We start from the raw sequence: 144179 nt of genomic DNA on the forward strand, positions 1-144179 counted from the left end.
AAGGGTAAAAAAACACTGCACAGCAGCAGTTGGGCAAGAGAAGTGAGAAAAATGTAAGAGAAACAACCTTGCAGACACCAAGGTCAGTGAAGAAAGAGGGGGAGGAGGTGCTCCAGGCGCCAGAGCAGAGATTCCCCTGCAGCCTGTGGTGAAGACCACGGTGATGCAGGCTGTCCTCCTGCAGCCCACGGAGGAACACAGTGGAGCAGATATCCACCCTGCAGCCTGTGGAGGACCCCACGCCGGAGCAGGTGGATGTGCCCTGAAGGAAGCTGTGACCCCGTGGAGAGTCCACATAGGAACAGGAGCAGGTTTTCTGGCAGGACCTGTGGCCCTTGGGGGACCCATGCTGGAGCAATCTGTTCCTGATGGACTGTACCCCATGGAAAGGACCCATGCTGGAACAGTTCGTGAAGGACTGCAGCCCATGGGCGAGACCCCACACTGGATGGGGTCTTATGGGTCCCTTCCAACTAGAGATATTCTATGGAGCAGGGTAACAGTGTTAGGAGGAAGGAGCAGCAGAGAAGAATTGTTATGAACTGACTGCAACCCCCATTCCCCACCCCCCTGGGGACATAGAAGAACTGGGAATGAAGTTGAGCCTGGGAAGAAGGGAGGGGCAGGGGGAAGGTGTTTTTAGTTTTTTTTATTTATTTATTTCTTGCTATTCTATTCTATTATTAATTGGCAATAAATTAAATTAATTTCCCCAAGTCAAGTCTGTGTTGCTTGTGATGGTAATTGCCAACTGATCTCCCTGTCCTTATCTTGACCCATGAGCTTTTCCATCTTATTTTCTCCCCGTCTTGCTGAGGAGGGGGAATGAGAGAGCGGCTTGGTGGGCATCTGGCAGACAGCCAAGGTTAACCCAGCACAATATTATGCATTTGTTTTATGTTTTTTGAGGATGTGAGAGTAGCTATTTATTTATTTTACCCCTAAATTAAACAAGCAGTGTTGCAAGATTGGCACCATCTAATGAGTGTTTCATTAGGGGACATGTTTAGGAAAAAAACCAAGTGGCTTGTTTGTTTTCTCTCTTTTGTCAGACAGTGCAATTTCAAATCGTGTTCTCATTTTCTTCATATATGTACAGCTGGGGTGTATTACATTGAAATTTTCATGATTTGGGTTATTTTAATTCTCATCTGTGTCTTGAGTGATAAACAGTATTCCTTTCTGTCTTTGTCTATTCTAGGTATTGAAAAATGCTATCTACATAATGCCTAGACATGACTAGTAATGACTTAATTTGTTTTAAAAGCTATTCAGTGCTGTTTACAAGATACACTTTCTCTGTATCGTGCTGCTAGTTCTCTCCATTTATATTCAAAATGTATGAGGATTGTGTATGTCAATGATGTTGTTCATTAGATTTTATTATTCTTATTAATTAGCTTGTTTTGAAGAGCAACATAACCACAGATCAAATACAAGTATGGAGGTAAATTTATCGTGATGTTGATGATCTGATTCAGAATTCTTTTAATCTATATTTGTAAATTACACTTCATTGAAATTAAAAGCTGCTGATTAGTAAATCAACTGAACATTAGGATTGATTACAGAGTTTGGTTACATGCAGGGGTAATCCTCAGAGCTGATAACTACGTATAAAAGGAACTTAATGTGTAGTATTTGGAGTTTCAGTAATTTTTATTTATAGGAATTAATTTCATAAGTATTGCTGTTTTAAAGCTTAATTTCCACTTGTTTGTACACTATAACAGTAGGAAAATAAACCATTAAAAATACAAAGTGCATACTTTCAGTTGATTTTAGTATATGCTGAAGGCTGTATCTACAAAAGATTTTAAATGCCTAGTTGGTGTGTGAAGTGTTTAAATCCAGAATTGAGATTCACAGCTTAAACACAGAGGTTCCTCTCGGATCTCTACCTCTCTTGCTATTAATCCAGTAAAATCCCACAAGGAATCTGTATTTTTGCTGCTGGGGAGAGAAAAAACTTCTAAGTCGTGAGGGTGGTGCCTGCAGATTCACAAATCAATCATTCATCTACCCAGTTTACCTGCAGGACATTTTTGGCAGGTATTCTAGCAGATTAGTCCTCAAGTCTGCCATAGATGATGGTAAGAATTATTTATAGTGCAGTAGTTTAAGTATTCTGCTGGGGTTTGGGAGAGGCAAGTTAAAATGCCTCCTCTGTCTGTGCAGAGATTTGCTCTTTCACATCTTGAGAGTGCCAGTGCCTTAACAACTGTGAGGTATTCTCACATAAACACCATTCTGCTTTGTTAGAAAGTGATAGCTTTATCCAAATAAGGTCTTAGGTGCCTTGAAAGAGGCTGGACTTTACCCTGTAGAGTTATTTCAGCTAAATTCAGTAAACTAAACACGTATGCCTTTTCTGTAGTTAGTGGAGTCACAGGCACTATTTTAGGCTGGGATAAATTGTCTTCTGGAGGTGCCTATTGATGCCCTTCACTAGAGAGGGAACCCAGACATCTAATTTTTACATAACTGTCCTGGTTTCAGCTGGGATAGAGTTAATTTTCTTCTTAGTAGCTGGTAGAGTGCTCTGTTTTGGATTTAGGATGAGAATAATGTTGATAAGATACTGATGTTTTGGTTCTTGCTGAGTAGAGTTTACACCAGTCAAGGACTTTTTAGCTTCTTGTGCTCTGCCAGGTGCATAAGAAGCTGGGAGGGAGCATAGCTAGGACAGCTGACCCAGACTGGCCAAAGGGCTATTCCATACCATATGACATCATGCTCAGTATATAAACTGAGGAGAGCTGGCCGGAAAAAAAGGGGCGATTGCTGTTCAGGAACGGGCTGGACATCGTCGGTGGGTGGTGAGAAATTGTGTCGTATATCACTTGCTTTACATTATTATTATTGTATTATATTATTATTATTACTACCATTCTATTTCATTTTACTTCAATTATTAAACTGTTATTATCTCAACCCACGAGTTTTTCTGACTTTCACCCTACCAATTTTCTCCCCTACCCCACGGGGGGCGGGGGGTGAGCGAGCGGCTGTGTGGTGCTTAGTTGCTGGCTGGGGTTAAACCACGACAGTCCTTTTTGGCGCCCAACGTGGGGCATGAAAGGTTTGAGATAATAACAGATCAATCAGAGTGTATTAAGGAATTTGTATCTGTTAACAGTTGATCATAATATTGATTCATCTGCACCATGCTCTTGTTTCTGCAGTACGTGTTAAAGTTTGGTGCTGGGTGTTGCAGTTTGCTGTGCTCTGCCGTGATTAGTGGTGTTTTGCCTGGGAGATTTGTTATTAAAACACTGACCTTGAGCGCTATCTGGTATTTGGGTTCTGTACTGAAGCCATTACTGTACTGCGGGTACCACCTCATGGAGACAATTAGCAATTATACCTCTTCCTCTGAGAAGTTTTTTACGGAGGAAATACAGAATGGCACCCTCACTGCCTTCTTCGATGATGTTTCCTCCTTCATTACAACAACTTTTTTCTATCTTGAACATCCTTGGGTAGTTAAGATATATCTATTGATAGTTCTTGGGAATATTGTTTCGGCTTTGTCTAAGGTTAATGAGCATTTTAAGAATATCATACAGAGATCTGCCCCAAGGCTGGAAAGTTATGAGTGGCAGGGGGTGTGGGAGAGCATGGGCAAATGCCTAGGACGGTGGGCCCCTCCAATGTTTTGGAATTTCACCCCTGAACAAGTGCAGAATCCTGAAAAATTAGTAGAACATTTAGAGAAAGTATGTTGTCATCTTGACAGTTCTAGGGAGACACAAATTACTACAATGTGCTGGGGCCTAGCCCATGCCTACCGAGCCCTATTCAACACTATTCAGAACCCTCAAGGGGAAGAGAAGGTCTCTGGATCTGACAACAAAACGACAGGCGCTGTGGTTATGCCAGCCCCAGCGACAAGCACTGCCGATACGCCAGCCCCTGTGACGGGCGCTGCGGTTATGCCAGCCCCAGCGACAAGCACTGCCGATACGCCAGCCCCTGTGACGGGCGCTGCGGTTATGCCAGCCCCAGCGACAGGCGCTGTGGCTATGCCAGCCCCAGCAACAGGCACTGCAGTTATACCGGTCCCGGTAACAGACGCTGTGGCTACACCAGAGAACCAATCTGTACCAGTATCAGTCGCCCCTATACAGAAGAAAAAATACACAAGGAAATCAACTCGTTTAGTAAGGGCTGATGATGAACCAGGGCCATCACAAGAACAGGAGGAGGAAGAGGCAGAACCCACAAATGAGATGGTAACAACCCGATCTCTGTCCCTGAGTGAGCTGCGAGATATGCGAAAGGATTTTAGTCGTCATCCAGGCGAGCACATCATCACTTGGCTGCTCCGATGCTGGGATAATGGGGCCAGTAGCCTGGAATTAGAGGGTAGGGAAGCCAAGCAGCTGGGATCCATTTCTAGGGAAGGGGGCATTGACAAAGCGATTGGAAAAGGGGCAAAAGTCCTCAGCCTCTGGAGGCGACTTCTGGCAGCTGTGAAGGAAAGGTATCCCTTCAAGGAAGATTTTCTATGTCAGCCAGGCAAGTGGACCACCATAGAGAGAGGTATCCAATACCTGAGAGAATTAGCCGTGCTAGAGGTGATGCATAATGACTTAAACAATGAGCAGTTATCCAAAGATCCAGATGAAGCCCAGTGCACACGATCCATGTGGCGGAAGCTTGTACGGGGCGCACCATCATCGTATGCAAACTCTCTGGCAGTAATGACCTGGAAAGATGAAGAGGCACCAACAGTGGAAGAAGTGGCTGGCCAACTCCGACAATACGAAGAAAGTCTCTCTTCCTCCCTACGGTCCTGCATCTCGGCTGTGGAGAAACTGCCTGATGTGATAGCTGAGAAATTATCCCGGGAGCTCCAGCGATTCAAAGAGGACATGTCCTACTCCTCACCTGTACGGACCAGTATCTCAGCCATCAGGAGTAAGCATCCCTCTCTTCAAGAGAGAAGATACAGTGAATACACACCACGGGCCACCCTGTGGTTTATTCTGCGTGACCATGGAGAGGACATGAGGAAGTGGGATGGAAAATCTACCTCGACCTTAGAGGCACGAGTACGTGAGTTGCAAGGAAAAACAATTACAAAAGGTGGTTCTTCCAGGAAAATTGCTGCTCCAGTTTCCAGTGAGCAGTTCCCCAGACAGGGTAGAAGGGCTGATTTTGCTTCCGATCTTAATACAGGGGTTTTTGATTCGCATTTACAAGAAGTGAGTAACGAACGCTATGACCAGGACTAGAGGGGCCCTGCCTCCAGCCAGGTGGAGGAAAGGGATAACCGGGTGTACTGGACTGTGTGGATTCGATGGCCTGGCACATCAGACCCACAGGAGTATAAGGCTTTAGTAGACACCGGTGCACAATGTACCCTAATGCCATCAAGCTATGAAGGGGCAGAAACCATCTGTATTTCTGGAGTGACAGGGGGATCCCAACAGCTGACTGTATTGGAGGCTGAAGTGAGCTTAACCGGGAAGGAGTGGCAGAAGCACCCCATTGTGACTGGCCCAGAGGCACCGTGCATCCTTGGCATAGACTACCTCAGGAGAGGGTATTTCAAAGACCCAAAAGGGTACCGGTGGGCTTTTGGTATAGCTGCCTTGGAGACAGAGGAAATTAAACAGCTGTCTACCCTGCCTGGTCTCTCGAAAGACCCTTCTGTTGTGGGGTTGCTGAGAGTCAAAGAACAACAAGTGCCAATCGCTACCACAACAGTGCACCGGCGGCAATATCGCACCAGTAGAGACTCCCTGATTCCCATCCATAAGCTGATTTGCCAACTGGAGAGCCAAGGAGTGATCAGCAAGACTCGCTCACCCTTTAACAGTCCCATATGGCCAGTGCGAAAGTCTAATGGAGAGTGGAGACTAACAGTAGACTATCGGGGCCTGAATGAAGTCACGCCGCCACTGAGTGCTGCCGTGCCGGACATGCTAGAACTTCAATATGAACTGGAATCAAAGGCAGCCAAGTGGTATGCCACAATTGACATCGCTAATGCGTTTTTCTCAATCCCTTTGGCGGCCGAGTGCAGGCCACAGTTTGCTTTCACTTGGAGGGGGGTCCAGTACACCTGGAATCGACTGCCCCAGGGGTGGAAACACAGCCCCACCATTTGCCATGGACTGATCCAGACTGCACTGGAACAGGGTGGGGCTCCGGAACATCTGCAATACATTGATGACATCATCGTGTGGGGTAACACAGCAGAAGAGGTTTTTGAGAAAGGGAAGCAAATAGTCCAAATCCTTCTGGAGGCTGGCTTTGCCATAAAACAAAGTAAGGTCAAGGGACCTGCACAGGAGATCCAGTTTTTAGGAATAAAATGGCAAGATGGGCGTCGTCAGATCCCAATGGATGTGATCAACAAAATCACAGCCATGTCCCCACCAACCAGCAAAAAGGAAACACAGGCTTTCTTGGGCGTTGTGGGTTTTTGGAGAATGCATATTCCAAATTACAGTCTCATCGTAAGTCCTCTCTATCAAGTGACCCGGAAGAAGAACGATTTCAAATGGGGCCCTGAGCAACGACAAGCCTTTGAACAAATTAAACAGGAGATAGTCCATGCAGTAGCCCTTGGGCCAGTCCGGGCAGGACAAGATATTAAAAATGTGCTCTACACTGCAGCCGGGGAGAATGGTCCTACCTGGAGCCTCTGGCAGAAAGCACCAGGGGAGATTCGAGGTCGACCCCTAGGGTTTTGGAGTCGGGGATACAGAGGATCCGAGGATGGCTATACTCCAACTGAAAAAGAGATATTAGCAGCCTATGAAGGGGTTCGAGCCGCTTCAGAAGTGGTTGGTACTGAAGCACAGCTCCTCTTGGCACCCCGACTGCCAGTGTTGGGCTGGATGTTCAAAGGGAGAGTCCCCTGTACACATCATGCAACTGATGCTACATGGAGTAAGTGGGTCGCACTGATTACACAACGGGCTCGAATAGGAAACCCCAGTCGCCCGGGAATCTTGGAAGTGATCATGGACTGGCCAGAAAGCAAAGATTTCCGAATATCACCAGAGGAGGAGGTGACGCGTGCTGAGGAGGCCCCGCCATATAATAAACTATCAGAAAATGAGAAGCAATATGCCCTGTTCACTGATGGGTCCTGTCGTCTTGTGGGGAAACATCGGAGGTGGAAAGCTGCTGTATGGAGTCCTGTACGACAAGTTGCAGAAACTGCTGAAGGAGAAGGTGAATCAAGTCAGTTTGCAGAGGTGAAAGCCATCCAGCTGGCTTTAGATATTGCCGAACGAGAAAAGTGGCCAATGCTCTATCTCTATACTGACTCATGGATGGTGGCAAATGCCCTGTGGGGATGGTTACAGCAATGGAAGCAGAGCAACTGGCAGCGCAGAGGCAAACCCATCTGGGCTGCTGCATTGTGGCAAGATATTGCTGCCCGGATAGAGAACCTGGTTGTAAAAGTACGTCATGTAGATGCTCACGTACCCAAGAGTCGGGCCACTGAAGAACATCAAAACAATCAGCAGGTGGATCAGGCTGCTAAGATTGAAGTGGCTCAAGTGGACCTGGACTGGCAACATAAGGGTGAATTATTTCTAGCTCGGTGGGCCCATGACACCTCAGGCCACCAAGGAAGAGATGCAACATATAGATGGGCTCGTGATCGAGGGGTGGACCTGACCATGGACACTATTGCACAGGTTATCCATGAATGCGAAACATGCGCTGCAATCAAGCAAGCCAAGCGGTTCAAGCCTCTCTGGTATGGAGGACGATGGCTGAAATATAAATATGGGGAGGCCTGGCAGATTGATTATATCACACTCCCACAAACCCGCCAAGGCAAGCGCCATGTGCTTACAATGGTGGAAGCAACCACTGGATGGCTGGAAACATATCCCGTGCCCCATGCCACCGCCCGGAACACTATCCTGGGCCTTGAAAAGCAAGTCCTATGGCGACATGGCACCCCAGAAAGAATTGAGTCAGATAACGGAACTCATTTCCGAAACAGCCTCATAGACACCTGGGCCAAAGAGCATGGCATTGAGTGGGTATATCACATCCCCTATCACGCACCAGCCTCCGGGAAAATCGAACGATACAATGGACTGTTAAAGACTACACTAAAAGCAATGGGTGGTGGGACATTCAAACACTGGGATACACATTTAGCAGAGGCCACTTGGTTAGTCAACACTAGGGGATCTGCCAATCGAGCTGGCCCTGCCCAGTCAAGACTTTTACGTACTGTAGAGGGGGATAAAGTCCCTGTAATCCACCTAAAAAATATGACAGGGAAGACGGTCTGGGTTACTCCTGCTTCAGGCAGAGGTAAGCCCATTCGTGGAATTGCTTTTGCTCAAGGACCTGGATGTACTTGGTGGGTGATGCAGGACGATGGGGAAGTCCGATGTGTACCTCAAGGGCATTTGATTTTGGGTGAAAATAGCCAATGAACTGAATTGTATAATGTTAGTTGCTATATAATACTGGATGTCATCACTTCTGTGATCACTATGTGCCATATCAACAGTATACAGTAAGAATCACTCAAATTAATTAAGAATGAACTTTGAGGAAACCAAGCAAAGTACAGCGGTGATGGAACCAGAACTGGCTTCAGCATGCAACAATCTAACACCACACACCATCTCTCCTGCCCTGAAAGACTGTTATGACAGATGAAGCCCAAAGTCACGGACTAAATGAACTCAATGGACATTATGTGGACATTTGTGGATGTTTATGGACATTTTACAGACATTTTACAGGAGTGGTCCATAGAATAAGTGGGGTGGTGGTTAATGAGGATGTATTGGATAATGTGGGACCTGAGCATGACGTAAATGGTATGGAATAAGGGGTGGATACTGTCCTGGTTTCAGCTGGGATAGAGTTAATTTTCTTCTTAGTAGCTGGTAGAGTGCTCTGTTTTGGATTTAGGATGAGAATAATGTTGATAAGATACTGATGTTTTGGTTCTTGCTGAGTAGAGTTTACACCAGTCAAGGACTTTTTAGCTTCTTGTGCTCTGCCAGGTGCATAAGAAGCTGGGAGGGAGCATAGCTAGGACAGCTGACCCAGACTGGCCAAAGGGCTATTCCATACCATATGACATCATGCTCAGTATATAAACTGAGGAGAGCTGGCCGGAAAAAAAGGGGCGATTGCTGTTCAGGAACGGGCTGGACATCGTCGGTGGGTGGTGAGAAATTGTGTCGTATATCACTTGCTTTACATTATTATTATTGTATTATATTATTATTATTACTACCATTCTATTTCATTTTACTTCAATTATTAAACTGTTATTATCTCAACCCACGAGTTTTTCTGACTTTCACCCTACCAATTTTCTCCCCTACCCCACGGGGGGCGGGGGGTGAGCGAGCGGCTGTGTGGTGCTTAGTTGCTGGCTGGGGTTAAACCACGACAATAACTAAAGTCAGATGAAGTGAATCCAGGCCTGATGGCTAAATTTAAAATTCCAACCTAGGTTCTTCCTCAGGGACTACCCACATTTACTAGAGACAAGCCAGCTGACCCAGGTGTTTCCTGCACAGCACCACACCTGTTTCCTACCCAGGCCTGACTGATGGAAACCTCTTGGCCTCTGAAAGCCTCACCACACCTGACCTCCTTGACCTGGTCTGAACACTGAAACTTTCAACACCTGATTTCTCTTTAAAATATACTTGGAGAAGGCAGCAAGGTTACCCCAGCCTGAGCCCTTCTCCCCTCCCAGAGCAGCTCTGTGCAAAAAAAAAAAAGCAGGAGTCAGGGAACAAAGAGGAAAAAAAGAGACTGCGAGTGGGATTATAGTGGGTAAGGCATATAACCTTAATTTTGGCCTTTAATTCCCAGAGTGTTTGCATTTTCTAATTAATGACACAAGTTATATAATATATGCCTTTGCATAGGAACCAGGGCTGTGTTTTCTAATAAGTGTGTTTTATCTTTTAGGCTGTCCTTTGGTGTGTCCCTTGCTAGCTCTGTGCATTTTGCAGTCCTGTACTATACAAGTGTTTTATAGAAAGCAGAACAGTTATAACAGGTGAGCTTGCCAAAGTCAGCCTCTTAAATACCCTATAGCCAAACAATCAATGTATTTGCCTAGAAAGTAAGAGATCTGTGTTTGTTACAATTCCCACTCTAAATTATGTAAAGAAGGTGTTTAAACAAAGGTTTCCTGCCTTTTCAGGTGCCTGCAATAACCACTATGCTATTGGGTATTTAAACTCCTGGCAGTGGCCAATGAAAGTAAAAGCTGCCTCCTTATTTGTGAGCTCTGCTGGAGGAGAGCACTGCTTCTGAGCTGGAGTTGTTATGTAAAAATCCTGTGAGAATTTTACTCCAGTATTTTTGTACTGGGTCTGGCTGGGATATGTTAAGGGCTGCAGCCTCCAGAAGCTCTGGCCTGGGACTCTCTCCTGCTTGGCCACTGGAGCCTAGTCTGCTGTGCCTGGGGATGCAGGACCTCTGCCCAGGCTGAGGGATGTGGTTGTCACCATTTGCAGGTTCAACCAGTAGTAAAGGTGAGCATGTACTGCAGAAATATGCACACAGGACACCGATGTGGCTGGCTACGCAGACTGCTGCTGGCAAGGTGCTGCCTTCAACAGCACCTATGTATAGGACTCACATAAAACATAAACACAGACAGACCCATTTCTTCTCTTTGGCTGGTAGAGATAGAAGGTCACTAGTGAATGCACACGTGCATCGCCCTCTAGAGTCACAAGCATATGCATGTTTGTGGATTCCCCCAAGTACTGGCATGGTTTCCTCTGTCTACCTGGTACCCCTGCCCAGATCCCAAGCCCTCTTACCTGCTTAATGAGTTCCCTATTCACCAGCTAGTCCAGCTTAATGCTCACTAGCAAACACGAACACATGCACTCACACGCTTGTCCCATGGGCACTCCACACTCACAAGTCCCCTTCCTACTCATCAGTTAGTCCAGATGGAAGTTTGCTAGTGTTGGAGATATGCGAGTGAAAGGGTTAAAGCCAAGATAGACAAAGCCACTGCATCAAAATGCCTCCTGAAAGAATTAAAGCCTAGGGGCAAGGAGGACATTTTAAATATCTTAGTCACTTAACTAAACAAAAGAAAGGCCTTTGTCATTTAGGGAGTAGTTAAAATGGTTGTAAGATAAGGGGGCTCCGGGATAATCCCATCTCAGACAACTGGGCCTTGGGAGAACAAATGCATGGAATATAGGAAGTCACAAAAGAATGACAACAGCCTTGAAGGACACCGTTTACGTGATCCTAGGACTGAGTTTGCGCAGAAGCAAAGGTCAATCAGCGAACACAGGGAAGAAGACTACGAGCCTTCATCTGAAGACCCCCAAGGACCACCTGAAGACCACCACGGGAGACGACTGCGCATGCGGATCGGACATTTGCATATGTTAATAAGTTCCATGAAATCTCATGTTTATGTAAATGATTTCTCGGAAATCCTGTGAATATGTAGGATTTTATAGTATATAATCTCTGAAAGTCTACCAGATCGGTGGAGCACTCATGGTGGAGAATCCCCAGTGCTGCCCAGCGCTGCAATAAAGAATACCTGCTTAATAGTAACTTCGTTGCTATTGAGTTTCATTTCAGGGACTCTCTGAATACTCCGTTTCTCCCTTGGGGGGATTCAGACTGTGAGGAGAAGCATCCGTGATTTTTTGTATCACGAGAAATAAGACAAAGGATGTTAAGGCAGAGGACGTTAATCAGCCTCTGTAAACAGTTAACAAGACCTGCTCTGAGAGAAGAAACAGGAGGACACCACAAAACAGTCAAGCAAGGAAATACCAAGATAAGCACGAGAAAACAAGGCCACTGATAAAGCTGAAGTGAGAATCACTTGAACCATGAGTGAACTATCCTAATTAACATAGTAAAAACCACACCTCCAGCAATGAAGCCCCCGGCCCAAGCAAAGACCCTTACCCACTGAGCATGCGCTGTAAAATTAAAACACACTGTACCTTTAAGTGGAGACGAGGCTTGCGAGAACCAATAGAAGCAAGGATGAATAAGCGGAATTGTTAAAAGTGATAACAGCTACTCAGAATGTATAAAATGTCACTGCATGTTAACCAAGGTGTGCTAGCTTTGTGGAGTTACCACCTAGCATCCATCTCTGCGCAGACATGAAATGAACAAATGTCTCGACTTTGTGTGTTATTTGGCTTTTTTGCACACTGGGTAAAAGAACTCTGCTTTTTGGGACAACATTTTGGCGACCCAGATGGGACTGCCATAGAGCCTTGCCCGGATTGTCTTGCCATTCCCGATGAAGGAGAAATGGACCGAGCAGGACTCCAGCGTGCACTGACCTGTTGATCGGGGACTCCTCCGGCTCCTCTCTATTGTCGGGCGGTAAGCATGACTCAAAGGTGCAACGCGCAAAAGAGATATTTGGACGGGACAACAGGGAATCGTCCATTGGTAAGTAGTTGTTTTGTTTGCTCTGCGTAAGTCACGCCAGGAGAGGCTCGCAGCAGTAATTTGTTAGTAAGCTTCTGGTCTCTACACATAGATGCGTGGTGAAAGAAGGGGTCTTTCACCTTTGCCGACAGAGGGTCGGAGTGGAGTGTACGAGAGACTGGTGGTTTCTACACGCGTGGTGAAAGAAGGGGTCTTTCACCTTCTTTACCGACAGAGGGTTGGAGCTGAATGTGCAAAACTCTAGGAAAAAATATGGGGACAACTACTTCCAATGAGATTCCTCCTTGTTCTCTTCTTGGGTGTATTTTGAAAAATTGAAAGAAATTTGGAGGGGATCCCATGACAAAAGACAAAATGAAAATGTATTGTAATCAATGGTGGCCAAATTACAAATTGGATTGTGTGGAAATGTGGCCGCAGAATGAGTTTTTAAAGTGTAGTACTATATTACAACTGATGTTATTTTGTCGACGAATAGATAAATGGGAAGAGGTGCCGTATGTTGATGCTTTTATGACTTTTTATATAGAAAACCAGACATCCAAAAGTGTTGCGGTATAAGAAATGTTATGTTTGTTGGATCAGAAACTAAAAAGAATGAACATTCTTGGAATAGCAATAATTGTAAAATGGTGGAAGGGGGGGAAGACTCCTCTTTAGTAAGGAATTTGCAAGTGAGAGATGGGGGCTGGGGGGAAGAAGACCAGCTACGAGGTCTGAGCTAAGACCAGGAAAAGAAGAAAGGGGAACGGGAAAGAATGCTGGAAAGGAGTGTTACTATTGTGGGAACTTAGGGCATATAGAGTGGGAATGCCCACTCCGGCTGCGGGAAAAGACAGAAGAAGGAAATTATCACCGGAGGAAATTCCAAAGAGTGGACGGAGCGAGCGGCATGCCTATATCCCAATTGATAGAAATAGCATGTAAAGTATATGATAATCGGGATGAAAAGGAGAAGTGGAAAAAACAAAATAGAATTAAATTGCAAGCTGCTTTGTTGGCTGCTGCTATAAATGAGGACAGTTTTAAAGGACATGGACGAGGAAGGGGCAGAGGTAGAGGGGGACCAGCGAGAGCAATGACAAGAGGAGGCCCTCAAAACCGGCCCTTAATAGGGCCAAACTAATGTGCATGTTGTCGGAAGGAAGGGCACTGGAAGAATGAGTGCCCAAATCAGAAAACCAAAAAGATGGGAATCCAGGAATTAATAGTGATCTTGTCATGTTAGAGGATTCCAATTTCAATTGACGGGGACAGGAGGAGATTATTAATGTTTCCCCAGCCGACCCTCTGGTTCCAGTCAAGCTGGGGAATGAAACTATTGATTTTCTAATAGATAGCAGGGCTACCCATTCAGTAATCACTAGTTGTAAGGGACCTTTAAGTAAAATAACAGTACCGATTGTTGGGGCAACAGGAAAGCGAACCCTAAGGCTGTTCCTAAAACAAACAGAATGTATAATTGGGAATACGAAATTAACTCACGAATTTCTCTATATGCCAGTGTCCCTTGCCATTATTAGGACGTGACCTACTGTGTAAACTAAATGCCCAAGTAACTTTCTCTGAAGACTCTGTGCAGTTACATATTCCACAGGAAACAGCGTGGAAAGCCCAGATTTGTCTATTGACAGAAGGAAACCCCCACAGAGGAACTCGAAGACAATATCCCGGATACAGTACTGGATGCAGTGATCCCTTTGTCCTAGATTTGAAAGATGCCTTCTTTTGCATCCTGGTGGATGAAAAAAGTCAGTGTCTGAGTGTCTCTTCGCATTTGAATGAGACAGGGAGAAAAGTACAGATGTGTTGGACCGTACTTCTACAAGGGTTTAAGAACAGCCCTACCCTGTTTGGTAATGTACTGGCAAAAGAACTGGAACTATGGCAAGGTAACAATCAAGATATAACATTGCTGCAATATGTTGATATGCACAATCGCAGTACCCAAATCAAAAAGAGAATTAAGAGGATTCTTAGGAATGGCTGGGTGGTGTCGGATATGGATTCAAAATTTTGGACTAATTGCTAAACCACTATATGCTGCTATTAAGGGGCCAGGGGAATTGTTAGAATGGACCCCTGAATGCAGGAAAGGTTTTGATGATATTAAAGGAGAACTAATGGAAGCTCCTGCTCTGGGCCTGCCTGACATGACCAAACCCTTCCAACTGTACGTGCATGAGAGACAACAGGTGGCACTGGGAGTCCTGACACAGACCCTCGGCAGTTGGAAAAGGCCAGTAGCATATTTCTCAAAGCAGTTAGATGAAGTGAGAAAAGGATGGCCGGCCTGTTTATGTGCTGTGGCAGCCACTGCCTTATTGATTGAAGAGGCCCGTAAGCTAACTCTAGGGCAGCCCATTATGGTGTCTGTCCCACATGCTGTAACTACCATCTTAAATCAAAAGGGACATCATTGGATGTCCCCGAGTCAACTGGCAAAATACCAAGCCACTCTACTGAAACAAGATGACACGGCCCTTGAAGTAGTGTCGTCTTTGAACCTGGCTACACTATTGTCAATTGCGGAACAAGAGCCTTTGCAACATGATTGTCTAACCACTATTGAACAACTGTATTCCAGCAGGCCAGATCTACAGGATGAACCCTTGCCTGACGCAGAAGCGGAGCTCTTCACCGATGGTAGCAGCTACATGTTGGAAGGAAAACGGAGAGCTGGATATGCAGTGGTAACAAACACCCAAACATTAGAAACCAGAGCATTACCCAGTAATACATCTGCTCAAAAGGCAGAATTGATAGCACTGACTCGAGCTCTAGAGCTGAGTCATGGGAAAAGAGTTGATATATATACTGATTCCAGATATGCATTTGGAGTGGTGTATGCATGCAGGGCAATTTGGAAAGAAAAAGGACTATTAAACTCACAAGGGACTCCAATAAAATATTGGGCAGAAATTATGAAACTTTTACAAGCAGTTCTTCAACCAAAAGAGGTTGTAATCATACATTGTAAGGCTCACCAAAAAGGAAATAGCGGAGTTGTAAGAGGTAATCGAAAAGCAGATTGGTTAGCTAAAGAGGCAGCCCTGAAGGAGCCAACTCTAGAAGGAGCCTTGATTCCAGGATCTCATTTAGAACTATCACCACCAAAATACACTGACAAAGAAAACCAATTGGCGAAACAATTGGATTGCTCCAAAAATGATTGATGTTGGTGGTTAATGCCACTGAAACAATTATTGGTTCCTGAGAAAATGATGGAAACCCTCCTTAAAAAGCTGCATGAAGAAACTCATATGTGAGCAGATGCTATGTTAAGTAGTGTTAAAAAATATGCTATAGGACCAAAAAATGCAAACTGCTGCGGACATTATAATGAAGAAATGCCAGACCTCTTGTGCAAATAATCCAAAAATACAAAGAAGACCACCTGCGGGGGATGTAAAGAGAGGAGTCACCCCTGGGGAACACTGGCAGGTAGATTTTTCTGAGTTACTAAGGTGCAATCAGTATAGGTATTTACTTGTTTTAGTAGATACCTTTTCAGGATGGCGGGAAGCTTTCCCTTGCTGTACCAATCAGGCTAGAGAAGTTGTTAAGGTGATATTGAAAGAATCATAGAATGCTTTGGGATGGAAGGGACCTTTAAAGGTCATCTAGTCCATCCCCCCTGCAACTGGCAGGGACATCTTCAACTAGATCAGGTTGCTCAGAGCCCCATCCAGCCTGTCCTTGAATGTTTCCAAGGATGGGGCATCTACCACCTCTCTGGGCAACTGTCCTGGTTTCAGCTGGGATAGAGTTAATTTTCGTCTTGGTAGCCGGTATGGGGCTGTGTTTTGGGTTTAGGATGAGAACAATGTCGATGATACACTGATGCTTTGGTTCTTGCTAAGTAGTGCTAAGCTGTTGCTAAATAGGTGCTAAGTGGCGCTCACACTGGTCAAGGACTTTTCAGCTTCCCCTGCTCTGCCAGGTGCACAAGAAGCTGGGAGGGGGCACAGCCAGGGGGAGTGCTGACCCAGACTGGCCAAAGGGATATTCCATACCATATGACGTCATGCTCAGTATATAAGCTGGGGGAAGAAGGAGGAAGGGGAGATATTCGGCGTGATGGCGTTTTGTCTTCCCGAGTAACCGTTATGCGTGATGGAGCCCTGCTTTCCTGGGGATGGCTGAACACCTGCCTGCCGATGGGAAGTAGTGAATGAATTCCTTGTTTTGTTTTGTTTGCATGCACGGTTTTTGCTTTGCCTATTTAACTGTTCTATTTTATTTTTCTTCAATTATTAAACTGTTCTTATCTCAACCCACGAGTTTTCTCCCTTTTACCCTTCTGATTCTGTCCCCCATCCCACCAAGGGGGGACTGAGCGAGCAGCTGCGTAGTGCTTAGTTGCTGGCTGGGGTTAAACTACGACAGTGACCTGAAAGAAGAACTTTTTTGAGTGAGACCCTGAGCAGCAACAAGCCTTTGAACAGATCAATCAGGAGATAGCTTGTGCAGTAGCCCCTGGGCCAGTTCAGACAGGACCAGCTGTGCAAAATGTGCTTGACACTGCAGCCGGGGAGCATAGCATCACCTGGAGCCTCTGGCAGAAAACATCGGGAGAAACCCAAGGACAGCCTCTAGGGTTTTGGTGCTGGGGGGGGTATTGAGTATCAGAAGCCCACTACATCCTGACTGAAAAAGACATCCTAGCAGCATATGAGGGGGTTCAAGCCGCTTCAGAAGTTGTTGGTACAGAAGCACAGCTTCTTTTGGAACTGCGATTGCCTGTGCTACACTGGATGTTCAAAAGAAACATCCCCTCTACACATCACGGAACCAACTCTACATGAAGTAAGTGGGTAGCACTGATAATGTGATAGGCTTGACTGGGGAACCCAGCCACCCAGGAATTCTGGAAGAGATTGTGGACTGGCCAGAAGGCAGAGATTTTGGAGCATTGCCTGAGGAGGTGGCTCATACCCAAGAGGCACCACCATATAATGAGTTATCAGAAGATGAAAGGCATTATGCTCTGTTTACTAATGGATCCTGTCATGTTGCAGAAAACCATCGGAAGTGGAAAGCTGCTGTGTGGAGTCCCACGTGATAAGTTGCAGAAACTGTTGAAAGAAAGAGAAGGCAAGGTGAGTCAGTTTTCAGAAGTGAAAGCCATTCAGCTGGCTTTAGATATTGCTGAATGAGAAAAGTGGCCAATGCTCTATCTCTATACTGACTCATGTATGGTGGCAAATGCCCTGTGGGGGTGGCTACAGCAGTGGAAGAAGACCAACTGGCAGCGCAGAGGCAAACCCATCTGAGCTGCTGCATTGTGGCAAGGCATCGCTGCCCAGGTAGAAAACATTTCTGTAAAGGTACATTATGCAGAGGCTCACATGCCCAAGCACAACACTACAGAAGAACGTCAAAACAACAAGCAGGTAGACCAGGCTGCCAGAACTGAAGTGGCTCAGGTGGACCTGGACTGGGAATGTAAGTGGGCCCGTGAAACATTGGGACATCTAGGGAGAGATGCAACATATGTATGGGCTCATGGTTGAGGGGTGGACGTGACCATTGACACCATCGCATAGGTCACCCGTGAATGTGAAACATGCCACAGTCATGTGAGCCACACAAGTGTTCCTTAGAATAGAGGGCAGCAGCGGGGATATCAATATGGCAGATATACTGTACTGGACCACTGCCATGAACCTGCCAAGCCAAGCGCTACATGCTTACCATGGTGGAAGCAATTACTGGGCAGCTGGAAACATACCCTGTAAGCCATGCCACTGCCTGGAACACCATCCTGAGTCTTGAAAGGCTAGTTCTTTGGTGACACAGTACCCCAGAAAGAATTGAGTCAGACAGTGGGGTCTCATTTCTGAAATAATAACCTCATAACTTCTGGGTCAAGAAACATGGTGTTGATTGAGTGTATTACATTCCCTGTTACCTGTAAGCATCCATGTACTGGGTCTGGCCAGGATGGAGTTAATTTTCTTCATAGCAGTCCATATGGTGCTTTGTTTTGCATTTGTGGCTAAAACAGTGTTGATAACACACCAGTGTTTTAGCTGTTGCTGAAAAGTGCTTGCACAGTGTCAAGGCTGTCTCTGTTTCTTGCTCCGAGGGGTGGGCAAGAGGTTGGGAGGGGACACAGCCAGGGCAGCTGACTTTTAAACTGACCAAAGGGATATTCCATGGCATATGACATCTTGCTCAGCAATAAAATGTGTGGGTAGTCTTTCCAAAGTAGCTGGGCATTAGTCTGCTGGTGGGAGGTAGTGAGGCCTTTGCATCAATTGCTTTTTTTTTTTTTTTTTTTATTAAACTGTCTTTATCGTGAGTTTTTCTTGCTTTGCTTCGATGCATATCTTTTGCTTTCTCTATTAAACTGTCATTATCTTGATCCATGTCTTCTCACCTTTCTATGTTCTCCCTGTCTCATGGAAGAGGGGAGCGAGCAAACTGTGTGGGTGTTTGGCTATTGGCCGGGTAAACCCACCACAATTTCCTACTGAATAGGTCCCTTCCAACTGAAATATTCTATTCTTCTATTCTATTCTATTCTATTCTATAAAACTACAAAGCCCTGCTCTGGCTCTTAGTGATCATATTTGCTTCAAGTTATCTCACTTAGGGTTGAAAAGTCTACTGGACACCAGCACAGCCCAAATGTCTGCATGCTGTGCTTCATAGCACTGCAGTTCCTAAACAGTAGGTCCAGTATATGATTTAAGTGGTTTTTAAAAGCCAGCTTGCCAATGAAATCATTGCAGATGCCTATAACATCTTCATTATAAATAGCTCAGTACCTAGGTTACACCTATAGCTGATAAAAATAATTTCATTTGTACCCCCTTTTATGACTCCCACAGGCTTGATTCAGCAGCTGTTCTTTCCCAGAAGTACCACCCAGCTTTTTCATACCAGTCTTTTTGAGAGCATGTGAGCTAGCTCAGTAGTGGCCAACCCTTCTGGTGGCTAGGGCAAGTTAAAAAATAATGTAATGTACATTTATCAATTCAAAATCCTATATAAAGGCCCTAGATAATTAAACTGTGACTTGAACAAATCATGCTTGTGAGTCTTTGGAAGGCCACTATTTTGAAGGTGTGTTTTTTTTATATACTTATTAAAAAGTCACAAGTCTCGCTTCATCTTACAAATGAGATTGCCTTTATGTACAGTAAAGGGATTAATAAATATTCTCAATGGGAAAATCAGATGTAGATATACCTCAGGTGAAAAATAATTTCAGGTACATCTACTTCTGTGGCAATCAAATCCCCCCCCAACTATTTTAAGCTCCTCAATCAATACATATGAAATCCTTCAGTGATGACCCTCCATGTTTTGAATGTTTGAAAGCTTTCTACAAGTAGACATGCATGTTCACTGACAAACAAGATAAGAGTTTCTTCTCTGTCAGCAGAGATTCAATTAACCCTTGTAAGCTTGTGGATTATTGTTTAGCTTCCTCTACTTGCTTTATTTTTTTAATTGTTGATCTATTTAGATAACCTGATAATCTTGATGTGACTGTTTCACCAAAAGAAGAAAAAAAAATAAAAAGGAGCCTTACAAATGGAAACACTTTCTACTTCTGGGTTTAGATTCCATGGTAAAATGTCTAATTTCACAATTACGAAACATGAGACAAATAATGGACTTATTCATGTTCAAAAATGTATTAGGATATTGCTCCTATGTGGCCCAATGGAAGCAGAAATGTAGAGTGAAATCTTTGGTTCTGAAGATCTAGTGCCCACCCCTGCACGTTTTGGAGGATTTTGCTTTGGATAAGCTCTACTCTGGTTCAAATAGACCAAACACTCATCAGCCGTTGGAGTGTATTATATACTCTTCTGGAGCACTTCTTCTGATTTAGTTTCATTTGAAAGAAGCCATTTCATGCAGTCCAAGATGTGAACCAAAACATGGTGAGTGGGGACAATAAGGAGATTCACTTCACTTCAAAAGTGAAAATCTCTTTCAATATTGGGAAAAGATGCCTGGTAGTGCTGACAATTTTCATACAAGTCCTTAAAATCAACATGCAATGTTATAGCTCTGAGTAAAAAAAAACAGCAATAATGAAAATCAACCCCACAGCCTAAAAGCAGATCATTTATAAGTGAACTGGTTAGTCAAATTACAAGAAGTAAAAAAAGAAGAAAATGCTCAAAATAGCACAAAAGCAGACTCAGGGGATATTTTTACCAGAGATTTAAACTGCCAAGTTAACTGGCAAGATATTGGCCTCTGGTGGGTTACTTGCCACAAACATACAACTAACCGCAGTTTAATTGTGGATAATAAGGGTTAGCTGACAACCATGAATAAAACTTCCCCAGAAAACAATTTAGGTTTCTTTTTGGGTAATTTACCCTCAGTGGGGGTTTTTCAATGCTCATATGGATCAGTATGTAAATAGAGTGTCTGCTTGATTTTTAGGCTCATGGTATCATTTTCAAATGTGCCAAAGTTACTTTCTTGGTGGTTTATTCCCCCTAAGACAATTAGGCATTTCTCATCTTGAATAAAGAGCATATCCACTGCTGACCCTTTTTGCCTCTCTTCCTTACCCACAGAGTAAGCATTCAGTCTGTCCTGCCCATAAAGGAGAAATACAGTTCTTTCATACATTTCTTACAGACTCTCAGTGAAGCTTTCCCCTGCCTGCCCCCTCCATTGTAGCCTCCAAAGTTTTGTTTTGAGCTTGTGGTACTCACCATTAATGACATTTTAATATGGAGGATCAAAACACTTCTCATAACTTCCTTACCCTGAGTTCCTTATCCTGTCAAGGAACCAGTGGAGCTGAAGTTATCACTTCATCGCTAGCTTTTCAGCAATGCTTTCCCACTCTCATCCTCACAAATCAAGCAAACAACAGATATGCATCCCATAAGAAACATTTCACTCCTCAGTAAGGAGAGCTTTGTGTTTTCATTTTCCTGCACGTACAGATTTTCTACCTGGACTGTAAGCAAGTCAGAACATAGGTTTCTACACATTAATAATGCCTAGCCCATTTCTGGGTTTACGTAAAGAAATGTCTTGCCAAAGCCACAAAGGAGAATAAAAATAACAAACTGGAGATCTGGAAATCTAGTGGCAAATGAAAATGTCTATAAAACTGAACCCTTAAGGAGGATGAACATAGAAATGCATGCTCTTGGATGTAGGAAGGAGAAAGCGCTGAGCTGCTTGGTCCCTTAAAGCCAGGGGATTGTGTGGACATGGAATCAGAAGCAGAAATTTAGAAAGGCAATAAATCTTATGTATTGGGTCTGGCTGAGATGGAGTTAACCTTCCCCATAGCAGCCCTCATAGTGCTGTGCTTTGTATTGGTAGCTAGAAAGGTGTTGATAACACACCAGTGTTTAGGCTACTGCTGAGCAGTGCTCCCACAGCATCAAGGCTGTCTCTCCAACATTCCCCCCTCACCAGCAGGCTGGAGGTGGGCAAGATCTTGGGAGGGGACATAGCCAGGGCAGCTGACCCAAACTGACCAAAGGGATGTTCCATACCATATGAATGACCTCTGCTCAGCAATAAAAGCTAAGAGAAAGGAGGAGGAAGTGGGGGGCATTTGTTATTTACGACATTTTTCTTCTGGAGCAACTGCTACACATACTGAAGCCCTGCTTCCTGGGAAGTGGCTGTACATCACCTGCTGATGGGAAGTAGAGAATAAAATCTTTGTTTTCCTTTTGCTTCTGCACGTGGCCTTTGCTTTTGCCTTTATTAAACTGCCTTTATCTTGACCCATGAGTTTTTTTTCTCTCATTTTCTCCCCCTCCCTGTCCTGCTGAGGAGGGGAGTGATAGAGTGGCTTGGTGGCACCTGGTGTCCAGCCAAGGTCAACCCACCACATCTTAATATAGAAAAATTAGGTACTTCAGGTACTACTGGATTAGGCAACAGCTGTGTGAAGGCTCTGAGGACTGCAGTGTTTTCTGCAATTCTTCTGGAAATTCTTCAATAGTTAAAGGTTGTAGTCCCCATAAATTAACAAGTTCTTATTTCTGCAGATGGGGCGAGATTTTGCAACTTAATATATGCCATTAGTTGGCTGGTAAAATTAGTTACTGCATTTTTTCACTATGGCATTTTAGAGAAATTGTATATTGATGGCAGGATTCAATTAGAAGATGTTAGACTGAAATGAAAACAACGTGAGTTCAATATGTGAACTCTAAAATGTGAAAAGTTATCACTAAAAATGTTACTATTATCAAAGGAACAATCCAAATATTTATTTTATTAATGTTTATGATCACATATAGCTTAAATAAAGTAAAATAATGACTATCTTATAATACACACATCCTGAGACACCACAAGCTAAATATGATATTAATGGAATGTATTTTCCTTTCTTCACGCACCCATTTAACAAATTCTGAGTTGACTTAAGCCAAAATAATTTATTTTCTTGTCCTAAAATTAAAGCTTACTGTTTAAATAACATTTTCCAACAGTTACCTTGTTTATTTTGTTTTATATACCCTTATTTCCCTTACCTGCACATCTTTCACTCATCTACTAAAGCTATTTCTAAAAATGTAACCCAAGCAACATGCAGCAAAGAACAGACATTCAAGACTGTGGCTCTGAGAGTCTAATTCTTGGTAGTATTGTGGTGGGTTGAACTTGGCTGGCTGCCAGGTGCCCACCAAGCCGCTCTATCACTCCCCCTCCATCCATAGGATGGGGGAGAAAATATGATTAAAAGCTCATGGGTCAAGATAAGGACAGGGAGATCACTCAGCAATTACTGTCATAGGCAAAACAGACTCTACTCGGGGAAGTTAATTTAATTTATTGCCTATTAATAAGAGAGTAGAATAGTCAGAAGCAAAAAAAACCCCTAAAAACACCTTCCCTCTGCCCCTCCCTTCTTCCCAGGCTCAACTTCACTCCCAACTTCTCTACCTCCTCCCCCTGAGCGGCACAGGGGGATGGGGAATGGGGGTTGCGGTCAGTTCATAATGTTTTGTCTCTGCTGCTCCTTCCTCCTCACGCTCTTCCCCTGCTCCAGCATGGGGTACCTCCCATGGGAGACAGTCCTTCACAAACTTTTCCAACGTGAGTCCTTCCCACAGGCTGCAGTTCTTCACAAACTGCTCCAGCGTGGGTCCTTTCTATGGCGTGCAGTCCTTCAGGAACAGACTGCTCCAGTGTGAGGTCCTCCACAGGCTGCAGTTCTTCACAAACTGCTCCAGCGTGGGTCCTTTCTATGGCGTGCAGTCCTTCAGGAACAGACTGCTCCAGCGTGAGGTCCTCCACAGGCTGCAGGTGGATATCTGCTCCACTGTGGACCTCCATGGGCTGCAGGGGGACAACCTGCTTCACCATGGTCTTCACCATGGACTGCAGGGGAATCTCTGCTCCGGTGCCTGGAACACCTCCTCCCCCTCCTTCTTCACTGACCTTGGTGTCTGTGGAGTTCTTTCTCTCACATATTCTCACTCCTCTCTCTCAGCTGCTTCTGCACGGTGTTTTTTACCCTTTCTTAAATATGTTACCTTCGGCTGGGGCTGCACGGCTAGAAGGCACGTCCCCTGGGTGGTGGATAGGGGATCCCTCTCTGGAGGGTGCACCGGATAAAATTGAAGAAGGTGCCGCGAACCAACGCAGCCTAAGGGAAGGCCACCCTGACAGAAAAACCACTGGCCCTCCAAGTCATGGGGGTTGGGCAGGAGGCCAACTACTTCCTCCCGGAAAAAAAAAATAAAAAGTTGCAGAAACGACGAGCATCAGAAATGGCGGGGATGGAGAAAATCGGTAACGAAGTGAGGAGGAGGAGATGGAGCTGGATCAGTCGTGTCCTGAGGGGGAAACCAACGGAAGACTGCGCTGTGGCCCTTGACTCCAGAGCACGCAGCCGCGGACCGATCGAAGTGGAAGAACGATGTTCGCGCCTTGTGTGCCTCCTGGCACTGAGAGAATTCAGATTCAGATTCTTAAATATGTTATCACAGAGGCGCTTCCACTGTTGCTGATTGGCTCAGCTTTGGCCTGCAGTGGGTCTGTTTTGGAGCCGGTTGGAACTGGCTCTGTCTGACACGGGGGCAGCTTCTGGTGTCTTCTCACAGAAGCCACCCATGCAGTCCTGCCACTACCAAAACCTTGCCATATAAATCCAATACAGGTATACTTAATAGCTCTTGTATTAAAGCATGCGTTCTGAAAAACTTGGAGTATATGCAACAGAGTGAATTAAAGACAGGTTGGCAGCCTTCCACCTGAATTTCCTTGCTTTTGACAGTCTATTAGATCTGTACAGTGTGTGCTTGGCACTTTTAAATCAAAACCAATATATCTATAGCTTTCTTAAGCTGGTTTTTCAAACATGAGGCAAAATGCTGTACATGGAAATTGAGAGAAGCAAAATCATTCTTCCCATGAAACAGTTAATTCACTATAATTGTCAACACACCACTCCTAAATCATTATCAAAGCATGTTCCATTTCATTGCTCTTTACAGTATGTTTATTCATCTGCTTAACAATTTTCAGGACTGGGGCCCAATAATGTAATTAGCAGGCATTTTCCAAAAAAAAAAAAAAAAAGGAAAAATACCTTCTAAAGAACAGTTGTGCTCTTTAGCCTCATCACGCTCCCTGCTCTGTCTTTCAGCAGTACATTGTAGTCATGCAATTTTCTTAGCATCACTGTCATTGCAAGACTCGGAGAGCTGGCCTTCTTGGCACATCTTCCTCTAGAGAAAGCAGTGTGGCATGATATTCAGGTGGCAGATGGATTTGAAAAACCTTAGTCAAAATGTACCTTTGTGCCAAACCAAATTTTCTGTCAGCTGGGGCTGACCCTGGTTATGCCACTGCATCTATAAAGTGAATCTTTCTAACAACCTAATTTAAGATGCTTTTGTTAGGAGAAGCTGTTTTGCACCAGGAGGTGCTGGTTTGTTATGATCCCAGTAAGAAAGGCACTCAGACTCTGTTAAGTATTATCTAAAATGCTATTCATTAGAGCTAATACTATAAAGGAGAAGACAGTATAGATAATCTTACATCTCTTCAGATGATGGGAACTCCAAGTTGTGCAGCATCAAATGGGCCTCTGATCAGGGCGCAGTGCATTGTGCAGACCCCATCCATGCAAAAGTTCTCTGTTTTGCTCCTCTGAGCTCTTACTGGATTTTCTTACAAGAAAACAACTCTGTTCATCATTTCTACTGTCCAACAAAAGAATGTTCACATGAAAACTTGTTGCTGCAGCTTTAGATAAAGGCAAGGCCTGGTATCAAATGGGAGCTGCTTGCAGGCTCCTCTGTTGCAATGAGCTGGCTGAGGTTATCCTGCGTCCAAGGGATACATGCAGCACAACACAGGCCAGAAGTTCAAGCTGTACATGCAGCACAACACAGCACAGGCCTGGGCCTACTCAGGTTAACAGTTATGTGGATCACTAACTCCTTGAGGTCTTCCCACCAGGATCACTACAGAAACTAAAAAGCAAAAAATCATCCTTGATGTTTATTAATACATTTAACATTGAATTACACTGGTATTAATAAAAATGACAGTATGAAAGGAGACAAGCTGTTTTGTAGAAAGTACTAGAAAACAATGTATCAAAATAGAGATTTTTTAAATTTTGTATCTTAAACAGGCATGGGTTATCTTTGTATCTGCTCTGAAGTGCTTAACTCCATAGTGGGTAGTGCTAATAAAATTAACTAAATATAGCTAGAAGATAATGACAATCATCTAAGATCAGTAAGTCATTATCAGTGCACTCCAGAAGCATGGATTGCTTGTGACCTGCTGTGTTGCCCTTCCAGCAGGTATCAAAAGCTTGCTGTCCTGGTTTCAGCTGGGACAGAATTAATTTTCTTCCTAATAGCTGGTATAGTGCTGTGTTTTGGATTTAGTGTGAGAATAATGTTGATAACACACTGATGTTTTAGTTGTTGCTAAGGAGTGCTTACACTAGTCAAGGACTTGTCAGCTTCCCATGTTCTGCCAGGTGCACAAGAAGCTGGGAGGGGGCACAGCCAGGACAGCTGACCCAGACTGGCCAAAGGGCTATTCCATACCATATGATGTCATGCTCAGTATATAAACTGGGGGGAGTTGGCTGGGGGGAATGAACGCTGCTTGGGGATGTGCTGGGCATTGGTCAGCGGGTGGTGAGCAATTGCATTGTGCATCACTTGCTTTGCATATTCTTTTATCATTATTATTATTTTCTTTTCTTCTGCTGTCCTATTAAACTGTCTTTATCTCAACCCATGGGTTTTACTTTTTTTTTTTTTTTTTATTCTCTCCCCTATCCCACCAGGGGGTGGGGAGGGTGAGTGAGCAGCTGTGTGGTGCTTAGTTGCCAACTGGGGTTAGACCACAACACTTGCAAACATGAGGCTTCTTCCCTTTGTCTGAAGGCCTCATCTACTACTACTTCCTGATGAGGCAGTCTGTAGCAGATACCCACCCCAATGTCACACACATTGGTCTGCCTACTAATCCTGATCTAAAAGCTCTTATCATCTATCCCTAGGCAGAGGTCCAGGCAACCCTGCTCCTCCCTCACAACTCTCCTTGCCTTCACAGCCTGTCCTTCCTGAAGAGCCAGTATCCAGCCACTGCAGCACTCCAGTCTTGTGAGCTATCCCACCATCTCTCTGTGATCCCAATGAGATTATACATCTGCAAGTGCATACAGGCCTCTCATTCTTCCTGCTTGTTTCCTATGCTGTGTGCATTAGTATACAGACGTTTCAGAGGCCCACACTCACATTGATTTTCCCAGAAGGGACGTGAGCTTCCCCCATCATGCTGTCCTCTCAGCATATCCTTATTTGTGCACATACACCTAAGGTCAGCCCCCTTCTGCCCTGTTTTGTTGGTGTCAAGATCTCCTTCGTCCACATCACCCTGCACCTTTTGCTTGCCAAGCCAGGCCACCGCCTTCTCACTTAATTGCAGATCATTGGTGCTCTTTAAGTGTAGCTTGGATACCAGGGCATCCCCACTGAAGATCAAAATGGGGAAAACAGAGTGACTGAACAGGTAAATGGTGATGCCAACACAAGAGCAGATGAGCTAATGGTAGCAAGTCAGAGAATATTTATCTGTCCTTAAAACACTCATAGCAGCAATGCATTTTTTTAATGCACTTTTGCAGACAGACCACTAACCTACTTTTCTTAGGTAGCACTGGAGATAATCCTGTTAAATATTTCTAATCTGTTAAGATGGAAGTCTTAGACTTCCATGTCCAAAGAAGGGCAACGAAGCTGGTGACGGGTCTAGAGAACAAGTCTTATGAGGAGCAGCTGAGGGGAACTGGGGTTGTTTAGTTTGGAGAAGAGGAGGCTGAGGGGAGACCTTATTGCTCCCTACAACTACCTGAAAGGAGGTTGTAGCGAGGTGGGGGTCGGTCTCTTCTCCCAAGTAACAAGCGATAGGACGAGAGGAAACGGCCCCAAGTTGCACCAGGGGAGGTTTAGATTGGATATTAGGAAAAACTTCTTCACCGAAAGGGTAGTCAGGCACTGGAACAGGCCGCAGAGGGAAGTGGTTGAGTCTCCATCCCTGGAGGTATTTAAAGAACGTGTAGACGTGGTGCTTAGGGACGTGGTTTAGTGGTGGACTTGGCAGTGCTAGGTTAACAGTTGGACTCGATGATCTTAAGGGTCTTTTCCAACCTAAATGATTCCACGATTCTATGCATGGTAGATGAAACAACTGAATCTTTATCAGCAGCATGAGTTCTCTTGGAGCCGCCAGAATTCTTACTTCCTAAAACCTCTTGTAGAGAACAATACTAAGAATTGAAACAAGAGGCTTGTTGTCAAATGGATACTTCAGAACTGGACACACTCCTCAATGACTTACCATTATAAATGAACAAAATAAAGATCAAATCTGCATGCATGGAAAATGAATTATAAATGGCGTATTTGGCAGAGGATATGGTGCATATCTTACTATTTAGGAGAATCCCATAACAGTCAATCTCATAAGCCATGGAGAACACCTCTACCATCAAACTTCATTCCCCTCTGCATTCGGTTAAGTCTTAAACAGCTATAACATGATTAAAGTTAACACAACCTAAATATACTAATTAGCAAAGATTCTAACCAAAGCCACCAAGTATGTTCTGTCTTGCTTATCTCTGAAAGACCCAAAATGCCTTTGACAAAATCAGATTAACCATGTCAGCCACAATGCCATGCTAATATAGCTACACCGATGGTGAAGCAGACTTAGTGGGACTGCTCTATTGATATGTTATCATAGTGGATCCAAGATTCCAGCTCACTACCCAAACTTTAAGAACTAGGCAGTGGTTGTGGATGCTCCAACTTCTAGATTTTCACCATTGGAAGATGAAGATGCATAGCAGCATAGCACACATGCACAACCTTACTAGGCACCACTAGCTAAACACTGCTTCAGCAATTAAGCTCAAAAGCAGAGTTCAAAACCCTCCCAACCCTGGGAAGATGAAAATTAATGCTTGTTCAGTTCTTAGCTTATCTGAGTTGCAGCCTACATTAAATTAGCTTAAATGTACTTGGCTAAATGATACTAGAATGTGCAGCAGCTGTGCCTACAGTAAGATCATAACAGAAGATTTATTGCCGATTTTAAGAGGGAAAACAAATATATTTCTAATAAATTTTGGCTGATTTGGATTCAGAAGTGTTCAGATATTGAATACTCCTTCTTTAAAACCAGTGGACTGGAAAAAAAGTCCAGATCACAGTTTAGTTGAATATTTCCCACAATTTCAGTACAACAAATCATAATATTGACAGTTTAATAGAAAAACAAAACCAAAACATGTATCTGAAGCATCCAATAAAAAGGGGGCACTAAATGGAATAAAAATGTTCCCTTTCCCCATTTTTGCATTCTGAACAGTGATTTCATAAAGATATTTTATTAAAAAGTGTTAGTATACTGACTTTGTTTCATACTTGTGACAAAAAAAAAAGCAAGCTCATTTAATTAGTTTGCAATAATTTTCAGCCATTTATTTTATTTTGTAAAAAGGCATTATTACAACTGATCACAAACAGGAGAAATCCTGGCTATTTTACAGTTATAGGTACAGAACTTAAATATTCAAGCTTGTGATGAAAAGCGGCAAGGTGGTTGCAGTGTACAATGTAAACAAGTAGCTTTGGAAAGTGAACAAAGTCCTTGAGAATTCTTTACTAAGAAAACAAAACAAAGTCCTCATTCCTTCCTGAAACATGATCACAGGTCAGTGTTTAAAAATTCATTTGCAAACATAATTTAAACTGTGTTCAGCCTAAAAACAGTTTTATGAGATCCAGTCTGAATGGGGGCAGTGTTGAGGTCCCTGTAAAAGTAAACATTTTCCATTTCTTAAAGAGGGGAAGAAAAAAAGAAAAAAAAAAAGTGCCACAACATTTGCAGCACAGTGCAGCATAAACTTTAAATACAAAAATATTTTCCTATTGTTGGGATAATAGACCTTGCATCCCGGAAAGAAGTAACAATACTGCTACTGACAGAATATCCAGTCCATATTTTTCAAGTCACATAAGGCAATTACTGTGTTAGCTTACTGTATATGGCTAAAAGAAGGTCCAGAAAATGTCAGTCTTTGTTATGTTTTCCGGCTACTCCATGTATGTTCAGGTGTACTTTTGTGATCTGATGAGTGTTCAAATGGAGATCTGTGTCCTAAAGGAGATCTTGAACCATAAGGAGACCTCGAACCATAAGGAGACCTCTGATCTAATGGTGACCTTTGGCCACTACCAGAAGCTCTGTGGTCCATTTGCCAGTCTGAGTGGTACCTATAATCTCTGGAAGATTTATGATGGCTGTACTCTGAAGTGGAACGGTGATCTGAATGTATCCTGTGGTCTGAATGGGAACGGTGATCTGAATGAGGCCGACTGTCTTTTAAACTTCCTTCCAGGTTTGACCTGTGATCTCTGCTCCTGTGGTCATCCAGTTTTCTATGTTTACTATCACTATAGTATCTGAAAAGATTTACTTATATTAGTACTACCAAACACATAGTAAGAACTACAATTACATCAATTCAACAGAACTGCATTAGAGAAATTTCTTTGCAATTCTGCATTACTCAGAAAAGATACTTTGGTGCTTACTACAAGCATACTGCAAAACCAGGAATGGAATTCTTAACAGATTTTACAGTTGCTGAAGCAATTTACCTGCTATCTTGTTTATAGTGATCCCAGTCTCTGTGGTCTTTTCCATTGCTGAAGGCTGAATAGGACCTTTTCCTAGAGTCACTTTTCTTATAGGCATCCCCCTGATGCCTGTCCTTATGATGATCATGATATTGTGACAAATGTCTATCAGAAGAATAACTGTCCCTGCTACTGTCATCATGGTTTGCATTCTCTTTCAGTCTTTCAACATCTGTTTAATAAAGCAGAGGTTATAAGGAAGTCTCATACACTATAAATTTTTTTCTTCACCAATTCAAACAGCACTTCTACCTGTCAGATTTAAAGCAATTTAAAAGAGCATCATAATTTGACAGAAACAAGATCTAAATAATTGAAAGACAAATGCACTAATGTAAGTGAACTGAGAGAAACCTCAGAAGTAAATAGAAGGCAAGCAAGCTAGAAACGTAGATACGTAGGGCCGAGAAACTAAAATTTTCCACCTTACAGACTGAACAGAGAGGATCAGTGTGGTCCAAATGAGCAGTGAGTAGAGACCAGGTGCCTTTAGTAGAGCAATTTTAGACAGAATGGTAGGAAGTTCCTCTCTAAGGAGAGATAGCCCTAGCATGAACATCAGTTTTAGAGGTATACCTTGTTAATGAAAGGTTTTTAGTGGTATTCCTAAAATACATTATACTCATTTTAAACCCATGACAACATACTCAAGGTTTTACATAACATGATATAAAAACAAGTATTACAAGAAGGCAAGTGTGGGAGCATAGAAAAACAGTATTATCGTCAACAATAAAAGACATCCCATATAACTGATTGCTAACCATGACTTCAGGGAATATCTTTCTTACGATATGGTGACATTACAACTACTACAAACAGGTATAGAGCCTCCAAGAAGTTTACAAGTGTTGAGTTGGCCTCTCTCCCTCCTCAAAATTAAATAAAAAAAAAAAAAAAAAAGTGTTGTTAGGTGGTGGGTTTTTTTATTTATTTTAAAAGAATGGCCAAATAACTTGCTACTAAAATCAGTAAGTACCAAATTCAGTCTGTGCTCAGTTGAATTTCATTAGCAAACTAGTGAAGTTACACTAAGTCAGCCTATACCTATGCTATCCAGCAGTATGGGAGTTCTAGGAGACAGTTTTAAGCTTATTTCATTTTACATACTGTCATTTAAGATATCCAGCACAATAATATGCTCAAGATTTCTTACCTGGATTTCTAATTACATGTGCATTCACATTGCTGCTAATATTCTGGTCACTGTGTTGCTAAAAGAGACAAGTACAAAAATTGTCATTGATAAATCCCAAAGTTGCATCTGAATCCTTCAGAAAATATCCTAAGAAAACAGACTAGTTTACTATGAACAGTAAAATACACTTCAAATGTATTGAGTGTACTCAACTGATACTTAATAAAACAGTTTTAAAACTTAGAATATATATTTGTATATTTAGAGAGTCTGAAAGTATTACCTGAGATTCTTGGCGTTTTTTGATTGCATGTTTATATAGCTTGTGCAGCTTTCTGGCATCAAATTCTGTGAACTTAGAGACAAAAATCCACAAGTTTCTGAGGAAAAAGAAAGAGAGGTTATAATTCTTCCATATATTAGTTTTTATTGTATCATACAACAGAACATGGACTGAAATTGAAATAATTTCAACAGTACTTCAGTAAACTGAAATCATTGTAAAGTCTGTTACACAGAACATTACCTAGCTGCACAGCAAACATTACTTAGCTGTATTTCAAACATTTGAGAAATTAATTCCTTTAATAATTTGTCATTTTGTAATATTTATCACGACTGCAGAATGCAAAGTGCATGAAAAGTAGTATTAATGCCAATTCTGTTAATAGAATGATTTGTGCAATTGCATAAAAATGTAGTTTTCAATTTGTTGTGCAAGTCTTCTGAAAGATTGTTTGAAATATGTCAGAAAACTTGAGTATTTACTACTCAGTAAAGATTCTTCCAAACTTGAAATCTCTTGCAGCGCAAGAAATTTGACCTACATGCCTCATTTCCTACAGATATCAGGGACAGGATTTTTCCACAGAATTCCAAAGCCTGGTCAAAGCTTTTGAAACCAAATGAGAAATCTGAAAGAGGATGGATGTAGCATGGCAAAAACTTTGATCCTAATCTATGCTATGAAAGAAGAAAGGAAAACAAATCAACTCTTTTGGTGTCAAGAAGCCAAAACCCTAAAGACAACATTTGCTTCTATGATTGCAGACACGAGATCTAAAGTCTAGAATTCTTTTAGCAAAGTTTACAGGTGGAGTGCTTAAAAGACTACGGAATACTACTGTTCTAATTAGCATTTAGTTCAGAAACAATCCAAGTGTGGGCTCAAGAAGCATCTATCTGCTCTTTCACTGCGATGATTTAAACATTATAGTTTTGGCCTAGAGGTTTGCAAAAAGTAGACGCAACCAACCCAGTGACATCTGTATAAGAAATATAGAATTAATACCTTTACTAAATTCTATGTCTTATTAAAGACAGATGAAATACATATTTTAATAACCTATGTATGGTACTGTAGCATTATTATGAATTAATATTATAGTAGCTCTACTATGAATTCCCGCTTAAAGAAATATAACGTTTACCAAGGTGTCTTTAAGACATGGATATTGTTTTTGTATTTCAGTTCACTCTAATATTTTTAAGTAAAGCAAGTACAAACAGCAGAAATATTCTATGTTAACAACAGCCTGCAAGGAAATTAAACACTTGACTGAGTGTCATATATGGAAGTGCAGGATAGATTTTGCAACCATAAAAGGATTAAAGTGCACATTATCATAAAGCTAACTCAAATTGTATTAAGAACTTAACAACAAAATATAACAAGTTTATAAACCAACATTTTTCTTATTTTTTCCAAAATTATCACTTCACAAATGCATAAGAACACTTAAAACTTCTTTCATTTTGAAATACATCTCCGAGTATGTTGTGATAAATGTTTTTTATAAAGTCATAGTTAATATCTGATTTCATTTTAGAGTATATTTTTAGCAGAAGAAATGATTCTGCAACTCAAAAATCATTCAAACTTCAACACACAAATTTATAATGGCCTATTTTTAGCATTAAAAAAACAAACAAACAAACAAAAAAAACCAAACCACAAACAAACTTCAAAGTTGAAAAAGCCAGATTCTTTAATTATAAGAACTCTTTCCCACTAAACATTAAATATAAAATAACTGTATTTAGAGTCTGTTTGCTTTTGGTTTTAAGAAGGAAGATGACTCCACCTACTGGACAAAATGCATTGCTATGCAAGTATGAAAAAGTGAATCCATTAAAAGCTGGAGCCATTTATAATCATAAGTCCTTATTTAATACAGCAGAAAAACACAAGAAAGGGAGAATAAGAAACAAGAGAAATGATTAAAAACTATTCTGCTTAATAGAAGCTATTATGGATTTTCCTTTTTCAAGAAAAATCATGCATAATAACTTACTTTCTCCACTGTTTAATTTGTTCAGGATTTGTGTACTCCTTTAGACATTCAGTAATGTGGTCCCCAATTTTGATTAAGCACTGTCTAGTATGCTCCAGCTGTTCCCTTTCAGAAAGGCCTTTCTCTGGTCTATCCAGTTGTTTCAATGCTGCTTTGACAGGCCTCATTCTTTCTTTGCACTATAAAACGTAAGAAAGGAATACATTAATTCAAAGGAAAATAAAAAGATAAAAAAAATTGTAAAACACGACCCACCCTTACTGTGCTATTTATACAGACAAAGACAGTACTGTTGTAAGCAAAACGAAAAACAAGTCTTCACTCACAGCTCTTTTAGTTTTACTACAAGGTTTCATTCAGAAATAGTAGTATTTTAAATCCGGTTGAAAATTTACTCCTATATGAAAGCATTAGATTGCATGTAACAAATATTAAAGATATAAGAAAGCACTAATTTAATTAATATAAAAGATTTTCTGAGGGAAAGGAATTATTATAACGTGGGTTTAACTTTCAGCACAAGTATACAGGACAAGACTTATTTTACTTTTTAGGACCTTGAAAGCTATACAAAATCAGTGTCAAGATTAAGTATGAGAATGTTTAATATTAAAATATATATAACTTAAAATAGTAGATACTTTCTGCAACAATGAAACTTGGCATTCAACAGAGGATCAGCATTCCTTCTCCAAGCAGTTCTTAAGCCTGAGTTCTATGCAGATACTGACAGAAACTGAGCTATCTAAGATAAAGCTAGTTTAGGTGTGCCTAAATTAGTAACAGTGATGACAACACAGATGTACCCACAGATATATTTCATATGTGCATACTTGAATTTTCACACTAATTCAAACGCGCTAATAGTAAATGCGGATAAAGCAGTTAGCATGTTTTAAATTATAGACACTTGCTTGGAAATACCATTCAATCACAATGGCAAGGTAGACAGATGAAATGCATGTTTTTACCTGTCACAAGGTAGACAAGAAGTCAAATGAGTTAGCCTCAACAACCCACAGCAGTAATTTCCATTTGAAAAGGTAAACATGCTAATTAGATTGCATCTGACCATGGCATAATGGTGAATATCCCTTCAAGAACAGAGGGCCTGGCCAAAAAAAAATCGTTCTATATGCAAACCCAACCTAGAATTGCTCCCACTAAGGAAGAGAGGCAAGTCTGTATATCCAGAATCAAAAATATGAGGGGTTTTGAAGAACATCACCATCACTGTGTCAACATCTAGGGACAACTCAAGAAAATCAGTGAAGCTGTTCCATTACCAGTCCATGCCATTAAGTAATTAAGCAGCTACATTACATATTGCATTAACCACAGCTTAAAGCAACCTTTAAAAAGACAGTTTACACTGCTTAAGTTAAGTGTAGAGGTGAACAGAGAAGCATAATTGTACATAGGCATCAAGTGATTTTCAGTCACCTACCCACACACAAGATATCCTGGAAATTATGGATGAGTCACTTATAACATTTAGATAAAAAACAAAACAAAAAACCCCACATACATAAATTGGTCAGTACCATACTGATGAGAAAATAAGATAATTTCCCAGCACCACAGTAAACCCAGTAAACTTTACTATACTGCATAAATGCAATAAAACTGCTGGCCTGAAAACAAAACTGACTTTAGTATAGTGTCGATAACCCTTCACTGATCTAAGATTTTACTGGCAATAGATATCTGTGTTATAATGCCTAATAGCAGAATCAAGAACATCAGAAATTGTGTTAATTTAGAATATCAAGTGTAAACACTAAGTTATCAACAAGGGACATACCACACTGAATGTCTTCTGATCCAGTTCTTCAGATTCTTCAGATATAGGAACTGGTTCACTAGTTGCAGTAATATGAACTGGAATATCCAACAATGAAACTTTTTTATTTTTTTCTTTATTTTCAGATTTGATTTCATTTACCTAAGAACAAAACATGAAAATATATCTGATAAGAAAACCTTATTTTTGGGCTGGTGTTAAACTGTAATTAGGCAATCACTGTAATTACTGCATCCTCTTCAATAATAACAAGAAAAAAAAAATTCTGACATTCAATGACAGTACCTTTTATTTTCTCTCTCCGAGGGATGGAGAAAGAGAATGGACAGGTTTCTTGCACCACTTGTACTCTCAGTCCCACTAAGCTATGCATCCTTAAAGAGGTAATTTCTCATTTCATTTACCTGTCCTTGTAACTACAAGTGGTAAAAATAAAACTTCAAATGATTCAAAAAATAAAAACTGTGAAGTGATCGATCCAAAATACCTTTTTAACTCAAAATCATTCACAAAAACCTGGTGGCCTTTTCTAGTGCTATATAAGAAAAATAAACCTAGTTACCTTTTCTTCCTTTATTTCTTTTTCTTTCTGTGTGGATTCTTTTACTTTGTTTTCTCTCTTTTCTTTAATATTTTTTAATTCTTTCTTATCCTCTTTTTCTTTTTTCTCCCTTTTCAAATCCCTCTTATTTTCTTTTGTCTCTCTCTTTTCTTCAGCTTCCTTCTTTATACCAATATCTGGCTCAGGCTTTTCTTCATTTTCTTTTTCTGCTTTTATTTTTTTATGTGGATGTTTCACTGAAATAATCTCATCCTGCAATACACAAGCATATGTCACATCCAATTGAGTTCCTAATTATACAAGTTTTGTAACCATCAGATTAAAATGTACTTTTTAGCTGTGTGTGATTTCTTTAGACTCAGGTTTAACACCTATCAAATGGAGCTGGATGCAGTTGCGAAACAAAATGAGGACTATTCACTCATTTATTTGATGTGACACAAAACAAGTACTGATTGGGCAGGGGTAATGGGAGGGGGTGTGAGAGATTAAGTCCATTTAACTTTCATATCCCCAAAGAAATCTGCCCCTGTAAAAGGTAGTTAAGCTGCAGAGAGCTAAAAACAATAAGTAAGTAGGCATCACAAGACTGAGCTGATTTTTCAGGGCATGGTGATGATAAAAGACCTCTGTTCTGGTTAGCTTTGTTCCAGTAACTTTTTACTGACCACAAATTAAACATTCACAGTCACAGGAGAAGGGAACAGAGTTCCAACTTTCTCTTTTCCAGAGGTGTTCTGAAGAATCTGGTGTTCTTTCAGCTACCTTCAAAGTCACAAAATTAGGTGCAACATGGCCCCTAAACTTCATGTCTTGTGGTTCCCCCTCCCTCTAGTGGCTTCTGCTGTGTGATAAATTTAAATAAATGACCCAACAAAAACAGAGGCCTAAAGGAATACATCAAAAGTAATAAAAACATAACAAAGTTGAGTAGTCTATTAGAATAATGAAAGCCCTGACATACACAGAAGCATTCACTTGCATGTCTCAAAATATCATTTATTCATTCTGTTCTTTCTAATGAAGCTTGATTTTTTTTTCCTGAGCCTGAACAAAAGTTGCTACCTGAAGAATCATTATCAGTAATAATAACGGATTAGTCAGAAACATTAGTTTTATATTCAGATGTTACATTAAAATTGCATTTCTAGCAGATACAATGCTCAAGTCTTTAAAGAACATTGAAATTGCACAATGTCACTTGTAATTGGGCGACAACATTATTTTATGATATTATAATTTTGAAAACTAATCATAATGTCTGAGCTACAGGCTTATCATTAAATTAAAATAGATATAGCCTTCCATGTGATTATATTGATGCAATATTAACTGCCACAGGAGGAGGATGCCATTCAAATGCTTCAATTTTATTAAGTCAAACAGAAGATCAAATAAAAAGTGTTACTAATAAAAACAACTGAATAGCCATCTTTACCACATGAATGATGTTTACCTCATTATCCTCATCATCTTCATCAGATTTTTCTGAGGGTGGTGATGAGGAGTCACTTTTTATTTCTTCTTTAATTTTTGCAGCCTTTGTTGCTCTATTCTTCTTAGTTCTTGTTTTCTTCCTCTTTGAATTGCCCTGAATGCAAATTAGTACCTTTATTATGTCAACTAACAAGTGTCTTTGCACCACAGTTGCAGAAAAAGATTTGGTTTTTATGTTAAAGAAAGCATTCATTTTATTTATTGCCACTAATGACCACCAATTTTCTCAGGACTGGAGACCGAGCCTAATGCAACAGTAGAGAATATATACAAATAAGAGAGAATAAAACAATATTAAACTTGCAATTCATTCCTTGAGTTAGTCTCATATAATATGATTAGCAATATAGAGAAAAAATTGCACAAAGCAAAGAAGAGCGGAACTAAAAATAAAACAAGTATCTGCTGACACGCCCATAAGCATATTATGTTATCTCACTACTGAATATCAAGCTTTACTTACTGCACCAGTAAGTCTTTGTGCTTCTTTTCTTGCAAGGTCTTTATTCAGTAATTTAATGAGGTAATCTGCACGGGTCTGTAACTGCTTGGCCTGGGGTTTCTTATCTGGATCATCAGGTAAAATCTGAGGAGATCAATGGTAGTATCAACTATGAGTACACATTATCAAATTAGGAAGCTGCTAGTCTGGAGAACAGAACACTGGGAACAGAAAAAGCTGAATTAAAAAAAAAAAAAAAAAAGGTGAAAAAACCCATTATGCCAGCATGCTTCAAGGAATGAAGAATTTCTTAAGCGTTTTATTTTTCCCCAAACACACGACTAATGTAGTCTTGGAAATAGTCTCAAAGTTTACTGTAAACTCAAGAAACTAGCCTCAGATTTCTGTTTCCACTCTCATAGTTTATCTAAAAAATTCAGAGCTCCTAGTTCTGCCTTGTGCTTCTAAATGCATTAACTTATTACCACAGGATATTTCAGAAGCCAAAAATATGAGTGGTTTCATAAAACAAGCAAATTAATGGAAGGCAGGGGCAGGATATCATTAAACAGATTTGTATACAACCCTAGCTCCTCAAATCCCAAAGCTACAGGTTGTTGGCAATGTCACTGAGTTTGCTTCACTCCAGTCCTAAACTCCTAAACGTTTCTCACTACTTCTAATCAACCATTGCACTACTACTAATCTGATCAGTATAGCTATTCTCATGTTGCGAATGAAAGACAGTTTCAAGCAAAGAAACCAGGGATAGAAAAACCAAACCAAAACCCCAAAACAACCTTCCCTCCAAAAGATCAAGAATAAAATTAACACAACTAGAGCATTTAAACTAGGGAAGCAAAAGATGGAAGAGAAAGAATTCAAGTGACAGAGATCCAAATACATAGAAATACAGAAACATAACAGACTCTAAGAAGGTATACTTCAACTGAATACACAAAATCTTGAAATCTAATAATTTACCAGAAGGATACAAAGGAGTACAACTGATCTAACTTCTGTGCAATTTCAGTTATCATAAAATAAGCTCTTTCAGTAACTGTTCTTATTAGCATTATTACCTAAACAAAAAAAGTCCTTGATGAAATTTTTTAGATGACATACCTTCTGTGTCAAATTGAGATCAGGATCCATTTTTATCATTTCCCAGCTGCCATAGCCATATTCATAGATACCTATTAACAGATTGGAATCATCTTCCTTACCCCAATCTATATCAAAATGAGCTGCCTTGGTGTGGCATGGGATGACATATCTAGTAGAAATAAATTAGGAACATAAATAAGAGATCTTCTCAAACTCAGCAAGGGAGAGGGGAACATGACACACATCACTAATATCCTGGTATATTTAGGTAAGTAATCCAGATATCTATCAGGTTTTCTTACCATTTCTATAAAATATTTATTGAAATCAGTACTGAAACATGTTTTAAAGCAGATCAAGATTAAGATATAAAGAACAACAGACATCTATCTGTGGCCATGGATTGAGTCAGAACTGGCTAACCATGAAGATAAGCTTAAAATATTACTCAAGTGTAACTGCTAACTGAATATGCAGATAGTCTAGGGACTATGATACACAAGGTAGCAAGCTAAAAAGTTCAGAGGGCTAAACAACTACCAACAATTACCATCTGCTCCACTTCGACAAATATTGCTTTGTCTCAGGCAGAGGTGACACAAAGCAGCTCCTCAACAAGCCTAATTTCTAGTCTGGAATAATTAAGAGTAACTGAACCCAGTCCCCAATGAATACAGTTCAGAAGCCAAAGCAAATACTGGCTTCTAAGGAGCGGGAAGAAAGATAAAGAAAGGATGTGGAGCAGATTTCTGCTGCCAGTTCTTGGGGGGAATGGAGCGACACTGGTGTCCCAATGTGCTTAGAGTCTGGATTGCTTAAATATATGCATAAAAGCCTTGAATAACTTCCTGCATTATGGCTACCTTTAGGAAAAGAAAAAAATACCTTTTCCTTTCTTCTGGATCTGAAGGAATGGATTTGTGCAATGGTGCCAACTCTTCTTCATGAGAGATGACTAGCTTTGCATTCACCTGCACTCCTGATATTCGGAATGTTGGGCCTTTAACTTTCCCAAGTTTACCTCCTTAAAATAAAGGACCAAATTGTTAAAATATTTAGCCTTTATGTGTATCTTATAGATGAACAAAGAAAAAAAAAAGTTTGATGCTATAGCAGCAGACATTCAATTATAGCAAATGATTTTTTTCTTAACCAAACGCTTTAATTAAACTCCAGAGTCTCAAGGTCTTCCAGATAATAATAGCAGATTAATTTTAAATTTCATGGTAAAGCAAAAACATGCTGCATTCTACTGTGACAACTCACTCAGGGAAAGGGGGGGGAAGTCTTCTTACTATAATCCTTTTTCCTAAATCACCTAGCATGCTAACATTTTGTTAATGCTTTCCTCTAACACAATTGTTTTGTTATAATCAGAGTGCAAGAATTATTCAGACCTCTTGACACTTTTTATACCTCTCCCCCACCCCCAAACACGCTTTACCTGCTCTTTCTTGTCCAAAGGAATTGTCCTTTAAAGCCTTAATGCATCCATTATGTACAAGTTCTCCCAGACGTCTAAGGTCCGTCTCAGATTTATCAACTAGCTCAGCATCTCTAGCTACAGCATCTAACCTGTAAGAAAACAAATATGTTTTTACAGCTCTAAAACTTTAGTATTATGAATGACTCCTTCAGATTTTGAAACTAGAGAAGCGATCATGTAAGTTATCGTTCACCCACATTTGCTATGCTGTGTACAATTTTGATCCACGCAGTTAGAAGCGGCTATAGAAAAGAATACAGAAACTATAAAAAAGGGTGTTTCACATAGAGGACAATACAACAGGAACTATAAAGGACCCTAACTATACAGTTTTGAGTTACATTACTACACATTCTTTTAAATAGAAAAGGAACTATTATATATAATAAGATCATATAAACTATAAATACTATTAAAGAAAATGAAGGTGGGAAATTATTCTCAAAATACAGAGTAATACAGAAAGCTTAAAATAAGAACTGACAATGAGAAAAATGCAAAACTGGCAGTTAGTCTGTTGAAAGCCTATGGCTTTATCCACTCTATCAAACAAGAAAACTGAACGATTGCCATTAATGCAGATTAAACAAGACAGTAGGTAAAGTATAAAGAAAAACAAGTAGTCTTGCAAAATTGAAAGATTTGTCATACTGGCTGTCTACATACATATCATATATGAATTCATGTTATAGTCAAGGCAAAAGATTAGGCACACTATTTTCTCTTCAACCTAAGGTTTCTTGGTATATTGTTCTAATTTTAATGAAAACAAGGTTCCAAGTTGTTATACAAATATAATCAGATAAGTTTACCTTTCAAGTGGGCCACCAAATTTCTTGTAACTCTTGATAAACCTAGTAACAGAAAATAATTTTGCAGTTAAAAACATACGCTTAACTACACTGGTTTTAAAAATATATTTGTAAAGTCTTAGTACAAGGCTATGTGGACAACGCAAAGAAAATAAGAACTAGAGAGACTAGGACAGCTTAGTACATCAAGATAACCTCCATTTAAAGCCAGAGTTCTATTTGGTTTAATAACTGATATAAATAAAACAATAGAAGGTACAATTTATTTCAAAAATTACTTTACTAATTAGTTTCACAAAACAAAGGATTCAGCAATGTGATGTGTCTAATCATAAAAATCAAATGTGGATTTATAGTAAATAGAGAATTCAAACATTATGTTAGGCCTCATAATAAAGAGGAGCTAGCTGCAATTTTAAGATGATTTTAAGACTTAGGAAAACATAACATGAAAGATAAAAGAATGCAAGCACAAGAATACTCCTGACAAAAGCAGCAAACCATTATATGTTAGATGAAATGAAAAGGAAACAAGGCTCTTTAGGGTTATTTATATAATCAAAAATATTTTAAGCTTTACAGTATTTTAGAGAAACACGAATACTTAAATTACAGAAGCAAAGTAGCATTTCACAAACCAATCAAAGTAAAGTAAAACAATTTCTCCTCCTTCTACCAAAGAAGTATTTTTAGCACCAAATATTGATGATTGATGGGACCAGTTGTACAGATTCACTTATGTACTGGTTTGCACTTAGATAAAGTTAATTTTCTTCAGAGTGTTGTAGAAGTCATTTTTTAGCTCAAATAAGGATCCAAAGACCTGTTGAAGCCTTAGACTGCAAGCTGTGAACTTTCACCTAGATACGCTGACTATATGCTGAACTCCTACCTAGCTACATGAAGGCAGGCCCTGAAACCAGTGCAAACCAGGAAGATAAGGTAGCCACAACCATTGGCAGAAGCTGCGACTATTCAAGATAAGAAAAGGAATGACCTGGCTGGAGACTGGGAAAGGATCCAATAAGGAACAAGAAGACCCCAGACCCAAATATTACTATTGGACCGAACCGTCCCATGAGGGGAGGGGAACATAGACTGTAAGGGTATAATTGCCCAGGGATCTCTTTGTTTGGGGTCCCTCCCTGGAGGCATCCAACTCAAACTGCTCTTCACCGCTGTACCACTCAATAAATTTGCCTGGCGTACGTCATGTCGGAGACTCTGCTTTGGGGAAACCTAGGGTCGAGCCTGAAGGGAGAGGAAGCGCCCGAGGGTGAGTGTGTGTGTGAGCAAGGAGTGGAAAAGGGGCACCTGTCAGTTCAATGGAGCTGCCCGCTGCAAAGGGACTCCGGTCCTAGCAGTTAAAGTCTCAGGTGGCGTGTGTGCGACTCCCTGGATGGTGTGTGAATGCTCGGGCGGCTGCTGCTCCCTTAACAAGAGCACCATACCTGCTACTATGTTTTGGACCTGTGACCAAAACAGTGTTGATAACACAGGGATGTTTTAGCTATATTGCTGAGCAATGCTTACACTGCATCAAGGCCTTTTCTGCTTCTCACACTGCCCCACCAGTGAGTAGGCTGGGGGTGCACAAGAAGTTGGGAAGGGACACATCCAAGACAGCTGACCCCAAATAACCAACAGGATATTCAATACCATATGACATCACGCTCAGCAATAAAAACTGCAGGGAAGAAGGAGGGAGAGGGGACATTCGGTGTTATGGCATCTATCTTCCCAAGTAACTGTTACACATGATGAAGCCCTGCTTTCCGGGAAATGGGTAAATACCTGCCTGCTAATGGGAAGTAGCGAATGAATTCCTTGCTTTGCTTTGCTTGCGTGCATGGCTTTTGCTTTGTCTATTAAAACTGTCTTTATCTCAACCCATGAATTTTCTCACTTTTACCCTTCTGATTCTCTCCCCAGTCCCTCTGGGGGAGATTGAGTGAGCAGCTGTGTGGTGCTTAGCTGCCTACCAAGGTTAAACCACAACAACTTATAAAAATGGATTTTGTTTTTGGTTTTTTTGTTTTGTTTTGTTTTTTAGTTTTAAAAAGCACCATATAACATTAATTGAATTACAATGGCAAGAAATTTAAAACAAAACAAAACTCACTGAACATTTGTAGGTATTTCTACAAAAATGCGCATATCGTTTCTTCAACTACAGTTTTCAGGTTAAATGATGGGAAGTAGAATATTTTGTTTGTGGGGTTAAAAAAAGCTCACCCGTTTTAGAAACTTTTTTTAAAATCACTGTCTTCAGGGGATGCAGGAAGTATAGTACATATTAAAAGATTGTAAAACAATTGAGAACATTTTTTGAACCCAATGTTATCCCTCATCAAAATAGGTTCAAATTCTGGACATAACAGTTCCTTATGTCAGCACCGCAAACTACACAGAGTAAAGCTTAAATGCCTAGAATAAAAATTTTCAACTAAATTCAGGAAAAATAGACCGTTTTCCATATTTTCAAACTCTAAAATGATAAAAAAAATGTTTTGTTTCTTTAAACATGCATGTCCCCCCACATCTTACCGCCTAATCTCTGCATCGCTAAATCCTTTAATATTTTCTCGAGGAATAGTTCGTGGTCGTCCACGTTTTTTTGGTCGTTTTCTTTCCGAGATGGAGTCACTATCAGATCCAGAATATCTTCTGTTCCTACTGTGTTTCCCTTCACTTCCATTAAAGCTGATCTGGAATTTCAGATTAAATAATTCAAAGCTACATGACTAAAACATTTTATTAATGTATTTTCTAGCCTGTCAAAAATAGGGGGAGCACACCACATGTGAAAACCACCCAACCCAAAAGTACAAGCCAAAACAACAGCAACGAAAAAACAAACAAACAAACCAACAACAAAATATCAAAGTTAGTGGGTCAAAACCCAGAGATACCTGTTTTGCACAGTTTCTCATCCTTGGGAGCATATATATTTCTTCAAGCTCTTTTTGTCTTTCCTCCTCTTCTATTCGTCGCCGCTGGACTTCTGGAATGATTTCTTCCCAGTTTCTTAAATTTTGTTCTGGTTCCAACTCAATGTCATCTTCATCCATATTGGAAAAGTTAGCCACCTTATGTATTGGAACATAAGTGTTTTCACCAAATCAATACATGATTTTATTTAAACAAAGAGTCGGTAATTAATATTTTTCAGAAAACTTAGTTCAGAATGGCATATTTTATTTATATATATACATACACACACACACAAAATGTACACATATAAAACGCTTCATGAAGCACTGTCTCTAATGAAAGTAGTTTCATATATGAAATGCACACACTCCATGCAACATGGCTGAATATAAAGATGAGAATCTTCTTCTTCTTTTACAAGTTGAGTAATATAGAAACGCTATGAAATGCCTCCCCAATAGCTATGATTGTTATTTAATTTCCTTCAAAGCAGAAAGCAAGTCTAACTGAATGCCCGAGTTAATATGAAACTATAATAGTGTAGAACTAACCAAACATTAATAAACTGTAGAAATCACAATATATTGCAAATGAATGATTAGCAGGAAAGTGATTTAGTACTCTACTGATCTAAAAAAGTCCTGCCCTGTTTTAAACAAAAAAAACAAGCAAAAACACACCACACACCCCCCAAACCTAAACAACAACAACAAAAAGATCCACAAAAAAAAAAAAAAAAAAAGCCCAAACCACCACACACAATTTGGACCCACTTAATATTTTAAGTGTTATCCAGTTAAGCATATCTGGCATTCACATTTACATGGGGGCTGAAAGGAATTTCTAAAAGTCATTAACTAAGAAATCCAAACTTCATTCTATGTTTTCAGAAGTACCACAGGTGCTTAACAGCATAAAGCATTAAATGAGTAACAGCCCTCCCCAGTATTCTAATAATTAAATCAAAGACTAATGTATTTGTAAATCTCTTTCTTATTTTGTTAGCAAAATACATTATGTATTTTTAAATGTTTGCACTGGCAGTAATTACCCTGTATAGGTGAAAAGACATTCTATGCCAAAAAGTTGATTTATTGTTGCACCTCTTTCATAAGAATGAAGAAAAGATGGATAGGTGCACAAAAGAAGAAGAAGAAGAAGAAGAAAAAGTAGCATTTATAAAGGAAAGTATAATTAAGGGAAGAGGGAGGGAACAGAGCAATACCTTGAACTGTGAAAGCAACTCATCTCCTACAGTTAGTGGGCCTGGCTCATTTTCTCGAGTTTCAGCCCTCTTCAGGATTTCATCTATATCCATTTCCTGAAACAGAAGTTTCTCTTTACAACAAAATAATTCTTATGTATTTTTAGTTTCTCTGTCCATCAAGTGTAGATGCACTGTTCCATTTACCTGAGGCTCCTCTTCTTCCCCTTCAGGTTCTTTAAAAAGTTCCTCAGCACCAAACTTCAAAATTGCTGACAACTCTTCCTTATTAAAAGGTGTTGAACTGAAATACAGAAAGTTTCAGATAAACACTTCATCTTAGTGAATTTTTTCAAATTGCTATAACCATGAGTCGATCAAACTTACTTTTGACTTAAATAAAAGCTATATGTAAAAAAAAAAAAAAAAAAAAAGTACAAAGACAATATACTGTGCAGTCTTTACTTACATAACTCCTTACCACATACTTTTTGCCATTTATTAGCCAAGTGAAATGACTTGCATTTTTACTCAAATAGTCACATATACCTAAGCATAAGTTAATATGAAAGAATAAACAAATATACCTGGAAGGAGTAGAGCCTGTATGTAGTACAGTTTTCCCTGTAGTGTCCATTCTTTGAATTACTAAGTGATCTAACACCATCTTTTTCTTGGCTCTTTCAAGAATATCTTCTTCCACTGATCCTTTTGTGACTAGCCGGTAAATATTAACCTATGCATATTATAAAAAAGGCTTTATTTACATGCTCACAAATTACCCATGACAACAGTATTCGGATGAAGTTAACAAAAAACCCTTGAGCAACAACAGGGAGAAATATTAGTTGTGATTACAAATCTTCTAAATCTTATTGAACTAGTATTTCATATATGAAACCAGTCAATCATGTTACCATAGACTCTACATAAACTATTTAAAAAAAATAAAAGAAAGAAATTCTTAGACCTCTCCTCTTTAAACTTCCATGATTAGGCACGAGCATGGCCACAAGGAAAAGTGTTATATCTGATTACTACTTGAAGTCTTCTGCAAGAAAGAAACCCAAGGAGAACTACTAAGTATTTAACTTTAAATACTTGCACCTGAAGTATAGCAGTTAATTTCTAGAATGACATGATGCCAATGAACGTGGGACAAGTCCACAACTCTTCTCCCTACCCATCCATATACTACGGCTGCTGTGCAATCTCTTCATATGAAGAGATTTTTAAAGTTTTTTTTAAAAAGGAAAATTAGCATTATTAACATTTTTAGACATTCTTGGCAAGTATTAGTTATTCTCAAAATACAGGAGGACTGCAATGGCCCAGACAGACAGCTTATGGCTACCATATGAAACCCTCCTTCAGGTTTGGAGCTTAAAAGACAAGTGTGCGTACCTGTTTCTTCTGTCCAATCCTATGAGCTCTAGCCTGTGCTTGCAGATCATTCTGTGGATTCCAGTCAGAATCAAATATAACTACAGTGTCAGCAGATGCCAAGTTTATACCTAAACCTCCAGCTCTGGTAGACAGCAAAAAGCAGAAGTCCTGAAATAATATATATATATTAAAAAAAAAAAAAAAAAAAAAAAAAGCTTTATATATACTAGCTATAATATTCTTCAAGGAACCAATATGACACTTGTTTATATGCTCTGTGGAGCAGACTATGAACTCGTACACTTCTTTAAGGATATCAAACATATGTTAGACTTGCAATGCAATAAGGTGCTTGTCATGCCTAGAGGCAGTAGATCTCTATTAGAATAGAGCAGAAAAGACTAGACTATTTCAGTTGGAAGGGACCTACAATGATCATCTATTCCAACTGCCTGACCAATTCAGGGCTGACCAAAAGTTAAAGCATGTTATTAAGGGCATTGTCCAAATGCCTCTTAAACACTGACAGGCTTGGGGCATCAACCACCTCTCTAGGAAGCCCGTTCCAGTGTTTGACCACCCTCTCGGTAAATAAATGCTTCCTAATGGCAAGTCTGAACCTCCCCTGACACAGCTTTGAACCATTCCCACGCATCTGGTCACTGGATCCCAGGGAGAAGAGATCAGCACCTCCCTCTCCACTTCCCCTCCTCAGGAAGCTGTAGGGAGCAATGAGGTTGCCCCTCAGGTCTCCTTTTCTCCAAACTAGACAAACCCAGAGTCCTCAGCTGCTCCTCATAGGACGTGCCTTCCAGCCCTTCCACCAGCTTTGTTGCCCTCCTCTGGATGCATTCGAGGACCTTCACATCCTTCTTAAACCGTGGGGCCCAGAACTGCACACAAGACTCAAGGTGAGGCCACACCAATGCTAAATACAGTGGGATCATCACCTCTCTTGACTGGCTGGTTATATACTGTGTTTGATGCACCCCAAGATGCGGTTTGCCCTCTTGGCTGCCAGGGCACGCTGCTGACTCATATTGAGCCTACCGTCAACCAGCACCCCCAGATCCCTTTCTGCAGGGCTGCTCTCCAGCCACTCCTCTCCCAATCTATACTTGTGCCTGGCATTACTCCATCCCAGGTGCAGAATCCAGCATTTGTTCTTGTTAAATTTCATGCCACTAATGACTGCCCAATGCTCCAATCTATCTAGATCCCTCTGCAAGGCCTCTTGTCCCTCAAGAGAGTCAACAGCACCTCCCAGTTTGGTACCATCAGCAAACTTGCTAATGGCGCATTCAACTCCTGCATCCAGATAGTTGATAAATATATTGGACAGAACCGGCCCTAGAACTGTGCCTGGAGGAACACTGCTGGTGACTGGTTGCCAGTCAGATGTAGCCCCATTCACTACAACCCTTTGAGCTCTGCCCTTCAGCCAGTTCTTCACCCAGCGCACCGTGAACCCACTCGTCCCACAGTTGGACAACTTGTCCAGAAGGATGCTGTGAGGGACAGTATCAAAAGCCTTACTAAAATCCAGAAAGACTCCATCCACCGCCTTCCCTTCATCCACCAGGCGGGTGACCTTATCGTAGAAGGAGATCAGATTAATTAAACAGGACTTTCCCTTTGTGAACCCATGTTGACTGTGCCTGAGGATTGCATTATTCTTTAAATGCATTTCATTAGTACCCAGTATGATCTTCTCCATAATTTTTCCAGGAACTGAGGTTAGACTAACAGGTCTATAGTTCCCTGGGTCTTCCCTCACACCCTTCTTGTAGAATGGAATAACATTGGCTAGCTTCCAGTCAGCAGGGACCTCCCCAGACTCCCAAGACATTTGGTAGATGATCAAGAGGGGTCCTGCCATGACATCCGCTAGCTCCTTCAGTACTCTGGGATTAATTCCATCAGGCCCCATGGACTTGTGAACATTCAGCTGATACAGCTGGACCCTTACAATTTCAGTGTCCACAAATGGAAAGTCACTGTTCCCACACTCGTGGTCCTCTGACTCAGGGGACTGGGCAGCTCGAGGTCTATCAGTATTAGTAAAGACTGAGGCAAAAAAAAGCATTGAATGCTTCTGTTTTTTCTTCATCCCTATTAGTCAGATGACCATCTTCAACAAGTATCAGTCCAATGTTTTCTTTAGACCTCCTCTTGCTATTAACATACTTAAAAAAAGCCCTTCTTGTTGTCTGACACAACACTGGCCAGTTTCAACTCTGAGCTTTGGCCTTTCGAGTCTTCTCCCTGCATATATGAACCACGGCTCTGTAATCTTCCTGTGAAGCCTGACCTTGCTTCCAGAGATCATACAATTTCTTTTTCCTCTTGAGCTCCACGAGGAGTTCCCTCTTCAGTCAAGCCGGTCTTCTGCCCTGCTTGCTTGACTTTCAACACAGTGGAATTGCCTGCTCCTGTGCTTATAAAAGGTGGTTCTTAAAGACTGACCAGCGCTCATGGATTCCTAAGCCCTCAAAAGCAGAATTTCAGAATTACTGAAACCTGTTTCGATGACAACAAAGCCCTTATTCCATTTCCAAGGGGAAACCAGTTCTTAGATGAAAAATAAACTGCTTTTCTAAGCAAGTTAAAAATTATGTTTGGGCTCAATAGCTCACATAAAGTACAAAAATTAGCATGATCTCTACACAAGCCCACTTTAAAACACGACACTTATTTATAATAAAAAAATTCTGAAAGCACTTCTGAAGTAAAAAAACAAAACAAAACAAAACAAAAAAAACAAAAAACAAACCCAAACAGAAAAAGCCCTTCAAATGTTTCCAAAGAATAAGAATGTGGTAAAAGGAACACCAATTTAAAGAACAAACAGTATCACTGTATTGGGTCTGGCTGAGATGGAGTTAACCTTCCCCATAGCAGCCCTCATAGTGCTGTGCTTTGTATTGGTAGCTAGAAAGGTGTTGATAACACACCAGTGCTTAGGCTACTGCTGAGCAGTGCTCCCACAGCATCAAGGTTGTCTCTCCAACATTCCCCCCTCACCAGTAGGCTGGGGGTGGGCAAGATCTTGGGAGGGGACATAGTCAGGGTCAAACTGACCAAAGGGATGTTCCATACCATATGACCTCTGCTCAGCAATAAAAGCTAAGAGAAAGGAGGAGGAAGTGGGGGCATTTGTTATTACCACGTTTGTCTCCCAGAGCAACCGCTATGCATACTGAAGCTCTGCTTCCCAGGAAGTGGTTGGACATCGCCTGCTGATGGGAAGTAGAGTAATAACAGTTGACACAGTGGAATTGCCTGCTCCTGTGCTTCTAAAAGGTGGTTCTTAAAGACTGACCAGCACTCGTGGACTCCTAAGCCCTCAAAAACAGATTCCCAGGGTACTCTGCTAAATAGCTCTCTGAATAGCTTAAAGTTTGCTCTGAAGTCCAGGGTAGCAACTTTGCTCTCCTTTTTTCTCTCATTACACTGAAAATTTTAAACTCAACAATTTCATGATCACTGTGGCCAAGACAGGCACCTACCATCACATCCCCCACGAGTCCTTCTCTAGTCATAAACAAGAAGTCTAGGAGGGCATCTTTCCTAGTTGGCTCACCGAGTACCTGTGACAAGAAGTTATCTCCTCCAAACTTCAAGAATTTCCAAGACCTGCTCGTCACAGCAGTATGGCATTCCCAGCTGATGTCTGGGAAGTTGAAATCTTCCCTAAGGACAAGGGCTACCGATCCAGAGATTTCTCCTAATTGCCTATAGAATAACTCATCAGTGCTATCGTCCTGGCTGGGCGACTACTAGTAGACACCCACTACAACATCTCCTTTGTCTTCCATCCCCCTAATCCTCACCCAGAGGCTCTCAACCACATCATCCCTAACTGTAAGGGCTGTACAGTCAAACCTTTCCCTTACATATAGTGCAACACCTCCACCTCGTCTGCCTTGCCTATCCCTCCTGAACAGCCTGTAGCCCTCCATCCCAGCACTCCAATCGTGGGTCTCATTCCACCAAGTCTCGCTAATACCAATGATATCATAGCTCTGGGAGTTGACCAATGCTTCCAGTTCATCCTATTTGTTTCTCATACTGCGTGCATTGGTGTACAAGCATTTCAGATATGCTCCCAAGCCCTCCATGCTCCCAGGAGCAGTGTAAATGTTCCCACTAGCATTGCCACCCTCAGACGATGCCATGCCAGCCCTTGGCTTACCTACTGCAATCCTGTTGGTATCCCCTTCCCCCATTGATTCTAGTTTAAAGCTCTCGATCAGTATGTTATGGGTTAACCCCTGTAGGCAGCTAAGCACCACGATGCCACTCAATCACTTCTCCCCCACACCCCCAGTAGGACAGGGGAAGAGGAAAGGAAGACTAAAAGCAAGGAAACTTGGGGGTTGAGATACAAATTGTTTAATAAGCAAAGGAGAAGTGGAAGAAGAGAGAAAGAAAACAAAACAAAACAAAACAAGCGATGTAAAGGTAATCACTCACCACCTCCCATGGGTAGGTCTGATGCCCAGCCAGTTCCCAAACAAAAAGATGACTAACCTGCCTAACCCTCCTCCTCTCCCTTTTTATTGCTGAGCATGATGTTTTATGGCATGGAATATCTCTTTGGTTAGTTCGGGTCATCTGCCTGGTTACATCCCCTCCCAACCTCTTGCGCATCCCCCGATCTATTCACTGGGGGGAGGCAGAGTAAGAAACTGAGAAGGCCTTGACACTGTGCAAACACTGTTCAGCAACAGCTAACACACTGGTGCGTTATTAGCATCGTTTTTGTCACAAATCTAAAACACAGCACCATACAAGCTGCTATGAAGACAATTAACTCCAGCTCAGCCAGACACAGTATACGTATAAAGCAAACTGATATCAGTTTCTCTTGTGAACAGTTATTGACTTCTCTGTGGTTTAAAGGAAGCAGCATCCTAGAAGATGAGCAAAAGCCACTTAGGGAGAAAAAAAACCAAGCAAAACACCGGCCAAAAGTACAAAACCCCTTTTTGTTAAAGCCTCATGTGTGCCCAAGTCCCTCTGTTTTTTTTTTGTTTGTTTGTTTTTTGGTGTTTTTTTTTTGTTTGTTTGTTTAAGAAAACTGAAGTGTTCTGCTGGGGTCAATGCTCTTCAATGTATTCATAAACAATATGAAAATGAGATGAGCAATGAGGTGACAAAGTTTGGAAATGATATGGAATTATTCAGGGACAACTACAAAGGACTACAGAAGGATCTTATACGACAGGCAATAAAAAAGCATGTGAAATTAAAGATAAAGTGAAATAGGAAATGAATTTGAGTTTTAAATACAGCAAAAGGTAATAGTAAGCCATTACTGCTCAGGAATGAGTCCTTGGAGTTGTCGTAGATGTTTCCATGAATACCTTAGCTCAGTAATAGCAAAAAAAAAGAAGTATGAAGTTTTATTGATTATTAGGAAAGAAATAGAGAATAAAGCAGGAAACAATTTTATTGCTGCACAACTCCATAGTTTGCCTCCATTTTTTTTAATACTGTTTGAAGTTTGGACCCCCCCCTTCATCTTAAAAACTGTACAGTACAACTAAAAGGATTCCAGAAAAAGGCAAATGATGTCTGTACTAGAAATTTAAAACAGAACTAACTTCTGTATTTAAGAAATATATGAAATTTATGTTATGAAATTAAGTCCTTCCTCCTAAACCATAGCAGAAACATAAGCTCAGCAGCAACTGACAAATGCTATGCTTCTATTACTGAAAAACCCTGTCAGTGTAGGACAAAAGACTGAAGATTATCAAAGGTATGGAATGGCTTCCATAGTAGGAAACCTAAATTAACTAGTAATCTTAAGTGGTACACAAACAATGGCTAGAAATCAGTTCTTCAGTTTCTTCCAGGGCAAGGAAATAAGAGGCAAAAAATGAAGATAACAGAAGCTAGATTTAAAGCCTATTAAAGTTTTTCTTCATGAAAGGATATACACAACTCAATTCTGCTTATTGCCTAAGTAGGTTTTCAATGTCAAAAGCTTGTGTAAAAGTTCAGTGCTCCTGTAAAAATTGAAGAATTAAGTCCTACATAACAAAATAAATTCTTCAGTTTTTATACAGTACTTAAAATTACTTTGATAAAGAGCACTGACAAAAATCTAAAAATATAACTATATAGTTATATTAGTTAAACACCATTTTCATAAATTCTGTTTCCTATTTCCTAGAAGCTGAGCAGATTAAAAAAAAAAAAAACCAACCAAAAAACAACCACCCACTAATACCGTACCTCTGATCCTTCTGCATTAAAATGATCCAGGGCTTGTTTCCTCAATTCCCCTTTTATTGATCCATCAAGTCTCTAAAGAAATTGAATAATACAGTTAAAAAGGAACTCCTACTATATTCTAATTGGAGCAACTTGAATTCTCAATTGCCAAAACAATGGGGGGGGGGGGGGGAAATAAGAGTAATGTAACACTTCATCTTTCTAATTCATCAGTTTCATTTCAAAATACTATTCAGCATATAGTAATTGCCAGTCTTTTCCTGTACATAAAATTAAATTTTCATAAATCTTTCTACAAAAAGGACACTTTTCTTGAGATAAAGCGGTAAAGATCAAGGCTTCTTGGCTACTACCAGCAAAATTCTTACCTGAAAGGGAAACTGACGATACTTCAAATACTCTGCTAGGATGTCTAGCATCCTCACCATCTGAGAGAAAATCAGTACTCTGTTGCCACGTTCTCGTAGACGAATCAATAGCTTGTCAAGAAGGATTAGTTTCCCACTGCTACGTATTAAATGCTACAAGACAAGAAAACGTTTATTGCAAAATGAGTTCACCTCAACACTAATATACACTGCAGATGGTTAGACATTCATTAACTGAACATTAAAGTTTAATAAGTGTTTAGTCAGTCCTGATCTTGTAAAAAAACTCATTATAAAAGCATTAAGTACTCTAACTGAAGTCAACAGGAGTACCGACTAGCATGTTTTTCAAATAAATGCATTTCTCAGCTCTGGCTCATAAAACAGCATCTTAACATTTCATTAAAATATTAAGTAAATATACTGTGCTATGAGTTAGAGCAGTTACAGTGTAGACTCAAGTTCTTTTCTACCAAATAAACAACAACAACGAGACTACCTTAGTACTACTTGCTCCTCACTTTCTGTCTTTTGAACAGAAATAAGCAATGCTACTTGATCCTCTAAGTACTTTTAAACAATGCCTAATCAGTCAAGTTTCTCAGGCAAGATAAAAGTGAGAGGAATCTTGTTTGTAGAGGTCAACAGGCTTTAGCTAGGTTACAATGTTAAGCCTTCTCAGCTCCAGTGGGAACAACTAGAACAGAAACTCAGGTGCATGCTGAATTTAATGTTGAAAACATTAGGCCTCTTTAGCTGAAGAAGCTCAGGATAAAATTTTGAGGAATAAAAAGGTTTGGAGTTAGGTGCTTTTATTCTTTATGCCAGAAATGAGAAGGATATATCATTCATAATTAGAGCTAACAAAGCTTATTCAGATGAGCCAAGGAAATAATTGTTAAAAATATGCAATTATTAGCAATAACAGCTGAACAGTTCTGATGAGTTTAATTATAAATTTAAGTAGTTAGAGTGTGCCAAGTTGCAGATGAAACATCCTTTAGCTTTGATAAGCACTTTATAATATAAAATAGCTTGTGCAGTGACAGCTTGTGATTTCAATTTAGTAGTTTTGGGGAAAGTATTTAAATTATGAACTTCAAAGCTTACAGAAAAAAAAAAAAAAAACCAACAACCCCGATCTTTAAAAATATTTATGTTGTTATAAACTGCATCAATTACAACAGTTCTTTTATTTGTTGCTGTGGTTCTCAACAGTTTTAGTACAAAGATTAGTTAACCTTTACAAAAATCCAAACTATAAACCCACAACACAATCACAGACCATCTTTAGTAGTGATGCTATAATTGCTTTCATTTATAACAACAACAAAACCAGACTAAGCTTTGTATGTTTATTACTTTTATTTCCTTTCACTTTGGTTGTTTGAAGGCATGCAGAGAACAGTGTTTGATTATAAAAAAGCTTAAAGAGATTCTGCATATTACTTTCTGCTATCACACGGATTGTTGGTGTACCACTGCCACTCACATGCATTTGCATTTATATTCAATTTACCTGTTTAACTGCTTTATTTTAATTTGGGTTTAAAATAGGTCTTAAGTTTATTTAGTCTGAAAATACACAGACTATTTCAAACTATTTCCTTTTTATTTTGATCATAATTTAAGCCAGGGATATTTTATTTAGCATTGATCTCTCTATTATTCAGTTCTAGTTAAGAAACAAACAAACAAAAAATAATCAATTCACTTACCTGTAAAACCCAAGATGCACATTTAATAGAGAACTTGTTCTGTATTAATATACTTTAATAAGAACTAATAAATTGCCAGAACACTATAAAATTACTGCATGCATATTAGAGATGTAAAAACACTTTAAAAAGAAAAAAGAATAGAAAAAAAAAAAACAAACCAACCACAAAGAAAAAAAGGTATTACCTGTAAGGCCTCCTGTTTATTATAGAATTCATTATCATCCGGTGGTTTAATGAGGTAGCAATGGTTACAACACTTCTTGAGTTCCATCATGATGTTCAAAAAGCCTGAGGTACTGCCTTTTGAACCTTTACTCAGGGCTTTATAATTCCTGGTTAAAATCCACCTATGATATAGAATGTGCAATGGAAATAATTTCTAACCATTTGTGGAAATATGAAGGATGCAAGCTCTTAAAATATCAGTTCAAATTGCATTATGAGGACTATTACACTTCAGTAATTTTCATATAAATATATCATTAAAATAGCAGGAATTAAAAAGTGTCATTACTTACTTGTAATATTGCTTCTGCAACGCGCTCATTTCCATCCTCAAAATTTGTTCAACCTTAGCAGGTAAAGACTTTTCTACATCTTTTTTAACTCTTCTGAGTAGAAACGGTTCAAGTTCTTTGTGAAGACTTGCATAACCAAACTCTCTCCCTTTGCCATGCTCCTCTTCAAAATCTTCCCAGGAAGAAAACCTTCAACATAAGAAAGAATAAAGGTAAAATAGTGACATACCATGAACACAGACACACAAAGATCATAAATATACCACATGTGCACAAACACATACTGACTTCTTCCCCACTTCCCTCTGGTTTAGTTAATAAGTTTCTGAATTTGCATCTCACAAGAAATTCCAAATATTTTTGTCTGCAAATAGGAGAATGGAAATTTCCAAACACTTTTGCAGAATGAAAATTCAAAACAAACTACTCAATTTTAATTTCTCCAGTGAAAATCCAACATTTTACTTTTCTGCATGGAAACCCAGGTAAAAGGCTGCAGAAATTCCATTATATTTCTCAAGAGCAGCATGAAAAAAATAGTTGTATAGCTGGAAGAAGTGCAAGAGAACAGACCACTTCACATACTTTTTGCAGCTTGTATGGACTAGCTGAAATGTAATTATCCTCTGGTATGTGCTAACAGACTAAGAGAATGGACTTTGTGATCAAATGAAGAATAGGTGCCAGACAACAACCTTAGTGGCTTTGCTTGTAAGGTTCTGAAGAAGTCAATGCAATGCATAGCTCTGAAACTAATTGGAGTTACAGTGCTTTGTATTTACAAGATATCTGAAAGGAACACGTGCACTTATTTATCACAGACATAAAGAGAGGTCAGTATAGAATAATGTCAATACAGTAAACCTATTCTATGCAAACCGCAAGCGCAAATTGGCTGCCTGACTGAACTACTGGATATTGGGAATTGTGGTACAATCTTGTTTTCATTCATGGTACTAACACAGAAAAGAAGACATCCTCAGCCCCATTCTATTTCCCTAGAGTAAATCCATGTGATTTTCCTTTTAGATTAAGATGAAGCATCTTTTCAGGGTTCTGAGCCATACATCAATCCATCTTTTTTGTGGACTGCTAAAACAGAAAAAGTGACAACTGCTACCAAAATAATTTATAAAGAGCAGCATTAAAAATACATGCATCTATTTTATATAAAATATTTAAACTATTTCACAATGCAATTCTTTATTGATTCTCCAATCACTACAATATTCTGCCATAAGAAACTTGACCACAAAAAAAAAAAATCACGTTCCTTACTTTTCTGGCATGATGAAGTGCAGCAAAGACCAAAGCTCTTTGAGGGAGTTTTGCAGAGGGGTTCCAGTAATAAGAAGACGATGATTAGACTTAAAGTCTATTAAAGTCTTGTACAGAAGGGAATCATCATTTTTTAAACGATGAGCTTCGTCAACTCCTATAAATACCCAATTCAGACCACCAAGGAATGACTTAAAGAAATTGGGGGGGGGAGAGAGAGACATTATACAAGTTAATATCTTATGCAATTTCTGACATTTTACATGAGGTTATATATACACTATCACTCATTTTATTTTAATAACAAATGGACACTTATATGTTTTTAGTATTAATTATGGTTTTTATGTTTGCTGGATTCAACAAAAGGCTATGCAGGCATCCCAAGTTTAAAAGGAAAGTATAAGCCAAGTTTATACTTGGGGGGGGGGGGGGAAGGAGGAAGGCAAAAAGCTGATCTATAAATTTTCAACTAACAAAAAAAAAAAAAAAAATCCACTATTGAAGCTCTTCTTTCCAGCATGTACAAACAAATGAAATAAAGCCAACACGCAGAACTTTTTTAATTAAAATTTTCATACACTGTTAGGATTAACAATCACTCTATGTGCTACCATCATGAAGAGAGTAGTAATATACATATACATAATACTGCACACACAAATACAAAGATAAAACATGGGATTTCAGAGTTGTGAATCACAGGCATTTGGGGCTAGGTTTGTTTTTCCAGTTCCTGGATGATGGTCTACATGAAAGTTGAGATGTGAAGAAATTACTACAGTAACGTGAAGCTCAAGCAAACTGAAGAAAAAGAAGTTTTACCCACTCAATATTGGGGGGGCGGGGGGGGGGGGGGGGAGAGGGGGCAGAAAGCCTCACCACACATTCATAAAATCTAAAAGTGCTTAAAGAAAACTTCACTGTCATACTTCCAAGAGTAAAGCTGTCATACTCCCCATGCATTTAATGGCCCAGAACCCAAATACGTGCCAACTCTAAAGGAGTTTTACATTCTACAAATGATTTTATCTCTCTGAAGAAGTGTGATTACCTTATCCTTCAGCAAAATTTCATAAGTTGTTAGAAGTATATTAAATTTTAATCGCTTGGTCTGTGGATGCATCCATTCATGAGTTCTTATCTACAAGAAGAATCAAGTGAACTATAAGCTAGAGAAAAATGGTCTTATTGATTGGGATGACTTCAGGTACTACAGCAATATAGATGTTAAGTGACATACAAGAATCTGATAACGAAAAAAGAACATAACATGTGAAACTTTTTTTTTTTTTTAAGTTATTAAACAGTGGTGAGTGGGGGTGTTGGTTTTTGTTTGGTTGGGTTTTTTTGTGGAGTTTTTTGTGCGTGTGTATGGTTTGTGTGTTTTTTTTTTTTTGTTTTGTTTTTGTTTTTTTTTTTTTAAACTTTAATGGATAAGGTTACTTACATTCTTCCTTTCAGAAAACAAATTAAGATTATGTCTGTCTGGCTTAAATATTTATTTTATGCACCTAAATAATCACATGACAAAAGACAATTTATTTTCAAATGCAAGGTTGCATTTTTAATCCTTTTTATTATTAAGCAGGAATGAAATCTTTCACACACATTTATATCAGATCAAAATTTATGCTTTTAACTTGCGTTTTAAACACATAAAATGTTTCAAATAAGTATTTGCTCATTCCTAATCAAAATATTGGAGATTAGCATAAGACAGGAACATGAAGTGAGTCTTGTTTACCACTAATCTTTTTCAATGATATAAAGAAATACTCACCATATTTCTGCTAGTTATATCTCCTAAGTAAACCACAGCATTCATCTGAGGAGCCCAAGTTTGAATCTCTCTTTGCCAAGATGTCAAGGTAGAAAGTGGCACGACTAGCAAGAAAGGCCCATACAGTTGATGTTCGTGAAACAGGTAGTTCAGGAAAGAAATTGTTTGTATTGTTTTACCCAGACCCATTTCATCTGCAAGAATACAACTATTCCCTCTAAAAAAATAAATAAATAAATAAATAAATAAATACATAAATGCTTTCAAATTAAAAACAGCAAGACTAATTTAAGACTATACTTACTTGCACCACGAGTGAGCAAGCCAGTTCAGTCCATTTAACTGATAATCTCTTAATTCTAAACTCTCATGTCCTCCAATATAAGATGGTTGCTTCTTTAGTGCAACAAACCTCGGCCTCTGTTTTAGAATCTGTCAAAAGGAAATTGAGCGTCAGTTCTACTACTAAGTGAAATTACCAAAACGTCGTCTTATAGAAACAAAGTAGCAGTAGGAATCTGTTTGGTCACCAAGTCTACTATTTATTCATCACAGACAACTAAGCCATATAACAATATCAACCCATTTGCAAGCTAAAATTAGTTTGACTGCTGATCTAAATTCCACAACAGAAGTGACATGAACTCATTCACAAAGGTTACTTTTAAAACAAATTAAAATACTAAACAATTCCATCTTTGAATGGCAATAAAATAAGTAGGGAACAAAATATCTACAAAAGGCTATTCTTAATAGTGATACTTGCTACATATATAAATATAGCTATCATTATTACCATTCTGGACAACATTCAAAAATATTTTATAATATTCATCTTATTTCTGGATGCATAAAATACATCAACTTTTTTTTATTATTGCAACTGTATAAATCCATTGAAATTACATACTCACCTTGCAGTCCTTAAATGGAGTGGTCTTGGATTGATTTCTGCTAAAATACTCATCAATACATGCCTGAAATTTTTTGGCAATGAGAGCACCGTCTTCCCAGCTACATTCCGAGTAAGGCAGACCCTGCCATTTGCAATAGTAATCTGGATAACCAGCTGCTGATTTCTGATTTGAATGAGCTGCAGAAATGCATCAGAGATACCAGATCAATATTTTCCTTCTGTATTTTAAAAAAGCACTCATTTTAGGTGATAAGACAGCATGAACTAGTTTCACAACAAAGACAGTATGACAACTTTTCTCTTCATCAGAGATTTTATTTTGCCTTAAGTTGTTCGGGATATTAATAACCTGAATTTCTTAACTATAAATTCAACATGCAAGCAATAAACTTGTAATATGCTCAACACTGCTTTCCATCTGGAAGTTTGTCACGTACCAATTATCCTTTCCACTATTTGATACTGTTTATGTAGATCATCTGTAAGTTCCTGCTGGCAGTTATAATATTCCACGTCTTCCGGAGAAGCATTTTTCAGCCTGAAACGGGAATTTATTTGCAGCACTTATTACATTGTTCTAAAACTAAGAAAAACTGGCAATTTTAAAGCTCTGGACGTAAGCACCACAGGAATGCTGCTTAGAGAGCTGCTTTGAAGAAGCTACAACTCTGAAATTCCTGCTATAAAAGTGTTGCATCTGGCCTAGGTACCTCATCACTGATAACTGAGAAAGCTTATCAAGAGACATTACTATCAGCTACACCTTGTACTAGTCACACAGATCGTTTATAGTATCTGTTCTCAACATTGAGTAGTATACTTCACATGGTATTTTCATGGAACAGAAACAGATGGCTCACTATAAGAATCTATCTTATGAGTAGGAGTCACTAAAAATCCCACCACTATTCATAGATTATATTAAACATACTAATAAAATGGAATACCAAAACATAGCACTAAAATGTAAGCATTTTTTTCACTTCTTGATTCTGAGGCTTTAACAGAAGTTTGAGCCAAGAAAACTAATTGCTATAATGTTTTGAGTGCTTTAGCCATTTCTGATTTTTTTTTTTAATCTCTGCAGCAATACCTGAAGAACTCTGATCAAAATACAATCAATGACAAAATTAGTAAAAGGTAAGATTTAAAACAAAAACAGAAACCCCACCACCCATCTTGTTAAAGCTTCATTTATAACAGACACATAAAAATCTAGGTGTAGAAGCTGCTTCCTTAAAGGCCTGATTTTACAAGATGTGTGAGTATTCTCACTTGCTCAAGTAAAGTTGGTATGCTCAGAATCTTACAGGATCATAAGGTGTTAGGGAAGCTTCAACTTTAAAGCTTTTGTCTTCCTGTTGTATAGGCACTTGAAACTATGCCTTCACAAAGAGGCAACAGAACTCACAGAAACACAATAAAACATCTATATTGTTACAAAAAATATGCAACGTGGAAGTAGTTATAAAAATACTCACCAGCGTTTTGTTTCCTGATCCTTTTTCTTATAGTTGTCCAGTTTCTTCATTCCTTTAACATTTTGTTGCTTCAGTGTTTCCTCAGTTTCCCAAGTATTATGGATGTGTGACCAGCCTTTCCATTTAATAAGATACTGTACTTCTCCTAGCTCCTTTGACTTTTCAAACCCAGTATTTGGGTCACCATCTGCCTCAACTGCATAGATGGTGGTTGCAGCACCAGTGGCTGATAAAGAAACCACACCATAAGGCTTGATTAAGCATGCACTGCCATAAATTAACCAGTAAAAAAAATATACAGCAGAAAGCAATTTGTGATGCTCTTGTATGAGCATGTAACTTGACTAATTATATCTACAACTCTTATGTCACTCCTCTTATTTGAAGAATTATGATATAGCTATATTAAACACACACACACAAGTATACCAACGAGATTAAAAAAAAAAGCCACCAAAAAACTCTGCATCGAACCTATAGTATCTCATGAAAATTTTCTTATCATTCCTAGTTTTTCTAGTGATCCCCAGAGAATGCTCCACTAACACTGCTTGCTGTCATCTTTGCTATATCCTTCTCATCTCTGAGAATATAACAGATATTTAACATTGTGCTTAATCAGCCTTGAGACTTGAATAGCCTACTATTCAATTATTACTATGAATGCTATAAATCCAATTCACAGAATCAAAGAATGGTTGAGGTTGGATGGGACCTCTGCAAGTCATCTGATCCAACCCCCATGCTCAAACAAGGTCACCTAGAGCCAGTTGCCCAGGACCGTGTCCAGATGGCTTTTGAATATCTCCAAGGAGGGAGACTCCACAAGCTCTCTGGGCAACCTATTCCAGTGCTCGGTCACCCTCACGGTCAAAAAAAGTCTTTCCTGATGTTCAGATGGAACCTCCCATGTTTCAGTTTGTGCCCACTGCCTCTCATCCTGTCACTGGACACCAATGGAAAGAGCCTAGCTCTGTCTGATTTGCACTCTCCCTTCAGGTATTTATATACATTAATGAGATCCCCCCTGAGCCTTCTCTTCTCTGTCCCAGCTTTCTCAGCTTTTCTTCATAGGAGAGATGCTCCAGTCCCTTCATCATCTTTGTGGCCCTTTGTTGAACTCTCTCCTGTAGTGCCATCAGTCTCTTGTACTGGGGAGCCCAGAATTGGACACAGCACTCCAGGTGTGGCCCACCAGCACTGAATAAAGGGAAAGGATCACCTCCCTCAACCTGCTGGCAATACTTTGCCTAATGCAGCTAAGGATACCATTAACCTTCTTTGCTTCATGGGCACATCGCTGGCTCATATTCAATTGGTGTCCACCAGGACCCTCAGGACCTTTTCTGCAAAGCTGCTTTCCAACTGGTCATCTCCCCAGCATATATTGGTGCCTGGGCTTGTTTCTCCCCAGGTTCAGGACTTGGCACTTCCCCTTGTTGAACTTCATGAGGTTCCTGTCAGCCCATTTCTCCAGCCTGTCGAGGTCCCTCTGGATGGCAGCACCACCCTCTGGATGGCAGCACCACCCTCTGGCCTATCAGCCACTCCTCCTAATTTGGTGTTGTCTGCAAACTTGCTGAGGGTACACTCTGCCCCATCATCCAGATCATTAATGAAGATTTTGAACAGGATCAGACCCAGTACTGACCCCTGGGATACGCTGGCTAGTTACTGGCCTCCAGCTAGACTTCGTGCCACTGATCACCACCCTCTGGGCCCAGCCATTTACCCAGTTTTCAATCTACCTCACTACCTGCTGATCCAGCCCATACATCAACAGCTTGTCCATAAGGATCTTATGGGAGAGTGTCAAAGGCCTTCCTGAAGCCCAGTTAGACTATATCCACTACTCTCCCCTCATCTACCAAGCCAGTCACTTTATCGCAGGAGGTTATCAAATTGGTCAAGCATGACTTCCCCATAGTGAAGCCATGCTGACTACTCCCGATGACCTCCTTGTCTTTCATGTGCCTGGAAATGGTTTCCAGGATTAGCTGCTCCATCACCTTCCCAGGGATCAAGGTGAGGCTGACCAACCTGTAGTTCTCTGGGTCCTCCTTCTTGCAGATAGGAGTGACGTGCAAACTAGTAACAACAAATGAGGAGAAGGCTGAGGTACTCAACAACTTTTTTGCCTCTGTCTTCACTGGCAACCTCTCTTCCCACACCTCTCGAGTGGATGGACCTCAAGGCAGGGACTGGGGGAGCAAAGTCCCTCCCACTGCAAGAGAAGATCAGGCTCGTGACCACCTGAGGAACTAGAACATACATAAGTCTATGGGACCTGATGAGATGCATCCCAGAGTCCTGAGGGAATTGGCTGATGTAGTTGCCAAGCCACTCTCCATGATATTTGAAAAGTCATGGCAGTCAGGTGAAGTCCCTGGGGACTGGAAAAAGGGAAACATTGCAGCCATTTTTAAAAAGGGTAAAAAGGAGGACCCTGGGAACTATCAACCTGTCAGCCTCAGCTCTGTGCCTGGGAAGATCATGGAACAGATCCTCCTGGAATCTATGCTAAGGCACATGGAGGACAGGGAGGTGATTCGAGACAGCCAGCATGGCTTCACCAAGGGCAAGTCCTGCCTGACCAACCTAGTGGCCTTCTATGATGGAGTAACTACATCAGTGGACAAGGAAAGAGTTACAGATGTCGTCTATCTACAGTGGACTTCTGCAAGGCCTTTGACACGGTCCCCCACAACATCCTTCTCTCTAAATTGGAGAGATATGGATTTGATGGGTGGACTGTTCAGTGGATGAGGAATTGGCTGGATGGTCGCATCCAGAGAGTAGTGGTCAATGGCTCGATGTCCAGATGGAGAACAGTGATGAGTGGTGTCCCTCAGGGGTCCGTTCTGGGGCCAGTGCTGTTCAATAACTTCATCAATGACATAGACAGCGGGATCGAGTGCACCCTCAGCAAGTTTGCAGATGACACCAAGCTGAGTGGTGCGGTTGACACGCCTGAGGGATGGGATGCCATCCAGAGGGACCTGGACTAAAAGAAGTGGGCCTGTGTGAACCTCATGAGGTTCAACAAGGACAAGTGCAAGGTCCTGCGCCTGGGTCAGGGCAACCCCCAGTATGAATACAGGCCAGGGGATGAAGGGATTGAGAGCAGCCCTGAGGAGAAGGACTTGGGGGTACCGATAGATGAAAAGCTGGACATGAGCAGGCAACGTGCTCTCGCAGCCCAGAAAGCCAACCGTATCCTGGGCTGCATCAAAAGAAGCGTGGCCAGCAGGTCGAGGGAGGTGATTCTGACCCTCTGCTCTGCTCTGGTGAGACCCCACCTGGAGTACTGCATCCAGCTCTGGGGTCCTCAGCACAGGAAGGACATGGACCTGTTGGAGCGGGTCCAGAGGAGGGACACAAAAATGGTCAGAGGGCTGGAACACCTCTGCTATGAGGAAAGGCTGAGAGAGTTGGGGGTTGTTGAGCCTGGAGAAGAGAAGGCTCCAGGGAGACCTTATTGTGGCCTTTCAATACTTAAAGGGGGCTTTTAAGAAAGATGGAGAGAGACTTTTTAGTAGGGCCTGTAGTGATCGGACAAGGGGTAATGCTTTTAAACTAAAAGAGGGTAGATTCAGACTAGATATAAGGAAGAAATTTTTTATAGTGAGGGTGGTGAGACACTGGAACAGTTTGCCCAGAGAGGTGGTAGGTGCCCCATCCCTGGAAACATTCAAGGTCAGGTTGGATGGGGCTCTGAGCAACCTGATCTAGTTGAATATGTCCCTGCTCACTGCAGGGACACTGGACTAGATGACCTTTAAAAGGTCCCTTCCAACCCAAACCACTCTAAGATTCTATGACATTTGCTTGCCTCCAGTCCTTGGGCACCTCTCCCAGTTGCCATGATCAAAGATTATCAAGAGTGACCTTGCAGTGACATCTGCCAGCTCCCTCAGCACTCGTGGGTGCATCCCATCAGGGCCCATGGACTTACGTATGTCCAGTTTTCCTAAGTACTCCCTGACCTGATCCTCTTCCACCAAGGGTACGTCTTCCTTGCTCCAGACTTTCCCCTGGTCTCTGGGTCCAGGGATTCCTGAAGACCAGTCTTACTAGTGAAGACTAAGGTGAAGAAGGCATTCAGTACCTCAGCCTTTTTCATGTCCTGCGTTACCAGGACCCTGCCCCATTCAGCAGTATGCCCACATGTTCCCTAGTCTTCCTTCTGTCACCTGTATACTTATAGAGGCCCTTCTTGTTGCCTTTGACAACCCTCACCAGATTCAATTCCAAGTGGGCTTTGGCTTTCCTAACTGTGTCTCTGCATGCTTGAAGAGTGTCTCTGTATTCCTCCCAGGTTATCAGTCCCTGCTTCCACATTCCGTATACCTCCTTTTTGTTTTTGAGTTTTGCCAGGAGCTCCTTGTTTATCCATGCAGGCCTACTGGCATTTTTGCCTGACTTCCTGCTCATTGGTATGGGCTGCTCTTGAACTATTTCTTCCTAAACTTGTTTTACTACTTCTCCCCCCCCCCCATATGTTTGGAATCTTATGTGGGGTAATTTTTAATTAAATACAGTCAGTATTACAGCTGAAGCACACTAGCAGCAGGAAACAGGCTCATTTCTGTGAGAAAAGCCAAATAAGGAAGTGGACACAACCAGATGCAGGGGACAGATATAGCAACAGAGCATGGCAATAGCAAAGGACAGCACGAGCAGTAACAACATCTGGGCATGCAGAATGTAAGAAGCCTAGTCCAAAAGGCTTTTAACACAGCGGTGACACTGTGCATTGGAGTAAGGGGCTAGAGTAAGAATACACTGGAATTTAGGACAGTATGGGAAAAGAAAGTTGAGAGAAAAGAAAGTGCAAGCTCTGAGATAGGCCAGAAACTCTAGAGATCAGGTATAACTAATGGAGAAAGACAGTTCTGAAGAGTGAGTAGGCCCAAGTTTTCTATAATCAGAACCCTAATTTGCAGGCTAAAAAAACCCAAAACAAAACAAAAAACCAAAAAAAAAACCCAAAACAAAAAAAAACACCACATAAGCAGGACACTGCATCCCATCAGCTGCTGGAAATATGACACCCCTACCATCATTCATAAAATTACTTTTGGAAGTGCACATGTAAGCACACCACTGAAATTTTAGATTCCACCATCCATTGCATTGTATTGGGACTATTTGTACAGGAATAACTGAAATGACAGTCTCAATGGTTTAGCCTTCCCAACATCATCCTTCAGCATTCAGGCTACTGGTTAGCTGTCCTTTCCAGTCCACTTTTTCTCCACCCCCCTGTATACAGTTTATACCTATTAGGTATCAACAAACTGTACAAGTAGTGGTGTAACAGTATGGTATGCATTTACACAATATGGAGCTATATTCCACTTCATTTTTTCCTTTTGCATTAATTAGTTACTTAAGTTCTTGTATGTTTTACTTTATAAGGCTTACAAAAGAAACATCCTTATGAGTATGAAAAACAAAATAAGATTACTTTCTGGTATTTTTAAACTTATTCTTTACAAACATCACAGCTTACCTACAGCTGAGAACAACTGCTGTTTACATTGCACCACAATGCACTGCAGCATCTTAAGAACACTGATAAAAAAAATACCTCCTTTTCGGCCAATTCGACTATCCATAAATTTCTCTATAGTTTCAAATTCATCTTCTTCAGGCTGCGGGACATCTTCTCCACAAACTTCCAACAAGTCATCAGAATCTGTCTTGGTTTCTTCAGCTTCTTTGTAACTAACATTGACTGTTGCCTGGCGACGAGATCCTCTCTTATCATAGTCATCATCATCTGATGAATCAAGCTGCCTCTTTTTCTGTCCTGCAATCTTTTTGCCACTTTTTGGTTCAATTCTTGAAGACAATAAGATACAACGCAACAGTGGGGTTTCAACATGGACAACTATAAGCCTTCTGTATTTGTTTCTGAATACATATATTTCATGACTGCTCAGTTATGCCACTTTCAGTTGGAGCAGACAGGAAAGAGGTATTCAACACAAACCACTGGTATGATAACATCTTTTGTAGCTTAAAAAAAAAGTCTTAAAGTTCTGTAATAAATATTAATGTTTTAATTTGCCTGTATAGTAGTACAATACTTGATTACGAATTAGAAATAGTACCAGAGTATCTAACAATACAAGACTTCTTACCTGCTTGGAGGTTTCTGGCTTTTGACCTTGTTTTTTGGCTCATAGTCAGATTCACTATCTTCACAACTGCTTTTCTCTCTATCTTCCTCTGATTCAGAATCAGAACCAGTTCCTGATACTGACCCTGACCCAGACATTTGCCAGTCTTCACTGTACATATTGAGAGACAAAACAGTAACTCACATTAGGTTTTGGGGGGTTTTTGTTTGGTGGTTTTTGGGTTGTGTTTTTTTTTTTTTTTTTAAAAATCGGGTATTCACCACAGGTTTGCTGCTTTAATTTCAACATTCTTCACAGAAATAAAAATGTTATAATAGTCATTTCAGCTGGAAGAACAGAAACTTATCATGAATGGATAACAGGTAAAAATTCAACTCCCTTTGAAGCCATTGGGCATTAAGTTTTCTGTTATCAAGAGGTAGATGTAAAAAACAAATCAAACCAAAAATCTGGATTTCTGTATAAATTACAGCTTTAATAATTGAGTTAATTTGACATCAATAAACCCAAAGTCCTTAACAAGACTTTAGCTGGAAAGATACATATTTACTGGAACTTACCTATGCTCAAGTCATAAAATCCCATAACATTATATTTTGCAGAATCCAAAATTCTCTAATAGCTATATGTTCCCTGTGCCTCATGTGAATAATTAGCAACTTCAGTACAGGAACCAAAAATGATGCAGAAACAGATTTGAAAAACACACAGAAAGGCTTGAACCATGGCAATCTGAGAGGCATTGGCTCCCAAAAGCCCCCACTGAGTTTCCAAATCAGTGCTTCACACCCATGCAAGATACTATGAGTAAGCCACTTGTGACTCCCAGTGGCAGTATCTCTGTGGTCCTGCTTAGCTGAGATCTACTTTGCAACAGGAAAGATGTACCCACTGATCAACAGTATCTTACCTCAGACTCTATACAGAGAAATTTAATCTTAATAGCTTGGGGGGGGGGGGGGGGAGGGGCAGGGAAAGAAAAGTCTGGCATGCATTCTTGAAAGGTTGCTAAATCTTTATACTACCATTTATGATCAGGTTTAGGGGTCTTCGACCAAGATGCTCAAACAGTACTAATGGCCTTCAAAGGCAGAATATTACTCGAAGGCCTTTTCATTAAATTTCAGATCAGGAAGCCTAAGAATCAGTGCTTTGATGCTTCTTTCACTTAAATATGCATTGGTCCTAGAAGTTACATTTTCATTGTGGTCAATGCATCTGTGTGCCTTGGAACTAACTACAGAATCATCTGTCTCCTTAAAAGATTTTTTTTTTTCTGCAAGCAGTAAATTAAAAAACACCCAACACCCCCCCCCCCCCCCCCCCCCAAATAAAAACAATAAAAACCCACCCCAAACCAACCAACTCCCCCACCCTATGCAAATCCACAACCTGTATTTATTTGGAGATATAGACAACATATAAACCACCATACTCTAGGGCTTGGATCTTGTACTAAGTTATATATAGAGAAATCTGATCTGCATGTCAGGTAACAACTGCAAACATACTTGTTCAAAATAGGTATAAATCAAAATTGAAGCACTGGATATATGAGGTTATTTGGTTACTAGTTTCTAAACTTAAATATCTTTCCTGTAACAGAGTATGTTATTAGGTGTAATCACATTCTTAAGTAACAGAAGACTGTTAATAACAATTCATCACTAGAAAAGTACTATTTTGCATAGCAAGCTTTTTTGCCTCCCCCTCCCCCCCCAATACCATTTCTTGAAGATATTATATTGGCAACCCTGAATATTGAGATGATTCAATTAACTGGATAAGAGGAATGAGAGAACAATTCAATTTCTATACACCCTTCATGAAAAGAAAACAAAACAAAAAACCCCCAAAACACAAACAAAAACCCACCAACCTAAACCAGCCCCAAAACAACAACAAACCAAACCCCACAAAATCCCAAAACAAAAACACCCCCACCCCCACCGCCACAGGTCACTATCAATGAAAAGGTATAACTTTTTTCACAAACTTTTAGATCTAAAGCTTAAAACCAGATCAATTTCAACCTCGCTTTATTGACTAGCCAAGACAGTTTATTACTGTCAAACCTGTAATAATTTTTTTGGTTTTTGCCTCTAAAGCATTTAAAAATTTGACATGAACTACGGGATTCCAACTTAAATTTTATCTGAGACAACCTACTTAAGTAGTTTCCTATTTCAATAATTTTCAGAGAGGACCTTCAACTCAAAAATATGCCGCAAATAAGACTACTTTAAAAATAAAAAGTGCTGATGAATGTTTTTCAGTAACACTGTAGGTAATACAGTCGCTTTTGCTCAGAAATGAATAGTGATATATATGTATTTATTTTAAAATATTCCAAAAACGTTAATCAAAATTGAGAAGCACAAGATTATGTATTTCAAGTGCAGAGAAGTGAAGCCTAGGTAATTATAAGCATTATGTCACCATAACAAAAAATTATATTATTTATGAAAAACATCTTACTCTCTATGTTTTTTCTTTGTTTCACTGGAAGAGTCATCTGCAGAATCTTCACTGCTTGATGAATCCTGCAGATGAAGAAAAGAATATATATGATTTATTACCACAAAAAGAATGAAGTATTTCTGGTATTAAAAAGATAATTCAGCTCCCACTTTCAAACTGAAATCATATTCTTAATGTCTTATCCTCTTCATCCCCCTCAGCGTACCCACTGACATTGAATAAGATCAGGATTGCTACTGATTTCATATTTCTCCATCTATGAATATACCATGTCAGCAGAACTCTAGAAAACACTACAAAAAAACCTGTCTTAAAATATAATCATTGTGCCTACATATAGTCATAGTTTAGACTGCTGCAAGTTAATAAATCAAGATGAAGGTTCTATCAAAAGCCTAATAAAATCTCCTGCCCTTTGAGAGCTCTCTCACCTTTCATATCCTCTCACATTTAAACACCACTAAGACAATTTTGAGAATAGCATGTATGTTTCTTCTCTCTCCACTCCTAAACAAAAAATAATAAATAAATCGATAAACCCTCTTAAAATTATTTTCCTAAAACCAATCTCAGAGATTAAATTTAGATAATTTTTATCCTGAAGAAGAGTCTTCAGGAAAAGAGTACTTAGCAACAACTATAAATTAATATTTTAACTATATATAATTAACTCCTTTGTTTAGTTTTAACAATGAGCAGCTAAATCTGACTAAAAAAAGATGATAAAGACACCCAGAGTAATGATTAAAGACTTGTGATCACAATGCTTACTTTTTTTTTTTTAATAATGAAGGAAATATTAAAGTCTGCTTTTAAATAAATTCTAATTCACAGTCACTAGTGTCCTTAAAAGATACTCCGACTGCACAAAGTCAACTTTTTTAAAACCTAAACCATAGGCTAAACAAATCTCTAAAATTGAAGTATGGTTCTCAAAATACAAGAATTCTTTTATAACTGTTACAAAAGTTGCAAAAATCTAGCTTTCTACTCCATATAGTGTTTTTAAAAACTGCAGCAGCTACCTTTATATAGAAACAATAGTGGAAAAGTCTTTTAGTATTTTTAACTGTCTTTATGGAACTCAGAAGGCAGAAATACAATGAAAGTTAGTACTACATGACTTGAAAATTTTGTCCATACATCACAAAATATCTAGCTAAAAATATCAATCTAAACTGCTATCATTTTGGCACAACTCACCTGAAAACATGCAACTAAATATTTCCCCCCCCCCATGTTTCCTTATAAACATGGCAGTTATTTGAACATTACTTTTATAGACTAAAACCAGACTTTTTAAGCACACACACACACACACTTAAGAGAATAGATCTTGGTCTACATAATTTTATTCTAACATATGGGGTAATGAGACATGCATGTTTACATTTTATTTACTAACTTATATGTTATTCACCTCTTCTGAACCACTGTCTGATGAGGCCGCCTTCTGCTGTTGTTGTTTCTTGAGCACTGCTGATTTCTGCACAGCAAGTATACTTGGACTGGACTTCCAAAACTGAATTGGAATTCAGATACAAGAGTCATTTAAACCTATTGAAACTTTAAAGTTTACCACATGCTTACTTTTCTTAAGATGAGCAGCATCACTATTAAGATGGATCTCAATTTTATTAATAATAAAAAATTCACTATAAAATACCGCATGCATTAATAATAATGGATAGCATTTTAAAGTAGTGAGACTTCTGCAAAAAGGAATGTTATATGAGAATTGCCGGCACAATTTTTACGGTAACTACAACAATAGTTGTGCAGGCCTCTGTATTATCAAGATAACTTTTTTTTTTTTAAAGTAAATTTTTAAACTGATCTAGATAGATAAGTCCCTTCAGGCCACTTAGCTGATATATTTTTGCGTCATATGGGAATACCTAAGTACATAGAATATCTCAAGTTGGAAGGGACCCATAAGGATCATCAAGTCCAACTCCCTGCTCCTCGCAGGACTACCTAAAACTAAACCATATGGCTAAGAGCATTGTCCAGATGCTCCTTGAACTCTGACAGGCTTGGTGCCATGACCACTTCCCTGGGGAGCCTGTTCCAGTGACCGACCACCCTCTCGGTGAAGAACCTTTTCCTAAGGTCCAGTCTGAACTTCCCCTGACACAGCTTCATTCCATTTCCCCGTGTCCTATCGCTGGTCACCAGAGAGAGGAGATCAGCACCTCCCCCTCTGCTGCCCCCCTTGAGGGAGTTGTAGACTGCGATGAGGTCACCCCTCAGCCTTCTCTTCTCCAAGCTGAACAAGCCAAGTGACCTCAGCTGCTCCTCCTAAGCCTTACCCTCGAGACCTTTCACTGTCTTGGTCGCCCTCCTCTGGACACACTCCAATAGTTTGATATCCTTCTTATATTGAGGCACCCAAAACTGCACACAGTACTTGAGATGGGGCCGCACCAGTGCGGTGTAGAGTGGGACAATCACCTCCCTCGACTGGCTAGCTATGCTATGCTTGATGCACCCCAGGACACAGTTGGCCCTTTTGGCTGCCAGGGCACACGGTTGACTCATATTCAACTTGCCATCAACCCAAACCCCCAGATCTCTTTCCACGGGGCTGCTCTCCAGCCTCTCCTCCCCCAATTTGTACGTATAACCAGGATTATCCCATCCCAGGTGCAGAATCCAGCACTTGCTCTTGTTAAGTTCCATACGGTTGGTGATTGCCCGGCTCTCTAGTCTATCCAGATCTCTCTGTAAGGCCTCTCTACCCTCGAGGGAGTCCACAGCTCCTCCTAGTTTAGTATCATCGGCAAACTTACTTAATGTACATTTGACTCCTGCATCCAGATCATTTACAAAAACATTAAAGAGCACTGGCCCTAAAATCGAGCCCTGGGGAACCCCACTGGTGACTGGCCGCCAGCCTGATGTAACCCCATTTACTAAAACTCGTTGAGCCCAACCCGTCAGCCAATTGTTCACCCATCATATTATGGACTTGTCTAGCTATGTGCTGGACATTTTGTCCAGAAGGATACTGTGAGAGACACTATCAAAAGCATAAACACAGACAACAACAACAAAAAAACCACCACAAAAACAGAATCCTTAACAGGCTTTGAATCTTACGATAGGAAATATTTTATTTCCTTTCTATATATCATATGTCATCCAAATTAAGGCCATATTACACAGAGAAAGAGGAGAGTTCAGGTAACTTTCATCCATTGCATTTAAGAGATTTCTGAACACCACTTTTTTTTCCTAAATTTGGCAGACTTTTTTTCCCCATACAGAAGACAAGCCTAAAATTGTCATACAATCATTTATTGATATGAAGAAACTAAGCATTAGAGAGACAACTTAAAAAAATTTTAGAAATAACATTATGTTTGGCTTTGTCTTCAAAAACATGCAATAAGTTAATAGTTGCTTCTGCGTGATAAAATTCAGGTAAGTATCTAACTGTAGGTATTTACAGAGATGAGACTTTAAGAGCCCAGTGTTTGTTATTGGAGCTAAGCATGTGCATTCACTAACCCAATCAAGTTAAAATTCTAAGTAAAAATTATGGGGGGTTTGTTTGTTTAAATTAAAACTGCTCTTGTAACTACTCTGTACAGAGTGTTTTTCCCCCCCCCCCCAAAGGGTTAATTTATATGGTTTTTTTTTTACCTCAGATCCATCAACTTTTGGTGGTGGTTTAGCTTGAACTTGTTTCTTCTCTCTAGATGTGTCAGACTCTGATTCTGATTGACTGCCTGACTCTGAACCAGACTCAGAGTCACTGCTACCTGATTGACTGCTACTTCCATCACTACTGCTTCCAGAGCTTGAACTAGATCCAGAAGCTGATGCTGACTCAGAATCATCATCTGATTGGCTGCAATTAGAAGTTAACAGGATATTACAGAATGGCTAATTAAACAGGATTAAAAAAAAAAGTCACATTAAAAAGACTTTAGCTTCACCTTTAAATCAATTGTTAGGTTAGCCCAGACACATGAATAGCATACAAATGAATGCACTGGATTAAATAAATCAGGAATGAAAATTCAGAGTTTAATCAGATACTTTTCACTAAACCTTAAAAGAAAAACAAGAAAGAAAGAAGGGGAAGAAAAAAAAAAAAAAAAAGGCAAGAAAGAAGGGAGAACATTAATCATTAACGTAGAAGAGTCAAACAAGGGTATTTCTCACCCACCCAAACCCTTTCTTAGCTCTATCAAATCCCACATATTTTTGTGTATACACACACACACACACAATTGTTTTAAGTCTTTTTAGATCAGCAGTGTCCCCCCACAGTTTTTTTTGAGCATGCATTTCTTCAAAGCAAATATAAACTCCGTTTTGTTTCCCTAGTTTTACTTTTTTCATAAAAACAATAAGGAAAAAAAAGTATCTTTAAGGAAGTACTCGCAAACTACATTTCTTGTTGTGATTTGGACAAACTATAGACAAAATACTACCAAATACTCGATTAAATAAAGTGTTTATAAAAGTAACTGGAAAATCAGAAGTGTGTTGTCACACATAATATAAATCCATGCAGACCATCTTATACTGTTAAAATAATGGAAATAAAATTCCTCACACAGACAAACTCTGAGTTTGTCACTGATTATATGACTTGTGCCAAGTCATATAATCAGTGACCTTAGTATATTCTTGAGCCACTGGATTATTCCACCTGTACATTCATTTCACATTAGATTTAACATATTTAAATAGAATAATATTTAAAGTTAAACATTTATTTCATGACTATTCAAAAACATAGAAACATTTGGTTTTCTAGAACAATTTTACAAAGGAACAGAGTTAAAACTTTAAATCAAATTCCTCATTAGGTTAAATACTACCATACTTTAGAGATATCATGAGGGAAAACATTTTAATTACAACACCACACAAGCAAAATAATTTTAAAATATGTACATTTGGGTTGCAAGCATTTAAAAAGAAACAAACCCCCAGTAAAGATAATACCAAAATCCAAAACAATAAAACCCCAAAAGCTAATATCAAAGTCTAAGCCTATCACTGCCAGCACAATTCATCTGGCTGTCAGCCAGCAAGGGTGTGTGTGCATGGGGGTGGTGGCAGCAGCAGCAGGTTGATCATCTTCTGCACTAGAACACACTTAATTGACAACATTTAAAGCCACAAAACAGAACCACTACTCTCCCTGTTGTTAACACCAATTAAATTGTACTAGTGAGGGGAAAAACGATGAATGAAGTTATTCACAAATCGATTCCTGTAGACAGCACCTCAACCAACCATCTGTGTCTGTTGACTTTGAAAGAAAGAAACAAAGCCTATAACACTAACATATTAACCTGACTTCAAAAATAAAAGCAAGGCACCCACTGTAGAATATGACTGGAGTTTAAACTATTTACCAGAAATTAAGGGCAACATCCATCATGATTCACCAAAGGTATTTTAAATACAATAGTATTATTGTACACAACTGTTATCTTACCTTTAGTGTTGGGTAAATTAGAGTATTATAAAACAATAGCATTTCTCAGCATAGCACAGTGCCATAGATAAATGTCACAGAGACTGTGGAAGATGGTACATGAAGAGAAGAAAATTCAGCAAGGAGAAACCTCGAGACAAGTAAATACCTGCCAGACAAGTCCCTGGGACAAAACACCACCAAAAATGCCTAAATCCTACATTTAGATAAATAAGCAAAAATCATGTCAGTAAGATTCACAGTTGATGGGAAATGTTAACAGTTTAATGTTTTTCAACATAGGAAGTAAGTGGCAAGTTCAAAAACAAAAGGATTGTGAGACAGAAAGAAAAAGTCTAGTAGATATTGCAAGTATTTGCTCAGGAGCTAGATGTAAAGAACTCTACTAATTCCAAATCATTTTCTTTATGAAGAGATCAACTAGCTATCATCTATGCTCTTCATTAAGTAATACCAATCCATCAACAGATGTGGATCATACAATATTCAGTGTTCAGACAAAACACATAGACTCCTTATCTTGGCAACATTGCCTCTTAACAATGGCTGCCTGGGAATGGATTCCCCACTGGGCTTAGCAGGATCAGCAAAATAAGACCTATCTCATCATCCCTGCTTCTCACAGTAAATTGACCCAGTTTGGACATGAGGAGGGTAATATGACCAGACTGCATATCAACTAATAGTAACACCTGAAAAAGAGTAAAAGTTTCAAAGTCAGTATTCAACTGACTTATTAATAAATGTAAGATTCTGCTACAAATCTGTAGCTAGAAGCAAGAGGGATGGGGAGATGACGAAAGGAAAATACAGGAAACAAGGAAAAAAAAAAATCAAATAATAAGGTTCACCACAATTGTTTCAGGGCTACCCCACAGAAACCCTCTATGAGAAAGAATGCAGGATCACTACTGTAGACTAACAGCTAATTTGTACTTAGAATAAAGAAAAAACAGAAAGATAAAGTTTAAAGGCCCTACCATCCACAAGGTTTTACTAAGCTGTCTTATCCCACAGTGTTAAATCAGCACAAGAAAATGGGAAAAGGCAAACTGAGCATCAGCAAGTTTTTTTGAAAACAAGGCCTTGCTAAAACATTATTCAAATCTTGAGATGCTATGGCAGTGCTCATACATGCTTTAAAAAGTTTCAAATTCACTGGTAAAAAGTACCTATGGGAGTTCAAGCACAGAGGACTAGTGTGTACTGAGCAGAGTTTACTTCAACTCTAGTCATCCAAATTAATGCAGATGTGTGAAACTACACTAGTTTCCATCTGTACACCCTCTTATATGTACCACATATTCACAGAGATCTTGATGTAACTACAGCACACACAAAAAACAGACAAGATGAATAGCTGTGACTTCATTTTTACTGAAGTGTAGAGAACTTGCCTATTCATTGGCCACAGGATGACCAGCTGTGGAAGGCTCTGAGGACTATCAGCACACATTTAATTTATCACATGTTCTCACTGTGGGGGGGTCCATTTCTACCCTAAGCTTCAGTAGAACTTTGACTTGGAGACACAACCCCTACAAGGGCAGTATTATAACCCAAAAACCAGAAGTTTGTATCTGCAAAGGAGGTAGGAAGCAGGGCAATATATGAGTACATTCTACATATTCTGCAAGATACACTATAGATTGCTGAGATCGTACAAGCAGCACTGCATGACACAATACTTTTAAAACTCCAATAGCTGCAATAGTCTGTATATCAAAGGACTTTCCTCTGAGAAATATAATGGATTTAAACCAACAGTAATAGTGATGAGGAACCCTAGGCAAAACACACACTATACAGTAAATACTACAGGATAAATGCTCAATTTTCAACATTTAAAAAAAAAAAAAGCAAAAACAAAAAAAACCCAACACACCACCAACCCCCCCCCCAACACCCCCAAAACCCAACTTTTCCAAACATCAGAGAGAAAATTTATATTCTTATTTCTACCACTGAGATCACTATAGTCTAAGAGCCAGAAGAGAACAAATTTATGCCAAGGCAAATCACTAGCTGTCACATATTTCCAGGTGCAGACTGTGTCCTTGTTTTTCCTGTACTTTGGCCAAACCTTAAAAAAAGAATTTTTTTTTTTTAAACATTCCTTCTTTCACAAAGTGTAAAACTGATATGCCAGTATTTCAAACTATGACATTCAACCAACTTTTTTTTTTAAAATAAGAACTTAATAATAGCATCTTTCAAAGTCAATTTTACACTAACATAGGTGTCATGAAAAGGCTTAAGAACAAGGAACTCAGTTTAGCCACTCCCTCTATCAAACTCATTGCCTCTGCTCTCTCACAAAAATCATTTTTTCTTAAACCTAGGGGAAAAAAAAAAAAAAAAAATTACATACACACATATACATACACACACACAAAAATAAAATGGAAAACTCATTCCCTAACCAAGCTATTTGGAGATTGCAGCAGTTGAAAGAAGACATCTTTGTATCAATACCACAAAAAAAAGTCTCTTGCCTAACAGGACTACTTACCTATTCAAACAGAAGTTGAACGGAAATTTTCAGCCTAAGATTTATTTCTCAATTATCTTTAAAAGGTAACTACAATATGTAGGTAGCATAAGAAACAGATCAGCATCAGCCAGACTACCAACTTGGATGATCAACTTCTGAGATAAAGCAATGCCTTACTTGTTTTTGAAGTAATACTTGTAAGAAAGCAGCAACAATAAAGACAACAGACCTATTTAACTTTCTAAAAAAAAAATTAAAAAAAATAAAAAAATATTCAAGAAACTCTTCAAAATATGCCAAGGCTTGCTTGGAACAAAGGAAGAAGTGTTATTTAAAGAGGAGACTAAAAAACCTACTTCTTCTCTCACACCAAAATGTCTGCAGCATTCTAGCCACATCTCTTAAGCAGTGCCCACAATAAAAACTGGGATATTGAAAATTAAGTATTTTGAAAATTATATCTTACTGAAAAACTACTGTAGTAAGCTACCATAGGAATAGTTTTCAATTTCAACTTCTTTTCAACACAGCTAACTAGCAGTTTGCTACACCATATCAATTTACCACCAGAGAGCATCCCTTTCTAGCACTTTGCTTTTGATATATGTACTTGGCTTTTTATTTTTGTTTCACTTGTCTAGTGCTGACCTAGTCAAAATTTAACAGAGTCATTACTTCTCAGTATCACCTAAGCAGGGCCCAGATTCACCCTGCCTCAGGACTTCATTGTAGCCAATTTTTTTGCTACGGTATTTTAGCTAATGTATTCAGGAAAGAAAAACAGAACTCTCCTCCCCCAGACTCCCCACATTTTACTGCAAACACAAAACTACTGGCACACTAAGGGGTAAAAAACAGTAATGGAGAGCAGCCTTCCTTTCTCCCTAACACGGATACATTAAGCAACCCTTAGTTATTAAAAATTAACATAAATCTCTAATCCCTGTCATGGGATTACCTATGACCCTCTACCACATGAGCAGTAATTCAGATTAAACCCTAGTAATTCAGATGCTAACCCTAGGAGGAAGGATGGAATTATTTAAGAAAAGGTACACAGTTACACACATGCATGTGTTTAAAAAAAAAAAAATCATCTATCATCTTCTTGCAAATAGACGGGGAACTAAGGAAGAAGCAACTTCAAAATTTCACTTTAAATGCTCCTACATTTACTCTGAATTTCAGCAATTTTCACACAATTTGAAAAATGTACAAAGCAGCAGTATGAGCTATCAACAGCTGAAGCCAAGCACCTTGAAAACACAGTCTTGGTCCTCAAACAATATATTTGCCTGCTGGTGAGTGATGCTCCATGAGAATAACTTATTTTGACATTGCTATTAATACCCTCTCCAACCTTCCCTCAACACAGCACCCCCTTAGTGGTGTCAGTGCAGTCTGTATAAGGAACAGATTCAGCTTTTAAAAAACATCCTACCAACTTACAGACCCCACAAAGTAGTGTAACAAGCAAGCACAATTGAACAAGGCAATATTTCTTAAGACTGCTGTCCTGAAGCCAAAGTATAAAACAGTGCAAATCAATACAGAATTTAGGAAAACTAACTAAATAAATTTCAAATTAAAAGGTTTTTTTTTGTTGTTGTTTTCAATTTTAGTACATGCACACACATTCCATATTGCATCATGACAGACTGCAGATGCTTTTCCAAGTGCTTAAAATGTTATGCAGTCTAATATCTTTTCCCCTTTCTTCAAGGAGCATTACTGACATGACCCAAAAAACACAAAAAAAACCAAAAAAAAACAAAAAAACCAAAAAAACCCCAAAAAAACCCAAACAAAACAAAAAAAAAACAAAACCACTGCAGAACTCATTACACTGCAATATCTGCCAGCATTACTGTAAGTTCAGAGAACTTGTTTACCATAGTTTTAAAAATCTAATTGTTTGAGTTTTTGAAGCTTGTAGGAAACAACATACAAGATATAGAAGTTTCATACACATTTCTAGCAGCTCAGATGACTTTTTTTTTATCTGCTAAAATGAATACTGTAACAACTATTATAGAGCAAAACCAATCATAACCAGCTTGAGAAAAGTTCACATTCTTTTGAGAACTTGAAAGACAAGCAATCTCTCACTCCAACAACTTCTATCAGCAGCATGCCACAAGTGGTTTAATCTTTCTTGAGGTTGAAAAGGAAAGGAGATACAGTTTAAGAGAACATGTACATTTTATAGAAATAATCATTGCAAGCTATCATTGCTAACCAAGCTACAAGTGAGAGCATTTCAGACTATACCAAAATTTGATTTTTAAATAGTTGTTCCATTAGGGAAAAGAGAAAACACTCCCCCCACCAAAACAACAACCCCCCCCAAAACACAATACACTTTCATGATAGCAAGACTATTTCCTTTCATCCTTTTATTAAAAGAAGCAGAACCTAAGTTCTATATTAAAGGTGTTTAAAATGTAAATTTATGGAAATAATAGCTGTGAGGTAGTCGTATTTTAACATCCTTGTCATGTTTTCTTTTCTTCCTTTGCCTATGGGCTTCTTTGATTTTCCCTGCATTATCTGTGGCGTAGTATACAAGCAATTCCTCCTCTAGCTAAAGAGCTTTAAATATTACCTGATGCTGTCCAGCTAGGGTCCATATTTTGTCTAACTTTTCTCACAATGAGTAATGCCTATTAACACAAAATAGCACCACTGACCTCTACAAGATTAATCACTTGAACTGGCACTACTAATTACTGAGATTCTGATATTGTATCCCTAATGTTAGGATGCAAGGAACATTAAAACTCAAATATTTCTTCAACCAAAGACTCAGAATACTGTCATAATTACCTGCTACCTAATGCTGTTACATAAATATCATCTCAGGAACAGCAATTCTGATCCTCTGCTCTCCAGAGTTCCTCTTACATAAGAGGACAGGCTCTTCCTGTACAGTCCAGGGTCAGTATCTTTGCTTTAGATGCTTTTATTTGGAACAGTTCAGCAAAAGATGAAAGAGGACACCATACTCATCCTGCTGTGGACACCTGAAGTAGCCTAAAAGAGAGGGTTTGGGTACAACACAACCAGCCTTTTTTCCCTTCTTTCAAAAAAGCCTGCTTTGAAATTGGAAGGTAGGAGGCAATCTTCAGGCACCTAAGCCTAAATTAGAACCTTCCTGTCTTTCTCTCACCCTTTCTGAATATACTCAAGAGACTGGTAGAAAAACCATACGTACCTTACATATAATGAGAGAAAGAGACAGTGCACAAAACTTAATTTTCAGTTAACTATTCACCTGCATTCGTCAATTTACCCTATCTTACCTTGTCACATTATGTCTTCCCTTTACTCTGCTCTTCCATTGCTGTCCTCTTCCAACCAACTCTATCCTGTGGTGTAATTTGCCTTTTTTTTTTTTTTTTACCCTCCCTTCTTCACTGATGAATGTGCTTCCAAGAAGAGACCAAACATCAACAGAAAACATAAATACTATCAAGACTAGAATTGGAAGAACTCTAGATCTAAAACAACAGGGCAAGGCAAATTAAGCTACAGAATAAAGATGCTGTTAATATGATGTATACAGAAAGGGAATATTCAGTATTTGCTGTTGAAGAGCATTTGTGCTCTTTTAGATACTCAATTCTGTTACTCAAAACAGAATTCCTGCTTTTGTAAGTCCCTCTTTCGAAAATGTGTCATATAAGCCTTCCTCCCCCTGCTTCAAGCAATTTTTTTATATTGTTTATATATTATATATATAAAACCCAGTAAAATTAAAACAGCATTATTTGATAAAAGGTATTCTTGAATAAGAAACCATACATTAATGGTACATTAAATAATACATTAAAGCTGGTTAATATTCAAGGATCACCTCCTCCAAGCTCAGGAGCAATGCATCCCAACAAAGAAGTCAGGCAAAAACACCAGGAGGCCTGCATGGATGAACACAGAGCTCCTGGACAAACTCAAACTCAAAAAGGAAGCCTACAGAGGGTGGAAGCAAGGACAGATAGCCTGGGAGGAATACAGAGCAACCAGGGATCAGGTTAGGAAAGCTAAAGCCCTGATAGAATTAAATCTGGCCAGGGATGTCTCTCCTATGAGGACAGGCTGACAGAGTTGGGGTTGTTCAGCCTGGAGAAGAGAAGGCTCCAGGGAGACCTTATAGCAGCCTTCCAGTACCTGAAGGGGGCCTACAAGAAAGCTGGAGAGGGACTTTTTACAAGGGCACATAGTGATAGGACAAGGGGTAATGGCTTTAAACTGAAAGAGGGTAGATTTAGATTAGATAGAAGGAAGAAGTTCTTCACTATGAAGGTGGTGAGGCACTGGAACAGGTTGCCCAGAGAAGTTGTGGGTGCCCCCTCCCTGGAAGTGTTCAAGGCCAGGTTGGCTGGGGCTTTGAGCAACCTGGTCTAGTGGAAGGTGTCCCTGCCCATGGCAGAGGGGTTGGAACCAGATGATCTTTAAGGTCCCTTCCAACCCAAACCATTCTATGATTACATACACTATACTTTGTTCAATTGAAAACAAAACAACAAACAAACAGAAAACAACAACCAAAACCAACAACACTAAATAAAGACAGGAATGCATGAGACTGCACAAAACAGTTATAGGAGCATCACAGGACCATGGAAAAAAAGAAGCAAAAGTGATGGATAAAGCAATAATGATGACCTCTTCAGTCCTGTTGAAGTGAGACTACTTCTCTACCATGCAAACAAATCACTGCAATGATGACAAAGTTAACTGACAATGCTAATCTGCAGTAGTAGGCATGCAGGAATATATACTAAGAATGAATAGCATGCTCTCAGGATGGGATTTCTACATGAAAAAGTATAGTTTCATGTATGTTGGCAAACCAGTGTAAAGTCTACAGAGAGGAGGATATGCAGTAAATAAGCTTCTCACACCCCTAGCCCTTGAGGCAAATAGTTGCATTTGTACAGCAGCATATGTCAAATCTGATTTGGTATGAAAAGTTTGACACAACTAAGAAGTTAGTCTGTATTACATTTTATAGACACTGTCTCTGGATACTCTCAATATATTCAAGAGCAATTTAAGAGAGCAATATTTATTTTCAACCTATTTTGCAAGAAAAGCAAGATAGCTTACTGAGAGTACCAAAAGAGATAATTGTTGCATGTTTGCACCTGTTAATTTTTCAAACCCCAATAAATACCTACAGAATAAAATAAGAGTATGCTTTGGGGAGATGACAGGAGAAGACAGACTTAAAGAAAAACATCACTGACAAACATTAAAAGCAAGCATTCTGTTACAGAGTCGCTAGTTCTTTTCAGTAGTCTTAGGTTTAGCTTCACTAGCTTACCTCTTAAAACAAGGTCCCCCTGATCAGAACACACAACTAGGAACAGTCATCTAATTTATACAAGGCACTAGAAAGAGAAACTTCAAGACAGAAAGCTACACAAGCCATGCTGCAAAAGCACCGTTAGAGCATTTAGACTCCTGTATAAGGCCTAGGTTGATAAAGGACCCAAGAGAGGACAATTTATCACTGCTGATTTAGAAGGCATTCATTACATTAAACTGCCTTAACAAACCTCCAATTTAAAAACAACAGGAAACAGAATATCAATTTGAGAAAAATAAAAGTTTAACCCATTAAAAACAGAAAAGATTAATTTCTACAAGGTCTTTGAAAAGCATCTGAGATGACAGTTCACCATTATTTTAACAAACCAGAAGTCCAAGGAAGATCATGCATTTGAATATGAAGAGCCCCTTCCAGAATGAATAGAAGTAACAGACACTAAATGCCAAACTCTTAAAACTCAAAGTTCATAGGTAAGTTTATTTAGGCAAATACAATGCAAGTGGGCTTTTTTCTTTTTTTATTAAAGAAAACTGAACTACTCAATCTGATTTAGATGTGTAAAAGAGATTCATCTTATTCATCACCACTAATATAAAGCAAAGGGAACAAAGAGTATTAAGTTCAGGCTACCAAGAAGTGTTATTTCCCATCCTCATCTATTCTGAAGCACAAACTTGATTCCCTTTTCCTGACTTAGGCTGACAACTCAAATTCATTTCCTGCCAATTAAAGTAGGATGGTGAGACACAAAGACAAAACTAAAACACCTTCCTCCCCCCAACCCCCTTCTTCTCAGGCTCACTTTCACTCCTTCATTCCCAACTTTCTACCTCCTCCCCCCACCCTCAGAGGGGGTGAGAATGTGGAATGGGGGGTTGCAGTCAGTTAAAAACAGCTCATCTGCCACTCCTTCCTCCTCACACTTTTCCCCTGCTCCAACGTGGGGTCCCTCCCACAGGATAGTTCTTCAAGAACTGCTCCAGCATGGGTCCTCTCCATGGGGTATAGTCCTTCAGGAATGGACTGCTCCAGTGTGGGTCCCCCAGGGGCTGCAGTTCCTGACAGAAAACCTACTCCTGCATGGGCTCCTCTCCAAAGGCTGCAGTTCCTGTCAGGAGCCTGCTCCAGCACACGCTCTCTACAGGCTGCAGCTTCCTTCTGGGCACATCCACCTGCTCTGGTGTGGGGGCCTCCACAGGCTGCAGGGTGGATATCTGCTCTGGAGTGGTCTTCTCCACAGGCTGTAGGGGAATCTCTGCTCTGGCGCCTGGAGCACCTCCTCCTTCCCTGACCTTGGTGTCTGCAGAGCTGTTTCTCTCACATTTTTCCCCCCTCGTTCCTCCCTCTCTCTCTCACACACACACACACTGCTGCACAGCATTTTACCCTTTCTTAAATGTTATCACAGAGGTGCCACCAGCTTCACTGATTGGCTCATGTTTGGCGAGTGGCAGGTCCATTTTGGAGCCAGCTGGAACTAGCTTTGTCCAGCACAAGGGCAGCCCCTGGTCTCTTCTGATGGAGGCTGCCCCTGCAGTCTCCTCACTACCAAAACCTTGCCATATGAACCCAATACAACTCTCTCTATTCATACACACTTTTTCCTTCCCCCCCCCCCCCGATTTGTATTACCTACTTCTACCAAAAAGAAACCAATAGATGAGAATACTTATGTAATTATACTTGGGGAATCTTTGTTTTAACTCCCGCTTAGGTTTCTTGAAAGCAGGAACTTAGAACATTGGCTTTTAATTTATCTTTTTAATCTTCTGTGGAAGGTATGAGTTTATACAGCAAATTCAAGCCTGCTGACATGCTGACAAAGAGCTGGCTTTACTTAACTATCTTTTGTGGTCCACAGACTATTAAATCAACAAAGCACATTAAATCCACAGAAATTAGTCTTGTATTAACATCAGCTTTCAAGAACATAAACAATGGTAAGGGACCTTGGTGCAAGAAGCCACTTTCTGCTTACTGGAAAAAGGAAGTACAATGCACCCCAGCCAGCTACTTTCCAGATAAGCTTTACTGAGCACACCCTTTTTTACCTACAGAGAAGCAAGGTCTGCTCAAGTGCTCCATGTCTTGTTCTACAGGAAACATAGGAAGAGCAAAGAGATGGGAAACCAGATTGCTATTCAATTGGCACCAATGTTTCACTTCTGCATTCCCTGTTCTACCTGGAGCTTGTGTTGCAGTTCAACTATAACTGCCCTTCCTTGCTCATTAAGCTTTCTTAATGCTAGCTAACTAATATGTATTTACTCCTATTCAAGTTTGCAACAGAATACTTTCAAGAACACTACACAAAAATGCTTCTCTTAAATTTAAGAGTCAGTTTCTCAGAGCATTGCTATAAAGGTTTTGTGCTTATACTTAACTCACTATCCAGATAATGTTTATATGTGATATTTCACCTAGAACTACTGAAAACATTCCAGAGCAGTGATTTCAAGTAAATAAAAAACTGGAGAGTAGACTCCACTGTAATTATTACACAGAAATTCTAACATCAAGCAGCAAGATTAGATTATAGTGTTTATGTCAGTCTACAACCTTCACCATGCTTGGTACTAGCACAGATGGTTGCTAACATGGCCAAGGAAGTCCAAACAGTGCAACAACAAGTTATTAAACCATGAAAATACAAGAGATTCACTTCTACTTGTGGCCAAACAGAACTTCAGGCTCAGCACCTGCAGAAATGGAAAGATTTCTGGTCATCTACCAGCCAGATGAAGAGACTCAGCAGTGGAAAGGAACACAGGAGCATGGCAAATTGGCCATTTCTTTCCCACATGCTTCAGAAATGCTTCTTCACAGCTAGTCACAGGGAATAGAAGACAGCTACAATTCCTTACCACAGTGCTAGCCAGTGTATACAATCTAAGGTTTCCAGTTAGCCCCTTCTCCAGCCCTCCTATTACTGAGAATACTACAGGTTTTCCACAACTTCTACAATTCACAGTAAGAGTTTATTTAAAACAATATAAAGCAGTATCCATGAGGCTGTGTATTTCTGTAAAGCCAGCCCTGATCCACTGCTTCTCTTTACTTTCCAAAGCAATGATGGTGGCTCCCCTAGATCTAGCTATATTTCATTGTGATCAGGACTGTCACCCCAGAGCAACAACCATGGAAGCTTACACAGACATCAAAGAGGGAAAAACAGCCTTGCTACATTTGTAAAGTGTCATATTTTTGAAGTGACATACTTTTCAAAGATTTATTGTCGTTATTACCAACTGTATCACCAATGCTGCTGCCTAGATTTGTCAGTGTATCTGCTTTCATCTCTCCTTTTCTACCTACTTTTGAAAGTCTAACTTTCTCTGCAGTTTCTTCCCAGCAGCAATTCTCAATTACTTTCTCAACTTGTTTTGCTTCTCTTCCTAGCATTCTGAATGGAACAGGATCACTAAAAGCCTAGTAATGATAATTTGCCATCAATAGCAGCTATTTTGTTACTGATTTTATTTCCATTCTGTAGAATTTATATTTCCAGACCATTTGAAGACTACATGCAGCTTCACTTCCCTGGTTACAGTTAGGTATCTGTCTGCAGTCACAGCTAGCTTAAGGAATGTTTCCTCCTAGTGAAAATCATTTAGAGTTCTGGAAAACTTGAAGAAGAAGGGGGGGGGGGGGGGGGGGGGAAACAACAACAACAACACGACATCAACAAACAAAAACAAACCACAACAACAACAGGGGCAAGTCATACTAAGGTACCCCATAAGCATCAAACACCTTTCACAATAATTATTTTAATAATGAAAATAGGCTGGACAGAAAAAGGGCTCAATTCTTTAATACTGGAAGCCTTCACCCTTCATTTACAAAAACAGAGTTTCCTGATAGCAAATGGCAAGCATACAAATAGGTTTTCCGAGATCTGTCTGTGAATTAGGCTACAGGGTTAATGACTGATACAAGCCTAGGGGAAAAAAAAAGTTTAACATTTTAAAACTTTTTTAAAGCTTTAAAATGTGCTCAGCAGCACATTTAAGATGCAGAACAAAGTCTCACTTCACAGGCAACTATCATGTTTTAAGTAAATATCAGGAAGATGCAAATTACTTAAAGTTGTCTGGAAGCTTTTTGTGATATTTAGTTGGTTTAGTCTTATGAGAATTGCTACGGCTTTTGAATAACTTTAATATACTGGTATTTACAAGTGGTCATAGTTTGATACGCAGTATTACTCCTACACTATCTTTAGCTGGGTGGCTCGTTTCAAGTAGTAAAAAACTTACTTAATAAATACAAAGTCATCAGAGTCATCCCTGATAAGTTAATGTTTATTGGAGGTCTTATTTATAACTCTCTGAAAGTTCAGAAGACTAGCTTTGTTCATGTTCCTCTACTCAACTAACAAGGCTTGTTTTGGGTTTGGTTTTTTTTGTTTGTTTGGTTTTTTTGTTTTTTAATATAAGTAATCAGGAATATTTTGCCACTTACTAGAAGAAACCCAAAATTTGTTTGCTAACTAGACAAGTACCATCTTTACTGGAAGCAGAAATCTAACAACAACAAAAAAAAAAAAGCTTACAAATTATTCACAAGATTCAAAGTTTAGACTTTCTAGAATATTTCTAGGTATAATATGGAAGCTTGACATAAAAAAAAAAAATACACAAAAGTTGTTAAAGTTTCTTTAGTTTTACTGCTCTTAGGTTTCCTAGAGATTTGCACCTAATATCACCTAAACACTTCTCTCTTCCCCTTTCTTCCCACCCTATTATTCACTATGCTACATGCAAGCTTAATGGCCAGCACGTGCTGAAGGACAGCTGATCATTACGTTGTTCTTGGATTTCTTCACTTGGGGCAATAATTTAGATCTATCCCCTCTACCCAACTGGCTGTTTCCATAAAGCCCACAGAACTCAGTTTCCTTTATGACCTCTGACTGATGGAATCAACTAACAGGTTCAACAGGCTGTGATCAGAAAGAGGAGAAGACAGACAGATGGGTAGACTGACAGCATGATCACAACTGCTTCTATTTGTAAGTTTGCCTTGTCTTCTTAAATCTGCAGCATTCATCATATTCCCAGTTTTAGAAATATTAGCTTCCTAGTGCAGTAGATACTTGTTGAACTTAGCAGTGTTCTAGAATAAGAATTTAATTCCACCCCTACAAGTTCACTGTTATCCTCATCTTGCAGCAGGGAAGTTCTAACCAGGCTTTTCCAACCAAGTGAACCCTCTACACATCCTAGAACACCAGCAATTGACATTAGAGGGGTGGATTATTATTTTTTTTAATTAAGAAGACAGCTGGGAAAACTGTACTTTCACTTTAGAAAACAAACATGAAGTTAACACTTTCCATTATACTGCTTTGACAACTCAACAAAAAAAGGAAGCCTCACTAGAATTAACAGTCCACTGTTCCAACTTTAGAGATAGCCTAGTTCAGGGTTTATACAGCACATATTATGCATGCATGCCCTGCACTTCATAGACACAAGTTTTACTTTAACATTTCAATCTAATCTGTTTCAGCTTTTGACACTTCAGATAACTTTTGAGGAAAAAGAGTAATGGATGCTGACAGAGCTTAAATAGTATTAAAACTGTATTACGTAAGGTATATACACATGATTGTTACAGTTATTAAGTGAAGCTAACTGATTCTAACAAGCAGATTAAGCACCTGTAAAAAAGCATGGCCAGTCCTCCTAAATAACGGTCTACTTGCTCACCAGGAAGCTTTGGCACAAAGTTAAAACGTAAACCAGTTCTAAAACTAAATACAGGAGAATATGTAGCCAAGGACTGAAAGTGCTTACCTTGACTCTCCACTACTGTTTCTTACAATGTCTTCATCACTGTGCCCATTCATTGTAAATATTATGAAGTTTAAAAGATAAATAGAAGCCCACTCAGGTTAGAAGGTGAATGTCAAGAATCTACTTCTTGGTACTCTGTTTTCCAGGTGACTTTACTCAACTGTTCTCTGCAGGTATTGAAGATTTTTCCCAAATTACCTAAAGTAAGAAAGGAAAACATTGACATAATTTGAAATATTTGATGGTTGCCAACTGAAAGATACTGAAAATAACCTGTCCTGTCACAACAACACTGAAAGGGAGTATCTATCACATTTGACATCTTTTTAACTGAAAAATAGCTTTTGGTATGCCATAGTACTGTCTTAAGAACAACCAGATCTAACTTTTAAAGGAAAACAGCCTCCCCAAACACATAAATATAAGTTATGGATATTAATGCTCTAAGATCTGATTAGCAAAATTATTTCATGAACAAAACAAACACATCAGAAGCATTTCCAGACACAGACATAATATTTACATCCAGTTGGGGGTAGAGGCAGGAAAATAAAGACTGTCCCATTTAAAAAAATTGGCTCAACTACATCAAGCTAACAAGATCCCACAGATGGAGTGATCGTTATTTCATATACATTAACATCTTCAATCAGATCTCTGCCGCGTCAGATGCGCCTAGAAAAAGTTTAGGCTCACTTTAAATGGAGTGCAAGTATGAACTCACTGATAATCAGCTAAAGAGCAGCGCCTCTCACAGATTTAGTGGTGTGAAAGCAATTAGGGGCTTGCCTGCAGGTTGCCTGCCTCGAGGTGTTCTCCTCTAATACAGCCCGACCTACAGCTCATGATGGAGGCGGGGGCCGCCTCGTTCCGGGATGGAAAAAGCCCTGCGCTCAGGCACCATCTCAGACACCAGGGATACTCCAGCCAGCAAACAAAGGCGATGACAGAAGAAAAAGTGATAGGAAAGAGCCCTGTAACCCCAGAGAAGCCGCGAAGCGAAGCTGGGCCCCCCGCGGCGGCGAGCCAGGCAGCTTGGTGGTTCTTCGCGGATCGGCCGCTGCTGCCCAACGAGGCCAAGCTCCGTGCTGTCTGTCCTCCCGCGCCTAGGGCGCGAACACCCTGCAACCTCCGGGACCGGCACTCCCCGGGCCCCAGGAAACGTCTTTAGTGGCCACGAAACTCGCTCCTTGTCGCCCACTCCCTGCTCCGCGACGATCCTCCCCGACCCACCCACACCGCGCTCTCGCGGCCTCCCGTTACCGACCGCTCCCAAGGCGCTCCCGGGGAGAGCCCAGGCTAGGGCTGCCTTCCCTACCTCCCGCGAGTTCACCTCCCGCCCCCGGAGACGGCCCTCTGCTGGTGGCGCGACCCGCACAGGCGCCGCTCCTGGCCAAGGCTCCCTGGCAGTATTGCCAAGGCGGCCGCTGTCCTCCGTGCTCGCTTCTCCCAGCGCCCCCCCATGGCCAGAGAAGAGCGAAGGCCACACTCCTGCCTCCCAGCCGGTTCGTCACAGGCTCCCCCCGCAGGAGCCAGCGAAAGAGGCTCAACCCCGGCTGCCCGCCTCAGCTCTCACAGTTCCCTCCCTCCCTTCCTCTTCAGAAAACAGCGAGCGGGTCCAGGAGCCCAGCCCCGCGCTGGGCATCCAACCCCTTCTTCTCAACGCCAGTCGCCTCCCCATCCATCTTCGAAAGCGACAGCCACCGCACAACTCCGGACCAGGGAAAGGGAAAGGAGCCATGGCGGGCCTCTGCCTACCTGCGTGCGTGCGCCCGGCCCGGCCTCCCTAGGGCTGCCCTGGTCCGAGACGGCGCTACACCCCACGAAGAGGTCTGTGCTGCAACCTAGGGTCGGAGGCTGCTCCTGCGGCCGCCACAGGGCCTGGGCCGCCGGCTCCTTACAGCCCCACGCGGCGGGCTTGCCTGCGGCCCCCACCGGCTTGAACAATAGGGCCCCAAACCAGGCAGAGAGAAGCCTAGGAAGTAGGTACTGTGTTGCTCCGCCGCCGTTTCTTAAGTCCTCCCGACCACCGCCATCACGCTGCCACTCCGCTCAACCTCCTCCTCCTCCTCCCTTAGTCGGATGGAAACCCTGGGCGTGATGTCAGTCCTGCGCCCTGGGACAGAGCGAGGAGGAGGAGCAACAGCCGGGAGGGGACAGCGCCGCCGGGCCATGGCGGCAGGAAGGGCCGCTTGGAGGGGGTGGCAGAGCCAAAGCGGCCTCCTTGCCGCGCCGGATGCGGCCGGGAGCAGCAGGCGCGCGCCCGCCCGCCGCAGCAGCGCGCCCGCCCGCCGCAGCAGCGAACGGGTGCTGGGGCCGGTGCCGCTCCTGGTGCCCGCTGCAGCTCTTGTGTGAGGGGGCAGGACGCGGCCTGGCATGAGGGGCACCCATGACCTGCGCAGCGTGGCAGGGAACCTGGCCTAGGCCACATGTTACTGTTTAGTGTGGTGTGGGGTTTTTTTGTTTCAGGTTTTTCCTGTCTAAAATCAGAGCCCCCTAACAAACGCATGCATTTCTTAGTCTTCCTATGCGGTTACAAGTGGCATTAGGGCATATTTAGGAAGGCTTGGCATGCAGCTGAACAGAGGACACTTGCGTCCATGAGGAAGGCATCCCCCAGCTGGAGGCAGAGCACTCCTTTCTTCCTCTTGATATCTAACTCGAGTTGTTTCAAAGTGATTAATGTTTGTTTAAGGTGGCTCATGTTCAGAAAAAAAAAATCATGGAAATCATGCTACTGCTGGAGTCTACATGTTCCCAGAGTGGCAAAAGAAAGTAGTGGCTGCTGAGTGAAAGACTGTGCTCCGAGCAACACAATTACACAGCCAAATGTGTTGGAAGCAGGAAGTGATTTACCTGCTTTCTCCTCTTTGGATTCCCGCATATGTAATTACACTCTATCATACTAGGGAGGATTGTGGGGTCATTACTGACCAGGATGTGGTATCAGACTTGGAATTTTCTTCAGCACCTTGCAAGAGTAAAAGAGGTTGAGATTAACATGAACACACAGTTTGCTCATGAAGGAAGGAAAGGCTTGAAAGAAGATAGTCATTGCATGGGTATACCAGAGCAAGGTGGCTACAGTAGCTGTCAAATCAGTTCATGCTTGAAGAGTTGTGTTGGCCAGGAGCCAGCATCTGAGTCCCAGTCAGTCAGCTAGAGATGTTGGCCTAGGGTTTATCTCATGGCTGCCCCCCCCCCCCAGGGTGAGCAAAGCTGGGCAGCCAAGGCACCTGCCACCCTCTCAGCAGGGCTGCAGGGGTTTCCTGCGGCTGCTCCTTCAGCCCACCAAGTGTTGGGATCAGCTGTTACACACAGCAACTCTATCTCCATTTTGGAACCAGGCTGAAGCAGCAGAGGCTAGGTGAGGCACTTCCACTAGTCCATCTCTCAAGCACCATAGGAAAATACCTCAAAATCTCAGGAATTAAAGACAGAGAAAATAAATGGGTTTTTCCCCCCTTAGAGTTAAAAAAAAAAAAAAAAGCATAAGAAGGTGTTCAGACAAGAAAACAGCTTCAAAGCCTACAAAAAAATCTGTATTAGACTATGCTCCTTCCTGAAGCACTTACTTAAGTTTGCCTAAGTTAGCTTAAAGGAGAATATTTCATTGTGATAGAAAAGATGCCACAAGATCAATAGACTTTAAACTCAAGAATGTCAGAATGAAAATAACTGCTTTAAATTAAATTACAATTGAAAATGTTAATTTAAATTAAGGTAATTAACACTGAAACACTTTACCAAGGTGTACTGGGTGTGGCTGGGCTGGAGTTAATTTTCTTTGTAGCAGCCCGCATGGCACTGTGTTTTGGATTTGTAGCTAAAACAGTGTTGATAACACACCACTATTTTGGGTATTGCTGAACAATGTTTGCACAGCACCAAGGCTTTCTCTTTTTCCCACTCTGCCCCTGCAGCAAGTAGGCTGGGGGTGGGCATGAAGGCTGGGAGGGGACACAACCCGGACAGCTGACCTGAATTGGCCAAAGGAATATTCCATGCCATACGATGTCATGCTCATCAATAAAAACTGAGGGGAGGGGGTTTTGTAGGAGGTAGTTATTGCTCAGAGACTGTCTGGGTATCAATCTGTTTGTGGGAGGTGGTAAGTGATTGTCTTTGCATCACTTGTTTTCTGGTTTTGTTTTCTTTCATTTTCTTCTTTCCTTTACTTATTAAGCTATCTTTATCTTGACCCAGAGTTTTCTTGCTTTTGCTCTTCCTATTTTCTTACCTGTTCTGCTTGGGTGGGTTGAGTGAGTGGCTGTGTGGTGCTTAGCTGTTGGATAAGGCCCCAAATCTGCAAACATTTTGAATATTTTCAGAGTTTCCTGTCATTCCTCTGGTGAGTATTTAGGGCAATTGCTTCATTAAGAAGGATATATTCTGCAAGATTGTCTATAGAGTAAGAAGGTGTGACTATATGTAAATTAAGTATATTTGTAATAGCTTATTTTAACTATCAAAAGTAACAATAGCTGTGAAAATATGACAGTATTAGCATAAATTAATAATTAGAGCATGTGCTAAGGAAACTTACCAGCAGTACTATCAAGATTATAACATCACCTGTTGTGGCATATGCTTCATTTTGCAGATGCACAGTACCTCTACAGTTACATCTAACCCAGCATATCAGATGTCTATGGAGAACTGCTTTATGGTTTCTAGAAGGCTCTGGAATGCATGATGCTACTTTAGATTAATTAAGCAATAATGCATGTACTTACACCCACTACAAACACCCCTTTAGCCAGGAAGGCATTACATGTCATCTTCACTATAATCTGTTACTACTGGGTAGTTTGCTAAAAATCCCCCCCCCCCCCCCCCCCCCGGACTTCAACACCAGTAGTTTTCACATCCAAATTAATATGGTTAAACCTACCTCTTTTCCAATGAGGATTAATCCTTAGTTTGTTTGTGGAGTTTCATGGTTTACCTAGAGCTGAGGTGTGTCTGTTTTCTGTCTGTAGCAGAGATGCTAGCCTGTGTCCACTAAAAAGAAATTGCTTCCTGAACACAGCACTTAAAAATACTAGCCACCCTTTGTAACCCAGGAGATACTCTCCAGTCCCTAAGACTTCTAAACATGTCTCAAAGCACAGTTCCCCAGGAAGTACCTGCAAGTGCCCTTTTGTTTGTGTTCAAAGAAATGAAGGTGCTTTATTTATATTTGCCAACCTCACCTGCAATCACTGTCAATCCTAGACAAGCTTAAGATTCAAGCAGAATAAAGTTCTGTTTCAGCAGGACATGAAGTTAAACTCCTAATTACAAAATTTAGGAGAAATTTACATTTTTATGTTATACTCTACTTAATCTTAGCTTCTTCAGTTTCCCCTCACCTGAGCCACTTCAGTTCTGGCAGCCTGGTCTACCTGCTTGTTGTTTCAGTGTTCTTCAGTGGCATGGCTTTTGGGCATGTGAGTATCTATATGATGGACCTTTAAAGCAATGTTTTCTATCTGGGCAGTGATATCTTGCCCGGATGGGTTTACCTCTGTGCTGCCAGTTGGTCCATTTCCATTGCTGTAGCCACCTCCACAGGGCATTTGCTGCCATCCATGAGTCAGTATAGAGATAGAGCACTAGCAATCTCTAGGGCCAACTAGATGGCTTCTGCAAACAGACTCAATTCACATTTCCAGTGTAGTAGTTATGGCTGGGACAGAGTTAAATTTCTTCATGGTAGCTTGTATGGGGCTCTGTTTTGGATTTGTGATCAAAACAGTGTTAATAACACACACATGTCTGTTATTGCTGAGCAGTGCTTACACAGCATTAAGGCCTTTTCTGCTTCCCATGCTGCTCCCACAGCAAGTAGGCAGGGGGTGCCCAAAAAGTTGGGAGGGGACACAGCTGGGACAGCTGCCCCCAACTGACTAAAGGGATATTCAATACCATATGACATCATGTTCAGCAATAAAAAGCTGGGGGAAGAAGTGTGTGTGGGGGAATGTTCAGAGTGATGGCATTTGTCTTCCTAAGTAACTGTTACGTGTGATGGAACCCTGCTTTCCTGGAAACAGCTGAACATCTGCCTGCCAATGGGGTGTAGTGAATGAATTCCTTATTTTGCTTTTCTTGCACGTGCAGCTTTTGCTTATCTATTAAACTGCTTTTATCTCAACCCACAAGTTTTTCTTACTTTTACCCTTCCAATTCTCTCTACCATCCCACTATGGGTGGGGTGGGGTTGAGCAAGCAGCTGTGTGGTGCTTAGTAGCCTACTGGGATTAACCCACACCACCCTTAAAAAATATGTATATATCTCAGTTTAATGTAAGTGATTATTTACAAGTTAAAATGAAATAGAACAACTTCAACTGGTACAAGTGTGTGCATACATTTGCTTTAATTAATTACATTGGTTTAATTGAATGATAAACTGATAATTGGGTGATTATGACTCAAGGCTGTCCTTAAACCTGATATGTAATACAATAAACTAAACCCTTTTTACAGATTACTGCCTTGTCTGGACAGAGTATCTGTACATGATTGGAACATCTGAACAGTGACACTGAATTAGTGCAGTGGCTGAAGGTTTTGCTGAACAGTTTCAAGAAATAATTAAAACATTGGCATTTAAATGGTTATAATGAGGCTTCAAAGTTAAAATCCGTCAAGACAGCTGAGAAAAGTTCACACTTTTGTTTCTACTGCTGTTTTGTTTGGTCTGCCTTTAAATTGCTCTTGGCTTGCTGGAAGCATTAATTCTTTTTAAAAGTCTCTTGCCTGCTTTATAAATATGGTGTTCCTGTTAGTATAACCTTCTTAATGTTTAGCTAGGGAAAGTGTAAAGTGAGAGTGGAGTTGTTTGTTTGGTGGTGGTTTTTTTTTCCTAGGCAGTAATGCTTGATATTTTTAAGATAAAGGCAAACCTATAACTACAGTAGACTGCTTCAGACTATATTCTGGAGTAGGGGAAAAATTAATTCCTGAAGGCTTACTCAATCACAATAAGCACTTACATGGCTGAAGGTAAAAGCAATAAATTTAGCATCCAGGGTTAAAAAAGAAATTTATAGCCATGATCCTACAAGCAGTAAAAGAAGTGTCAGATGATAGTTTTAAATGTTACTTTTTTTCCTCCTTAAGTATACTTCTTGATTTAATTAAATCTTACTATTTTTATTGTGTTTTTGTTTTAAATCACACTAATCCTATACATAGCTATTTTAAATAGCCTATGAAAGAACTATTAAAGAACTTCATTAAGGAGAAGATGAGTTTGTCATGCAGTCAGTTTTAGAATTCTTGTTGTTTAGTTCTGTTTTGGAATTGGATAATGAGAGAAATAGACTGTTTTCCCTTAATTGCCTGTGATGTCCTAATTCTGTGACGATACTGCCAATCTTTAGTTTCCTTTTAGTTTTGATGTGTCTGGAAAAGGAAAGACATTTTCTGATAGGAATAGAATGTATATGGTTTCTGGTTTATGTTGAATTTATTTATTTTTGGCCTATGGTTTCAACTCTTCCCACACTTTTCTAGGATCATGGATAATTGTGCTCATAAAGGAGCAATTACAGCTGTTACTGTAATTAGTAAAAATTGTATTCTTAGTCCATGTCTGTATTAGGAACCTGATAATTTAAGGTCTATGACTTTTATATCTAAAAAAGCCAAGAGGCTAGACATAACAGCAGAGAGAGTTCTTGCTCTTTTAATTTGGAAATTGAGTAAAATCTTTTCTCCTTCAGGACAGGTTGTGCTTTCTTGTGATGTTTATTGAGTGCTTAAGTTATCCAGAAAAAAAGTATATGGGTTCAGTAACAGCATCTAAGACAAGATACAGCTTATTTTGTTTCTTACCTACACATTTGCAAATCAGTATCTTATTTCAAAACGGCACTTTGGTTTTAAAATCAATCAGGCTGAGTTGAATTGCCTGAGTTGGTGGGTCCTTTAGAAGGGCGGACTTTGGATTGTTTAGGAGTCTGGTTAACAGAGTCCCTTGGGAAGCAGTCCTGAAGGGCAAAGGAGTCCAGGAAGGCTGGATGTTATTCAAGAAGGAAGTCTCAAATGCGCAGGAGCAGGCCGTCCCCATGTGCCAAAAGTCGAGCAGGCGGGGGAGAAGACCGGCCTGGCTGAACAGAGAGCTTTGGCTAGAACTCAGGAAAAAAAAAGGAGAGCTTACCGCCTTTGGAAGAAGGGGCAGGCAACTCAGGGGGATTACAAGGATGTTGTGAGGATATGCAGGGAGAAGATTAGAAAGGCGAAGGCCCAGCTAGAACTTAAACTGGCCACCGCCATTAAAGACAACAAAAAAAGTTTTTATAAATATATCAGTGACAAAAGGAGGGCCAGGGAGAATCTCCCTTCTTTGTTGGATGCAGAAAGTAACCTTGCCACGAAGGATGAGGAGAAGGCAGAGGTACTTAATGCCTTCTTTGCCTCAGTCTTTAATAGTCAAGCTAGTCATCCTCGGGTTTTTCAGGCCCCTGAGCTGGGAGACGGAGATAGGACGCAGAGTGAAGCCCCAGTTGTTGGAGAGGTGGCAGTCACTGACCTGCTCCTCCACCTGGATGCACACAAGTCTATGGGGACAGATGGGATCCACCTGAGGATACTGAGGGAGCTGGCAGAGGAGCTGGCCAAGCCACTCTCCATTATTTATCAGCAGTCCTGGTCAACCGGGGAGGTCCCAGATGACTGGAAGCTAGCAAATGTGACGCCCCTCTACAAGAAGGGTCGGAAGGAGGATCCCGGGAACTACAGGCCTGTCAGCCTGACCTCGGTGCCAGGGAAGGTCATGGAACAAATCATCTTAAGTGCCATTATGCAGCAAGTGCGGGACAACCGAAGGATCAGGCCCAGCCAGCATGGGTTTATGAAAGGGAGGTCCTGCTTCACTAACCTGGTCTCCTTCTATGACAAGGTGACCCGCTTAGTGGATGAGGGAAAGGCTGTGGATGTTGTCTACATGGACGTTAGTAAAGCATTTGACACAGTCTCCCACAGCATTCTCCTGGAGAAGCTGGCTGCACACGGCTTGGATGGGTGCACTCTCTGCTGGGTTAAAAACTGCCTGGACGGCCGAGCCCAGAGAGTTGTGGTGAATGGAGTCAAATCCAGTTGGCGGCCGGTCACAAGTGGTGTTCCCCAGGGCTCAGTGTTGGGGCTGGTCCTGTTCAACATCTTCATTGATGATGTGGATGAGGGGATCGAGTGCACCCTCAGTAAGTTTGCAGATGACACCAAGTTGGGTGGAAGTGTCGATCTGCTGGAGGGTAGGAAGGCCCTGCAGAGGGACCTGGACAGGCTGGATCGATGGGCCGGGGCCAACTGCATGAGATTCAACAAGGCTAAGTGCCGGGTCCTGCACTTGGGTCACAACAACCCCATGCAACACTACAGGCTGGGGGAAGAGTGGCTGGAGAGCTGCCTGGCGGAAAAGGACCTGGGGGTGTTGGTTGACAGCCGTCTGAATATGAGCCAGCAGTGTGCCCAGGTGGCCAAGAGGGCCAATGGCATCCTGGCTTGTATCAAGAATAGTGTGGCCAGCAGGACCAGGGAGGTGATAGTGCCCCTGTACTCGGCACTGGTGAGGCTGCACCTCGAGTACTGTGTTCATTTTTGGGCCCCTCACTACAAGAAGGCCATCAAGGTGCTGGAGTGTGTCCAGAGAAGGGCAACGGGGCTGGTGAAGGGTCTAGAGCACAAGTCTTATGAGGAGTGGCTGAGGGAACTGGGGTTGTTTAGCCTGGAGAAGAGGAGGCTGAGGGGAGACCTTATTGCTCTCTACAGCTACCTGAAAGGAGGTTGTAGCCAGGTGGGGGTCGGTCTCTTCTCCCTAGTAACAAGCGATAGGACGAGAGGAAATAGCCTCAAGCTGCGCCAGGGGAAGTTTAGGTTAGATATTAGGAAAAATTTCTTCACCGAAAGTGTTGTCAGGCATTGGAACAGTCTGCCCAGGGAAGTGGTTGAGTCTCCATCCCTAGAGGTATTTAAAGAACGGATAGACGTGGTGCTCGAGGAAATGGTATAGTGAAGAGTTGGAAGTGATAGGTTAATGGCTGGACTCGATGATCTTAAGGGTCTTTTCCAACCTTAACGATTCTATGACAGTTTCTCCACAGCTGATGCCTCAATGTCTGGCCAGTCCATCATTGCTAGGATGTTGACGTATGATGTGGGTGCATTCTGTGCAAACTTCTGTTACATGGACCATGTGTGCTAGATGTCACCTGGATCTTTGGACACCTGTTTTTTGTCCAGGTCACTGTAGACCACCTCCACCACCACTAATTCCCTCACATACTAGATACCTTCCTCAATGGTGGTCCACTTGCCTTGGTAGTTTTTAAGATCTTTGAGGGGATACCTTGCCTTCATGCTTGACAGGAGCTGCCTCCAGAAGCTATGAATTGTTGCTCCTCTTCCAGTCCCTTTATTGATTCCCTGGTCCCTAGTGAGGGATCCCAGCTGCCAGGCTTCCTTGCCCTCTAATTCCTGACTGTGGGCCCCAGTATCTCAGCATTGGAGCAACCAGACAGCAATCCAGTCTCCTGGCTGGTGGCTGTAATCTTTCCAAATAGCTCACGGCTCACTCGAGTATAGGGACCTGGTGGTTTTTGACTTGTTTATGATTTCTGTCTCTTCCTTTTCCTGTTCTTGCGGCTGATCTGCTGCAGAACAGGCTGCTGCTTTTGATTATTTCTTCTGCTCCCTCTCAGGGAGAGCTGCTTCTTCCTTTATTAACCAGGTTGACCTCTGCTTCCATTGTTTCTTCTTGACTACATAAGTGACTGTTATAGTCGAGGGTTGGGTCTCAGGTTTAGCCACAATGTCATTTATAAATCCTTAGATCCAGGGACCCTCTTGCTCCTTTGAAGGTGCTTGACACAGGCCCAGTAGTCACAGACCAGGCCCCAACACAACTCTAGAAGTCTCTGTCTCTTTTTGGTATAGTCACTTCAAGTGGTCTGCCATTTCAACAGGATTCCACGTCTGTTCAAGCATAAACTCCCAGAGGGCTATCAGAGGTGAAAACCACTCTAGGCACCTGCCCAAATTCTTTCCCACACTTTGCTACCCAGGAATCGGCTGCCTCGGCACATTTCTGTGTATCATCCCCAACCAGTTGATTACTGGAGGTTCCACTGTGTTCTGAACTTGGATTGCTGGATTCAGAGTCCGATGTGGTGGCAGGGGCCATGTAGGCATTATTGTAACCCTTATGAACAATAGTCAAAATTAAAATCAGGCTCATGAAGGAAAAATGGAAAGGACCCTATACCACTTTACTGACCACCTTTACAGCAGTAAAGGTAGAAGGAATTGACTCCTGGGTACATTACACCTGAGTGAAGAAAGCACCCTCAACGAAGCAGTGGACCACTGAACAGACTAGAGACTGTAAACTGAAATTCTCTAAAGCTTAATGAACTGTACCTGGGACCTCGAAGACTCATATCTTAAGTTAGTGTTCTCAAGGACTGACTTTATGTTGTTGTCTGTTATTGATATTGGTTCCCATTGCAATTGTGTGTATCTGTAGAAATACTAATTCCTTCACAGGAACAGGCCAAAGTGTTACTAAACAAACATCATTATCCTTTGCTTAATCATGAAGGTGCATAGTTGGAACTCTGAGAGGCAGCCAGTGAAAAATCCCTGGGAGGAGAATGTTTTTTTGTATTAATTCAAAACGTACAATGCAAATCATAAACAAAACTGACTGCTGGGTCTGTACGCACTTCCCAGAAACCTCAAAGAAGGGAATACCCTTAATTGGAATTCCTATGCCCATCAATATATCCTAGAGTGATTTGTGGGTGAATACATCTGTTAATGTAAGTAAAGAAATAGAAGATCAGGAGTGGAAAATAAGTACCCCAGGATCATCAGAAAAATATTATACCTGTATTCAGAGGTGCAGTTCTCCAAAAGGAACAGGTAAACTAGATTGTAGGACAAGCCCCTAGACCTTTGTTGGAAATTACACAGAATGTAATTGGACAATTGACGTGTCAAGAACTCTTCCTTGGCCTGTGCCAGAAGGAAAGGAATGGTATTGGATATGTGGGACAAAAGCAAGAAAAACTCTGCCAGGAAACTGGTCAGGAATTTCTACTCTGGGAGCTGCTCTCCCAAATATAACAGTAGTTGATGGATTAGAACCGAGGCTATGGATACGATCTTATATCAAAAGATATAAAAGAAGCAATCCTCTGATCAACAGACCCACAACATTCCACTCATTTGCCGGATGGTTTCTACCCTGGTTGGGGGTTAGTGAACTCGAGAAAGCTATAATAAATATATCGGATGTAATAGAAAAGATCGGCAATGAAACTATGGATGCAATATCAGCCTTACAGGAAGAAGTGACACAGTTGGCTGAAATTACTATTCAGGATAGAATGGCCCTGGATATGCTCTTAGCATCTAAGGGAGGAGTGTGTACTGTCCTAAATACCAGCTGTTGTGTCTATATGTGGACCAAAGTGTCAGAATATCTACTGAAATTTTTACATGAAACTCAAAAGGATGATACTTCCCTTGGCTTTGCCGAAACTTGGAAATGGCTGACCTCTTGGATACCAGATTTAAGCTCGTGGCTAAAGAAGCTAATATGTATATTGATTATAGGATTATTAATATTTGTATGTGTATATGTGTTAATCCAATGTGCATGGAAATGTTGCTCCACACTGGGGGGGGCAGACCTATGAAAAGATGAGACTTGTATAAGGAAAATATGAATCTTTCCTTACACAGTCTCAAAGGGGGGAACTGATGACTAATTGTTTGAATTTATGATGATATTGTCTACCTTGAGAAGGTATGTGCTAAAGATAATGAGTATGAGAATATCTATAATGAGGAACAGAAGGTCAAGAAACCTCTAAAACAGCAAACGTATATCTTTGAGTGTCAAAATTCCTCCTTAAACCCATTTTGCTAGTCAGCAAGATCCACTAATTGGTGTCCCCTAGGTGAACCAGCTAATTATAATATGAAAACCACACCTCTGTTGGAGGAGCTATCTGCCTCCAAAGGAAGACCCCTACCCGCTGAACATGCGCAGTGATTTTAAAGGGAGCTGTATCTTTAAATCAAAGTGAGAATAGAAATAACCAATGACTAACAAGTAGGTGTTAACAGTAGGCATAGTTGCTTTGTTTAATTGTATAAATATGTGATGCAAGGATAATGGGGTGTGCTAGCTTCGTGGAATTACCACCTAGCACCCATCTCTGCGCAGAAATGAAATAAAGCAAATATCTCGACTCAGTGTGTGGATTGGTTCTTGCACACTGGGTAAAGAACCCATCTTTGGGACAACATTTTGGTGACTCTGGTGGGACTGCCATAAGGCTTTGCCCGGATCATCTTGCCATCCCTGACAGTGAACTGGACCGGATAGAGCTCCAGCGCGTACCAACCTATTGATTGGTGACTCCTCCAGATTCTCTCCGAAGTCAGGGCAACAAGCAACTCAAAGGTGCAATGCCAAACAGAGATATTTGCGACAGGGCAAAAGGGGGGCGAATTCTTGGATTGGTAAGTGTAAAATTTTATTATAAGGTTAAAATTTTAATGTATTATCGACCAGTGGGGTCGACAGAATTGATCTCCATTGTAAGTCATGATAATGCTCAGCAGGGGGCCTTAATTGACCAGTAGGGTCGGAGCAGTGTGCATTGGTGATTATTAAAAGGTCCGGACTGATACGGTATGGTTAAAGTTGCATGTAGATGCTCAGCAAGGGTTGCCTTAATTGACCAGTGGGGTCGGAGATGAGTGCACATAAGGGAAATACTGACCGGGGGGTCAGAGCTGGCAAATAGGTAATAGGTAATTATTTAAGAATTTGGTTAAAATGTGATCAGACCAATCCACAATTCCTCCCTGTAGCCCTTTGAGTTGTATTTTGAAAAACTGGAACAAATTTGGAGGGGACCCTATGACAAAAGTCAAAATAAAAGGATATTGTAATCAATGGTGGCTGAATTATAAATTGGATGATGATGAGACCTGGCCAGAAAATGGATCAGTAAACTATAACGCTATATTGCAATTGATGATGTTTTGCTATTGGATGGGAAAATGGGATGAAGTACCTTATGTTGATGCCTTTATGACTTCGTATAGAAAGCCTGATATTCGGAAAAGATGTAAGCTGACAACTGACCTGGTAATGTATACAGCTTCTGAGAGAAAGGAGAGCAGTTGTTGCATGGGCTGTCATGATAGAAAGGTTATGTGAAGTAGCTAGAAAATGGACAGATTTGAATCTTGACAATGAAGCAAATCAGAGGATGTTCAATATGTTGTTTATTGGGCAGTCGGCGCAGGATATAAGGAGAAAGATGCGGAAAGTTGATGGGGCAGGGGGTATGTCGATAACTGGGATGAAAGAGAAAGAAAAGAGAAACAGAATAGAATGAAGTTGCAAGCATCTTTGCTGGCAGCAGCAATAAATGGGAATAATATTAGAGGGAAAGGTAGGGGTGGAAGTAGAGTAAGAGGGGGATGAGGTGGAATGATGCATGGAAGAGGTTCACAAAACTGAACCCTGTTGGGGCCAAACCAATGTGCGGCCTGTAAAAAGGAGGGACTTATATCCCAGCTAAGACCAGCCTGTTGGATGGAGATGAATGATTGACCCAGTATGTTATAAGTATGCAGAAACAGTTTGCAGACAAAAAAAAAAAATTATGCTCAAATGGTACCAGTCGGCATCACTTGAAGTACAGGTACATGATATATAGCCTGGGGATAAAGTTCTAATAAAGATATTTTCTAGAAAGTCTAAGCTAGAACCGAAATGGGGAGGGACATATACTGTTTTACTATGCTCTTACTTTGCTGTTAAAGTTTAAGGAAAAGAAAATTGAACACACCACTCGCACATTGAATGAGTGAGGGATAGCCAACCAGCTGACAAAGTGGAACACCCCTTAGGATCCTCTCTATTAGCATTAGGGACTAATCAATGACCTTTGTCTGACATTAAGCAGGAATGCTTAATAAAAAAAAACAAAGGGAGGACTGTTGTAGAAATCCCTTTCTAGCTCAAATAGAATCCAATACATAGTGTTAGGAGCAAGACCTGTTGAAGCCTTAGGCTGCAAGCTGTGAACTTTCACCTAGATACGCTGACTGTATGCTGAACTCCTACCTAGCTACATGAAGGAAGGCCCTGAAACCGGTGCAAACCAGAAAGATAAGGTAGCCACAACCATTGGCAGAAGCTGCGACTATTCAAGATAAGAAAAGGAATGACCTGCCTGGAGACAGGGAAAGGATCCAATAAGGAACAAGAAGACCCCAGACCCAAATATTACTATTGGACCGAACCGTCCCATGAGGGGAGGGGAACATAGACTGTAAGGGTATAATTGCCCAGGGATCTCTTTGTTTGGGGTCCCTCCCCAGAGGCACCCAGCTCGAGCTGCTCTTCACCGCTGTACCACTCAATAAATTTGCCTGGCGTACGTCATGTCGGAGACTCTGCTTTGGGGAAACCTAGGGTCGAGCCTGAAGGGAGAGAAAGCGCCTGAGGGTGAGTGTGAGTGTGTGTGTGAGTGAGGAGTCGAAAAGGGGCACCTGTCAGCTCAATGGAGGGACTCTGGTCCTAACAGTTAAAAAGTCTCAGGTGGTGTGTGTGTGACTCCCTGGATGGTGTGTGAATGCTCGGGCAGCTGCTGCTCCTTTAACAATGGCACACACCAGTATGAATGTTCCAATTGTGTAGAGATAGTCAAGAAACCATTTTATCCACAAATCCAAAACACAGCACCATATGGGCTGCTCTGAAGAAAGTTAACTCCATCCTAGCCAGATCCAGTATGCCTGGTTATTAATATATCTTCTTATTTGTGGGTCTTCACAAACCATCTCTTGTTCACTCTTATTCAGAGCAGTCATAGTCTTTTTATCTGAAATGAACACCAGCAGCAAGTCAAGTCTGAAAGGATGCCAGAATACCAATATAGGCTTCTTCAAGCTTGTTTCTAACTCTTCAGAGAGTTGGTTGCATTCTTCTCTTCAAGTCCTGGACAGAAAACAATAACATCATGGACTTCTTCAGTTATTAAAGTTTCTTTTTCCTTGATTGCAAGAGTAAAATGTGTTCATTAAATAAATTTTGTGTAGCTTAAATTTCTCAAGTAACAGAAAGAGTAAGGATTTGTCTTCATGTACAGTTAGTGAAAATTATTTCCCTTCCCTCACAAATAAATTTGATTCCTTCACCTTAATCTAGACTGTGTGATAATTTGCCTTTAATGTGTGTGTTTTCTTTTTCCAGGAGACTAAAACAGGTTAAGGCTGAGAATTTAAAGGGAGCTAGATAGCAACGCATGTTAAAATTCAGTGGGAAGTGTTCATTTAACTCTTTGTGGTCCTTTACAATTCTGAATGCAACATGGCATGAACGCAATTATTTCCATAAAAATGACACCTGACTTCAGTGGGCTGAGCTTCAGGACTATATAGCTAACGTTCCCCAATGTGTGTCAGCATACATTCATTTGAGGACAGCATTGACATGTTTTAGTGAAATTCCTGAACTGTGAATTAGGATGGTTGAAGTGCAGGCAGACATTTGTATCTTTTCTATTACAAAAGTGTAAGGCCTGGCAGAAAGGTAGTTTAAATATCTCAGGATTTAATAGCTCATGTTTTAAATCACTGCAGCAAGATTCACAAGAGCTTGCTATTAGCATCTTAAGAGCCTGTAAAAAGACAGAAACCCTTCAGATTAGTAGGAATTACCTAAAATGGATATGTAATTTGAGTGGATATGCCTGTGAGCCCATTTCCTCAGTGCTTTCATTTAGACACCTTCCATGGTTGTTTAATTTCATGGTACTTAAACATTAGAGTTCAGTACGATTAGTTTATTATATCTTCAAAACTGGTATTAAGACTGTGAAATAGGTTTGTTTCCTGTTCTCCTTCACGCACCCCTCCCCCAACTTTGGAGTTTGGTTAATGGTGAAATGACTGAAAGTGAAATCTAGTACTTTTCACCTTGGGGAATACTGCCTGAAGAATTTGTGAAGTTTTTCTGAGTTACATTTAAAAAATTAAAAATAACTCCTTGTCAGTTTGGTCAGTAGGTGGCATTTGAGTTCACATATAGAGCTCATAAAGCTTTGGGAAACTACTTTTAAATATATTTCCATTGCACTCTGTGAGCCTGTTAGCACAGTTATAAAAACTGTATTAATGTCGCATATGAATTTATTAAGTAAATCTAATAGGCTCACAGGGCATACCAACTTACACTTTTCAGGTGTAGCTCATACTTCTGAAGAGCACTAATAATCTTTTTGGAGGCAGGTATTATAACTTACACACATCAATTTTATAACTCTAGGTTTAACTTCCTTAGGACTATAAAATGCATGAAACAAAAGTATAAACCATAACTTTTAATATACATTTGATTAATAACCACTTTACACAGTTGGGTAAAACTGGTATTTAAAATTAAATTGTGTACTCACTCTAATAGCCTGTTGTGGTATGCTAAAATACATATATTTTTAAAACTTTAGTCTAACATTTGCTCCTAAGCTTTTAAACATTAATAAATATATGAATAAGATGTTGCAAGGTCCTTCCAGGTGGTTCAGTTTGGAAATTGCATTCTAAAACATTAAAATGATAATTCAAAATTATTTCTAAACTGTACCTGGAAGAAATACATTAACTCAGGTGCATGGTCCCCATTGGATTATTCACTGAGTATCCAGATGCTTTCTAAAGGTTGGGCTGATATGCTAGATACTATTTTAATTTAAAAGAAAATAAAAAACAGCCCCTCAAACCCCTCTACAGTCTTGTGCAGCCTTTCACTTGATTTATGTCAACCTCCCTATATATCTACTTATTTTGAAATTGAAATGACAGGTGAATACACCTGCGGAGATGAACAAACTAGGTGGTACACTTGCTAAATAGCTGGAATGAAACATAGGTTTGCCCCTTTCTGTACCCCCCCTTTCTTTTTTGTCAGAAAGATCTTAAAGTGTTTTAATAACATTGTTTAGCCTTTCATCCTGCTTGTCAGGATCTATAGCTAAATATTACTGTCTGACTATCAAAGGGAAAACTGACAGATTGAAACATATAGATAAAATGATTCTAAAAAGTAATGGAGTCCACAGTGGAAACAAGTTTAGAACCCTGATCTTTCAAATATCGCTCTTTTTGTGTTTTTAATAATAAGGGTATCTTTCCTTAAACATGATCTAAAGTTGGGGTTAACCACATCTTCTCAGTTACAACACCTCTCTTTCCCTCTACTTCTAGTTGTATTTCTATTTGTGGAGCTTTCTAAGTGCAAGGATGATTCCCTGGTGATGATGCTAGTATATTTAGCTATTAGGCTCCCTTATGGCATATCCAAATTCAAACACATTTGTTTTTATAACCTATATCCTGTCTGTATTGATGAGATTTGTTTCCCATTTGACTGCCCTGGCTGTGCTCAAACTCACGTGCAGATCTTCTCTGGTCAGCCTGGAGGTTTGTTTCATTGAATTTTGGGTTGCTGATTTACTTTTATCTTAATTGCATGTTGCTGGTGTACCAGTTTAGTTTGGGGCATCCCTGATTTTTGACAATAGGTACTGTTCTGGGCCATAGGTGGAGATTTATTTTGTCTCAAAGTGAAATAAATATGACAAAAATTATTGTTTTACCTGTCATGCTTTTAAAAAGTTGTGCTGCCCCACTGATAGCAGGAGGATGTTGCATCTGCTTCTACAGCTGTGCTACAGCTTGATAGATTCTGTCAGCTGCCTTCTCTGCTGATGATGGTTGAGACACTCCTGCTGGCAGCTGCGCCCCTACTCACTCAGGACCCTGTAAATCCTTAACTGTCATGAGCTTTATTATAAATGCTTTGGTTCTATTATCTACTCAAAATTGTCATCTTTGTCAATACTGCCATCTCAGATGAAGTATAGACAGCCATAATTAGATTTTCTTCTCTATCCTTCATAGCATGCATTTTGTCCCTAGTTTTTCTTGGCATTTTGTAATGGGTGTACATGGCAAGGCTTTGGTGGTGGGGGGTTGCAGGGGTGGCCTCTGTGAGAAGAGGTCAGGGCTGCCCTGTGTCGGACAGAAACGGATACACCTCAGGCCAAAGCTGAGCCAATCAGTGAAGTTGGTGGTACCTCTGTGAAGACATTTAAGAAAGGGCACAAATGCTGGACAGGAAAGGAGGGAGGGGAAAAAGTGTGAGAAACAGCAGTGTAAACACCAAGGACAGAGAAGAAGGAGGGGGAAGAGGTGCTCCAGGTGCCAGAGCAGCGATTCCCCTGCAGCCCTTGGAAGATGTAACGGTATGTGGAAAGAGAGTGTCTGCTCCTTTAAGGGTATCTTGTAAAGGGCCTTTTCAATGCAAAAAGGGATAAGAAATAAAGGAGGAAGCCATAAACAAGAACATATGGAGACAAACCTGACAGAAAAATGATAAGGGCAGTAGTGATAAGAACAAACCTGGTTGTCGCACTAATTGGTAAGGATATGTGGAGCGTGAGAATGTTTATTTTCCGGTAAGATTACAGAATCACAGAATCATTTAGGTTGGAAAAGACCCTTAAGATCATCGAGTCCAACCATTAACCTATCATTGCCAAGTCCACCACTAAACCATGTCCTCGAGCACCACGTCTACCCTTCTTTTAAATACCTCCAGGGATAGGGACTCAACCACTTCCCTGGGCAGCCTGTTCCAGTGCCTGACTACCCTTTCGGTGAAGAAGTTTTTCCTAATATCCAATCTAAACCTCCCCTGGTGCAACTTGGGGCCGTTTCCTCTCGTCCTATCGCTTGTTACTTGGGAGAAGAGACCGACCCCCACCTCGCTACAACCTCCTTTCAGGTAGTTGTAGGGAGCAATAAGGTCTCCCCTCAGCCTCCTCTTCTCCAGACTAAACAACCCCAGTTCCCTCAGCTGCTCCTCATAAGACTTGTGCTCTAGACCCCTCACCAGCTTTGTTGCCCTTCTTTGGACACACTCCAGCACCTCGATGTCCTTGTAGTGAAGGGCCCAAAACTGAACACAGTATTCAAGGTGTGGCCTCACCAGTGCCAAGTACAGGGGGACGATCACTTCCCTAGTCCTGCAGGCCACACTTTTCCTGATACAGGCCAGGATGCTATTGGCCCTCTTGGCCACCTGGGCACACTGCTGGCTCATGTTCAGGCGGCTGTCAACCAACACCCCCAGGTCCTTTTCTGCCAGGCAGCTCTCCAGCCACTCTTCCCCAAGCCTGTAGTGTTGCCTGGGGTTGTTGTGACCCAAGTGCAGGACCCAGCACTTAGCCTTGTTGAACCTCATACAATTGGCCTCAGCCCATCGATCCAGCCTGTCCAGGTCCCTCTGTAGGGCCTTCCTACCCTCCAGCAGCTCAACACTCCCACCCAACTTGGTGTCATCTGCAAACTTACTGAGGGTGCACTCGATCCCCTCGTCCAGACCACTGATAAAGATATTAAACAGGACTGGCCCCAACACTGAGCCCTAGGGAACACCACTTGTGACCGGTCGCCAACTGGATTTAACTCCATTCACCACAACTCTTTGGGCCTGGCCATCCAGCCAGTTTTTTACCCAGCAAACAGTACGAACATCCAAGCTGTGAGCAGCTAATTGTGGGAATAAATGAGTGTCGTGGTTTAACCCCAGCCAGCAACTAAGCACCACACAGCCGCTCGCTCACTCCCCCCCAGTGGGATGGGGGAGAGAATCGGAAGAGTAAAAGTGAGAAAACTCATGGGTTGAGATAAAGACAGTTTAATAGGTAAAGCAAAAGCCGCACGCACAAGCAAAGTAAAGCAAGGAATTCATTCACTACTTCCCATCGGCAGGCAGGTGTTCAGCCATCCTCAGGAAAGCAGGGCTCCATCACGCGTAACGGTTACTTGGGAAGGCAAACGCCATCACTCCAAACGTCCCTCCTTCCTTCTTCTTCCCCCAGCTTATATACTGAGCATGATGTCATATGGTATGCAATAGCCCTTTGGCCAGTCTGGGTCAGCTGTCCTAGCTATGCTCCCTCCCAGCTTCTTATGCACCCGGCAGAGCAGGGGAAGCTGAAAAGTCCTTGACTAGTGTAAACTCTGCTCAGCAAGAACCAAAACATCAGTGCGTTATCAACATTATTCTCATACTAAATCCAAAACACAGCGCTCTACCAGCTACTAGGAAGAAAACTAACTCTATCCCAGCTGAAACCAGGACAGTATCCACCCCTTATTCCATACCATTTACGTCATGCTCAGGTCCCACATTATCCAATACATCCTCATTAACCACCACCCCTGTGAAATGTCTGTAAAATGTCCATAAACATCCACAGATGTCCACATAATGTCCATTGAGTTCATTTAGTCCGTGACTTTGGGCTCCATCTGTGATGGTGATCACTCAGGACAGGAGAGGTGGTGTGTTGCGTGGAGTTCTTGGGCACCAAAGCCAGCTCAGGTCGGGTCACTCCTGCACTTGCACTGCTTCTTGTAAGGCTTCTCCTCCATTGGTTCAGGTGGTTCCTGCTATGGTAATTCCTATAACATGCAACTCAGATCATGGGTTACGACAATTTAAAGGTATTTCCATTACAATCTCCACCCCTGGCCCCTTTGGGTCAGGATTAACATTGCAAGGAACTCCTCCCCTTGCTCCTAGCCTGGCTAGCAACAAGGGGTTCCTGCTATAGTAATTCCCATAACATGCAACTCAAATCCCAGGTTACAACAATTTAAAGGTATTTCCATTACAATCTCCACCCCTGGCCCCTTTGGGTCAGGATTAACATTGCAAGGAACTCCTCCCCTTGCTCCTAGCCTGGCTAGCAACAAGGGGTTCCTGCTATAGTAATTCCCATAACATGCAACTCAAATCCCAGGTTACAACAATTTAAAGGTATTTCCATTACAATCTCCACCCCTGGCCCCTTTGGACCAGACCATTGGGTTTAACACTGCAATGGACTCCTCCCCTTGCCCCTGCTCCGGCTTGGACTTATTCACAGACTGCAGTCCCTTAGGGGTTTACCTGCTCCAAGCGGAGCCTTGTCTATGAGCCACAGTCTCTCCAGGGGTATACCTGCTGTGGCATGGATTTATCCACAGCCACAGTCACTTAGAGGTGCACCTGTTCCCACATGACCTTCTCCATGGGCCACAATGCTTTCAGAGATATACCTGCTCCAGCGTGGCCTTGCCCGCAGCCACAGTCTCTTCAGAAGTAAACTTGCTCCACCATGGCCTTACCTGCAGCCACAGTCTCTTCAGAAGTAAACTTGCTCCACCATGGCCTTACCCATGGCCACACGCTTTGAGGTGCTCCAGCATGACCTCATGCACAGCCACTGATGCTTCAAGGTGTACTTGCTGCAGCACGGACTTATCCACAGCCACAGATGCTTCGAGGTGTACCCTCTCCAGCGTGGACTTATCCTTGGGCCACAATCCCTTCAAGAAGTATACCTGCTGCGGCACAGACATAACCATGGCCACAGACGCTTTGAGACATACCTGCTCTGGCATGGGCTTATCCACGTCCACAGGCGCTTCGGGGTGTCCTGCTCCCGCATGGACTCATCCACAGGTCACAGTCCCTTTGCTAAATGTGTATCCCAGTGTTTGAATGTCCCACCACCCATTGCTTTTAGTGTAGTCTTTAACAGTCCATTGTATCGTTCGATTTTCCCGGAGGCTGGTGCGTGATAGGGGATGTGGTATACCCACTCAATGCCATCCTCTTTGGCCCAGGTGTCTATGAGGCTGTTTCAGAAATGAGTTCCGTTATCTGACTCAATTCTTTCTGGGGTGCCATGTCGCCATAGGACTTGCTTTTCAAGGCCCAGGATAGTGTTCCGGGCAGTGGCATGGGGCACGGGATATGTTTCCAGCCATCCAGTGGTTGCTTCCACCATTGTAAGCACATGGCGCTTGTCTTGGCGGGTTTGGGGGAGTGTGATATAATCAATCTGCCAGGCCTCCCCATATTGATATTTCAGCCATCGTCCTCCATACCAGAGAGGCTTGAACCGATTGGCTTGCTTGATTGCAGCGCATGTTTTGCATTCATGGATAACCTGTGCAATAGTGTCCATGGTCAGGTCCACCCCTCGATCACGAGCCCATCTCTATGTTGCATCTCTTCCTTGGTGGCCTGAGGTGTCATGGGCCCACTGAGCTAGAAATAATTCACCCTTATGTTGCCAGTCCAGATCCACCCGAGCCACTTCAATCTTCGCAGCCTGATCCACCTGCTGGTTGGTTTGATGTTCTTCAGTGGCCCGACTCTTGGGTACGTGAGCATCGACGTGACGTACTTTTACAACCAGGTTCTCTATGTGGGCAGCAATATCTTGCCACAATGCAGCAGCCCAGATGGGTTTGCCTCTGCGCTGCCAGTTGCTCTGCTTCCATTGCTGTAACCACCCCCACAGGGCATTTGCCACCATCCATGAGTCAGTATAGAGATAGAGCATTGGCCACTTTTCTCGTTCGGCAATATCTAAAGCCAGCTGGATGGCTTTCACCTCTGCAAACTGACTCAATTCACCTTCTCCTTCAGCAGTTTCTGCAACTTGTCGTGCAGGACTCCATACAGCAGCTTTCCACCTCCGATGCTTCCCCACAAGACGACAGGACCCATCAGTGAACAGGGCATATTGCTTCTCATTTTCTGGCAGTTTATTATATGGTGGGGCCTCCTCAGCACGCGTCACCTCCTCCTCTGGTGATATTCCGAAATCTTTGCCTTCTGGCCAGTCCATGATCACTTCCAAGATTCCTGGGCAAATGGGGTTTCCTATTCAAGCCTGTTGTGTGAATTGTGCGACCCACTTACTCCATGTAGCATCAGTTGCATGATGTGTACAGGGGATCCTCCCTTTGAACATCCAGCCCAGCACTCGCAGTCGGGGTGCCAGGAGGAGCTGTGTTTCACTACCAACCACTTCTGAAGCGGCTCGAACCCCTTCATATGCTGCCAATATCTCTTTTTGAGTTGGAGTATAGCCAGCCTCGGATCCTCTGTATCCCTGACTCCAAAACCCCAGGGGTCGACCTCGAGTCTCCCCTGGTGCTTTCTGCCAGAGGCTCCAGGTAGGGCCATTCTCCCCGGCTGCAGTGTAGAATACATTTTTCACATCTTGTCCTGCCCGGACTGGCCCAAGGGCTACTGCATGGACTATCTCCCGTTTAATTTGTTCAAAGGCTTGTCGTTGCTCAGGGCCCCATTTGAAATCATTCTTCTTCCGGGTCACTTGATAGAGAGGGCTTACAATCAGACTGTAATTTGGAATATGCATTCTCCAAAAACCCACAACGCCCAAGAAAGCCTGTGTTTCCTTTTTGCTGGTTGGTGGAGACATAGCTGCTATTTTGTTGATCACATCCATTGGGATCTGACGATGCCCATCTGGCCATTTCATTCCTAAAAACTGGATCTCCTGTGCAGGTCCCTTGACCTTACTTTGTTTTATGGCAAAGCCAGCCTCCAGAAGGATTTGGACTATTTTCTTCCCTTTCTCAAAAACCTCTTCTGCTGTGTTGCCCCACACAATGATGTCATCAATGTATTGCAGGTGTTCTGGAGCCCCACCCTGTTCCAATGTAGTCTGGATCAGTCCATGGCAAATGGTGGGGCTGTGTTTCCACCCCTGGGGCAGTCGATTCCAGGTGTACTGGACCCCCCTCCAAGTGAAAGCAAACTGTGGCCTGCACTCTGCCGCCAAAGGGATTGAGAGAAACGCAGTAGCGATGTCAATGGTGGCTTACCACTTGGCTGCCTTTGACTCCAGTTCATATTGAAGTTCTAGCATGTCCGGCACAGCAGCAGCCAGTGGCAGCGTGACTTCATTCAGGCCCCGATAGTCTACTGTTTAGTCTCCACTCTCCATTAGACTTTCGCACTGGCCATATGGGACTGTTAAAAGGTGAGCGAGTCTTGCTGATCACTCCTTGGCTCTCCAGTCAACGAATCAGCTTATGGATGGGAATCAGGGAGTCTCTGTTGGTGCGATATTGCCGCCAGTGCACTGTTATGGTAGCGATTGGTACCTGTTGTTCTTTGACCCTCAGCAACCCCACAATAGAAGGGCCCTTCAAGAGACCAGGCAGGGTAAACAGCTGTTTCATTTCCTTCATCTCCAAGGCAGCTATACCAAAAGCCCACCGGTACCCTTTTGGGTCCTTGAAATACCCTCTCCTGAGGTAGTCTATGCCAAGGAAGCACGGAGCCTCTGGGCCAGTCACAATGGGGTGCTTCTGCCACTCCTTCCCAGTTAAGCTCACTTCAGCCTCCAATACAGTCAGCTCTTGGGATCCCCCTGTCACTCCAGAAATACAGATGGGTTCTGCCCCTTCATAGCTTGATGGCATGAGGGTACACTGTGCACCGGTGTCTACTAAAGCCTTATACTCCTGTGGGTCTGATGTGCCAGGCCATCGAATCCACACAGTCCAGTAAACCTGGTTGTCCCTTTCCTCCACCTGGCTGGAGGCAGGGCCCCTCTAGTCCTGGTCATAGCATTCGTTACTCACTTCTTGTAAATGCGAGTCAAAAATCCCTTTATTGATATTGGAAGCAAAATTAGCCCTTCTAGTCTGTCTGGGGAACTGCTCACTGGAAACTGGAGCAGCAATTTTCCTGGAAGAACCACCTTTTGTAATTGTTTTTCCTTGCAACTCGCATACCCGTGCCTCTAGGGTCGAGGTAGATTTTCCATCCCACTTCCTCATGTCCTCTCCATGGTCACGCAGATAAAACCACAGGGTGGCCCGTGGTGTGTATTCACTATATCTTCTCTCTTGAAGAGAGGGATGCTTACTCCTGATGGCTGAGATACTGGTCCGTACAGGTGAGGAGTAGAACATGTCCTCTTTGAATTGCTGGAACTCCCGGGATAATTTCTCAGCTAGCACGTCAGGCAGTTTCTCCACAGCTGAGACGCAGACCTGTAGGGAGGAAGAGAGACTTTCTTCATATTGTTGGAGTTGGCCAGCCATTTCATCCACCATTGGTCCCTCTTCATCTTTCCAGGTCATTACTGCCAAAGAGTTTGCATACGATGATGGTGCGCTCCGTACAAACTTCTGCCACATGGGTCGTGTGCACTGGGCTTCATCTGGATCTTTGGATAACTGCTCATTGTTCAAGTCATTATGCATCACCTCCAGCACAGCTAATTCTCTCAGGTATTGGATACCTCTCTCCATGGTGGTCCACTTGCCTGGGTGACATAAAAAATCTTCCTTGAAGGGATACCTTTCCTTCACAGCTGCCAGAAGTCGCCTCCAGAGGCTGAGGACTTTTTCCCCTTTTCCAATCGCTTTGTCAATGCCCCCTTCCCTAGGAAGGGATCCCAGCTGCTTGGCTTCCCTACCCTCTAATTCCAGGCTACTGGCCCCATTATCCCAGCATCAGAGCAGCCAGGTGATGATGTGGTCGCCTGGACGACAGCTGAAATCTTTTCACATATCTCGCAGTTCACTCAGGGACAGAGATCGGGTGGTTACCATCTCATTTGTGGGTTCTGCCTCTTCCTCCTCCTGTTCTTGTGATGGCCCTGGTTCATCATCAGCCCTTACTAAACGAGTTGATTTCCTTGTGTATTTTTTCTTCTGTATAGGGGCGACCTGATACTGGCATGGGTTGGTTCTCTGGTGTAGCCACAGCGCCTGTTACCGGGACTGGCATAGCCATGAAGCCTGTCATGGGGTCTGGTATAGCCGCAGTGCCTGTTACCGGGACCGGTATAGCTGCAGTGCCTGTTGCCGGGGCTGGCATAACCGCAGTGCCTGTCACAGGGGCTGGCATAACCGCAGCGCCAGTCGTTTTGTTGTCAGATCCAGAGACCTTCTCTTCCCCTTGAGGGTTCTGAATAGTGTTTAATACGGCTCGGTAGGCATGGGCCAGGCCCCAGCACATTGCAGTGATTTGTGTCTCCCTAGAATTGCCAGGGTGACAACATACTTTCTCTAAATGTTCTACTAATTTTTCAGGATTCTGCACTTGTTCAGGGGTGAAATTCCAAAACACTGGAGGGGCCCACCTTCGTAGGCATTTGCCCATACTCTCCCACACACCCTGCCACTCATAACTATCCAGCCTTGGGGCAGATCTCTAGATGATATTCTTAAAATGCTTATTAACCTTAGACAAAACTGAAACAATATTCCCAAGAACTACCAATGGATATATCTTAACTACCCAAGGATGTTCAAGATAGATACTGAAAAGTTGTTGTAATGAAGGAGGAAACATCATAGAAGAAGGCAGCGAAGGTGCCATTCTGTATTTCCTCCATAAAAAGCCCCTCAGAGGAAGAGGTATAATTGCTAATTGTCTCCATGAGGTGGTACCCGAAGTACAGTAATGGCTTCAGTACAGAACCCAAATACCAGATAGCGCTCAAGGTCAGTGTTTTAATAACAAATCTCCCAGGCAAAACATCACTAATCACGGCAGAGCACAGCAAACTGCAACACCCAACACCAATCTTTAACACGTACTGCAAAAACAAGAGCATGGTGCAGATCAGGTAGACTAACACCAAGAGCAGATGAATCAATATTATGACCAGCAACTGTTAACAGATACAAATTCCTTAATACACTCTGATTAATCTGTTATTATCTCAAACCCTTCGAGCCCCATGTTGGGCGCCAAAAAGGACTGTCGTGGTTTAACCCCAGCCAGCAACTAAGCACCACACAGCCGCTCGCTCACTCCCCCCCGGTGGGATGGGGGAGAGAATCGGAAGAGTAAAAGTGAGAAAACTCATGGGTTGAGATAAAGACAGTTTAATAAGTAAAACAAAAGCCGCACGCACAAGCAAAGCAAAGAATTCATTCACTACTTCCCATTGGCAGGCAGGTGTTCAGCCATCCCCAGGAAAGCAGGGCTCCATCACATGTAACAGTTACTTGGGAAGACAAACGCCATCATGCCCAATGTCCTGTCCTGTCCTGTCCTGTCCTGTCCTGTCCCGTCCCGTCCCGTCCCCCCCCTTCCTTCTTCTTCCCCCAGCTTATATACTGAGCATGATGTCATATGGTATGGAATAGCCCTTTGGCCAGTCTGGGTCAGCTGTCCTGGCTATGCTCCCTCCCAGCTTCTTGTGCACCCGGCAGAGCAGGGGAAGCTGAAAAGTCTTTGACTAGTGTAAACTCTGCTCAGCAAGAACCAAAACATCAGTGCGTTATCAACATTATTCTCATACTAAATCCAAAACACAGCGCTCTACCAGCTACTAAGAAGAAAACTAACTCTATCCCAGCTGAAACCAGGACAATAAGATTGTGTTTTACTTTGACGAGATGCAGCTGTGCCCTTGAGGCTTGTTACAAACAGGTTCGCAGGAATGCGGCTGTGCCCTTGGGGCTTGTTACAAACAAGTTTGTGAAACTTGGAGGCAGAAAAATAAGGATGAGATTGGATACATCCCTGAAAGAGGAATTCGCGTGCACCAGCTTGAAGAACCAATAAGTAATGCTGAGGGGACGCGTGGACGCAAGGCAGTAGCCAATGAAATAAGTTTTGCTTGCTTGTGAACACTAGATCATATTATAAAAGGGATAGATTATAAAAATAAAGTGTCGTCGTCTTCTTCACTTGTCTTCGCTTGTCTTCGCTTGTCTTCGCCTAAACTCATACGCGGAGTCCGTGATTAATTGCCACAAATGGTGACCCCGACGTGATTCGATCCTACGACGTGATTCTGTCCTACGACGTGATTCGATCCTAAGAACCGCGGACGAGAGAGCAGCTGGTGGCAAGCCCAGCTGAACTTTATTGCAGTGGACCATAGAGCTGAACTCTACTGCAGCGGACCAGAGAGCTGCTTGTCAACAATTAATCGCCTCGGGAAAAAGAGGTGAGCAGCTGGGAACGGGAAAATGGGGGCGCAAATGTCCTCGGAAGAAAAATCTATTTTGCGTATATTTTTGCGAATCCTTGCAAAAAGGGGCATAAATTATGATGAAGGAAAGGTTCGGTTGTTGTTAACTTGGCTGCGAAAAAACGGGCAACAAGCGAACGCAGCGACCGCGTTCCAGGTGGAGACTTGGGAGGAGGCAGGAAAAGTGTTATGGGAAGCGGCCACCAGGGGGGACAGTAATGCCGCAAGTGTTTTGACGACGTGGCGTTTACTGAAAGACTCTTTAGAACAATTAAAGTCAGACCGAAGGGCTGCAGCCTCTGCTCCCGCTCCGGAGCTAACTCCGCAGGGCACGCCGGAGACACCGACATCGGGTTCGTCCTCCGACATATCTCTGTTAGTGGGGGCTCAGGCTGCACAACCCTCCACCCCCCCCGCGCCGCCGTTACCCTCTGCGCCGCTTTCTCCTTCACCTGCTCCTATGGCTTCAACACCTCTGCTAGACCTTCCGATCCCTGCAACCAGTACCCCTCCACTTCCCCGCCCCCCCCCCCCCCCCCCCGGCCCCTGCTGCGTCGGCATTCTTACCGCCTTTCTCTACTGCTTCTAATGCCGATACTCCACAAACCCATAATCAATTGCCGCCGAGGAATGGGGGGCGTCAGCCCCTGCTACGAGGTGGCAAAAGATTAGACACCAAGCATTGCAAGCGGGAGATACAGCTTTTTGTTCAGCGATAGCGTGTCCCGTCATACGCAGCAACGCAAATGTCCCCGATGAGCATGAACCTTTTGGCTATAATGTTTTAAAAGATCTACGACAAACAGTTGCCGCGCATGGACTGGGTTCTCCTTTTACACAATCCCTGCTACGGGGAATATTTACAAATGAAATGGTACCATTTGATATATGCACGCTTATTAATCTTATATTGACCCCAATGCAAAAGGTGATCTTTGAAAGCACCTGGCGTACCGCCTGTCAAAACGCCACAATTATCAATATGCAGCGACAACAAGGCGACCCTTTACAAGGGGCAGGACTCCCTCAGCTTATGGGGGATCCGCCGCCAAATCACCCAACGTTACAGGCACGGTTACGACCAGAGATATTAGCACAAGGCAGAGACCTTGCTTTACAGGCATTACTAAAAGTTCCGGATGCCGGAAGAGCGACAAAATCATTTACATTAATAAAGCAAGGGAGAGGAGAGGGATATATCTCATTCTTAGATCGTCTTAAAGAGGCTTTGGAAAAACAAGTCGAAAATGCAGAAGCAAGAGAGGTCCTACTATTAAAATCAGCCTTTGAAAATGCGAATACGGACTGTAAAAAAGTGCTTTTGCCTCTAAAAAATCCCTCCTTAATGGATATGACAGAAGCTACCCAGAAGGTGGGGTCAATGTCACGTAATATGGAAACATTAGCTACAGCTTTTGCCACCGCAATGAAAGTACAGAAACCATGTTTCTTCTGCGGAAAAACTGGACATTTTAAAAGAGATTGCCCACAATTGAGAAGGGGAGGAAAACCGAGCGCACCAAGCGCACCCGGACTATGTCCAAAATGTAAAAAAGGAAGGCATTTCGCGAACCAATGTCGATCGAAATATGACGTAGATGGCAAACCATTATTACCGAGATCGGGAATCTCGCGAGGGAGCGCGAAAGCGGAGCGCGCTCAGACAGCAAATACGCCGTTACAAGCCTTTCCGATTGTCTCCGAGCCAGCACCGCCGGCAGTGCCGGACTAGATGTTTCCACATTCACCACGAGGCCAAGCCATAGTAGAACGCGCACATCGCGCTCTAAAATCCATGTTGCAAAAACAAAAAGGGAGAATGCCAGGGGCCACTCCAGCAGACAGACTAAGTAAAGCCGTGTATGTGTTAAACTACCTGAATATGTCTGAAAATAATATTCCTGTTATTATCTCTCATTTTCTGTCTCTTCAATCAAAAGATTTAACAGCCACACCACAGAAGGCCCGAGTTTTTACAAAATCGCTACAAACGGGTAATTGGGAAGGTCCTTTTGATCTACTAACCTGGGGCAGAGGGTATGCTTGTGTCTCAACAGATGTAGGACCTAAGTGGGTACCTGCAAGGTGCGTAAGACCTGCTCTTGCATCGGATAACAGGAACGAGCAGCAGAAGACACTGAACTCTGAGAAGACTGATGGGGAATGACTTATCAGATAACTCTGAATCAATCCATAAAGCAATCAAAGATTTGAAGGAGGGGGTTAGCAAATTACAAGTCAGTGGTGGATTTGGTTGGCTGAATCACTTACTAACAAGTTGGGGAATTGGCGGGTGGATAATGTCTCTAATCAAAATGGGTCTTTTGTTGTTACTAATATTTTGCGCTATAATAATGATAGTTTCTTGTCTAGTGTCTTGGGTACAGAAAATGCTATAGAATATGATTAAACAAGCTTTTGTGGTAGAAAAACAAAAAGGGGGAATTGTGGGAATAAATGAGATTGTGTTTTACTTTGACGAGATGCAGCTGTGCCCTTGAGGCTTGTTACAAACAGGTTCGCAGGAATGCGGCTGTGCCCTTGAGGCTTGTTACAAACAAGTTTGTGAAACTTAGAGGCAGAAAAATAAGGATGAGATTGGATACATCCCTGAAAGAGGAATTCGCGTGCACCAGCTTGAAGAACCAATAAGTAACGCTGAGGGGACGCGTGGACGCAAGGCAGTAGCCAATGAAATAAGTTTTGCTTGCTCGTGGACACTAGATAATATTATAAAAGGGATAGATTGTAAAAATAAAGGGTCTTTCGCTTGTCATCTTCGCTTGTCTTCACTTGTCTTCGCTTGTCTTTGCTTGTCTTTGCCTAAACTCATACGCGGAGTCCGTGATTAGCACAGCTAATTTCTCCAGGAGAATGCTGTGGGAAATGGTGTCAAAGGCTTTACTGAAGTCCAGGTAGACAACATCCACAGCCTTTCCCTCATCCACCAAGCGGGTCATCTTGTCATAGAAGGAGATCAGGTTAGTCAAGCAGGACCTGCCTTTCATAAACCCCTGCTGACTGGGCCTGATCCCCTGGTTGTCTCGTACATGCTGCGTGATGGCACTCAGGATGATCTGCTCCATAACCTTTCCTGGCACCGAGGTCAGGCTGACAGGCCTGTAGTTCCTCAGATCCTTCTTCTGGCCCTTCTTGTAGATGGGCGTCACATTTGCTAACCTCCAGCTACCTGGGACCTCCCCGGTTAGCCAGGACTGCTGATACATGATGGAAAGTGGCTTGGTGAGCACTTCCGCCAGCTCCCTCAGTACCCTTGGGTGGATCCCATCCAGCCCCATAGACCTGTGCATGTCTAAGTGGTGTAACAGGTTGCTATCCATTTCCCCTTGGATTATGGGGGCTTCATTCTGCTTCCCATCCCTGTCTTCCAGCTCAGGGGGCTGAGTACCTGGAGAACAATTGGTCTGACTATTAAAGACTGAGGCAAAGAAGGCATTAAGTACCTCAGCCTTTTCCTCGTCCTTTGTCACTATATATCCCCCTGCATCCAATAAAGGATGGAGATTCTCCTTAGCCCTCCTTTTGTTGCTAATGTATTTGTAGAAGCATTTTTTGTTGTCTTTTACAGCAGTAGACAAATTAAGTTCCCGCTGGGCTTTGGCCCTTCTAATTTTCTCCCTGCATAGCCTCACGACATCCTTGTAGTCTTCCTGAGTTGCCTGCCCCTTCTTCCAAAGGTCATAAACTCTCCTTTTATTCCTGAGTTCCAGCCAAAGCTCTCTGTTCAGCCAGGCCGGTCTTCTCCCTCACCAGCTCATCTTTTGGCACATGGGGACGGCCTGCTCCTGCACCTTTAAGATTTCCTTCTTGAAGAATGTCCAGCCTTCCTGGACTCCTTTGCCCTTCAGGACTGCCTCCCAAGGGACTCTGTCAACCAGGTCCCTAAACAGGATGAAGTCTGCCCTCCGGAAGTCCAAGGTAGCAGTACTGCTGACCCCCTCTCCTTACTTCTCCAAGAATTGAAAACACTATCGTTTCATGATCGCTATGCCCAAGATGGCCTCCAACCGTCACATCACCCACCAGTCCTTTTCTGTTCGCAAACAACAGGTCCAGCGGGGTGCCTTCCCTAGTTGGCTCACTCTCCAGCTGTGTCAGGAAGTTATCATCTTCCACGCACTCCAGGAACCTCCTAGACTGCTTTCTCTCTGCTGTATTGTATTTCCAGCAGACATCTGGTAAGTTGAAGTTCCCCACAAGAACAAGGGCTAGCGATTGTGAGACTTCTCCCAGCTGCTTATAGAGTATTTCATCTGCCTCTTCATCCTGGTTGGGTGGTCTATAACAGACTCCCACCATGATATCTGCTTTATTGGCCTTCCCCCTGATTCTTACCCGTCTGACTAAGGACCTTGTCAAATTGGGATCATAAGGAAAGGGAATAAGACAAGCACACAAAGACATAAAATGTGACCAGTTGGCATTAACAAAGACAATAACCAAAACCAAACCCGGTCAGTCATACTAGTTGATGGACTATCAAGAAACTGCAGGCAAACCAGGACTTTGCAACTGATAAGGATGCAAACCTGAGCATCCAGGGTGTTGGAGGAGATTCTGTTGGTGGAACTATGCCAGCTGATGAGGGAATGTGCCGGGGAAGGGGGAACAAGGAGGAACAAAGAGTGGGGGTAGACAGAAAAGGGTATAAAAGGGGTCGGTTGCATGTAAAATGGGGGCAGTCAGTCCATTTGTCTGACTGAACCCTGCACCTGATCACCGCAGTCTGTCCTATCTTCCTATTAAATCTTTTCTTAACTCTCTCTCTGTATAATCTCACTCTATCCTGTGTGCACGGGTGCTGCAAGGACTAAGTGACAACTACTGGTGAGACCAGAGTGAGTGGATTTGGTGCCAGCTACTGAAGTCAAAGTGGGGGTGTAGACGTTCCTTGCCTGTGGTGTCAGTAACTGGAGCGAGTGGGGTCTCAGTGCCAGCTACTGGAGCAGGGTCTCAGTCACCAGCTGCTGGGGCTGGAACGGTATGTGTCCCAGAAACCAGCTACTGGCAGGGATTGGTGCGAATGAGGGGTTCAGCACCACTGGCTAGAGCAGGACTGTGGGTCAGAACCTGTGTGCCTGGTGCTGCTGCGGGGGCAGGCCAAGTGTCTGTATCATCTCCAGACCTGGTGTGCATGGAGGTGTTCATGTATAATTCACTAGCAAACCTCAAGCAGGACTAGCTAGCAAGTAGGAGGCCCTTGGTCCAGGCAGGGGATATCAGGTGGGCAAGGGTCCGTGCTGGTATGCCCAGGGGGACTTGCAAATGCAGAGCGCCTGTGGGATGAATGTGTGAGTGAATGCGTGTCTGCTAGCAAGCATCAGGCTGGACTAGCCAGCAAGTAGGGGACCTGTGAAGCAGGTAAGAGGGCCCAGGATCCAGGCAGTGGTACCAGCAGTGAGCCATGCCAGTACTCAGGGGGATCCGCAAATGTGTGTGTGTGTTTGTGAAACCAGTGTTGTGCATGTGCTTTCACTAGTGAACTCTCTACCAGCCAAAGAGGAGGAAGGGGACTTGACTGCCTATAATTATATTTTATGTGAATTCTGTATGTAGGTGCTGTTGAAGGCAGCACCTAGTCTGTGGCAGTCTGCATGACTGGCCATGTCGGTGTCATCTGTGTGTCCATGTGTGTCTGAGTGTGTGTGTTTCTGGGCTATGTGCTCAGCTTTACTACCAGTTGAACCTGTGTATTGGGTTTATGTGGCAAGGTTTTTGTAGCAGGGGGTGGCTGCAGGGGTGGCTTCTGTGAGAAGAGACCAGGAGCTGCCCCCATGTCAGACAGAGCCAGTTCCACCCAACTCTAAAACAGACCCACCACTGGCCAAAGCTGAGCCCATCAATGAAGCTGGTGGCGCCTCTGTGATAACCTATTTAAGAAAGATTAAACAAATGTTGCACAGCAACTATGAGAGAGGGGAGTGAGAAAAATGTGAGAGAAACAACCCCGCATGTATGCAAGGCCAGTGAAGAAGGTGGGGGAGAAGGTGCTCCAGGCACCAGAGCAGAGATTCTCCTGGAGCCTGTGGAGAAGACCATGGTGAAGCAGGTTGCCACCCTGCAGCCCATGGAGGACCCCCATGCTATGTGAGCAGATGGATATTTCCTGAAGGAACTGTAGCCCATAGAGAACCCATGCTGAAACAGATTTTTTTCCTGATGGATTGCAGCCTATGGAGAGACCCACACTGGAGCAGGGGAAAAGTGTGAGGAAGGAGTGGAAGAGAGGAACTGTTATGTACTGACCACTGCTGTTGGTACCAAACTGGGAGGTGCTGTTGACTCTCTTGAGGGACAAGAGGCCTTGCAGAGGGATCTAGATAGATTGGAGCATTGGGCAGTCATTAGTGGCATGAAATTTAACAAGAACAAATGCTGGATTCTGCACCTGGGATGGAGTAATGCTGGGCACAAGTATAGATTGGGAGAGGAGTGGCTGGAGAGCAGCCCTGCAGAAAGGGATCTGGGGGTGCTGGTTGACGGTAGGCTCAATATGAGTCAGCAGCGTGCCCTGGCAGCCAAGAGGGCAAACCGCATCTTGGGGTGCATCAAACACAGTATATAACCAGCCAGTCAAGAGAGGTGATGATCCCACTGTATTTAGCATTGGTGTGGCCTCACCTTGAGTCTTGTGTGCAGTTCTGGGCCCCACGGTTTAAGAAGGATGTGAAGGTCCTCGAATGCATCCAGAGGAGGGCAACAAAGCTGGTGGAAGGGCTGGAAGGCACGTCCTATGAGGAGCAGCTGAGGACTCTGGGTTTGTCTAGTTTGGAGAAAAGGAGACCTGAGGGGCAACCTCATTGCTCCCTACAGCTTCCTGAGGAGGGGAAGTGGAGAGGGAGGTGCTGATCTCTTCTCCCTGGGATCCAGTGACCAGATGCGTGGGAATGGTTCAAAGCTGTGTCAGGGGAGGTTCAGACTTGCCATTAGGAAGCATTTATTTACCGAGAGGGTGGTCAAACACTGGAACGGGCTTCCTAGAGAGGTGGTTGATGCCCCAAGCCTGTCAGTGTTTAAGAGGCATTTGGACAATGCCCTTAATAACATGCTTTAACTTTTGGTCAGCCCTGAATTGGTCAGGCAGTTGGAATAGATGATCATTGTAGGTCCCTTCCAACTGAAATAGTCTAGTCTTTTCTGCTCTATTCTAATAGAGATCTACTGCCTCTAGGCATGACAAGCACCTTATTGCATTGCAAGTCTAACATATGTTTGATATCCTTAAAGAAGTGTACGAGTTCATAGTCTGCTCCACAGAGCATATAAACAAGTGTCATATTGGTTCCTTGAAGAATATTATAGCTAGTATATATAAAGCTTTTTTTTTTTTTTTTTTTTTTTTAATATATATATATTATTTCAGGACTTCTGCTTTTTGCTGTCTACCAGAGCTGGAGGTTTAGGTATAAACTTGGCATCTGCTGACACTGTAGTTATATTTGATTCTGACTGGAATCCACAGAATGATCTGCAAGCACAGGCTAGAGCTCATAGGATTGGACAGAAGAAACAGGTACGCACACTTGTCTTTTAAGCTCCAAACCTGAAGGAGGGTTTCATATGGTAGCCATAAGCTGTCTGTCTGGGCCATTGCAGTCCTCCTGTATTTTGAGAATAACTAATACTTGCCAAGAATGTCTAAAAATGTTAATAATGCTAATTTTCCTTTTTAAAAAAAACTTTAAAAATCTCTTCATATGAAGAGATTGCACAGCAGCCGTAGTATATGGATGGGTAGGGAGAAGAGTTGTGGACTTGTCCCACGTTCATTGGCATCATGTCATTCTAGAAATTAACTGCTATACTTCAGGTGCAAGTATTTAAAGTTAAATACTTAGTAGTTCTCCTTGGGTTTCTTTCTTGCAGAAGACTTCAAGTAGTAATCAGATATAACACTTTTCCTTGTGGCCATGCTCGTGCCTAATCATGGAAGTTTAAAGAGGAGAGGTCTAAGAATTTCTTTCTTTTATTTTTTTTAAATAGTTTATGTAGAGTCTATGGTAACATGATTGACTGGTTTCATATATGAAATACTAGTTCAATAAGATTTAGAAGATTTGTAATCACAACTAATATTTCTCCCTGTTGTTGCTCAAGGGTTTTTTGTTAACTTCATCCGAATACTGTTGTCATGGGTAATTTGTGAGCATGTAAATAAAGCCTTTTTTATAATATGCATAGGTTAATATTTACCGGCTAGTCACAAAAGGATCAGTGGAAGAAGATATTCTTGAAAGAGCCAAGAAAAAGATGGTGTTAGATCACTTAGTAATTCAAAGAATGGACACTACAGGGAAAACTGTACTACATACAGGCTCTACTCCTTCCAGGTATATTTGTTTATTCTTTCATATTAACTTATGCTTAGGTATATGTGACTATTTGAGTAAAAATGCAAGTCATTTCACTTGGCTAATAAATGGCAAAAAGTATGTGGTAAGGAGTTATGTAAGTAAAGACTGCACAGTATATTGTCTTTGTACTTTTTTTTTTTTTTTTTTTTTTACATATAGCTTTTATTTAAGTCAAAAGTAAGTTTGATCGACTCATGGTTATAGCAATTTGAAAAAATTCACTAAGATGAAGTGTTTATCTGAAACTTTCTGTATTTCAGTTCAACACCTTTTAATAAGGAAGAGTTGTCAGCAATTTTGAAGTTTGGTGCTGAGGAACTTTTTAAAGAACCTGAAGGGGAAGAAGAGGAGCCTCAGGTAAATGGAACAGTGCATCTACACTTGATGGACAGAGAAACTAAAAATACATAAGAATTATTTTGTTGTAAAGAGAAACTTCTGTTTCAGGAAATGGATATAGATGAAATCCTGAAGAGGGCTGAAACTCGAGAAAATGAGCCAGGCCCACTAACTGTAGGAGATGAGTTGCTTTCACAGTTCAAGGTATTGCTCTGTTCCCTCCCTCTTCCCTTAATTATACTTTCCTTTATAAATGCTACTTTTTCTTCTTCTTCTTCTTCTTTTGTGCACCTATCCATCTTTTCTTCATTCTTATGAAAGAGGTGCAACAATAAATCAACTTTTTGGCATAGAATGTCTTTTCACCTATACAGGGTAATTACTGCCAGTGCAAACATTTAAAAATACATAATGTATTTTGCTAACAAAATAAGAAAGAGATTTACAAATACATTAGTCTTTGATTTAATTATTAGAATACTGGGGAGGGCTGTTACTCATTTAATGCTTTATGCTGTTAAGCACCTGTGGTACTTCTGAAAACATAGAATGAAGTTTGGATTTCTTAGTTAATGACTTTTAGAAATTCCTTTCAGCCCCCATGTAAATGTGAATGCCAGATATGCTTAACTGGATAACACTTAAAATATTAAGTGGGTCCAAATTGTGTGTGGTGGTTTGGGCTTTTTTTTTTTTTTGTGGATCTTTTTGTTGTTGTTGTTTAGGTTTGGGGGGTGTGTGGTGTGTTTTTGCTTGTTTTTTTTGTTTAAAACAGGGCAGGACTTTTTTAGATCAGTTTCTAGGTGAAAGAATAAATGGCATATTACTTAAATAGAAGATACTATGGAGAATGGGAGGGGGTTGTATTGTACACAAACACTTAGAAAGTCTGAAGATCATATTTCCAACTCATAATATTCATGAAATTAAAAAAGTTTGTGAATGTTCAGAAATCAGTGGAATTTTAAATTCTGTCCTGAATGGGAGGCAAAGGGAAGCCAAATCAGTAGGTATAACGCAAGGGGTTGTCATTATGAGTAAAAGCAAGAGGAAGAAGAAAAAGATAAGCAAGAGAGGGAAAATATCTCAAACTGTAAAATATTAGCTACCAAAACTTATTGCATAGCCTAGGAGAAACCTGCAGTTATCCTTGCACTGCTCCCACCACAGCCAGAAGCAAGCCTGCAGTGAAGCCCCAGTCAGATGGGGTAGAGGTACGAGACTGTGCGTCACTGTGCAACTCTCTTATTGTACTGGGTCTGGCTGGGATGGAGTTAGCTTTCTTCATAGCAGCCCGTATGGTGCTGTGCTTCGTATTTGTGGCTAAAATGGTGCTGATAACACACTATATTGAGTTTACATGGCAAGGTTTTGGTAGTGAGGGGCTGCAGCAGTGGCTTCTGTGAGAAGCTGCCAGAAGCTGCCCCCACGTCAGACAGAGCAAGTTCCATCTTGCTCCAAAATGAACCCACCACTGGCCAAAGCTGAGCCAATCAGCAAAACTGGTGGCACCTCTGGTTTACATATATAAAATGCTGTGCAGCAGCTGTAAGAGAGTGAGAAAAATGTGAGAGAAATGACCCTGCAGAAAACCAAGGTCAGTGAAGAAGGAGGGGGAGGAGGTGCTCCAGGCGCCAGAGCAGAGATTGCCCTGCAGCCCGTGGAGAAGACCACGGTGAAGCAGGTTGCCACCCTGCAGCCCATGGAGGTCCATGGTGGATCAGATATCCACACTGCAGCCCGTGGAGAGCCCACACAGGAGCAGGCTCCTGGCAGGAACTGTGGCCTGTGGAGAGGAGCCCATGCAGGAGCAATTTTTCTGTCAGGAACTGCAGCTCGTGGGGGACCCACGCTGCAGCAGTCTGTTCCTGAAGGACTATACCCCGTGGAATGGACCCATGAGGGAGCAGTTCTTGAAGAACTGCAGCCCGTGGGAAGGACCACGTTGGAGAAGTTTGTGAAGGACTGTATCCCATGGGTGGGACCCCACGCTGGAGCAGGGTAAGAGCGTGAGGAAGGAGTGGTAGAGACAAAGTGTTATGAACTGAATGCAATCCCCATTCCCTATCCACCCTGCACCACTCGGGGGGAAAGGAGGAGGCAGAAGAGTCTGGAATGAAGGAGTGAAGCTGAGCCTCGAAGAAGGGAGAGGGTGGGGGGAAGGTGTTTTTAGATTTGTCTTTGTTTCTCACTCTCGTCCTCTATTTGTAATTGGCAATAAATTAAATTAATCTTCCCCAAGTCGAGTGTGTTTTGCCCGTGACGGTAATTGGTGAGAGAGCTCTCTGTCCTTATCTCGACCTATGAGCTTTTTCATCGTATTTTCTCCCCCTGTCCTGCTGAGGAGGGGGAGTGAGAGAGCAGCTTGGTAGGCACCTGGCAGCCATCCAAGGTTAACCCATCACACACTCCAGTGTTTTGGCTATTGCTGAACAGTGCTTGCACAGCAATATCAAGGCTTTGTCTTCCCCCCCCCCCCCCCCCCCCAAGTGTGAGTAGGCTGGGGGTGGGCAAGAGACTGGGAGGGGACAAAGCTGGGACAGCTGACCAAAATTGAAGAAAAGGGATATTCCATACCATACAACATCATGCTCAGCAATGAAAGCTCAGGGAAAGGGGGCTCATGGAAAAGGTTCATGCATTAACCATCAACTGCTGCAGCAGCTCCATGCTCACAGGTCCAATCAATACCGAGGCTAGCATGTATTCCCAATAGGCACACACAAACACATATATATAATCTACATATACACATACACACAACAGGACACATAGATCAACACAGACAGAAAACAGCACTTGTAGAAACAAACAGCATCAACAGCCTCATCCTCTTCTCTCTGGCAGATCAGGATGAAGGTCTCTTAGTGGGAAATATACATATGTACAACGTGGATCCTCCAGTAACTGACTCAGACTGCCTTGTAGCTGGCCCTGGATCCCTGCTCTCCCCAAGTGCTGCTGCCTGGGCATGTGAGCCCCCAAGGCTGCAGCCCTACTCCAGCTGCTAATACAGACTCCCCTTACACGCACCAACACATGCACAGATACACACAGAATGTATTCCTCCAGTAACTGGCCTTAGATGCTTAGTCTACCCAGTAACTGGCCCTTGGATCCTCTCAGTTCCAGTTTTCTCATGCACAGAGACACACACACATAAAAATGAGTCTTAGCCAACCTCCAGACCCTACTGTCTTGACAGCAGTTGGCCTGGACCTCCTGGTCCCTCCAGTAGCCAACTCCTCCAGTTGTCTCACTCAGAGTCACACACATATTGCTGCCTCCCAAGCCACTTATCCTACTCCTTGGCATAGTTCAGTTTGACATTCTCTAGTGATCACACACTGACATATGTATCCACACACGCTCCAGTTGCTGGCACCACAGACCCATGGGCCCCTATTACCCATAGTCTGACTCTACTTGCTGACATCTGATTTTACTCACTCCAGTCTCTCTCCAGTTGCTGGCATCGCAGACACACAAGCTCCATGACCCATGGTCTGACTCCAGTTGCTGGCACTTAGACCTCTGTGGTGGGTTGACCCTGGCTGGACACCAGGTGTCCACCAAAGCCACTCTATCACTCCCACTCCTCAGCAGGACAGGGGAGAGAAAATATAACAAAAGGCTCGTGGGTCGAGATAAAGACAGGGAGAGATCACTCACCAATTACCGTCATGGGCAAAACAGACTCGACTCAGGGAAATTAATTTAATTTATTACCAATTAAATCAGAGTAGGATAATGAGAAATAAAAACTAAATCTTAAAACACCTTCCCCCCACCCCTCCCTTCTTCCCGGGCTTGACTTTGCTCCCGATTTTCTTTGCCTCCTCCCCCCGAGTGGTGCAGGGGGATGGGGAATGGGGGTTGCAGTCAGTTCATCACACATTGTCTCTGCTGCTCCTTCCTCCTCAGGGGGAGGACTCCTCACACTCTTCCCCTGCTCCAGAGTTGGGGTCCCTCCATGAACTTCTCCATGACAGTCCTCCATGAACTTCTCCAACGTGAGTCCTTCCCATGGGCTGCAGTTCTTCACAAACTGCTCCAGTGTGGGTCCCCCACGGGGTCACAAGTCCTGCCAGCAACCTGCTCCAGCAAACCTGCTCCAGCGTGGGCTCCTCTCTCCATGGGGCCAGAGGTCCTGCCAGGAGCCTGCTCCAGTGTGGGCTCTCCATGGGGTCACAGCCTCCTTCAGGTGCATCCACCTGCTCCAGCGTGGGGTCCTCCACGGACTGCAGGTGGATATCTGCTCCACTGTTAACCTCCATGGGCTGCAGGGGGACAACCTGCCTCACCATGGTCTTCACCACAGGCTGCAGGGGAATCTCTGCTCCGGTGCCTGGATCACCTCCTCCCCTCCTTCTTCACTGACCTTGGTGTCTGCAGAGTTGTTCCTCTCACATATTCTTACTCCTCTCTCTTGGCTGCTGTTGTTGCCCAGCAGGTTTTTTTCCCCCTTCTTAAATATGTTATCACAGAGGCACTACCACCAATGCTGATTGATTGGCTCAGCCTTGGCCAGCAGCAGGTCCGTCTTGGAGTCGGCTGGCATTGGGTCTATCGGACATAGGGGAAGCTTCTAGCAGCTTCTCACAGAAGCCACCCCTGTAGCCCCCCCCACTACCAAAACCTTGCCACGCAAACCAAATGCAACCTCCATATGCACATGGGCACACAGAATCCCTAACCCAGGAAAATAAATAGTTGTAAATGGAGATTAATGAGAAGACAGGACAGATTGTGCTGATCAGGTGCAGGGCGTGACCAGACAAGCATACAGACGAGCAAACTTTTTACACATGGCTGGCCCCTTTTATCCTCTTTTATCTATTTTCCCACGCTTGTTCCTTCCTCAATAACCTTGATGTCCTCCCTTTCCTCTGCTTTTGGTTCCTCCCCTAAACATCCCACAATAAGTCTTGTTCAAAATATTTTTCCCCTGTGTCCTATAATGTGTCCCATACCTCCTAGGCAGTAATCCCCCTGGGTCTGTAAGGTGCTCCAGAGAGCCTCTCTATTGACTCATCTTGATGATATGTGTCATTCCCACCCCATGGGACTGATCACTCTGCTGTGATGACCTGGGAGTAGCTGGGGCAGGGTATTATTTGGGCTGCTCCCCTGCCATTGTCTCTCTGTGCTCCTTTGTGGATGTGCAGATGAGCTTTTATCATAGAAACTAACTTTTAACATGTAATCTAACACTGTGGAAGTCATCTGGTCCCAACCTTCTCAAAGCAGGTCTAACTTCAAAGTTTGATCATGCTGCACAGGGCCTTGCCCAATAAAGTTTTGAAAATGTCCAGGGCTGGAGTCCGTAACCTCTCTGGGTACTTGTTCCAGTGTTTGACCATCTTCATGGGGAAGAATTTCTTCACTGATGGAAAATCATAATTTTCCTACAATTTACTTTCATATTCTAGAGATGGTCACTTTGAAGAAGGAACAAAGTCTCGCAAATGAGATAATATGGGAAAGAAACGAAAGAAAGAAAGAACAGATCTCATGTATCTTTGCTGTGCATGTCTTTACTGCTACACCAGGAATCCCAAAACATTTATTTGTAAGAACTGGCAGTGGTGCATTGCTTTGTCTCCCTGATACAGATACAACTTTGTGCCTAAAATAACTCATGGTGCTTCTTATGATTCAACAGACCTTTGCTATTTATTTAACAATACATAGATGAACTGCTGTTGAGTGACAACACTGAACTGCTTGCAGGAAATTTTTTCTTTCTTGGTCTGTAATGGAACTCTTTCCAGTTGACTTCTTAAAATTTATACAAATAATAATCATGTTGAGGGTTAACTGGAAATTCATTATTAGGAAACAGGATGTACTTAATAGATAGACAGGTAGATTGTAGGAGTGTAGTCTGATGGATGGTGTTCATATATTAAAAGTTTAAATATAACTTTGAAATGTCAGTAATAATTGATTTTGGATTCTTTGATATAAACCAACCAAGGACACTATGGAAACAGTGGACAACATATCTGTCCTTTCTATGAACTATCCTCATTATAATATTAAAAATCACACCCCCTACTGTGAGACCCTCCTCTGATTAAGGGGACCCCTACTCTCTGAGCATGCTCTGTAAAGATGTACTTATCTTGTTACCAAATTAGGAATGTATATTAACATATACCAATCAGGTAGCAAAAAGGCTATGTAATGGATTACGTATGTTATGTTTGTACTGTATAAAAAGGGCTGTTGGTAGAAATCTCGTGTGCTTGATTTGTGGGAAACCACCGAGCACCCAGGCTTGCACAAACCTGAAATAAATAATCAATGTCTCTCCTGAGTGTGTGATCATTGGCCTATTGCACACCGGGCAAAGAATCCGCTTTTCGGACAACAATCACAGTTTAAAAACACGATGTAGATGTTGGCATGAGGACAGATTAATGCTGTACATGTGTGTGACTGTTCGCTCAATTCCTGCTCAAGTTTTGGCTAACACACAGCTCATGCTTAAGCCTGATATATGCTGGGAGCAGCACCATTAGGTCAGAGGGAGAGCAACACCTAGGAAGGACACTGTCATGGTTTAACCCCAGCCAGCAACTACACCACACAGCTGCTCGCTCACCCTCCCCCTCATGATGGGATGGGGGAGAGAATCAGAAGGGCAAAAGTAAGAAAACTCGTGGGTTGAGATAAGAACAGTTTAATATTTGAAATAAAATATAATAATAATAGTAACAATAATAATAATAATAATGAAAAGGAAAACAGCAACAACAGAGAGGAACAAAACCCAGGAAAAACAAGAGATGCAACTGCTCATCACCCACTGACCAATGCCCAGCACGTCCCTGAGCAGTGATCGTGGCCCCCTGGCCAACTCCCCCCAGTTTATATACTGAGCATGATGTCATATGGTATGGAATAGCCCTTTGGCCAGTCTGGGTCAGCTGTCCTGGCTGTGCCCCCTCTCAGCTTCTTATGCACCTGGCAGAGCATGGGAAGCTGAAAAGTCCTTGACCAGTGTAAACTCAACTCAGCAAGAACCAAAACATCAGTGTGTTATCAACATTCTTCTCATCCTAAATCCAAAACACAGCACTATACCAGCTACTAAAAAGAAAATTAACTCTATCCCAGCTGAAACCAGGAAAAGGATCCTGCCAACTACACCAGCAATTTAGACCACTTAAAGAACTATTGTCAAAGTTACCAGCAAAAGTAGTTTTATTGAAATATGATGTTGTAAAAATGTGACTTAGCAAAGTTTGATGGCAAGGTTCACTCTATTACTGTACTGCACAAAGGATATAACAATGATTCTTTTGGGTTTTTTTTTGGCAATGATTTTTTTGTTTTGTTTTGTTTGTTTTTGGGGAGAGAGAACTAGAGAACAAGGCAAGAGCAAGACAATGCACGCAAGGCAAGGCAAGGCAAGAGCAGGAGAGAGAGTGCAAGGCAAAGTGATAACATGAGAGCCAGCAAGAGAGGGCTAGAGACAAAAGAAAGGTGAGAGCATGAGAGCGAGTGAGAGGAACAGAGCGCATGACAATGCAAGAGTACAAGACCAAGCACAAGACAAGGTGAGAGCACGATAGCGAGTGAGGGAGAGCTAGAGGGCAAGGCAAAACAGGAGCGCAAGAGTGCGAGGGTGAGTGGACAAGGCAAGCACAAGAGAGCAAGTGAGAGAAGGTTTGCTCGCAAGGCAAGGCAAGAGCATGAGAGTGAGTGAGAGAGGGCTAGAGACAAAAAAGTGGAGAGCTTGAGATTGAGCTAGAGAGGGTGCATGCACAAGGCAAGGCATGAGAGTGAATGAGAGAATGATAGAGCACAAGGCAAGGTGAGAGCACAAGAACGAGGGAGGGAGGGTGAGAGGGCAAGGCAAGGCTAGAGTATGATAGCAAGCACAAGGAAAGGGAAGAGCACAAGAGCAAGGACAATGTAAGGCAAGAGCATGAGAGTGAGCAAGGAAAGGCCTAGATTTCAAGGAAAGATGAGAGCACCAGATGGACCACAAGGAAGGGCGAGCATGCTAGAGTGAACACCAAGTTTAGAGCAAGGGGGGGGGGGACTGAGTTCAGGGCAAGTCAAGTGCATGAGAGGGAGCACAAGGCAAGGCGAGAGCGTGAGAGCATAAGAGCAAGCAAAGATAGCTAGAATATCAGGCAAGACAAGAGCATGAGAGGGAGCACAAGGAAAGAAGAGCACAAGACCAAGCAAGAAAGGACTTGATTGCAAGTCAAGATGAGAGCACGAGAGTGAGTGACAGAGGGCCAGAGGGCAAAGCAAGGTGAGAACATGGAAGCGAGCAAGATGACTAAATTACAAGGCAAGAGCATGAGAGCAAACACAAGGCAAGGCAAGAGTGAGAGTGAGTAAAAAGTTTAGAGCATGAGAGTGAGTGAGAGAAAGTGCTAGAGCACAAGGCAAGATCACAAGGGAGAGCAAAATAGGGCTAGAGCACAAGACAAGGAGAGAGCACAATAGGGAGGTGCAATCCAAGGCAAAAGCACAAAAGCGAGTGAAAGGCAAGGCAAGAGCACTAGAGGGGGCAAATGAGGGAGCAAGTACAAGGCAAGAGGTGAGTATGAGAGTGAGCAGGAGAGGACTAGAGCACAAAGCAAGGCAAGAGCACAACAGCGAGGCAAAGTGATAACAGAAGAATGAGCAAAAGAGGGCTAAAGACAATGGAAAGGAGAAAGCATGGTTCTTATGCCTTTCAAGTGTTCAGATGCAACATGATTTGACCAATTGCTACTTAACACACACATACTGCTGTTTTGCAAAGCAACTATAATTCTATGGCGTCATCATCCATCTGCTTCTTTCTCAATCTAAATGTCCCTGGAGTTCGTCTTGCTACAGTTACTTATCTATGATGCCAGATAACAGGAGGGTTTCACAGAGGTGTTGGAGGAGCTAGGATGCTGGCATTGTCTCAGGAGTCCAGGGGTATCCTTTTTTCTCTTCAGGGTGGGGCTATCCTCCTCCTCCTTGCAATGAGCTGGGGTCCTTGAGTCACGCTGATTTAAGCATGACTATGCAGTACACAATGAAAACTATCTATATATATCTTAAGAAAGTTCATACAATTTCACACTATAAAGACTAACTGGTACAATAGTTAGGGAATGAGATTTTCCTAACAATCTATATAGTATATTGTATTAGTATAATAATAATAATATAACTTTCACTGGTGTCACAGTCAGAATTTTGAGGTTTTTGATCACGGGTCAGTCTACACGACACCAGGCCTGCTGGCAACAGATGGGGTACACCTGTCTCAAAAGGGGAAAAGGATCCTAGCACAGGAGTTAGCAGGGCTCATTGAAAGAGCTTTAAACAAGATTAGAAGGGGGAAAGGGATAAAACCAGGGTCACTAGAGATAAGCCTGGGGGCGGCACACCAATATTTGAGGGATGGTGTGCTAGTGAGGTCCTTCGGTCTGCCATCTCAGTGGAGGTAGGGGCTGGAGATCCATGCGGCGGCAAAGACGCAAGGGCTATGGATGTGTTAGAAAACACAGAAGTGCCTGAGAATGGTCACGTAGGATTTAGGGCTTCTCCCCAAAAAAAGTAGCAGGAACAATAGCCCAACTGAAGTGCATCTACACCAATGCACGCAGCATGGGAAACAAACAGGAGGAGCTGGAAGCCACTGTGCAACTGGAAAACTATCACATAGTTGCCATCATGAAAACATGGTGGGATGACTCGCACAGCTGGAGTGCTGCAATGGATGGCTATAAACTCTCCAGAAGGGATAGGCAAGGAAGGAGAGGCGGTGGGGTAGCCCTGTATGTTAGGGAGTGTTTTGACTGTCTAGAGCTTAATGATGGTGACGATAGGGTTGAGTGTTTATGGGTAAGAATCAGGGGGAAGGCCAATAAAGCAGATATCATGGTGGGAGTCTGTTATAGACCACCCAACCAGGATGAAGAGGCAGATGAAATACTCTATAAGCAGCTGGGAGAAGTCTCACAATCGCTAGCCCTTGTTCTTGTGGGGAACTTCAACTTACCAGATGTCTGCTGGAAATACAATACAGCAGAGAGAAAGCAGTCTAGGAGGTTCCTGGAGTGCGTGGAAGATGATAACTTCCTGACACAGCTGGAGAGTGAGCCAACTAGGGAAGGCACCCCGCTGGACCTGTTGTTTGCGAACAGAAAAGGACTGGTGGGTGATGTGACGGTTGGAGGCCATCTTGGGCATAGCGATCATGAAACGATAGTGTTTTCAATTCTTGGAGAAGTAAGGAGAGGGGGTCAGCAGTACTGCTACCTTGGACTTCTGGAGGGCAGACTTCATCCTGTTTAGGGACCTGGTTGACAGAGTCCCTTGGGAGGCAGTCCTGAAGGGCAAAGGAGTCCAGGAAGGCTGGACATTCTTCAAGAAGGAAATCTTAAAGGTGCAGGAGCAGGCCGTCCCCATGTGCCAAAAGATGAGCTGGTGAGGGAGAAGACCGGCCTGGCTGAACAGAGAGCTTTGGCTGGAACTCAGGAATAAAAGGAGAGTTTATGACCTTTGGAAGAAGGGGCAGGCAACTCAGGAAGACTACAAGGATGTCGTGAGGCTATGCAGGGAGAAAATTAGAAGGGCCAAAGCCCAGCGGGAACTTAATTTGTCTACTGCTGTAAAAGACAACAAAAAATGCTTCTACAAATACATTAGCAACAAAAGGAGGGCTAAGGAGAATCTCCATCCTTTATTGGATGTGGGGGGAAACAGTGACAGAGGACAAGGAAAAGGCTGAGGTACTTAATGCCTTCTTTGCCTCAGTCTTTAATAGTCAGACCAGTTGTTCTCCAGGTACCCAGCTCCCTGAGCTGCAAGACAGGGACGGGGAGCAGAATGAAGCCCTCATAATCCAAGGGGAAATGGATACCGACCTGTTACACCACTTAGACATGCACAGGTCTATGGGGCTGGATGGGATCCACCCAAGGGTACTGAGGGAGCTGGCGGAAGTGCTCACCAAGCCAGGACAACCAGGCGATCAGGCCCAGTCAGCATGGGTTTATGAAAGGCAGGTCCTGCTTGACTAACCTGATCTCCTTCTATGACAAGATGACCCGCTTGGTGGATGAGGGGAAGGCTGTGGATGTTGTCTACCTGGACTTTAGTAAAGCCTTTGACACCATTTCCCACAGCATTCTCCTGGAGAAATTAGCTGCTCATGGCTTAGACGGGCATACTCTTCGCTGGGTAAATAAAATGGCTGGATGGCCAGGCCCAAAGAGTGGTGGTGAATGGAGTCAAATCCAGTTGGCAACCGGTCACAAGTGGTGTTCCCCAGGGCTCAGTACTGGGGCCAGTCCTGTTTAATATCTTTATCGATGATGTGGATGAGGGGATCGAGTGCACCCTCAGTAAGTTTGCAGACGACACCAAGTTGGGTGGAAGTGTTGATCTGCTGAAGGGTAGGAAGGCTCTACAGAGGGATCTGGACAGGATGGATCGATGGGCCGAGGCCAATTGTATGAGGTTCAACCGGGTCCTGCACTTGGGTCATAACAATCCCATGGAGGAGAATCAGAAGGGTAAAAGTGCAAAAACTCATGGGCTGATATAAAGCCTGTTTAATAATTCAAAAAAATGAGGAAAAAAATTTATTGCAAAACCAGCTTTCAGAAGAATCTGAATTATTCTTTTCCTTTTCTCAAACACTTCCTCTGCTGTGTTGCCCCACAGAATGATGTCATCAATGTATTGCAGGTGTTCTGGAGCCTCTCCCTGTTCCAATGTAGTCTAGATCAGTCCATGGCAAATGGTGGGGCTGTGTTTCCACCCCTGGGGCAGTCCATTCCAGGTATACTGAATGCCCCTCCAAGTGAAAGCAAACTGTGCTCTGCACTCTGCTGCCAAAGGGATTGAGAAAAACGCATTAGTGATATAAATCGTGGCATACCACTTGGCTGCCTTTGACTCCAGGTCGTATTGAAGTTCTAGCATGACCAGGCAAGGTAGACAGCTGTTTAAATTCCTCCATCTCTGGCAGCTGTACCAAAAGCCTACCGGTACCCTTTTGGGTCCTTGAAATACCCTCTCCTGACGTAGTGTATGGCACGGAGCCTCTGGGCCAGTCACAATGGGATGCTTCTGCCACTCCTTCCCAGTTAGGCTCACTTCGGCCTCCAGTACAGTCAGCTGTTGGGATCCCCCTGTCACTCCAGAAATACAGATGGGTTCTGCCCCTTTATAGCTTGATGGCATGAGGGTACACTGTGCACCGGTGTCCACTAGAGCCTTATACTCCTGTGGGGCTGATGTACCAGGCCGTCAAATCCACACAGTCCAGTAAACCTGGTTGTCCCTTTCCTCCACCTGGCTGGAGGCAGGGCCCCTCTAGTCCTGGTCATAGTATCCGTTACTCACTTCTTGTAAATGCGAGTCAGGAGTTCCTTCATTACAATCAGGAGTAAGATCAGCCCTTCTAGTCTGTCTGGGGAACTGCCCACTGGAAACTGGAGCAGCAATTTTCCTGGAAGAACCCCCTTGTGTGATTGTTTTTCCTTGCAAGTCACGTACCCTTGCCTCTAGGGTCAAGTTAGACGTTCCATCCCACTTCCTCATGTCCTCTCCGTGGTCATGCAGGTAAAACCATAGGGTGACCTGTGATGGGTACCCACTATATAATCTCTCATGAGGAGAGGGAATCTTACTCCTAATAGCTGAGATACTGGTCCGTACAGGTAGGGAGTAGGATCTATCCTCTTTGAGTTGCTGGACCTCCTGGTACAGTGTCGTGGTTTAACCCCAGCCAGCAACTAAGCACCACACAGCCACTCGCTCACTCCTCCTACACCCTGGTGGGATGGGGGAGAGAACTGGAACAGTAAAAATCAGAAAACTCTTGGGTTGAGATAAGAACAGATTAATAATTGAAATAAAGTAAAATAGTAGTAGAAGTAGTAGTAGTAATAATAATAATGATAATAACATACAAAGCAAGTGATGCATGATGCAATTGCTCACCACCCGCTGACCAATGCCCAGCACGTCCCCGAGCAGCAGTCCCCCCCTCCTGGCCAGCTCCCCCCGGTTTATATACTGAGCATGATGTCATATGGTATGGAATAGCCCTTTGGCCAGTCTGGGTCAGCTGTCCTGGCTGTGCCCCCTCCCAGCTTCTTGTGCACCTGGCAGAGCATGGGAAGCTGAAGAGTCCTTGACCAGTGTAAACTCAACTCAGCAAGAACCAAAACATCAGTGTGTTATCAACATTCTTCTCATCCTAAATCCAAAACACAGCACTATACCAGCTACTAGGAAGAAAATTAACTCTATCCCAGCTGAAACCAGGAAAAGGATCCTGCCAACTACACCAGCAATTTAGACCACTTAAAGAACTATTGTCAAAGTTATCAGCAAAAGTAGTTTTATTGAAATATGATGTTGTAAAAATGTGACTTAGCAAAGTTTGATGGCAAGGTTCACTCTATTACTGTACTGCACAAAGGATATAACAATGATTCAAAATTGCCAAGACAAAATTAAAGTTACCAAGACAAAAATCAAAGTTACCAAGACAAAATCTATTAGCTATTAGGAAGAAAATTAACTCTGTCCCAGCCAAAACCAGGACAGACACAAAGGACAGGAAGGGATAAAGGTCATTATGCAGACATTGCCACCTGCAGCTTGTTGTCTCCTGCAGCCATCATCCTTGCATATTAATTGTCTGGCAGTTTCTTCAGAATCCACTAACTTATGGAAATTATATAGACCAAACTTCCTAGCTGAAAGGTATAAATCCATCAGCTTTTTCAAAAAGTTTTTGAAGCGGATCCAACAGCAGCCAGATTTCTGAGGCTTTCGTGCTTCCTGGTGTGATATAGGGGACATCCGTACCATGATGGAGGAGGAAGAATGAGTGCTGTCACGGTCGTCTAGGTAACTTTTTTGCTCATAGGTGCTGAATAGTACTGAATAGTGGCCTATGCCTACCTAGCACTATTCAGTGCTCAAGGAGATGAGAGGGTCTCTGGATCTGAGGACATACATACCAACAGACACTGTGGCTAAACCACAGACCCAGCCCTCAACTATATGTCACCCCTATAGTAAAGAAGAAACAATGGAAGCAGAAGTCAACTCATTTAGTACTGAATAGTGCTAGGTAGGCATAGGCCAGGCCCCAGCACAGCGTGATAAGTTGTGCCTCTTTGGAATAGCCAGGGCATCCTTTTTTTCAAACATTCTATCACTTCATTAGGATTCTGCACTTGTTCAGGACTGAAGTCCCAGACCATCGGAGGTGACAACCGTTCTTGGTACCTGCCCATATTCTCCCACATGCCTTGTCACCCATAACCACACTGCCTCGGGGCATATCCCTGGGTGATATTCCTAAATAGTTGGTTAACCTTAGAAAAAGCCGTAACAATATTCTTGAGAAGTATCAATAAGAGTATTTTGGTTACCCAAGGATGTTCAAGATACTGAAATGTTATTGTAACTCTTGCACCTATGAGCAAAAAAGTTACCTAGACGACCGTGACAGCACTCATTCTTCCTCCTCCATCATGGTACGGATGTCCCCTATATCACACCAGGAAGCACGAAAGCCTCAGAAATCTGGCTGCTGTTGGATCCGCTTCAAAAACTTTTTGAAAAAGCTGATGGATTTATACCTTTCAGCTAGGAAGTTTGGTCTATATAATTTCCATAAGTTAGTGGATTCTGAAGAAACTGCCAGACAATTAATATGCAAGGATGATGGCTGCAGGAGACAACAAGCTGCAGGTGGCAATGTCTGCATAATGACCTTTATCCCTTCCTGTCCTTTGTGTCTGTCCTGGTTTTGGCTGGGACAGAGTTAATTTTCTTCCTAATAGCTAATAGATTTTGTCTTGGTAACTTTGATTTTTGTCTTGGTAACTTTAATTTTGTCTTGGCAATTTTGAATCATTGTTATATCCTTTGTGCAGTACAGTAATAGAGTGAACCTTGCCATCAAACTTTGCTAAGTCACATTTTTACAACATCATATTTCAATAAAACTACTTTTGCTGATAACTTTGACAATAGTTCTTTAAGTGGTCTAAATTGCTGGTGTAGTTGGCAGGATCCTTTTCCTGGTTTCAGCTGGGATAGAGTTAATTTTCTTCCTAGTAGCTGGTATAGTGCTGTGTTTTGGATTTAGGATGAGAAGAATGTTGATAACACACTGATGTTTTGGTTCTTGCTGAGTTGAGTTTACACTGGTCAAGGACTCTTCAGCTTCCCATGCTCTGCCAGGTGCACAAGAAGCTGGGAGGGGGCACAGCCAGGACAGCTGACCCAGACTGGCCAAAGGGCTATTCCATACCATATGACATCATGCTCAGTATATAAACCGGGGGGAGCTGGCCAGGAGGGGGGGACTGCTGCTCGGGGACGTGCTGGGCATTGGTCAGCGGGTGGTGAGCAATTGCATCATGCATCACTTGCTTTGTATGTTATTATCATTATTATTATTACTACTACTACTTCTACTACTATTTTACTTTATTTCAATTATTAATCTGTTCTTATCTCAACCCAAGAGTTTTCTGATTTTTACTGTTCCAGTTCTCTCCCCCATCCCACCAGGGTGTAGGAGGAGTGAGCGAGTGGCTGTGTGGTGCTTAGTTGCTGGCTGGGGTTAAACCACGACACTGTACCAGGAGGTCCAGCAACTCAAAGAGGATAGATCCTACTCCCTACCTGTACGGACCAGTATCTCAGCTATTAGGAGTAAGATTCCCTCTCCTCATGAGAGATTATATAGTGGGTACCCATCACAGGTCACCCTATGGTTTTACCTGCATGACCACGGAGAGGACATGAGGAAGTGGGATGGAACGTCTAACTTGACCCTAGAGGCAAGGGTACGTGACTTGCAAGGAAAAACAATCACACAAGGGGGTTCTTCCAGGAAAATTGCTGCTCCAGTTTCCAGTGGGCAGTTCCCCAGACAGACTAGAAGGGCTGATCTTACTCCTGATTGTAATGAAGGAACTCCTGACTCGCATTTACAAGAAGTGAGTAACGGATACTATGACCAGGACTAGAGGGGCCCTGCCTCCAGCCAGGTGGAGGAAAGGGACAACCAGGTTTACTGGACTGTGTGGATTTGACGGCCTGGTACATCAGCCCCACAGGAGTATAAGGCTCTAGTGGACACCGGTGCACAGTGTACCCTCATGCCATCAAGCTATAAAGGGGCAGAACCCATCTGTATTTCTGGAGTGACAGGGGGATCCCAACAGCTGACTGTACTGGAGGCCGAAGTGAGCCTAACTGGGAAGGAGTGGCAGAAGCATCCCATTGTGACTGGCCCAGAGGCTCCGTGCCATACACTACGTCAGGAGAGGGTATTTCAAGGACCCAAAAGGGTACCGGTAGGCTTTTGGTACAGCTGCCAGAGATGGAGGAATTTAAACAGCTGTCTACCTTGCCTGGTCATGCTAGAACTTCAATACGACCTGGAGTCAAAGGCAGCCAAGTGGTATGCCACGATTTATATCACTAATGCGTTTTTCTCAATCCCTTTGGCAGCAGAGTGCAGAGCACAGTTTGCTTTCACTTGGAGGGGCATTCAGTATACCTGGAATGGACTGCCCCAGGGGTGGAAACACAGCCCCACCATTTGCCATGGACTGATCTAGACTACATTGGAACAGGGAGAGGCTCCAGAACACCTGCAATACATTGATGACATCATTCTGTGGGGCAACACAGCAGAGGAAGTGTTTGAGAAAAGGAAAAGAATAATTCAGATTCTTCTGAAAGCTGGTTTTGCAATAAATTTTTTTCCTCATTTTTTTGAATTATTAAACAGGCTTTATATCAGCCCATGAGTTTTTGCACTTTTACCCTTCTGATTCTCCTCCATGGGATTGTTATGACCCAAGTGCAGGACCCGGTTGAACCTCATACAATTGGCCTCGGCCCATCGATCCATCCTGTCCAGATCCCTCTGTAGAGCCTTCCTACCCTTCAGCAGATCAACACTTCCACCCAACTTGGTGTCGTCTGCAAACTTACTGAGGGTGCACTCGATCCCCTCATCCACATCATCGATAAAGATATTAAACAGGACTGGCCCCAGTACTGAGCCCTGGGGAACACCACTTGTGACCGGTTGCCAACTGGATTTGACTCCATTCACCACCACTCTTTGGGCCTGGCCATCCAGCCATTTTATTTACCCAGCGAAGAGTATGCCCGTCTAAGCCATGAGCAGCTAATTTCTCCAGGAGAATGCTGTGGGA

General features: G+C 42.1%; 1 protein-coding gene across 1 annotated transcript; it reads right to left on the reverse strand.

Moving 5' to 3' along the window:
* Nucleotides 1–29540: 29540 nt before the first annotated feature.
* On the reverse strand, nt 29541–91219 carry LOC309601509 (chromodomain-helicase-DNA-binding protein 1-like). Its single transcript, XM_082334541.1, has 37 exons — nt 91092–91219; nt 89334–89531; nt 73888–74095; nt 71660–71761; nt 70237–70301; nt 67759–67908; nt 67203–67456; nt 61610–61835; nt 60566–60666; nt 60127–60305; nt 59517–59644; nt 59213–59429; nt 58484–58573; nt 57430–57620; nt 56152–56340; nt 55818–55980; nt 53913–54065; nt 53545–53616; nt 47317–47466; nt 46500–46648; nt 46120–46216; nt 45934–46029; nt 44687–44863; nt 44322–44482; nt 41775–41816; nt 40921–41051; nt 40362–40500; nt 39495–39645; nt 38391–38513; nt 37887–38021; nt 36431–36682; nt 35869–36009; nt 34065–34243; nt 32054–32150; nt 31789–31846; nt 30594–30804; nt 29541–30395 (listed from the first exon to the last, which is right to left on the reverse strand). The coding sequence occupies exons 2-37, from the start codon at nt 89384–89386 to the stop codon at nt 30014–30016; spliced, it is 5412 nt and encodes a 1803-aa protein (XP_082190667.1). The 5' UTR covers nt 89387–89531; nt 91092–91219; the 3' UTR covers nt 29541–30013.
* Nucleotides 91220–144179: the final 52960 nt, after the last annotated feature.

The sequence above is a fragment of the Platalea leucorodia genome (assembly GCF_965183815.1).
Source record: "Platalea leucorodia genome assembly, chromosome: W".
Lineage (NCBI taxonomy): Eukaryota > Metazoa > Chordata > Aves > Pelecaniformes > Threskiornithidae > Platalea > Platalea leucorodia.

Coding starts and splice junctions, on each gene's coding strand:
- LOC309601509 (XM_082334541.1), bottom strand. CDS start 89,386: ATGAATGGGCACAGTGATGAAGACATTGTAAGAAACAGTAGTGGAGAG. Junction 59,430..59,516: donor CTTGCTCACTCGTGGTGCAA/GTAAGTATAGTC, acceptor TTATTTTTTTAG/AGGGAATAGTTGTATTCTTG. Junction 30,396..30,593: donor CACTATAAACAAGATAGCAG/GTAAATTGCTTC, acceptor AAATCTTTTCAG/ATACTATAGTGATAGTAAAC.